Genomic DNA, 140,300 nt, shown 5'->3' with positions numbered 1-140,300 from the left:
ATTGGAACACCCGGCTCCTCTCCCAGGAGCCAGGGCAGGGTTGTCTCCTGTTGGACATTGTCGAATGCTTTCTTCTGCATAGTTCAGAAGGTCTCAGGCACTGAGGCATCCAGCCCATGCCCTGGGGAGATCACACCACAGCTTGCTGGCTTGAAAGGTTTTCTCACAACCAGTCTACACTTTTCTTTTCATTGGCCATGTCTGCACTACGGGGACTATAGCGGCTTATCTAGGTCACTGTGGCTATGCAGCATAATCCACTGCATAGACGCAGCTTACAGCAATGGAAGGGGTTCTTACATCGCCGTTGGAACACCACCTCCCCGAGCAGTGGTAGCTAGGTTAACAGAAGCATTTTCTCATCAATCTAGCTACGTCTACACTGTGGCTTAGATCCGCACAGCTACAGCGCTCCCAGCATATAATAAATAAATATATGGAAATATTCCTATCTCATAGAGCTGGAAGGGACTCTGAAAGGTCATTGAGTCCAGCCCCCTGCCTTCACTAGCAGGACCAAGTAGATTTTGCCCCAGATCCCTAAGTGGCCCCCTCAAAGATTGAACTCATGATCCTGAGTTTAGTAGGCCAATGCTCAAACCACTGAACTATCCCTCCCCCTAGATATAGTGTTCACCAGCATGGATTTTTCACACCCCTGAATGCTGGAGCTATATCGGCCTAAAGTTTAAGTGTTGACCAGGCTTTTGTTTCATCCCATTTCTCCTCGTTTTACCCCCTGGTACTACCCTAAATAATTACATTCCTTCCTTGGTGTTGACACCCTTCATGTACTCACAGATTGTGAGCATCAGATTTCAGCCACTGTGGTAGCCGATGACCAGAGCCTCCTTTTCCACTGGTGGAACAGTGGGTTATCTGGGAGCAGACTGCACTGCCCTCGTATGGATTCATTATTCACATTTACTTGGTGAATACTTGCCTTATGTGGATTGATCGCAGCATGCAATACTCAGTATTTGTGATTTCAGTGTCTTGGTTAGTTTTGATTGCTAGAGCATTCATGTGGTATTATTTCTGATCCCTAAGTAGATAAGCATAAGAGAACTTCTGATATGAATACTCACGCCTGTGACTTGGCCAGTTGCTTTCTATGAACATCCAGGCAAGTAAAACTTATTGGATCAAATGTTTTCAGGGAGCAAATACAGAGGGGGCATGCAGTGCTTAAGTTGTACTGAAAGAGGTGCTGGGACTCAAGCAATTTTTTTACATTAATAAATGATGCGGCAAGCTCAGAGGTGCTGGGGCTATGAACCGCCAAGCCTAGAGGTGCTGGGACTCAGCCCTGGAAAACCCTGGCACAAATTAAGCACTGGGGGCATGAGCTTAGCCTTAGTCAGTGAAAAACTCAAGCATATATTCCCAGAGACTATTTTAGAGCATTCCTCATCAACCCCTCGTGTTCACACTAGCAAAATTACCTCTTGCTGTTGCCAGGTGTCAGCAAAACATTCAGCTGAATGGGTGCTAGTGCCGCTTAACTGCAAATATAGACCAGAGCAAAACCATGGTTAAAATTTGCTCTATGCTCAGCTCCAGCAAGAGGAGCCTGGTTCAGCCACCTTAGGAGTAATGATGGGTTCCTGAGGGGATCACCTCCCAGCCAGAAGGGTGGGTCTGCCCAGCATGGGGCTTTCAAGGGAGATGGGAAAATAAAGGAAAAAATAGGGAATGGCCCCCTCTCCTACAAACCGACCTCACCAAAAGGAATGGAGAACCCAGCAAGCTCTGCCTGGAGCAAACAGCAGAAACAAACAGCTCTGCTGACTGACCTCCAAGGGTCCCAGGGGGTAGGACCTGGTCAGTGGGCCAAGCTTCCCACAAGGATTGCTCTGTGACTCTGCCCTTGGGACACGTGCCAAGGGAGGCTGTCCACATGGGAAGAGAAATTCTCAATGTGTTTGGCATCGGCTGTAATCACACTTATGATGGCACCACATCCCCATCCTCTGGGAGTGGGGAGGGAAGACGTGAATGAAGGGCTTTGGGGTCCTCCTGGAATTTGGGTGAGAATGAATGGTGCGGCTCATGGGAATAGGTAGGCAGGGCAGAGCGGCAATACCGCCAGAGCTTCATAGGCTCTTCCCAGCCAGAAATCCAAGAGTTTCAATCAGCGCAGCTATAAATAGGCTGTTAGAGGGAGTCAGTGTGTGTGTGTGTGCGCGCACGTGCGCGGTGCTGGTGCGGGGAGGTACTCTGCTGTGGCCACTGGCTCCTGAGAGAGAAGCTAATTAGGGTTTTGTTAGGATGATTATCAGCACAGAGTTCAATTAATTACAGATGAGCAACAGCCACCATCTGTCACTGGGGAGGCTGTGGAAAGGTGAGACCGGAAGGGCAAAGAGAGGGTGATGGGTGACAGCCAAGGCCCAGCAGGAGGAGGGGCCCAGGTCTCAGGCCAGGAGAGGTGCCCCTCTGCCTTAGAACCAAGGCCTATGACCCTCCAGCAACATGGGATGCAGCAAATCATAAAGCCAGCTCTGCCTCTGAGCCTCTTTAGATCCCTTACTCAGCCCTTTTCACTGCAGAATTGCCACGTGCCTTCAGCACAGGATGACTACCTCCCGCGCTTCGTTTTACTGTGACTGCAAGAACCACAGGGACTATGGCTTGGACAGCACTCATCTGCTCAGTCTTCTGTAGTGAGCAAGGCAGAGGTTCTTAGGGTTGAATGAGGAGTATGAGTGAATGTCCTGGTCCCCCGAGGGCAGGCTGGGGGGGGGGGGGGAGGAAGGGCTGAAGAGGTCAGGGTGGGGAGCCCTGTGCTAGAGGTCCTTGGAAAGCCCAGGAGTGAAGGAAGCTGGGGACTGAGGCCTTGAATCTCAGCTGCAGCTGGTGTAGTCCAGAATGTAGGATGCGCAAAGGTGGCTGTGCACCCCCTTCACAGTTCCTGGGTCTGCTGGGGACAGGTTTAGCCTCTGCTATTAGCTTCACCAGACCCAGCCTGCAATGGTCCCCAAGGAACTCTTTAGCAGCTCAGAGCAGCCATGCCCCATCCTTCCCCAACACACCTTCTCCTTGCTCTGGGCCTACCCCTGAATTGGGGCCCGTGGAGGGCAAGTCCGCTGATCCTGCAATCTCCTTTACTCCAGGACTATTCCCAGCAGGGAGAACACAAAGGAAAATCAGGATTCTACAACCATTTACATAAAACTGCAAGATCTGAAGTGGCCAAAGCTTCTTTCCAAGGGTGGCAGCATCAGGCTGCTTCCTGTACACTTTGGTTGCTGTCACATTTACCCTTTAACATCAGTGGGAGGGTCTGTAGGCTGGTCTGCTGGGAGGTTCCGGAGAACCTTTGCTGCCTGCTTTGTTTTCAGTTGGTGGCTCCCTGGGTTGTGAGCAGCTCCGCTGTGTTTGTGTCTCTGACCCCTTCGGGGCAATGGTGAGGGAGAGACGCTAAAGGCTGATACTAAGTCCTCTGGTGATATAATGTGTGTAAGCAGGACAGGCTGCTCACCAGTTACACAAGCCACCAGGATCAGAAATAGCAATCAATGGACAGCCAGGAGACTAGCTACTTAGGGACTCTTTCCATAGAGTCACAGAGGAAGCTGCCCAGGGACCCTCTCCAATACAGATTTGGCTAGTAGGGGGGTGCTTATCTCCCCTTTTAGACAAGCAGGGGTTATTTAACAGCATTGCACTAATTTGTCAGACCTAAGAGGATGCCCAGATCTGGGAGCAGAGCTTGGTGATTAATGCCACTCACACGCCTTAATCCAGACCAGAGAAGGAAAGACAGTTTGAAGCTTTGAGGGACTTTGGGAAATGACGAGAATCTGAATCAGTCATACAATGGCTCCAGCACAGGAGCTCTGTAGTGTTTATGTAACGATGGGGGATGCATGCACATACAGACACCATGGCTGTCAGCTGGGATCATATTTCGGGCCTTGAGCACCAGAAGTACAGGCTTTTACCGCTTGAGTTAAGGGAGAGCTCCATTAGCTGTGAGACAGTAGTAGGCTGTTCTGTCACTGGAACCAGCTACTATAGGGATACATGATCTCACACACACACCAGTGTATTAAATGCAGGCTCTATTTCAGGGCTGGCCAACCTGTGGCTCTGGAGCCACATGCGGCTCGTCAGAAGTTAATATGCGGCTCCTTGTATAGGCACCGACTCTGGGGCTGGAGCTACAGGCACCAACTTTCCAATGTGCCGGGGGTGCTCACTGCTCAACCCCTGGCTCTGCCACAGGCCCAGCCCCCACTCCACCCCTTCCCGCCCCCTCCCCTGAGCTTGCTGTGCCCTCACTCCTCCCCCCTCCCCCCCAGAGCCTCCTGCATGCCACGAAACAGCTGATTGGGAGGTTCTGGGAGGGAGGGGGAGGCGCTGATCGGTGGGGCTGCTGATGGGTGGGAGGCGCTGGGAGCAGGATGGGGGAGCTGTTGGGGGGCTGCTGATGTATTACTGTGGCTCTTTGGCAATGTATATTGGTAAATTCTGGCTCCTTCTCAGGCTCAGGTTGGCCACCCCTGCTCTATTTGGAACACAATGTGTTATGCACTGGGTGGGTGGCCACCTCAAAGTGAAAATGTATTGAGGAGAATAACAACATGGGGGCTCTACATTCAGAGCTGGGCTGGGCTGGCCTGGTAAGTGGTGAGAGGGCAGGCATGTTAACACCTTTCCCAAGCTGCCATTTGTGCTCCAGAATCTCAGCTCTCATTTGTCAATAAAGTAAATCTAAAGCTGCTGTGGTTGCATGTGAAAATGTGTGAATGGAGTGTAAAGGTTGTAGTGATTTCTGCCTGAGTCTGGAACAATGGCTCTGAGAGGTGTGAACTGGCCCATGCATCTCAATGAGGGGTTAACTCTGATGCCCAGTGAAGATTATGTAAAAGCTAGCATTGTAACTATTCCATTGTTCATTAAAATATGTGGGAAGGGAAAGGTGGGATGTGGGGGAGGAAGGTCTCTAATCTCCACAATCGTCTGGGAGTGGCATCTCATTTTGGCACCATTGTGGATGGCATTTGGGAGATACCAATACTGGCTTTCTCTCCCTGTCAAGGAGCAAAGCCCTGGGAGCCTAGCAGAGTTCAGGAAGGCATTCCAGCCCACCAACGGGGAGCCATGCTCAAGGAGCCCAGTAGAGCCAAGCGGACACCCATAGTCATATTCCAAACATCTACTCAATCTGCAGTGAGTGGTGCCTCATGTGTGTGGAGTTTATTTTGTGGGGTGGGGCTTGGAAGAGTACCATCACCTTTTTTTCACCAACTTGACCCCTGAATTAATATGTTAAAATGTGAGTTTTCCAGGAAGCTTCCCTGTCACCATGTTGCTCTCCATAGCCGTGCAAGGCATTGGGGTCTCTAAGACGTCCAGGGTGAGGATGGAGGATAGGATTCAGAGAGGGCAAGCCTCCATTTGAATGCAGAGGAAAGCAGGAGACTTCCAGAGGGAGTTATGGCAAGTTGGTTAAACGCCTTACTACTGGCGTTGGTTGCTGCTGTGGTACAGAGCTGACTTTGCAGAACTTTGAAAGTCCCCTGGTTAGCTCTGCATTCCAATGGGGGCTGCATTCCCTGAGACAAGCCTCAGTCTACCTCAGAGTCTCAGAATACCTTCCTGGTGGCTCCACTTTGGCTGTTCATTGCAATGCTATTGCTATAGGCTGCACAATGGTTCCCTCTGCTCTGTGAGTCAGTGTCATAAGTGGGCTCTCTTTATATGTCCCTGCACTTTTCCTGTAGCCTCAGTTGGCTTTTATCATAGCCAAGGGATCAGATGTGCCTCCTGAGTCCTTGTGCCCACTGCTCCCACCCAACCCTGGTGGCACTTCATCCTCTTGTCTGCATCTACTCTGACGTAGACCTTACACACCCAGAGTTACAGCTCCTCCTCCGAGTGGGAATCGTGCACAGAGGGAGCGAGCAGTGCATTCTCAGAGCCATGTCATCCTCCCCAGTGTAGCCATGTGCCCTGAGGTGATCTGCACAGTATCGCAGGGACCCCCTGCAGGACCAGCACACACACTCCAGAGTAAGAGGATCCGAGAAGGGCAAGACTGACAGCTTCTGTCTTATCATAGATAGAATCATAGAATATCAGGGGTGGAAGGGACCTCAGGAGGTCATCTAGTCCAACCCCCTGCTCAAAGCAGGACCAGTCCCTAGACAGATTTTTACCCCAGTTCCCTAAATGGCCCCCTCAAGGATTGAACTCACAACCCTGGGTTTAGCAGGCCAATGCTCAAACCACTGAGCTATGGGGGTAGGATATGGAGCCCCTATACACACGTCAGACTCTGTTAATGGAGTTGGAGCATGGATCCTCCATACACATTTCACATGTTGTTAATAAGGATAGCAGAGTAAATGGGGCCAACTTCTGATGCAGACCAAACCCTTAATCCTGACCCTACCAGAGGGAGCTAGAGTAGTTTGCGGGGAAGGGACAGCACCAGGACCAAAGGAATGGTGAAGAGTTTTCACTGGTTTTATTTTCTGTACAGCCCTTCCAGACTCACGAAGGATTAGTGCCTCCAAAAGATCAGTGAGTGCACCCTGCCAACCTGCACAGTACTGTCACTGCAGAGACCCTTGTCCCGTGGAGACCCACAATGCTCCAGCTAGCTAGTTAGGGGCCTCTCAGCACCCAGAATCAATTTCTGCTCCTATGTTGCATCCCTTTTCCCCCACCCTTTGTCTGCCTTGTCTTAATTATAAGCTCTTTGGGATAGGGGCTGTGTTTTATTATGTTTTTGTACTGCTTCTAGCACAATGGGGTCTTAATCCTCATTGGGAGGCACTATGGCACTAGATAGATAGATAGATAGATAGATAGATAGATAGATAGATAGATAGATAGATAGATAGATGTTGTCAGGTTGGATGGATTCCATGGGGTCTGAAAAGATTAGGACTAAGTCTGTCCATTCTGGCTACTGGATATGCTAAGGGTCTGGAAGAACCTGATGATTGCAAATGCCAAGAAGGGGGAGAGACTGTTTATTAATGGGACCAAACTAGGAGGAATGGAACGGAAAATCCAAAAGAAAGTCTGAGAGGCAATCAGGAAGCATTGCCAACCTGTGAGATTGATCAGGCTGTGGAATCATCTCAGAAGAGAAGGGCTGGGAAATGCAGACCTAGAGACATTTAAAACTGGACTGGCAATGCCCTGGAAAATCCACTGTAGGAAACAATCTTGCACCTAAGTGTTGATACCAATGGATTCAATTCTTTATTGATAAGACATCAGATAACTCAACTCAGTAAGTATCAGAGGGGTAGCCGTGTTAGTCTGAATCTGTAAAAAGCAACAGAGGGTCCTGTGGCACCTTTCTGTTAGTCTCAAAGGTGCCACAGGACACTCTGTTGCTTTCAACTCAGTAAGTTTATTGAGCATAGATAAATCAGCACAATACAGAAAGGGTTAAATACTTTACCCAATCAGGAGAACAGTCTTGCAGCTTACATCTTCACTGTCCCAAATGGATTACAACTACCTGTTTTTATACCCCACTTGTTTACAACAGATAGAAAATTCTACAGATTCCACTTCATTAATTAAAGCACTTACTCACCTTTTCTGATCTAGTTTCTAATTATTTTGCAGGTCACAAAGACATCTGAAAGCATCTTATACCAATTATCCCTAAAACTAGCACTGTTCATATTTGGCAAGCCTTAACAGAACATACATCTTCTTTTTGTTGGTTCCTATATGTACAAGGAACAGTGTCATACACCGTTTACCTATTAGTACATTTCTACTATAAGCTTAGCATGAATTGAAAAGCATGACAGAAGTATGTTTGTAGTTATACAACTTAGCATATGTGATATTGTCTGACATAAGGCTTTTCTCAGGCACTCCTTTTCAGGCACTTCTGGAAACTGGAGCCCCTCCCTCATGGGAAGGGCCCTGTATAAATTACAGTTCTATTTTATTTTAATTTTTTTAGAAAATTCATGCCAGTGTAAACAGCAAAGTGTTGAATTTTACAGAGTTTTCATGGAATTAATTTTACAACTAAATTTAATCAGTTTCAGGGACAAAAGCTCACAGTTTGGGGGCACTTTCACGATTTCCATGCTCTCCATGAAATTGTGGTTTACACAAGGCCCAACTGATGGGCAAATGGAGAGACTCCCTGCTATCTGAGAACGGAATAACCTCAGATATTGAAACCAGCTGGGATAACTACCCCCAAGACTACTGTTGGGTGGATCTAACATGTCATTAGTCTTTATTACCAGCAGGTGTCACTGTCCTCAATTCAGGAATAAAAATGAGCACACTGTGAGCAACTAGGAAATAGTTAACTCGAGCACCTATACCCACCCTGTCCAAGCCAGCCTCTGCACTATCACAGGTCTGCTCAGTGAGATGGCCTGATATGCTCCCTTATGTCTAGGGTGACCAGATAGCAAGTGTAAAAAATCGGGAAAGGGTGTGAGGGATAATAGGTGCCTATATAAGAAAAAGCTCCCAAAATCGGGACTGTCTATATAAAATCAGGACATCTGTTCACCCTACTTATGTCTGCACACACTCACGCTCTAACACAGGCATGACAGAGCTGCAGTCACCTATTCAATCCCGTCAGTCCTTTAAGCGAAATGGGACAAGGAAGAGGTCTTTGTATCTGCACCCAGATCAGATTGAGGATAGGGTCTGAAGGTGCACCAGGGTCCGAGTTCAGATTCCATGGCACAGAAATTTCAGCAGTTATTCTCAAGAGATTTGCCTGCATCTGAACTGGAACCAGAAAATAGGCTTCTTCTGGGTTTGATCCAACTCAGATCCCAAATGGAGGGGTGGGTTTGGATCTGAGGAAGCTCTTAAGGGGTTCAGATTTGAGGATCCAGTTCCAATCTCGACTTTAAACAGTGTTTGAATTTGGGGGAAGGGGTTCAAGTGGGAGGGATGTGCCCAAAGTTGCTTCTTAGGCATGGTCTACACTTAAAACTTAGATTGACATAGCTACGACACTCTTATGTGTGAAAAATCCAGACCCTTGAGTGCTGTAGCTATGCCAACCCATCCCCTCTGAGATCCAGATAAGTCAAAGGAACTGGTAGGGAGGTGGCAGAAAAACCCCTCCTGTCACTGTAGTCTGCGTCTATAGTTCAGAGTTACAATGGTATAGTCACGACACTGTAGCTATGCCACTATAGCGCCTGTAGTGCAGACATGGCCTAAGGTTGTATACGCTTTGGGCAGTGACTGTCTTTTTGTTCTGTGTTTGTACAGTGCCTAGTACCATGGGGTCCTGGTCCCCGATGGGCTCCTAAGCACTAGCATCATACAAATAATAATAATTATAATAAGAGAAAAAAGGGTGGAAAATGCACCCCTCCTACCCTTCCACTCCAAACCCTGTCTTTCTTCTACACGTTCCCAAGGTGTCCATCTGATTAACACTGAACTTTTGCCTTGTTGGATGATAAGATCCTTGGCTGTTGGCAGTTTCTTCCTCTATGTTTGTTCAGCACCCAGAACAATAGGAACCCAATCCTGGCCGAGGCCTTTGGATGCTACCAAAATGCAAATAAATAACAAAGAATCATAACTGCTTAGACAAAATGTAAATGCTAATTAGAGAGAAATGCTAAGGATAGCTAGAGGAATGTCAGCTAAGGAGGTTAGGTTGAAACGCGATGCGGGGGACGAGGGGGATTTCATGCACTCACATGGATCGGAGTGACCAGAAGAGAATACGTTGTTTTGTGCTTGCTCAAAACAAGCCCACAAAGATTTGGCCGAAAGCTATTATCTCTGAGAGTGCAGATGGGAGTTCAGACTGGAAAGGCCGAATCAGGTGTTTGCATCCCTGCACTGATACACATGCTTGCATACACTAGCAAACACACTGTCCTGTGCCTGACTACAGAGGGCTAGTGAAAAGCCTGAGATGTTTCTTCTAGCCGACCTATCCCCCACACCTGGTCCGTAATTCAAAAAAAGAGCCATTGAATACAGTTTATTTGTTTTGGTCAGGGAAATAAGTTCTTCCCCACTGGATCCAGATAATGGGAAATAAACTGAACTGAACCTCTCGCCTGTGGTTCCTTGCATCCTGCCTGGACAATATTCTGATTGATCTATCCACCTTCATTTTCTGTAGTGTTCATGGCCACTGCACCACTGAAAGAAAGCAGGCTTTAAGGGCTATCCTAAGAGCCTGAGTCTCAGGCCAAAACCTTGAGATTAGGCAGCTTTGATACATGCTGAGGGTTCTCCATCCCTGCTCATCACAGGTGCCTGTGTAACTACCACCAAGAACACAGACCTGCCCACTCCTATGGCTGTATCTCTACCCACTACATCTGTGCAGAACAGGTCTCTCAGGAGTGTGCATCCTGTTCCCTGCAAGACTGTCACTAGAAAGGTCACAGTTCATGTGTCCTCCTGACCTTGATGGAAATAGCCAGTGCTAATCTACAGACTAAGCAGCTCTCCTGTGTACAATTACAGGATCACAAGCCCCAGCGATGGGCAACGTGTTCTGACAGATAAAACCCTCCCAGCAGAGGCTGGCTTGACAAAGATGCTTCTTTTCAGCTTACAGAGACCTGAGAGCACAGGTGGGCTTAGGGTGACCAGATGTCCCGATTTTATAGGGACAGTCCCGATTTTGGGGTCTTTTTCTTATATAGGCTCCTATTCCCCCCCACCTCCTGTCCCGATTTTTCACATTTGCTGTCTGGTCACCCTAGGTGGGCTAAGCGTGAGGAGGAGGTACACAGTGATTAAAGGCTGGTGACAGAGTTCATGAGCATCAGAGATCCCTGGCAGCCCTGGGAGATGGGCATAGAGGGGTCCCAGAGGCAAATCTATGAGACCCAGAATCAGAGATCTTTACAGTCCAATATTCCACCTTCCCTACTCCCCTGCTGCTTTTGGGAGTCAGCTACCTTGTGAATGCACCAACCATGAAGCACAATGGCAAAGCAATAAAAATAAATACAAATGCTCATAGGAACCTGAGCCTCAACTATCTACAGTACTGCTGGAGCCCTGCAGGGCTGTCGGAACAGGGTAGCAGAGGCCTAGGAGCGGAAACAGAAACAAAAGCATACTTAAGGCAAAGGGATATAAAGGTCTAATAAAGCAACCTAGGCCTGGGATTGTGTCTGAGCACAGACCCTGGTGAGCTCACTCATGCACTATACCTTGCATGCACAAATGGTAGCATGTCCGTGCACAAACCCCACTAGTGCTCAGTCAGTCTGTGCTGGATTTGTGTTTGCAGAGGCGTTTGTCCTGCCCATCTTTCAGTGGTGCCTGCGAAGCTGCACAAGCACAAATACAGGCCACATTCTAAAGCACAGGACAAGGACTGCACTTGGAATTGACAAAGTGGCAATAAAGCCCATGGCCTATAGTTTTGGCACTGTTGTCATTTTCCCAGTCTGCCAGACAATACAGTAGTTCTTGATCCTATAGCTTAGTTGTGCTCAGTGTAATGCTTAGCGAATAACATACACGAGCCCCAGAGAATTCAGGTATCAAGCTTACGCTGCTGCACATCTGATGCTGTGCAATCCCACCACAAAAGAGCTGCTTCTGTTACAGATGTTGATGGCTGGGAGGTCTCTTTTCTCATCTCCTAGTAACAGCACCGACATAGCCAGGCACAAATGTTCTTTGCTGCATTCAAAGTCTTCACATATCCCCAGATTTGCTACTTGATCAGATAAACAGAAAGGCTAAACCCTTATCTTCTCCTTAGCAGGTGGAATTTGCAGGGTTTATATTCACCCTGTGGGATTTTTTTGTTCTTGGGTTTTATAAACGCTAAACTGCTCCATAATGGCTGCCTCATAATGGGCACTTCTGGCTGGGTTCTGATAATAGTCCTTGGGATCTGAGCTTCATTCTCAGACCAGAACCCCTCAGTGTAAAAGCACATAGTCTTGTGTTGCTGTGAGTGCAGTCACTATCCTGCTGCCAGGTGCAATCACAGGAACTCAACAAATCTCTCCTGGTGGGAGAGGAGACTTTGGCGCACTCTGTATGCAGAGCGATCCGCACATGTTGCAGCGCATTGCAAATGGACAGAAATCACCAAATTTTTTCCCCAAAGAAAACTCATTCCAGGAGGATTTTCTTGCTGAAGGAGGGAAGGAGACTTTGTTGTTGAATTTCTTTTCCTGGGGTTTTAGCTGTGATCAGAGGCTTTCGTAACTCTGAACTCACACTCTGTCAGAGGCCAAAGAGAATGGGCTTCATCTAGTACTTTAGCAAGACCTGCCTCTCTCCCTCCCTCTCCCTTTGGCAAAATATGTCACCCCATTTGACAATTCTGACACCCTGGGACTGCGCCAGCTGATAGCCAGACAGATAGTGCTGTCGAATATTTCCCATGAATGAGCTCTAATGGCTCCTGATCTTGCTGCTTCCTGGGGCCTGGCACTCCCTTCACATTGACTGGCAAATCAGATTATGTGCTGGTATTAATATAGCATGATCCAATGGCTGGAAGCTGAAGCTAGATAAATTTAGACTGGAAATAAGGCATAACAGTGTGGGTAATTAACCATTGGAACCATTTATGAAGGGTCGTGGTGGATTCTCCATCACTGACAATTTTTAAACCAAGGTTGGATGTTTTCCTTAAAGCTCTGCTTTAGGGATTATTTTGGGGACGTTCTCTGGCCTCTGTTATGCAGCAGGTCAGACTAGACTCACAACGGTCCCTTCGGGCCTGGGAATCTATGAATCTATAATCATGTTCAGACGTACACATTGGAGAGGCAGCCTCAAGGGGAGGCTATAGAGTTTGATGAGTGTCTCACACTAAATGTAAAGCAGATTCCAGCAGATTGATAGGGCAGTCTCACCAGGGGGCTCAGGGTGACGCATATGATTAGCATTGAACTTGGCCCTGATCTCACACCAGATCATCCACATTCTCCTGAGCGTCCCACTTCCTCAGGGAGTTGCCTACCTCCCACTCTCCTTCTGGGCTAGCTGGCTCTCTCCTCCTTTGGGCCTCCTGTGCATGAGTCCATCACACTGCGAAGAGAGCAGGACAGCCAAGCACTGAGCAGCCCTGGAGGAGTCACCTAGCCTGAGAAGCTTCTCATCAGGAGAGTGCCTCCTTATCCTGGCAGTAATGGGGACAAGAGAAACCAGAGGGAGACTCTGGAGTTGCAGTAATGAGAAAGGGCAGCCTTGTAGCAACCAGGCAGGTGAGGATACCAAAGGGGCTTCCCCAGCTCTAAACATAAGTTTGGAAACATCCTTTCATCATATCTTCAATTTGGAATTGGGCACTCTCCGTCTGTTGGCCTGTCTCTCCCTCTCGCTTTTGGGAGCCATAGGATGACACAAGGCCAGCCCTTCTGAGAGAGGCTGGGGAAATTCCTGCTATTTGGCCCAGTCTGTAAAGGCAGAAGGAAGTTGGGGGGGAAGGCTATTTTGTCTCATAAAACAAAGCCACCTTTACTCTTGCAAGAGTTTTCCATTCACAGCAGGAAGCCATTGATTAAAGGCATTGTAATAGGATCAGCTGAGGCCAGCACGTGTTGTTATGAAACCAGTAGGGACATGTGAGCCACATTCTTATAGGAGTATGCTGGCACTGCCATATGGGAGAGATCATTGGCCCAGCTAGTCCCACCTCCTGCCATACCAGAAGAGATGATTGGCCCAGCTAGCCTGACATCCCACCTCCAGCAGCAGACAGTACCTGCTGCTTTAGAAGAAGATGAAAACATCTTGATAAATTGGAGAATTGGTCTGAAATCAACAATATGAAATTCAGTAAAGACAAGTGCAAAGTACTGCACTTAGGAAGGAAAAAATCAAAGGTACAACTACAAAATGGGGAATAATTGACTAGGCAGTAGTACTGCTGAAAAGGACCTGGGGATTACAGTGGATCACAGATTGAATATGAGTCAATAATGTGATGCAGCTGCAAAAAAGTGTATTATCATTTTGGAGTGTATGTGTAATGCCGACAGACCCCGGTCGATAACTGGTGTAGCATCTGTTAACCACCTAGTCTGTCTATCACCCACAGGTGTTACCACAGCGTGTGTCTCAGTCTTGAACCCTCTGTCAGAATACACAGAATATCCCTGATTAATGCACTGAGGTACTCAGCACAGAACCAGTGGACATAAATGGCAACACCTCAAAATGAATAGGAGTCATATCCTATTTCTGCCCTAGCTTCTGCAACACACATTTTCTTCCTATGTGTATCACAGAAACAGAGTCTTCAAATCAACAGAGAATCATATTCTTTTGTTCTCCCTTCACCCGCCTCATATTAGTCACATGACCAAAGATTCTAATAGCCCTCTTAATGTCTGCTGTACTATCAACAGGGGACACATCAGTGACCAAAATGGTCCTATAGGGATCTAACCCTAACTGTATATGAGTTTCTATTATCTTAATAATATTAATACAGTGCACAAATTCAATAATGTTCAATAACACCACATTCTTTTATAACTAACTGCAATATTCCTCAAAAGAATTCAGAGGTGAGTTCTGAGCAATCCTCAAGTCCCTGTCTGTTCGAGCACAAATTTGTAACTTTTGTGGGGGCTAGAGTTCACTTCATTTCCCATCTCCAGTGCCTTAAAAAAACCCAACTCCCATAGAAAGTAGCTGGAGACCAGAGTTCAGTCTCTAAGGATTTTCAGCAAGGATTGCACAGGGTCAACCTCCCCATATTCAAGTCCCAAAAGGAACTAAAGAAATGAATTTAATTAAATAACTTTATAAAATCTTATGATAAAGAAACATATAATCTAATTTTTACAGCATGATATGGCTATTTTATAATCCACAGACATTACCTTCACAGTTATACATAAACATAAATAAAGAAAACAAATTAAAATCTGAACAGTTCAGTCCCCACAGAAATACAGTGAGAAGAAACTGAAAGTTCCTAAAAGCTTAGGTTTTGTTCTCCTAAGTCTCAAGTAGCGACTTCAATCACCAAATCTATACAGTCTGAAGAGTCTAAAACAGTGGTCATCAACTGGTCGTTGCGACCGACTGGTCGATCCTAGAGGATCTTCCAGTCGAGTGTGATCTCCGGCGGCAGTGCAGTGTGGCTGCCACTACGGCAGACTCCCTGCCTATCCCGGCCCCACGCCACTCCCGGAAGCGGCCACTGCAGCCCCACGGCCCCAGGGGCGGTGGCGGTGGCAGGGGACTCCCTCCGTGTGCTGCTCCTGCCTGCAAGCACCACCCTGCAGCTCCCATTGGCTGGGAGAGCTGAGGGGATGGTGCTTGCAGAGAGACAGCGTGCAGAGCCACATGCCCCATTCTCCCCCACCCCCCAGGGGCTGCAGGGACGTGTTGGCCCCTTCCAGGAGTGATGTGGGGCTTAGGTAGGCAGGGAGCCTGCCTTAGCCTCACTGCACTCACCGCCGAGCAGGAGCTACTGGAGGTAAGTGCTGCCTGGCGGGAGGCCACACCCCAACCCCATTCCTGAGCCCCATCCCGGAGCCAGTACCCCATACTCCCTCCTGCACCACGAACCACAGCCCTGAGCCCCCTTCCAAAGCCAGCACCCCGTACCCCCTTCTGCACCCCAAACCCCAGCCCTGACCCCCCTCCCAGAGCCAGCATCCTGTACCCCCTTCTGCACCCCAAACCCCAGCCCTGACCCCCCTCCCAGAGCCAGCATCCTGTACCTCCTCCTGCACCCCAACACTCTGCCCGAGCCTGGAGCCCCCTCCTGCACCCAAACTACCTCCCAGAGCCTGCACCGTACAACCCCACCCCCTGCCCCAGGCTCAGCCCTGAGCCCCCTCTCACACTGCGAACCCCTTGGCCCCAGCCCAGAGCCCGTACACCCTCCTGTACCCCAATCCCCTGCCCCAGCCCGGTGAAAGTGAGTGAGGGTGGGGGAGGAGCGAGCGACTGGGGGGGATGGAGTGAGCAGGGCAGGGCTTTGGGGAAGGGAAGGGGCCTCAGGGAGAGGGCTGGGCCTCAGGGAGAGGGCAGAGTAGATCCTGGGTTGCCCTTAAGGCTGGTCTACACTTGGGGGGGGGGGCGGGATCAATCCAAGATACGCAGCTTCAGCTACGTGAAGTCGAAGTATCGTGGATCGAATTACCTGGGGTCCACACGGCGCGGGATCAACGGCCGCGGCTCCCCCATCGACTGCGCTACCGCCGCTCGCTCTGGTGGAGTTCCGGAGTCGACGGTGAGCACGTTCGGGGATCGATATATCGCGTCTTAACGAGACGCGATATATCGATCCCAGATAAATCATTGCTACTCGCCGATACGGCGGGTAGTGAAGACGTACCCTTAGATTCAAAAAGTGATCTTGGGCATAAAAAGGCTGGAGACCACTGGTCTAAAACAACATCTTCCCTCCATTTGCTTGTAGGCATCTTCAGTTGGAATCCATGCAGACTTTTCCTCTGCTGAAATCACTGCTAGCCAGTCAGCTAACTGATTAACCACTCAGTTAAATGTATAGATTTAAAGAAACCATGTTACAAGAAAATACAAAACTGAGAAGAGCAAAATAGAAATGACTCTTTCTACCCATTACTACATTTAAAGAAAAGTTAGTGAATCAGACTAGTTGACACAATTTAACTAGAACAGTTTGGCTAACATCAAAACAACATTCAAAGCATACAACTAAAATAGAAGTTATTTTTCCCTCCCAATTTCCCTTTGCTATAATTAGCATTGCCCAGGCTTCTCTGTTAGAGGGTTAACATTAACAATATCACTAACCTGCTGCAAAATGCTTCAGAGTTAGGGACAATAGCCTGCTTTCTGCTCCTGGGTAGGGCTACAGATAGCAACTATGAAAAAACAGGACAGGAGTGGGGGGTAATAGGCGCCTATATAAGAAAAAGTCCCAAAAAACGGAACTGTCCCTTTAAAAACGGGATGTCTGGTCACCCTACTCCTGGGATCAGCTTCTCCCAACTCACCCAGGGCACATGGCCTTCTGCAAAGCAGCTGCCCTGACAGCTCGCCCTCATGGAGCCTGACCCCAGCAACATGGAACCTATTAGGGCAGACCCAAAACTACCACACCCAATTCCAGAAGCTTCTGGATGTGGAGTGCTTAATCTGCCTAGCAACAATGACCCAGAAGTGTCTTCCGCCTCAAGGCCCTGCAGAGGCTCATTTATGGTGCAGGTAGTCCGGCATGTAGCGTACGGGCGCGCGCCCTCCTGTGCCACTTCTGAGGGCTCCGATAGGACTGGCAGCTCCTTCATCTCCATCCGAGAGGTCTTCCGTGAGACTCTCTGGACTGCCGGTCTTCTACCAGGACCTCCTCTGGACCTGGAAACTGCTCTTGGTGACCAGGTCCGTGGCAGCCACCGAGGGGGTGGATCTGCTCGTGGAGCCCCTGCTTCGTGTACAGGTGGCGGAGTCCCCCTCGGTGTGCCAGAGGTTGATCCTGGTAGAAGTCACCAGAGTCGGAGACCTCCTGGACTACGATCGGGGAGACTGGCTGGATCCCTTGATGTTCACTCAGCGCATGGGGCTCTCCAGGCCTCGTACTCTCCGGCACGTATTTCAGGAAGTGAGGGCCCCTAACCACCCACTGCTCAGGGTTTCCTTGACCAGGTCCTGCAAGAGGGCATGCCCCACCCATCCTACACCACAGGCCCTCTGGACCTTTTCATCGGGCTCCTGCCCCATGGATCTACCTGGTCATTGCACCCCTTTACTGCAAGCCAGCTGCACAAATTGCAGCCAGTTCCATTCCGGACTGCACCAAGGAAACATCTGTACACGCTCATGCTCCACACTCTTCACATCCTCACCCTCGCGTCCCGCCCCAACACGGAGTGGTGGGACCTCCTGCCACCTCTGGAGGGTGAGGGGCCCTGGTGGGCCAGCCTATATTTCACCCTGGTCCTGAGGCTCGCCAGGGACATCAGCTGGCGGCTCCTTCATGGAGCCGTGAGCACGGGCATGTACTTGGCGTGGTTCACTCCCCTCCCAGACACCTGGCCCTTTTGCGGCATGAGGGAGACCCTGGCATGCGTATATCTGGAGTGCACCAGGTTGCAGCCCTATTCCAGCTCCTCCTAGATATATTATTACGTTTTTGGTTGCACTTTTCCCCTCACCTTCTCATCAATGCACTTCCTATCCATGGCCCCACAAATTCACGGGTCCTCCTTGCCAACCTCCTCCTAGCCCTGGCCAAAATGGCCATCTACAAAACCAGGGAGAGGAGGTTAGCCAACGGGGTTTCCTGCAACTGTGGGGCCTATTTCCGTTCCTCAGTCTGTTCACACATTCGGGCAGAGTTCCTCTGGGCGGCATCCACTGGCTCCCTTGACACCTTTGAGAAGCAGTGGGCGTTGCCCGGAGTTCTCTGCTCGGTGTTCCCGTCTGGTTCCCTTCCTTTAGCCCTGTGACCTCACTCCTGTTCCTGTTATATCTTTAGTTGTCCCCTGCAATTACTTGGAATCCCGGACCTGTGGATCCTACCCCTAGGCTGGGGGGAGGTCCTTTAGCAGTGGGCGGGCTTCTGTCCGCCCACTTCCTGGATCCCAATAGGAACAATGACCCAGACACAACTCACTCCTACCTCCCCCCAATTGGTCTCTTAAAGAGATATCTCCCTATTAGGCACATGGGTTACATATGACCAGGACTGTCATATGGAAGACATAGGAGGTAATTGTCCCACTCTTCTTGGCATTGGTGAGGCCTCTGTTGGAGAACTGTGTCCTATTCTGACCGCCACAATTTAGGAAAGATGTGGCCAAACTGGAGAGAGTTCACAGGAGAGCAACAAAAATGATAAAAGGCTTAAAAACCTCACCTCTGAGGAAAGGTTAAAAAACTGGGCATGCTTAATCTTGAGAAAAGACGACTGAGAAGGGACCTGATAAAAGTATTCTGATATGTTAAGGGCTGGTATAAAGAGGACCTGGTCACTTGTTATTCGTGACTATTGAAGGTAGGACAAGAAGTAATGGGCTTAATCTACAGCAATTTAGGTTAGATATTAGGAATTTTTTTCTAACAATAAGGACCATTACATTTTGAAATAGGCTTCCAAGGGAGGTTGTGGAATCTCCATCATTAGAGGTTTTTAAAAACAGGTTGGACAAACACCAATCAGTGATGGTCTAGTTTTCCTTGGTCCTAGCACAGTGCGGGGGGCTGGACTTCATGACTTCTCAAGGTCCTACATTTCTATGATTCTATGATTGACGAATGCCAGGAAGAAACAAGGACCACAAAGCTTCCCCATTCCAATGTCAGCTCTCTCCCCGGGCTTCCCAGGGCTCCTCGCCACACCTCTCCCTGCTAGCTTCTCAAACCAAGTCTCCTAATGACCTGGTGTGATTTTGCAGCAGTGCAGTAATTGTGGAAACAGGCTCCCAGCATTGTGCAAACTTCAAATGTGCAAGAGCAAAGCATCCATCCTAATTACAGTACCATCATCAGGGTTTAAGCCTGCTCTACCTATCTCTCTAATCTGCCTTCTCAGGGCTCCAGCAGAAGCATTATTTATAGCCCACTCTTACTTACTAAAAGTCCCCCAACTAATCAAGTAATAGGATTCTAGCCTCAAAATACTCCCCCTACAATACGCACACACACACAAATCACATCTCCAGTCAAAGCCCCTCTGGCAAGAGCAGCCTCCAGGGGAGGGACTAACAAGGAGCTATAAGAAGCCTACGAGCAGAGAGCAGAAGCCTCCTAGTAACTTGGCTACAGAAGAAGGGGCTGGAAGAGGAGCTGGGCTCTGTTCACTCATCTCACAGGTAAGACCTCTCTACCTCCCTTTTTCTCAGGCTGGGAGAGGGAGGGGCTGATTCTGTCCCTCCCATCCAGTACTCTGGGGGAAGGTCGCTTATCCTGTGTGGTTACGTTATGAGCTCACTGGGGCAGGGACCCTTCTGAGTCTTGTAAAGTGCTGCGGACCAGTAATGTTAATAATCAATAGCGGCTAGGTAGGTGGGTAGCATCTTCTGGCCCGCAGGGGGCTAAAAGAGGGCTGCCTGCCTGCTGAGACGCTAAAGAACTTTGCCGACTCCAAGCAGGGAACCCAGGAGCCTGCATGTGGTTGAGCTGGAAACCAGAGAACAGAAGTGTTAATGTATCAGAATAGGAGATGCCCCATCCTAACCAAGCCATAATATGTCTCCAAATCCCTAGTGCACCCTTCCTCACTGCGGCCTTAGGAGAAATAGGAGGGGACTCAGCTCCTTTCTTCTCTGGCTTCCTCCTTCCACTTTCTTCTTTAATTCCCATCACATCCCACCACCAACATCCTGCCACAGCCCGGCCTTGTCTCCATCTGGGGAATGGATGAGGCCCATAATATCCTCCTCTGCTTCCTCTTTCTCTGGACTCAGGATAATCAGCCTGCCACTGTTCCTGAGGTCTAGCTAGGGCAGGTGCCCAGGGTTTCAGAATCCCAGAGCTTTTCCACAGGGCATTAAAGGCACAGTCTACTGTTAAAATTAATTACCTGTCTCCCAGTGGGGCAGAAGGGGGCTCATCCCTCTTTCCCCCAGAGTTCTGATTTCTTTTTTCTCCTGGGTTTCATTTTAATTACACTAAAAAAAGCTCTGCCTACATTCTGTCCAACTTAGCGTTCTGCCTGGGTTCCTAGCCCACCTGGCTTAAGCAGGGCTATCCAAGTTTAAGATACTGAGCTCATCCCTGCTAAGCTCCCCGCAAATTAGCTGATTACAACTGAGATGTTTACAAGTATAATTCTGGCTGCAAAGACTGATCAAGTAAAACTCATTCAGATGATGAGAAGATCTTGAGCATGCCCCCGAGTGCAGGGCAAAGCCAGAATCCACTCCATGTTGGCACAACACTACAGTGCAGGGTTTACCTGAAATTGTCTCTGATGATATGATCACTAAGGCAGTCTATGCTCTCAGACCATTCACTGGGGCAGAGGGAAGGAACCGGAACTGGATATCTATGGTCCCGGGAATTGACATAGGTTTTGCACTCCCCTGGAATGGACCTTGGGACCCTGGCCCTGCACCACTAAAACCATGGAAGTTTTTATGGATTTCAGTAAGAGCAAAAGCAGTCCCCGTAGTAGCTATGTAAAAAGTGAAGAGAAAGATGATGGATGCATGAATGGTGAGAGACAGATCTAGAGGTAGAAGTGGTTAAATATGGAAATGTTCAAAGCAGAATGGTATTTTCATTTCCCACAGGCTGAATTATAGGAAAGCCCACTGTGTAGACTGTGAGCTTTTTGGGGGAGGGACTGTGTCTTCCTGGGTATGTGTATAGTGCTAAGGACTAATGAGCAATGATAGTGGCAATTGTGCTTTCCCATTAAACTGATGTGGGGGTAGAGACAGGAGAAATAATTTCCTATAGCAGCAGTATGAGATGGATCTTACCTGCCCTATTTTTGTGCTTTTTCAGAGTAATAATAATTAACAATACTTAGCACTTAACTAGCACTTTCCATCCACCGATCTCAAAGCACTTTACAAAGTGCGATCAGCTTATTATCCTCATTTTACAAGGGACAAGCTGCTGAGGAAACTGTGGTGCAGAATGTAAGGACAACAATTTCAGAAGTGGCCCTATTTCTGGCTGCTTCAGCTTTTGGGCACCCAGTTTAAGACATGCAGGATCTAATTTTCAGAGGCGCTGAGCCCGCACAGCTCCCATTGACTCCAATGGGAGTTACTTGTATCTTGTCAGAAGAGGATAGGACCTAAGGAAGAGACTTCTCTTATGGGGAAAGCCAGCTCTTTGTCCTTGTTCAAAGACCCCTTCGTGGGAGGTTGTATGTAATTAGTGGCTTGAATATGCATTGGTCTTGACTGCGCTAAGCTTGGTTTCCTAGCTCCCTTTATAGAGGGCTGGCAATATAGCAACCAGCAGCTTCCTCCTAATAAGTCATTACAGCAAATTTCTTGCAGATAAGGACTTGCGTAAAATGCTAGCTCCTCTAGTATCTTCATTCATTCATTTCTCTTTCCCAGCCCCGCAGACGCTCACTCAACAGTCACTCGCCATCAGGATGGTCCAAAGTGGTTCTTCTGTCACCTTCTAACATCTGTCCTGCCCTACTCATCACTCTCACCTTTTCTGACCCTCATTTTCTTTGCTGCCTTCCAATGTAACAGAGGAAGAGTTGGATGCTAGGTCTGTTCCCATCTGGGTTATGCGGTATCCTCGAACCACAGTTAAATTTGCATCAGTGGTGCATGCACCTAGCCACGTCCACCAAGTCCTTAGGGAATCAGGAGCAAACCTGGGCTGGGAAACAGAATGCCCTAACCCCCCTCATAGCCTGCTCCTCTGCTGTCCTGAGACGTATGAAAGAACCAGTGAGACCATAGCCTGAGACCCCAGGCTGAAAGAAGGCCCTGGCCTATCCTAATATCCTAGTGTCCCATCAAACGTTGGACCTGTCATTGTGAGAACTAGGGCTCCTAGATATCTCACCCTGCTGACCCTAGGCTGTGGAACCAGGGGGCCGCCCAGGCCATGGCCTGGCCACTTTTTGGCTGGGCCAAACCTGAGTGGCACTGGGACCCCACGTGCCAGGTCGCAATGCGCAATGCCACTCACTCAGATTTGGAGGAGGTGGGTGTAGGGCAGGGGTTCTCAAATTGGGGGGTCAGGGGGTCGCAAGCTGTCAGCCTCCATCCCAAACCCCGCTTTGCCTCCAGCATTTATAATGGTGTTAAATATGTTAAAAAGTGGTTTTAATTTATAAGCGGGGTCGCACTCAGAGGTTTGTTATGTGAAAGGGGTCACCAGTACAAAAAAGTTTGAGAACTATGGTGTAGAGGCTCATGGGCCAGGGGAGTCAGGCTGCTGATGGGAGGGGGGCGCCTGAGAGGGGAAGAGGAGGGTCAGGTGGGAGGAGCGCAAATCTATGCTCCCTCCAAACTTTAAAGGGCTCTCTGAAGCCTCTGCTGCTGACTGTTTTCTTTTGCTTCCTTTTGCAGAACCCCTGCTGTGCAACGACTGATTGAAAATGTCAGACAGCTCCAAGTATGTCTTCCTCTTCCTTCTCCCACTATGTATGGGATTGGGGCACTGCAGAGTGCCAACATGCAGCACCCTTCACAGGAAAGAGGGGACCCCAAACACACTGGGTTAGCTCACCCCAGCCCTAGTGGAGGCAGTCCATGCCCTACAGAGATCGGATGGAATGGGGTAAATGCCCATTGTTTTGAAGGCCTCAGCCCCCTCCAGGGACAGTCCTGCAACCAGCCCATGTCGCCCTTTGCTCTCTCTCCATGTGGGACTGGGACGTGCCATCCTCCAGGGATGGGCAGGAGTCTCATGCACGTGTGTTTAGCAGTGGGTGACAGGGACTTTGCCTGGCTTTGGTGGCCCATCCGTCTCTCTGTCATGCATATGCAATGCCATCTGCTGGCATTATGCAAGCTCTCCCACTCTGTATCCAGCCCAGAGCACAGCCTGCGTCTGAGGGAAGCTGGGTGCTTAATGTTAGACTCGATGCAAAGGGAACGTGGGATTATGGTAATTGGAATTGACATTGAAGTCACTATCAGCTCCTTAGCATCAGCCTCCAGCTGGCAAGGATGTCCAAGGCGACTTTAATCCTCCAGAGTCCGGGCCAGGAGCCAGATGGACATAGGACCAGAGGAACTTCCAACCCAGTCAAGTGTCCCAGCTCCTGCCAAAATCAATCCAGTCCAGTGGTCCATTAAGTCCAGTGTCCTGGCCCAAGTAGTGGCCAGTTCTTGATACTTTAAAGGAGGAGGAACCCCACCATCACAAAAACCCGGCCCTTGTGGGTCATATGTGCTGCAGTGTTCATGTGTAGTGGCTGGGCCCAGTGACTATACACCCTGCATCCATCTCATAGATCAAGCAGTTTAACTTTGTTGCTGAAGGTCCCAAGTCCAGTCTCTTTTGATGAGAGCGGTGTCTGTATGCGTATGCAGCCACATCTATGTACATGTGTGGATTTTCCCCATCCCTGAGCACCTGTTGACCTATGTTTACTCAGACCAGGCCTGAGTGTTTGGCAACAGTAGCTCCCCATCCTGTGGAGAAATCCACTCCCCAGTGCCAGCAGCTAGAGAGAATTGGGGGAATGCAGCAGCCCTACCTGAGACAGGAGCAGGAGCAGTGCCTGACTGGCTGACCATACTCTACAGTGAAGGGATATATACACACAGCCTCCCTAACCCCAGGAGCTGTTCACTAGCCAACACTCACACATTGCAGTTCCCTGCTTTCCTCCCCAGCTTCTAAAATATAGTCTGTGGCAACAGTATGTCCTCCACCTCTCCCCACCAGGAATATTCGCCTCATGATAGTGGGCAGAGAAATCCACAGCTCAAAGAGCTCAGGGCATATGATATCTCCCTTTTCCCCAGCCATTTGAGTCTTCACCAGGCAGAAACAGGCAGGGGCTCAGTTTGGGGTCTGACTATGCAAGGGACTGAATCCCCAAAGATCCTGAATTCACATGCCCACTTCTCCGTAGCCAAGAGTTCTGGCTACAGACTCAGCCTCGCTCCCCGACTTCCTCCTAACTACCAGGTGAACTGATTCCCCTTCTCCTCCCTTTCTCTGAACACAGCACTTTGGCAGAGGCCAGCCTGCAGGGACTTGCAATCTTTTCCCAGACCTTCCCAACCCCTTTGTGTTTGTTTCCTCTGCAGGGTTTTTAAGAAGACCAGCCCCAATGGGAAGGTAAATACACGCTGAGCTTGGGCACGCCTGGGGGGGCTGCAGAACACAGACACATGCACATTTGTATCCCAGGACACTTTACATGTTGAACTAAATTGTATCTGATTTATCCAGGCACTACTAAGAGAGACCTGCAGGAACATGTGTGTCAGAGACTCCATACCGGGGGATTCCCAACCCACCAGGGGTGCATTGTGGGGAATCCCTCCCCCTTCAATCTCTCTCTTGCTCTATTTCTGATACACCTGGCATGGTGCTATCATGGAGCTTTTCAGGAAGAATTTTTTTTTTTTAAATATAATGAAGTCCCTAAGTAATGATGGCTGTTCTGATAACTTGAATAATCAAGAGATCTCCATTCCCTGATCCCAGCCACAGCTACAAACTTGAAACTTCCACTGATCAAATGAAGAACAACAACCTGTTTCTTTGCCGTTCTTTTTTCTTTTCTCCCACCTCATGCTGCCTCCAGTTATCCATCTACTTGGGGAAGAGAGATTTCGTGGACCATGTAGATTCTGTGGAACCTGTAGGTGAGTGACGTTATCTTCCCCATCCCATTCTGCAAGCCATTATCCTCTGCATGTGACACTGCAGCTGATTGCTGTGTAGCTGGTTGTCACGTTTCAAACAGAGGTTTCATGAGGCCAGATCCTCAGCTGGTGTAAAATGGCTTAGCTCCATATGTTCCAGTGGGCAGTGATTTTCAGATTTTCAAGCAACAGGAACAAGCGAGACTGGTTTCCTGCAAATATCTGTAACATAAGGCAAAGGTGGGAAAAGCAGAAAATCTAGCTCGTAGGAGCAGGCAGACAGACATGTACTAGCTCTGCTCATGAAAATAGAAATGTGCCCATGACAGCATGAGCAGCTTGCCTGAGTATGTACCCAGGGGGTCAGGCAGGACTGTATATGGAGAAAACTGATCACTACATGGAAATGTTTCAGAGTAGCAGCCGTGTTAGTCTGTATCCGCAAAAAGAACAGGAGTACTTGTGGCACCTTAGAGAATGAATTTGTTAGTCTCTAAGGTGCCATAAGTACTCCTGTTCTTTTTACATGGAAATGGTTTCAGAAGTATTTTAGGAAGCAGTAGCAGCTCTTCAACATGCAATTTCCCTATGGGATGAGCTAATGTCTCTGTAGATGGAGAAAGGAGCTACTTTTGTTGACTAAATTTTATGGATAAAGCGCATTTTTAAAAGGACATTCCCACCATTTGCAGCCCCACCTGTTGCGAAGGCTGAGCTCACCTGCACCTCTTGTGCTTATTTGCAGATGGTATTGTCTTGATTGATCCAGAGTATCTGAAGGATAGAAAAGGTAACTCTCTGCAGCAATAAGATGCAAATGTTGAGGCTATGATATGCCTTGTGACTGTAGTTAGATTAAAGTGCCTAGTGATCATCAGTCTCCCTATTCAAAGCAACCATTCCTGAGCCAGAGACAAAAGACTGTCTTTGTTTTCTGCTCTTCTCTTCTGTCTTGGGGACTGATTCTGAAGCTACCAGAGGCTTGAAGAAGGATTTCATGGATCTTCCTATCTTTGCACTGGGCTTTAGAGACCCAGTCCTAGATAATTGGGTCAGATTTTTGCCTGCACAAAAAAACTGCTTTTAATTTTGAAGAGTCATTAACATGGTCTCTTCTCTTGTCTCAATCCCGCTCCTCCACCTGCCCTTTCCTTATTTCCATTCCTTCCTTTTGCTCATCTTCTTTTCTCTCTTTCAATTTCCATCTGTCCTGCACTGGCCCCAGTGTATGTGACCTTGACTTGTGCATTCCGCTATGGCCGAGACGACCTGGATGTCATTGGCTTGACCTTCAGGAAGGACCTCTATGTCCTGAGCACTCAGATTTATCCTCCTGTGCCAGAACAGACGCCAACTTCCCTCACTCCTTTGCAGGAAAAGCTGCTGAAGAAGCTGGGCGAGCATGCTTACCCCTTCACTTTCGAGGTAAGAACTTCTCAACACACATGGCTCTTTCCATTCACACCCTCCAGTATCTCTTGCTGTGCACAGTCTCTCTGGAGCTGTGAAGCACTGGCCACTTCTCATGCTCCCCAACAAATGATCCAGGATCAGCGGCAACTAAGTCAAGGAGTTAACTCATGGTAGTATCCTTCTCAGCTACATCAGCTCAAAGGTGTTCCCATGTTGCTGGGGGAGCAGTCTTGGGATTTTGTCCCTTGGGTAAGGGGTTGGGGCAGAACAAGCACGAGCATCAACTTGAACAGAAGCTTCCTATGAACAGACATAAAGCCCATGTCATAGACAGTGGCTTAAGAAATTATGAAGAGACTATGGGGCCCCAAATGAGGTGCTACCTTGAGGTGTGTATATGGGTGTGTTTGTGTGTGTGTGCGTGTGTGCGTGAAGTTCCTTGCTCCATTTCTGCCTTAGGGTGCTAATCCTCAGGCACACTCCTTATCTGAGCCTATAGCCATGATGGAAAAGGAAACTCACCTGCAGCTACTTCCAAAATACCTGCCAGGGACACATCTATCCCACCATAAACCCCAAGCCTCAGGGGACTCCAGCTAGGGCTTTTGCCATCCTGACAGCCCTCAGTGCCAGGAATCACTGGTCTGGAGTCAGACATTACAGTGAGTGAGGAGGAACCCGAGCTCTGATCGTGCTGTTCCGCTGGGTTGGGTTTGGTGTTCTTGGTAAAAATTTCCTCTCTCCCGCAGATGGCGACCAACTTGCCCTGTTCAGTCACTCTCCAGCCAGGACCGGATGATCTTGGAAAGGTGAGCTTGAGTTCTGCGTTTCATACCTATCATTGGTCTGAAAGAAAGACACAGAGTGGACGGATGAATTAAGAATCTGTCTCCAACAACTTCCCCCAACTTTAGGGCTCCAAAAATCACATGCTGCTTCCATTGTGGTGTCAAGCAAAATGGTACAGCCAGTTGGGGGGCAGCTCTGAGAGGGAGGTAGCACAGCCGCTTCATGCAGAGACAGGGTCTTCAGTGAGGTCGAGGATACACACTGATGTGATGAGGAAGGGAGGTGAATAAATGTAACTATCAGCACTTATTATCCCTGATGGAAGTTAAGGGGCCCTGTTCCATCCCGAGGCCTATCACAATAACCTTGTAGCCATCTGTGTTTTCCTCAGGCTTGTGGTGTGGACTTTGAGGTCAAAGGATTTTGTGCTGAAAATCTGGAGGAGAAAATTCACAAGAGGTAATTCCAGTGCATCCCTTCTTCCCCCATCACCCTAAAGCAAAAGAACCAAGTTTCTCCCCTCAGGCCAAATCCCTGCAGGAGGGCAGCCCTGGGTTTAGACTTCCAATGGAGGCCACAGGCTTTAGCCTCCATCATCCCTGCCTCATGCTTTTTGATTTAAGGGTGCCAGCCTCTGTTTCCATTTCTAATGCTTCTTAAGAGCAGACTTTGGTTTGCCCATGCACCCTGGGGCAGGGGAATAAAAGTGTTCATCTGTTTAAGCAAACAGACATTTTCCTCCGTTCTTTTAGATCTAGCTGGGGGAGAAGGGTAGGTTATGGGACAGACCAAATGTCTCTGTGCTTACAGGCCTGGCCATTTCTCATCCCTGCAGGAATTCAGTGCGACTGGTGATCCGAAAGGTCCAGTTTGCCCCAGTAAATACGGGCCCAGCACCAAAGTCAGAGACTACCAGGCAATTCATGATGTCTGACAAGCCCCTACACCTCGAGGCCTCCTTGGATAAGGAGGTCTGTATTGAGTCTCTCCCCTGTACTCTTGCAAGTAGGGTCTGTCCCACACAGACTGGGACATGCTGGTCTTTCCCTTTGCTGCTGGAGACTGATTACAGCAGAAATGCTCAGCTGTGAAACTGAGGCTCCAGAAGAGGATCTCACACCCATTCCAGCCTGCTAACCTATTGTGCCTCTCAGCCTTCCAGCATCCATCATTCATTTGCAAACAAATCTGGGGGCTTCATCCCAGCCTGTACTTTTTAAGACATGCTTTACCCAGGTGTGAATCCTCAGGAGTTTAGTCGGGCTGGAACTTTCTCTTCTATGTCTGTATTTCTAGTGCTTGGAAACAGACCCTCTCCACAGACCCAAGAAGATAAAGGATCCCCTCAGATCTGGGCTGTCCCCTTCTTGGAGAGGAGAGGTCCTGGTGCACATTGCATATGCATTCCCTTGGGTCCCTGCATCCTAACTATTACAGGCCTCTCTTTCCATGGTGCCTCAACTTCTACTTATCTATTTAGGTCCTTACTTTGGTGCCCTTCACCACAGTATCTGGTTACTTCCTTAACTCCTGTTAGCACGCAGTGTAACCAGAGCCATTCTGATTGCAGATCTATTACCACGGAGACCCAATCACTGTCAATATTAATATCAACAACACCACCAACAAGATTGTGAAGAAAATTAAAATATCAGGTGAGAGGGAGCATGGTGCACATCCCCAGCCTCAGCTTCATTCTTACCTCCTGTGCCCCACATCCTTCCTTTTGCCCTCTGCCCTACACTTTGCTCATGCCCCACACCCTGGGGCAGACCTTTAAAACACCTCTGTGAGAGTCAGGTTCTATAAATAAGTGTGCACATGGGCCCAATAGGCAGGGCCGGCTCTAGCGTTTTTGCCGCCCCCAGCAGCAAAAAGCAAAACAAAAACAAACAAAAAAAGCCGCGACGGCAGCTCTACCGCCGGTTCATTCTACGGCAGCAATTCGGCGGCATGTCCTTCGCTCTGAGAGGGAGTGATGGCCCCGCAGCTGAATTGCCGCCAAACGGCTGGACGTGGCGCCCCCCTCTTCATTGGCCGCCCCAGGCACCTGCTTGCTACGCTGGTGCCTGGAGCCGGCCCTGCCAATAGGTGAACTGTGCTGGTTGGGCACAAGGCCAAATGCCTCACCCTCTTTTCTTCCCCACTCTCCCAGGCCCAGAGAGTAAATCCCTGTGCCTGCTTCTCCTCTCACTTGCACCAGTTCTACACCTGTGTAGTTCCACTGACTTCTGTGGGGTTATACCTCCTTTAAACCAATGCATGGGAGGGAAGAACCAGGTTCTCTGTATGGTTTAGGGCTGCGGTTTAGAGACACAATAGTTTCACAGCCATCATAGAGCTCAGACTGTTAGGGGAGGGATGAGATGTAAAACAACGGAGAGGCCAGAAGCCTGCACTACGTGTGTCATGCTCCAACTTTATCAAAGCTGTAAATTCAGTGGTGGAATGACTAGGAAAATCCTTGGGAAGCCCCCTGATATTCCACTGATTTAAGGAACTACCTCCTGAGATGCTATAGAGCTGCAGTGTCACAGGGGCATGCACAAGGGGGGGGGGCAAGCAGGAGCATACCCCCCCACCTCCAATCTCAGCGTGTCTCTACAGCCCAGGGAGGGAAGAAGCAGCAGGGTGGCTGGCTGCCAGCTGAGCTCCTCCTTCCCTGATCCCTGCAGGTGCAATCTGCTGCTTCTCCTTCCCTGCTGCTGGAATCCCAGGTGTTGTCTCTGCCTCTAGCCCTGACTCACCTCAGTGGGTGCCTGCAAAGCAGGCAGCAGTGCTGGGACTCCAGCAGCGGGGAAGAAGCAGCAGTGTAAGGGGAGTGGGAGGAGGAGTTCAGCTGGCAGCCAGCCGCCCTGCTGCTTCCTCCCTCCCCAGGGGCATCAGGGACACAGAGAGTGCAGCTGCCAGGGGAGCTGCAGCCATCTTGCTGCTGGGCGTCCCCGCCAGGGTGTCCTGAGAAATCTGGAGCGGGGGTGTCACGCGAACCTTTCATTTGTGTGTGTTTAATGTGCCCCTCCGAAAGCGGTCAAATTTAAATTCCTGTGCTTGCCTCTGTATAGAGCCAAGGACAGTGTGTGCAACATTCTATGTGATACGCATGTCATTGCCAGGATAGAATTGTGTTCCCTTTCTCTCTGATCAGTCGAGCAGATCACGGATGTGGTTCTTTATTCGCTGGACAAATATATGAAGAACGTGTGCACAGAAGAGATACTGTAAGTTAGAGGAGGTAGCAACTCATATACCACTGGGCTTGGCTGGCCAATAGAGTGATGGAGAGAGAGAGAGAGTCAAGGAGTGGGAAGAGAAAGATGGGGAAAGAGAGGAGACAGGAAAGATGACATTTCAATGCGGAGCAAGAATATCCTGAGTTCTAATAGTAAATAGGAAAAAAGCAACAGAGCTTTGGAAGGGATATAAACCCCCATGCATCAGGGCATAAGCCACTGTCTAACTACTGGGGGCTAGGAGGAAACTTCCCTGGGGACAGATTGTCACACAACTGCCCACAGCAGGGTCCTTGCAACTTTCTCTGGAGCCTCTGGTGCTGGCCACTGTCAGAGACAGGATACTGCGTGGACTAGATGGGTCACAGGTCAGATCCAATCTGGCAGTTCCTGTGTAAAAGAAGAGGGATAAAGAAAAGGGGAGAAGGAATAGAAAGGAGAGTGGAAGAGAGAAAAGGAGACATAGAAGCTGGGGGATACAGACAGCAGGCGTGTGTGTGTGTGTGTGTGTGTGTGTGTGTGTGTGTGTGTGTGTGTTGGGGTGGGAAATAGAGATTCTCCTCTTCCTGGGGCATACAGACAGCAGGGTTGGGGGAAGGGATCAGGTAGTGTGCTGTGACCTTCCTCTGCCCAGACGCATCTGCTCTGGGTCCATAATCACAAGCCGTTCCCTGGTGCAGCAGCAGGCAGCTCAGGATCCTAGCTTTCCAACGGGTTACATGCAATTGTCATTGCCCTGTTCTCTGTTGGGACTTTGGTGGCTGTTCTGAGCTTTCCTCTCTGCATCCCTTTCAGTGAGACTGTGGCTGCCAATTCCACATTCTCCAAAAGCTACACAGTGACTCCCAGCCTATCATCCAACCGTGAGAAGCGTGGCCTGGCACTTGACGGCAAACTCAAACATGAGGACACCAACCTGGCCTCCACCACCGTGTAAGAGAAAGGCCTCCACCCTGCCAACCATGTTCTCCGGCTGATCTCTTTGCTTCTCTTATCAGTCTCTGCCAGACAACCACTTCCCACACACCACTCGCACTTTGTACCCATCCAGTGCTGCTTGCCAATACCTAGGTACCCAAACCTTGAGCTGCAGCCTCCACTCCTGCTAGTCCAGTCCTGGGCCCCTACACACTGCTTACGTACCTTGATCCTGTCCTGCCTCAGTCCCTGCAGCTCTGTTTCTAAGACCTTCTTGAGCAGAGACTGTTAATCATGCTGAAGATTTTGTTGAGTTTGTGATGAGGATGCCACACCCACTGATCCATCTTGCAGGTGAGAGGTAAACCCATGGGCCTGACCATGATCTTTAAAAGATCCCATCGCACTTTTTCCAAAAGCAGGTGCATCAGCTCTAGTGTCCTGATAAAATTCCAGCTTTGGTAATTACCATCTACCCCCAGAAATTCCTCCATGCTTTCAGCTACATTAGTCTTCCCTTCCTTTGTGCCATGTGGCTGTGCAGTTAAACAGCTACAGTACTTCCCTCTGCACAAGATGGAGCCCTATGGCAGTCACAGATATAAGATTTTTGTCATTGTTGTGGTGGCTTAAACCTATCTCAGTAGCTGTCATCCTGATCATCAGGCAACAAATTCAGCCCCCTCTGATCACATGGCATCTCATCCCAGGTCATCTTCTGACCTCTTTTCTGTGCTTTTTCTTGTAGACTGAGAGCTGGGATGGACAAGGAGGTATTGGGGATCCTGGTGTCCTACAAAGTGAAGGTCAACCTTGTGGTATCCAGAGGAGGGTGAGCATCTCTCCGATACATAGAGTGTAACTCTTTGGTGTAAGAGTTGTGTGTTTGAACAACACCTAGCATAACAGTGTCCTAGTCCATGACTGGAGTTCCTAGGCACTACCACAATACTACTACAGCTAATCATAATAATACTGACATGAACTGACCAGGGAAATAGCTAATAACTGGATTTCTTAGTTTGCCTTTGGGGCCCCCTCTGTACCCTACAAACACTTAAGCCAGGGGTACTCAAACTACATTGCACCACGACTCCTTACAACCCAAGGAGCGGGGGCCAAACCCTGGGCCCGCCCGAGCCCCACCGCCCCAGGTGGAGGGGGGCCGAAGCCTGAGCCCGCCCGAGCCCCACCGCCCCAGGTGGAGGGGGCCGAAGCCTGAGCCCGCCTGAGCCCCACCGCCCCAGGTGGAGGGGGCCAAAGCCTGAGCCCGCCCGAGCCCTACTGCGCCAGGTGGAGGGGGCCGAAGCCTGAGCCCACCCGAGCCCCACCGCTCCAGGTGGAGGGGGCCGAAGCCTGAGCCCGCCCGAGCCCCACCGCCCCAGGTGGAGGGGGCCGAAGCCTGAGCCCGCCCGAGCCCCACTACTCCAGGTGGAGGGGGGCCGAAGCCTGAGCCCGCCCGAGCCCCACCGCCCCAGGTGGAGGGGGCTGAAGCCTGAGCCTGCCCGAGCCCCACCGCCTCAGGTGGAGGGGGCCGAAGCCTGAGCCCGCCCGAGCCACATCGGCAGCCAACTGCTCCCTTTCCCCCCAGCACCTTCTGCCCACTGCGAAACAGCTGATCGTGGCGGGCGGGAGGCGCTGGGAGAGAGGAGGAGGAGTTAAGCAGAAGGGCCACCAGTGGACAGGAGGTGCTGGGGAGGGAAAGGGAGGAGATGGCTGCTGATGGGTGCTGAGCACCCACTAATTTTTGGAGCACCCACAGAGTCGGCGCCTATGCCCAGGTGAGGGGCCTGTAACCTGAGCCCCGCCACACAGGGCTGAAGCTGTCGGGCTCAGGCTTCTGGCTCAGGCTTCGGCCCGGGCCCCAGCAAGTCTAATGCGAGCCCTGGCAACCCCATTAAAATGGCTTCGCGACCCACTTTGGGGTCCTGACCCACAGTTTGAGAACCACTGACTTAAGTCATCCAGGCATTGGGTCATCCACATGGCATCCATTCCTTGGATTCTCAATGATTCCCACCCCTTTGCTCCCAGGTCACATCCTCATTTATAGCCCTGCACCTCACTTTATTACCAAACATTCTCTAATGCCCCACATTCTCATAAGCAAACTAGGGAAATGTGGTGGAGATAAAATTCCTATAAGGTGAGTGCATTACTGGTTAAAGACCATACTCAAAGAAAGAAGTTATCAAAGATTCATTGTCAAACTGGGAGAGCGTATGTAATGGGGTACCACAGGAGTCAGTTCTAGGTCTAGTACTATTCAGTATTTTCATTTATGATTTGGGTAATGGAGTGGAGAGTATGGGACTCTTGACACATCACCACAGGATACCTGGGTGCCATGACAGCAGGGACCTGTGAAGGGTGTCATTCACCTGCCCAAGATAACTGTGACACGAAATGAAAAGCCTCATTGTCCAGAAGGGGACATTTTCCACTCATTCATTACGTTTGTATTTGTTTTACTGTTCTTTAGCTGAATTCTGTGTTCTTTCTTTCATCCCCACAGCATCCTGGGAGATCTCACTTCAAGGTAAAGAATGAGTCAGTTGACAGGTGTCTATCAGGAATGGTGTCCCTGCTTATGGAGCTTTGTAATCGGATGGTGCACGGGGCCCAGAGACAATGAATCCTCCTTTCACTGTACAGGAATGAATATCAAGCCGCCCCCACAGCTTCACACCTCCAAACACACACACACATGCACACACACTTTCAGACACCTTGCGTGAAGATGTGATTGTCAAGCCCCACACCGCCTGTGTGACACCTTCCTGTGCCCTGCTAGTGGGTGGCTCCTAAGTGGGCTGTAGTCCACGAAAGCTTATGCTCTAATAAATTTGTTAGTCTCTAAGGTGCCACAAGTACTCCTGTTCTTCCTCTTCTCTGGGCTCTTATATTCCCTGCTCAGCCATTAGTGCAATTACCCAGCAGATGACTTGTGCTAAGAGAACTTCACTCAAAGTTGAGGACACAGTGGAGCAAGTAGAAAATCCAAGGCCTTTTCTGACCTGAAGCATGATTTGCAGCCTGACCTCTCTCCAATCCACTCTCTGAGCTGTATTTTGCAGTGCCATTCAGGGAGTTGGATGGTGTTTCTAATGCAGAACACACAACTGCTCCCCACACTGTCCTTGTCCCACAAAAGTTAAGGTTACATTTTAACACATATCAGTTTTAATTACGATTTTGATTATCTGATTGTTGCAAAGCATTGTGGGATGTTTCGATGACTGCCAGGGTGCTATAAGCAAGCCTGAGCAGAGACGGCCAGACCTGTACTCATGCCCAATGAAAAGGCCATCAGTTCCGGAGGATTTAACATATTCTGTGCTTTCCCTCACAACTGTCTCTGTGTAATTTTCCCCTTTAAGAGATGTGTGCTTTTCCTTCCAGCGATGTTGGTGTTGAGCTGCCTCTTATTCTGATGCACCCAAAGCCCACTGATGGTAAGTGATCACGCTGGAATACAGTTTTCACTAGGGAAGCAGCAGGGAGGAAACGCATTCACATTTATGAAGGTGTCAGAAACACTAGTGATATCGGTTATCCCAAAGGCCAGGTGAAGCAGTTCAGCTCAGAGAAGACCCAACCCAGATGGAAGCAAACCTCAGAGCCTTTCCAGGGTAGGATCAGTTCATTTGCCCTTTTCTCTGTGGCTCTGTTCCTTCCAACATGGCCAGGCCTGGAAACTCTAACACACCCTGAAAGAGAGAGGCTTGTATTATTCCCTCTCCAAACCGAGCTTCCACACTTTCTGAAACTGACCCATCACTGGGTCAGTTCCCATGATGTACTGCACAGTGTGCCAATGATGAAAATGGCACGGGCTGTGCTTTCCAAAATCCCTTGTTTCCAATGGATTTGGAGTCAGTCAGAGCTGTTCCCACTTACATTATTTTAGCCATGATCTGTCTATGGCGTGCTGGGGGGTCTCCCATAAGTTTGCCACCTCTCCAGATCTTGACAGGACCATCTCGTTTCCTGCAAACGTATCTTGCAGAACACGCAACTACATCATCACACCAGTATGCTGCATTGTGATGGCACAGACATCACAACTTCATAATGCCATGGGTTTGTAGTGGAGGACAAATTTTTAAGGGTGGTGATCCAATGCTCACCCAAGACTTGAGGCTAATGCTCTGCTGGAGCAAAGGTCCTATTTTGCAATTGCATGTCTGAGCCACTAAACACAACACATGTAACGGGAGAGCTGTGAACTGTGCTTAATGCTTATTTAGCAGAATTGAGTGGAGTCATTTTATAATAAACACAAAACTCCACAATGTGTGTAGTGTAGTGGAAGATTTGACTTTGTCTTGAGCTCTAGACTGAGAAATATTCACAAGGTTGTATGGTGTCTCAGCCACATGTCTATTACTGATCTTCCACAGTAACTCTGCAGATAAAACACATGACCCCTTTCAGTTATTTGCCCCAGAATATGTCTTTCCAATAGAAATATCCCAGCAGTAAGAACATGTCCTTTTGAAATGCCTGTTTCAGACTAACCTCTGTGTGTCTCTCTCAATCTTTCTCTGTCTCCCCGCGATGTGTTTATAAATGGACTATAGACAAGCCAAGGTAAGGAAAAGGTTTCTCAGCCTCTACACCAACACTTTCTGTAAGAAATCTGTGCCATAAACTCATTGGAGATAGATGCAATACTAAATAACCTGCTCCCATTTCAATATGGAGTCTCCTGTGCTGTGAGTGTCTTGGACCAAAAGATCCATCATAAATCTCAGGCTCAGGCCCCACAAACTTGTGCTCTCTACATCACAACAGACACTATGACATTACAATGTGATGTCACCGCTAAAATGAGCATTGTCATAGCGAGAGGAGAAACCAGAGCTGGGAGAGAGGCATGTTTGCAGCTTAATTTTGTTTATTTTATAGTTTCCTGGCTTTTCTTCTCCTTGCTAAAATCACACTGGCCCCTGTTGTTTCAGATCCAAACTGTGTTGCCTATTTCAATGTTACTTCATTATTTTCTGGAGGGAGTTGCTGTCACCGACTTGGCTCCATAGATACATGCAATGCTCTGTTGCTATGATAGATGTCCCACTGATGGAGATTTCTGTCCCTTGCTCCAATCAGCACAGCTCAGAACACAGACTACAGCTTTCCCAGTACTGTTGCTTCCTTAGTAATCTCAGCTGGCTCCAGCTCACTTAAGCTTAGTGGCAGCTGGAGGCTGCACTCCAGGCACTGGACTACAGGAAACTGCAACCAAAACAAAATCCAGAATATCCCTAGAGAGAGGGCACTGGCTGAATTCTTAACAGCAATAAATCCTGTAACTACCTTAATTGGTGGAAATTACTAAAGCATCCAAAAACTGTCCCAACAGGACACAAATCCACCAGGATTGTTAGCATTAAATCCTGCTATGTGCCAATGAATTATATATTGAGAGCCAGCCTCATAAGATAAAGTCCTGTGTTGCCCTGGTAATTCTGTTTAGCTCCAGAACACTCTATCCAAAGGACTCTAATGGTGAAATCCCACTTCCCCAGCTGGCAGCAATTTATACTGACCAAAACACCAGGATGGAGTTGCCACGCTTACAAGTTTGCCTACTAGGAAATCTCACAATGCCAAATCCATCCCCCACTCCAAAGTCCACCAGCTATGAATTTGATCTGTAGTTACAAGACCATGAAAGACCCATTTTTGTGTCTAGTTATATCCTGCAAGCTGCTGCTGCGGGACACTGGAGAAATGCATGAAAATCAGAACAGTACTTTGGGAACAGGCAGAGTCCAGGAGCTGCCTGTGCCTAGATAAACTACTCACATGTTCTCACAGCAAAGAATGTGCCCTTTATAGCCCCTCTGTGGGTCTAGTCAGGATATTTCAAATTTCTCTTAGGAGCACGGAACCCCCTGATCGGTCCCTTTCCTACCCACTTGCACTTCATGCAGTTTGTCGAATCACTTTGTATTCTTAACATTTTGGAACCTGTTTTGCTGAATTTTCTCCTTTTTTCCTTTGTTCCTTTTTGTGCCTCTTTCTCTGTTTCATGGTGTCATTTTGCATTTCCCTCTTGCGAGGAGGTAATTAATCCTCTTTATGTCTCTCTGTCTCCATTTTTTTGTTTGTTTTATCACTGTGTAAAACTTTGTCTTCAGAAATCTCTTTAGATGCAGGTTTCCCCCCTCCATACACACACCTAGCTGAGTGTCCTGGGCAGAATTGCATTGCTGCTGCTGGTAAAAGTCTCAGCCACTTGAGTAGTTATTTACTATTTATCAGCACATCTTGTGGATTTCCTTCAGTAAATGTTCCCCACTGCACTGTCCTTATCAGTTAGCACTCCGAGCCTCCTGGGGCCAGGGCTGAAATATGTACAGAAGGCAAAGCACTGTTCCTCAGCAGAACATGTGCATTGAGGAGTCCTGTGAGGCTGGGTGTCAACAGAAAGTGGACATTGTCTCCATAGTCCTGATGATTTGAGCAGGGACTTCAGCCTTTTGGGACTTTCACACTGTGACCCTCCCTCCTCTCCCTCCCGAGGCAGATGATGTGTGTAGTCAACCAAAGTCCCAATTTTGAGACCTTATCATGCTGTCTTCTTCTCTCCAGTGAGGAGGACATTGTGATTGAGGAATTTGCTCGCCAAAAACTCAAGGGGGAGAAAGACGACGAAGATGAGAAGGAGGAAGCTGACAAAGACGAAAGCTAATCTGCTGCCCTGCCCAGCCCAGCCAAAACATGCGGTAGTGACCACTCTAGTGCACATAGATTTTTTAGAGCAGTCCCTGATGTACCAATCTTATATGTGTGGTGTGATACAATCATCATTTGTTAGCAACTGTAACTATTTGAATGCTGTCAAGGAAATGTGTTACATTCTGTTTATGCCACTCACTGGAATGCTGCAAAGTTATGCAATTTCTTTATAAATAAAACTGTATAAACTGAAATGTGCTGGGAATCCATTTATTTTGGCTTTGTTTTTACTCTGATCACTTCCTCACAAGTCATGGAAGAGCTTACAATCATAGAATCATAGAATCATAGATTATAGGACTGGAAGGGACCTCGAGAGGTCATCGAGTCCAGTCCCCTGCCCGCATGGCAGGACCAAATACTGTCTAGACCATCCCTGATAGACATTTATCTAACCTACTCTTAAATATCTCCAGAGACGGAGACGGAGATACAAGCTAGAGGCAAAGTTGGTGCACAAGTCCCTGTGTCTCTTTCACAACAGCACCAGGTAGGTGGACACCACCCCAAGGGAAGGGTCAAGTCTAAAACAAATAGTTTTTTATAAACATGTTATTAAATGAGAATGTTCAGCATATGCTGTATATACTATTCTTGTAAGGAGTTCAGATCTGGAACAGCCTTCTAAGGGGAGCAGTGGGGCAAAAAACCTAATTTGTTTCAAGACTGATCTTGATAAGTTTATGGAGGGGATGGTGTGATGAGGTTGCCTAAAATGGCATATGCCACCCATCTGCGACTGCTATTAGCAAATATCTCCAATGGCGAGAGATAGGACCCTAGATGTAGAGTTACTACAGAGAATTCTTTCCCAGCTGTCTGGATGGTGGGTCTCACCCACATGCTCAGAGTCTGACTGTCATAACTATAGAGGGAAGGGTAACAGCCCTCCTGTGTACAATACTATAAAATCCTTCCTGGCCAGAGACTCCAAAATCCTTTTACCTGTAAAGGGTTAAGAAGCTCAGGTAACCTGGCTGACACCTGACCCAAAGGACCAATAAGGGGACAAGATACTTTCAAATCTTGGTGGGGGGAAGGCTTTTGTTTGTGCTCTTTGTTTTGATGGGAGTTCACTCTTGGGACTAAGAGGGACCAGACATCAATCCATGCTCTCCAAATCTTTCTGAACAAGTCTCTTATATTTCAAACTTGTAAGTACAGCCAGGCAAGGCGTGTTAGTTTTATCTTTGTTTTCTCAACTTGTAAATGTACCTTTTGCTAGGGTGTTTACCTCTGTTTGCTGTAACTTTGAACCTAAGGCTAGAAGGGGGTCCTCTGGGCTCTTTAAGTTTGATTACCCTGTAAAGTTATTTTCCATCCTGATTTTACAGAGATGATGTTGACCTTTTTCTTTAATTAAAAGCCTTTTTTAATAACCTGATTGATTTTTCCTTGTTTTTAGATCCAAGGGGACTGGTTCTGGATCCACCAGGAGTTGGTGGGAGAAAGGAGGGGAGATGGTTAATTTCTCCTTGTTTTAAGATCCAAGGGGTTGGATCTGTGTTCACCAGGGAGTTGGTGGAAGAGTCTCTCAAGGCTATCCAGGGAAGGGAGTTAGCCCATTGGGAGTGGTGGCAGCGGACCAGATCTAAGCTGGTAGTTAAGATTAGAAGTTTTCATGCAGGCCCCCACATCTGTACCCTAAAGTTCAGAGTCGGGAAGGAGCCTTGACACTGACTGATCACCATGTTTGAAGTCAGGAAGGGATTTTTCCCCAGGTCAGATTGGCAGAGAACCTGGGGAGGTTTTTTTGCCTTCCTCTACAGCATGGGGAATGGGTCACTTGCTGGTTTGAACTAGAGTAAACAGTGGATTCTCAGTAACTCAGCCAGAGGTTGTGGGTCTATTGCAGAAATAAGTGGGTGAGGTTCTGTGACCTGCGATGTGGAAGAGGTCAGACTAGATGATCATGAGTGTCCCTTCTGGCCTTAAGGTCTATGAGTCTATGATTTACACACAAAACCCTTTCAAATCTGCCACAGTCCAATGATGTTAGTTTGCCTGCTCTGGAATTAGGTGATGTCATTGGGATTGGCTCTCTCTCCTCTCATCCCAAATGCCCAGCCTGCATCATTTTGTTTATGCAGACCAACATACGGACAGGAGATTGTATTTACTGCACCTGCTCAAGAAGCTGAAGTCGCCGATGGCTGGTGAGGTGTAAAACTGGATCTCACAGGACCTAAAACATGATAAGAGTGAGCTTTGAGGTAATTATGTGCTGACTACACTTCACCCAGGCCATTTGGCACCAATTGCAGAAGAGGATGGAACCAGCAGGATCATATTTGTCATCCATGTTTAACTGTGATTGTGACAACAGTTGACCAAAACCCCATAACAGCATTACAGTCAATATCTAGTGCTCTGTGGCAAGCAAGATCTAAATTCTGCAACAAGGTTCCTTGGATTTTTCTGAAGGGCGCAGAGACTGGAAACTTTGTGGCAGCTAAATTTAAATGTTAAAAAAGATGTTTAAAATTAAATATGTAAAAGAATAATACAGTCAATAGTATCCACTCTTTTTTATTGTGTTATTAAACTCAATGTATTTTTACCCTTGTTGGTGTCACTAGGCATAGCTACCAGGTAACTCGGGAGGTTGGAAGGCCATAAGTGCCGATGAAACCCCCCTGCTCTGGGTCTAAGTGAGCCAAAGCAACTCCATCTTGTGAACTTTAACCAGCCTCAATGCTAACAGCCTAAAAGCAGAATAGCTTTTTTAGCATACAGCTGCAGTTTCGCTCAAACTAGCAAAAGCAGTAGTGATAAGGGAGGGGGAGGGGAAAGTCTACTACGTATAAGCCTACAAGGCCAAAGATAAACATGCGGACGGGAACTTTTCTAACACACCACCATGTAGTGCCTACTGTAACTGCTGTTGGGAAGGGAGGGGTGAAGGTAGGGTTACCATATTTCAACAAGCAAAAAAGAGGACGGGAGGAGCCCCGCCCTAGCCCCGCCCCTGCCCCTCCCACTTCCCGCCCCCCCCAGAACCCCCAACCCTCCCCCCGTTCCTTGTCCCCTGACTGCCCCCTCCTGGGACCCCTGCCCCTAACTGCCCCCCAGGACTCCACTCCCTATCTAAGCCTCCTTGCCTCTTGTCCCCTGACTGCCCCAACCCTTATCCACACCCCCACCCCCAGACAGACCCCTGGGACTCCCACGCCCCATCCAACCACTCCCCACCCCCTGACAGCCCCCCCCCCAGAACTCCCAACCCATCTAAACCCCTCTGCTCCCTGTCCCCTGACTGCTGCGATCCCTCTCCCCACTTCTACCCCCTGACAGCTCCCCCCCAAAACTCCCAGCCCCCTACCCCCCTGCTCCTTGTCCCCTGACTGCCCCCTCCTGGGACCCCTGCTCCTAACTGCCCTCCAGAACCCCACCCCCTACCTAAGACTCCCTGTTCCTTGTCCTCTAACTGCCCCCTCCTAAGACTCCCCCCAACTGCCCCCCAGGACCCTACCCCCTACCTGTACCCTGACTGCCCAAAACTTTTTCCACTCCCCCCAAAAAGCCCCCCCCCCGTTTCTTGACTGCCCCCTCCAGAACCTCCCTGGCCCCCTTACCCTGCTGCTCAGAACAGGGTGTTGGGCTCTGTGCGAGCCGAGCCGGACACATGGCTGAGCTCCCCAGCGCAACAAAACCCGGTCCCTGGCCCTGCACAATGCTGCCGGACCGGGCTGCAGGAGGAGGAGCTGCCGGCCGGCTCAGAATGCAGGGTGGGAGGAGGAAGCTGCTCCGGAGTCCAGCCCGGGACTTTCCTGCAGCCCTCCCAGCTCTGCTCTGCCGGGGGAGGGGGGAAATCCCGGACATTTTGAGTTATTTACAAATTCCCCCCGGACGCTATTTTTAGCACGAAAAGGAGGACATGTCCGGGTAAATCCGGACGAATGGTAACCCTACCCATGCACCTATAATGGACCCCCACCAGATGGGTAAGGGTAGGGTTACCATACGTCCGGTTTTTCCCGGACATGTCCGACTTTTCGGCAATCAAACCCCCATCCGGGGGGAATTGCCAAAAAGCCGAACATGTCCGGGAAAAATACCGTCCGGGCACTTCCCCTCCCGCGGCTGCTCTGCGAGTCCTCCCCTCTCAGACTTCGGCTCTGTTTAAGAGTCGAGCTGCCCGAGCCAGCGCTACCAGCTTCGGGCAGCCCCCCTTGCCTCTGGACCCCAGCTGCCAGCCGGGCACTTCTCCTCCCCAGCTCCAGCTGCCTCTGTTCCTCCTGTCTCAGACTTCGGCTCTGTTTAAGAGCCAAGCTGCCCGAGCCAGCGCTACCGGCTTCGGGCAGCCCCCCTTGCCTCCGGACCCCAGCTGCCAGCCGGGAACTTCTCCTCCCCGGCTCCAGCTGCCTCTGTTCCTCCTGTCTCAGACTTCGGCTCTGTTTAAGAGCCAAGCTGCCCGAGCCAGCGCTACTGGCTTCGGGCAGCCCCCCTTGCCTCCGGACCCCAGCCGCCAGCCGGGCACTTCTCCTCCCCGGCTCCAGCTGCCTCTGTTCCTCCCGTCTCAGACTTCGGCTCTGTTTAAGAGCCAAGCTGCCCAAGCCAGCGCTACTGGCTTCGGGCAGCCCCCCTTGCCTCCGGACCCCAGCCGCCAGCCAGGCACTTCTCCTCCCCGGCTCCAGCTGCTTTGCTCCGGCGGCTGGGGTCCGGAGGCAAGGGGGGCTGCCTGAAGCCGGTAGCGCTGGCTCAGGCAGCTTGGCTCTTAAACAGAGCCGAAGTCTGAGAGGAGAGGAACAGAGGCAGCTGGAGCCGGGGAGGAGAAGTGCCCGGCCGGCGGCGCAGGGTCCGGAGGCAAGGGGGCTGCCCGAAGCCGGTAGCGCTCGGGCAGCTCGGCTCTTAAACAGAGCCGAAGAGTCAAGGGAGGAGGAGAGCCTCCGGCCGCGGCGGCTCTGCTCCTCCCCTGACTCTTCGGCTCTGTTTAAGAGCCGAGCGCTACGGGCTTCGGGCAGCCCCCATGCCTCCGGACTCTGCGCTGCCGGAGCCCGGGAGGGGAAGTGCCCGGCCGGGGGCGCAGGGTCCAGAGGCAAGGGGGCTGCCCGAAGCCCAAGCGCTACCGGCTTCACGGTTTGCCGGGCAACCTCCAGACCCTGCACCCCTGGCTGGGCGCTTCCCCTCCCGGGCTCCAGCTGCGCTGGGGAAGTGCCGGCCAGGGGCGCAGGGTCTGGGGGCTGCCCGGCAAACCGTGAAGCCGGTAGCGCTCGGGCAGCCCTTTTCGCGTGGCTGGGAGTGGGAGGGAGGAGGGGGCAGAGTTAGGACGGGGTTGGGGCGGAGAAGGGGCGGGGCTGGGGTGGGAAAGGGGCGGGGCCAGAGCCCCGTGGAGGGTCCTCTTTTTTTATTTGTTACATATGGTAACCCTATGCATGGGGGACCCCCCCCCCCTTGCCCATCCAGGGCCGGGTGGGGGTAGCTAACAGTCTGGGGGAAGGGTGTTTGATTAACGCATCTCAGGCATTTACTGTGTTGGGGTGTGAAACTCCCACCCTTGACATCAGCACCAGCATGCCAAGTGACGTCACATAGGCACACGGTGCCGTCAGACGACAGGAACTGGCAAGCTGGTACGTGAAGACGTCGCTCACGCGCTTGCCTGGATGAGCCCACGGCGCAGGGGGATGACGTTCTCTGTCTCTGCGTCTGCGGAAGTGACGCTCGAAGCGGTGGCGGTGGGTGGATCCCGGAGCGGTGGGAGTTGGGCAGCGTCTCCTTTCCCCAGTCCCGGCTCGGCCTCCCCGCTCCGCCATGTCCGCGCCCGGCAGCGGCGGCGAGTTCGGGAACCCGCTGCGCAAGTTCAAGCTGGTGTTCCTGGGCGAGCAGAGCGGTGAGCGGGGCGGGGCCAGGGCTGGGGTGGGGGCGCCGGGGGCTGGGTGGAGCGAGAGGGGTCCGTGCCTGGGCGGGGGTAAACCCGGGGCGGGGGAGGACTTGGGGGCAGGGTGGGGTCCCTGCCTGCGGCATGGGGGCGGTGTCTCTCTGTTACTGGGGGGGGCACCCGGAGCTGGGGGCGGTGGTCCAGGCCTGAGGCGGGGCAGAGCCGGGAGTGGGGGTGCGGTGTGGCCAAGTGGAAGAAACAGACTCAGTGGCTGCATCAGTGGCCTGGGGTGTGGCCCGTGGGTTTCCGCAGGAGCTGCAATCATCCCGTCCGTGATTTCTAGCCTCTCGGGGCGGGAGGGGCGCTGCTGTCGTCGACCTGGTGCTCTTCGCAAAAGGCCAGACTCAGATCTTAGCCTAGCTCACCGTTCCTGGTAATGGCTGGCTGTGTCCCTGCCACTGCTGCCCTGAGCTGCTGTGTGGGGTGTCTAGCCAGGCTGTCAGCTCTCCAGTCCTTAGCCATGGATAAGACCTTATCTGCATCGCTGAAAGCCGCTGTTCTGACAATGATATGCTCCTGTCAGCACACTTCTAACATGCTTGGTGACCAGGCACAAGTGCCCCAGTCAGATCACCAATGTGGATGGAGGTGTTTGGAGTTATAGTATGAATGTTGCAAATAGTTCTTCTCTTACTCTTCTGCAGTGCACTGGTTGTGATATCCCCACATACACAGTTTCTGTCAGCTGTGTCAAGAACTGGGAGTGGACACCCAGAGAGTAGTGCAACTGAAATGGCTTTAAAAATGGCCTAGTGTGGATGGGGGACAAAACTGCATTGGTTCAAAATATGATTCAGTGTGGACAGTGTAGGCACACTGAACTTTTTATATTAATGGTGATTCAGTCCCACCAGTTCAGTTGTTCACTGAAAACAGCCCACTGTGTTTGCTTGTTGGCATTATCCAGCTTTGCAAAATTCTGCTCACTCACTTTTGAGCAGGTGAGTTTAAAAAAAGCTCACTTTTTTTATCACAGGGTAAGCAAGCAGACTTTTATGTCTTGGCTGGCTAATGTTCATAACATGTGTGAGGTTGCAGTAACATATGCACATATAAAGCACTGAGATTACTATTGAGGTTCTTAGTGGGAAATTAGTCAGTTTCTCCACAACCTGAAAGCTACTGGGTTTAGAGTAATTCCACGTTTCTGGGAGCTGCATGTGGAGGGTGTTCTTGAGGGAATCTCCTTCCTTAGAGGGTTTTAAGGTCAGGCTTGACAAAGCCCTGGCTGGGATGATTTAGTTGGGAATTGGTCCTGCTTTGAGCAGGGAGTTGGACTAGATGACCTCCCGAGGTCCCTTCCAACCCTGATATACTATGATAAAGAGATTTCAGGAATCCCACTCTCTGCACTTGTGGGAGAATTGCATTATCTTGATGCATTTCCACTAGACCGGTTGGGGGAGCACCATGCCCAGGTGCAAACAGTCAGAAAAGGCTTTTTCTGTTGCTCTGCTGAAAGCTCACATTTTTGAAGAAGGATGGTCAGTGGTTAGGGCACTAGCCTGATGCTCAGGAGACCACGATTCACAAGCTTCCTGCGTGACCTTTGGGAAGACATTTAGTGTCTCTGCCTCGTCCTCATGTGAAATGAGAATAATAGTGCTTCCCTACTTCACAGAAGGGTTGCAACTCAAGGATAAATATTTAAAGATTGTGGCCCCGCCGCCCTAATTTCCCACCATAGTGAAAACTGAAATTGATAAAAATAGAAAAAATTAAACATGGATATTGTCAGTCAATATTATTTAAAAAAAATTAAATTCTGTCAAGCGTAATTATGATCCAAGTGCTATAATGTTGTTGTTTCAGATCTGTGTGGACAGAAATTACCATTTCCTAAGTGTTAATAAACTGTAACTAACCATGGTTTGGTAGCTATCTACACCAAAATATGGTTAAAGCACTTATGGTGACTTCTGTCCAGCATTGTAGAACACAATTGCAAAATATGATTATACCCTAATGTGTTTAAGCAGCTGTTTATTAGCATAGACTAGGGCTGAAAGTGCAGTGTTAAGAAGCTCTATGAGGGAGCATGGTCCAGCTTGGGAAGGCAGTAGAGGAAGGGTCACTGCCGTGTGGGGCGTTGGGGTGGTAAAGAACATGAGAAAATCGAATGATTGCATAAGGCAAATTCCCCAGTGGTGGTCTGCGGAGTGCTTGGTTGTCCATGGAGAGCTGATTAGTGCTGGCTCCTCCCCCATTCAGCTACTAAACAGTGCTTAAGGAAAGCTAAAAATATATTGTTTTCCTAATGTTACTATCTATGTTGGCAATGGCTGTAGTTTCCACAGATAAGTTAAGCAGTTGTGAATGGATAGGAAGGGATCCATATTAAAATGTGGACCCTGTTATGAAACCACTTGATAGCCCCTGTCAAAAAATTATGCCCTCTTCCCATGAAGGGAAAGAGAGGGTGCTCAGAAGCATTGGTGCAACTAAGAAAAGTAGATACAAGTGAAGAAACAGAGAGTCTGATTTCATACCTGGTATAAGCAGGTGCAATTCCCATAGACATCTCTAGGTCAAACTCCATAGTGATGTCAATGGGATATAAGTTGCATATTGGTATTAAATAGCCAAAAAATAGCATAAGTGGTATAGTAGTGTAACTTATATAGCCACTCTCATCCCCTCCCATGCAGTTCCACTTAACCTCTCTCTCACTTCTGGCTCTTCCCCTCACAACAGAGGCATACTTTATCTATCCTCCCATCTTAAAAAAAAAAAAATCTTTATCCCAATTGCCTTTGCAGCTACCTCCCCTTCTTCCTTCTGTCTCTAAGCTCTTTGTAAACAGAGCAGTCAATCGCTGTCTAGAGTTGCTTTCCAGTCTGGCTTTCTTCCGCTTGCACTCTGCTGAAACCACTCTTGTGAAAGTCTTTAATGATTTATTCCTAGCCAAAGTTCTGAACCAGTACTCCAGCCTCATCCTCCTTGATCTATCAGCCACCTTTGACATCACAGACCATACTGTTCCTGAAATGTTGTCCTCTCTTAACTTCAGTGACTGTCTTCTCCTGGTTCTCTTCCTACCTCTCATTGCTCCCTCAGCATGTTCTTCAAAGGATTCTCCTCATCCCCCTTTCAGCTAGTTGTGGGGGTTCCACTGGACTCTGTTCTTGGTCCTCTTTTCCATCTCTGGATTGTCTCATCTGCAAACACAAATTCAGCTGCCATCTCTATGCTTACGACTTGGAAATCATCTTCTTCTCCAGACCTGTCTCCAAACTAAAATTTCAGCCTCTCTCTGACTTCTCATTGTAGCTGTCTAGTCAAAAGCTCAAGCTTAACATAGCTAAAACAGAACTCTTGATCTTCCCTCCCCAGTACCTCATTTTTCAATCTCTGTGGACAACACCACTGTTCTGTGTACCTCACAGGCCCATAACCTGTGCATCATCACACTTTGCAGTAATATTTTGAATGGATATGAGTGAGGCAAGTTTGTGTGGTGAAGATCTAACAAGGAACTGCAGAAAGTCATGGAAGAACCAAAAATAATAAATGCTCTGAAATCTCAGTGGCTTCAGTGGGCAGAATGGCAGGATAACAGAAGACAAACAAGCTAAGCTCCACCACACAAACTTGCCTCACTCATATCCATTCAAAATATTACTGCAAAGTTCACTTTACTAGCCCATTGTTTTGACCATATCATCCCTCTCTTTGCATTTCTTTACTGGCTCCCACTTTTCTATTGCATCACACATGAGCTATTTGTCTTCATTTTCAAGGCCCTTCACGGCCTGTCCCTACCCTCCCTATCATCTCTCATTCACTATTGAGATGTCAGCTCCTGTCTCTAATCGGCCCATGATACCAACCTCCATTACCCACTTGTTAAATTTTCAAACAAGCAGCTTCATGCTTTCTCATGTGCTACCCCTCAATACTTGTGAGGAGCTCCCATAAGTATCGACAAAGCTACCTCGTTAACTTTCAAATCCCTCCTTAAAAAATTCCTTGTGTGTGATGCCTACAAAAAATGGTTAGTCTGCTAGTGTGCTGAGGCCACTGCCTATCATGCTGTCCAATACTGTCACACTGTTTCTTTGTAATCCACCCCACCTCTGTCTGTATCCATTTGCCTCTTAGTTAGATTGTGTACAGTTTGGGGCAGGGACTAGCTCATTGTTCTGTTTGCGCAGAGCCTAATACAGGAGTAGGCAACCTAGGACATGCGAGCTGACTTTCAGTGGCACTCACTGCCTGGGTCCTGGCCACTGGTCTGGGGGGACTCTGCATTTTAATTTAATTTTAAATGAAGCTTCTTAAACATTTTACTTTACATACAACAATAGTTTAGTTATATATTATAGACTTATAGAAAGAGACCTTCTAAAAACATTAAAATGTATTACTAGCACGCAAAACCTTAAATTAGAGTGAATAAATGAAGACTTGGCACACCACCTCTGAAAGGTTGCCGACCCCTGGCCTAATACAGTGGTGTCCTGGTCTGTGACTGGGGCTTTTAGGTGTTACAATACAAATAACTTACACACATTTGGCACTGTTTTGGGTGAGCAAAATGAATAATTTTTAGATCCCATCAACACTTCAGCTAGAACTAAGTTGAGGACCAGGTTACAGTATACTTAGTAATTAACTAGTACAACCTTGAAAATATCATGTGACTTGGTTAGGTCAATTCTACACTATATTTTTAACCATGTTGTGACTGGGTTCTTTGTCTAGATATTTTGTAGTATAGACAGTTCCTTACAGGCCAAAGAAGGTTGTAGCAAGAAGAGCAACGAACATTGAGTTTGGAAGCTTTATCATTTGAATTAACAGTGCTTTGTGGGAAACAGCCTTACTCCTTTTCTACCACTTGAAAGTAATTATTTTTTTCTCTCCTCCTGCAGTTGGGAAGACATCTCTGATCACCAGGTTTATGTATGACAGTTTTGACAATACTTATCAGGTGAGTGGGAGCCCAGTAAATGCTTTTTTATCAAAATATATCAAATTCCTTCATTGTTTACATTGGTCACATCTCCTCCCTAAAGAAGTTATGCAATCCCACAATAAGAGATAAGGTTTGCATGTATACTACAATGGATTCCAAAGCTACTTAAACTTAATTCAATGAGGTCTTGCAAAGATACTGCAGAAAATTGCGGTATCTATCACACTTTGTAAGACACTCTCTCATGGACAGATTGAGACGATAAATGCACATGAACAACCTTAATTGGAAGATTTTTGATACTAATAAATATAATACTTTACAAACCAGTATAAGTGGATAAATTTCAGGTTACTAAGACTTTTTTTTTTTTTCTTCTTTTCAGGCAACCATTGGAATTGATTTCCTGTCAAAGACAATGTATCTAGAAGACCGCACGGTGAGTGAGGACTCTGTAATTAACCTGGCAAATGCAGTCACAAGAGCAGCAGTTGCCCAAGTACACAATGTTTCTACCTGGTTCTTCATGCAATGGCCATTCCTCCAAACCCCACAGCAGCCTTCACAGGGACAGTGTTTAACAGGAGTTGCCAGACCTAGTTAGGCTAGTAATCTGTCTTGCATGGAATCCTGTTTCCTGTTGTACTGGCTCAAACCATTGGTCCTGTTTCTGGTACTTGTGATAATACTTGGTGCTTCAGAGGAAAGTCAAAAAAGCACTATGCAAAATTGGGTCAAGTTCACAAATCCATATGCTTGGAGAAAAGGGCTGTCTTTGTGTTGTACTTGTTGCTGCTATATCACAGGCATAACATGCTCATTCTCATAAGTGGCTGCAATGCTGCCTTTGGGACTGTCAGTATAAATGGATCTAAGTAGACCAGGGTGATTCTGCTCTGTGAAGTCACTGAAGATTTCTGAGGCAAACAAGGTCACTTTTCACAGGACAGGTGGCTAGATAAGTCAGTAACATAATTCTAACCTACAACATTCAGATAACAAACATCTCTCTGAATAAAATCAGAGATGGAAGGAAAATGTTCAGTGAACCAATACAGTTAAGTGTGTAGGCTACATGATGTCCCCTGTGCATAGAGAGGCCCCCTAGATTTCTCTCCCATTCCTTTTGGTATATTTACCTGTTGAATCTCAAATGAGTACTCATCACTGGCTGAGCAGGTGAAACTGACCTTCCTTTGGAGACAGTCGCTGGTCCTGAGTGATGTGATGCTAACCCTTCTGGTTAGGTGACACTGGGCATGCTGCCTCTGCACCTGATCTTCAAACCAGAGCAACATCCCTCTCTCTGGTCCACTGTGGCAGAGAATGAATTTCCTAACTGCCTTCCTCTCGCATTATTTCCACTGTTAGCTTTCTGGGTCATGTAGGGGGACCACCAGAGGCCATAAAGCCTGTTAAGAGGGCAAAGATGGCAAAATGGGAGATGAAACAGGGGCAAAAATACCTGCTCTCAGGTTGTCTGCATGTCTCTTCTCACAGGGCCTTGTAAAATCTAGCACCAGCCAAGTCTGAGACAAGGCTCTGGCTGCCGTGCTGGGATAGAACCATGACAGGGCCTTGCTTGCACACTGGGCTAATTAACATTTTGGTGCGTACTTGGTTTGGTGTGTTGGATGTATCCTCCCTTCAGAGCTATCCTTGTTCCAGATGCTCAAACTCTAAATCCATCCTGCATTGCCTGTACCAGTGAACAGAAGAAACAACTGTCTGTAGCCCCTAGTGCATGTAATTTTCATTCTCAAAATCAGCCCTAAGTAAATTGCCAAGAAAAACACTCACGGGCTTTGACTGTGGGAAATAGAACACAAACATGCTGCTTACAACTCTTTGCTTGTCGGGTGGATGAGACACACCAAATTAAATGGAGTGTAAAATCTCATTTACCTTAATGAGTACCCATAACTGTCAGACAGAGCTCCATGTCACGCTACAACCTCAGCCTGGGAGGACGGATGGAACTTCGTCCTTCACCTCTCAGTATTGCTCACTAACAGGCTGAATTCTCAAGTACAAGTTCAAAGCTTTGGGGCTTCATTCTTCTTCATACTATGAATCTTTAACTTGTGTGATCCTGGAATGGAAGAGAGGAATAGGCTGCTGAGGTGTAGAGAGATTTGGCCTGGAACTGAAGCTCCACTTGCCCTCAGCCATCACAGTGTCTGGGTGCAGTTCCCAAGTCAGCATGATTGGTAGGTTTTTCTAGATTATTTTTTTTTTAGGGCTTGTGAGAACTGGTCCCACATGGCACAACCTTCATCAAGAGGTAAGGAAGAGCCCAGTTCTATGGCAGCAATGTCAACTGTTAGTAAATTATCTTGGGATGGTGTGAAATCTGAGTGAGCACAGAGGGCTTGCAGGTGGTCCTGCTTTTTAGGCTCTCATGTAATGGCTTCCAGTGTCATCTGTTGTATGTATTCCCTTTTTCCACTGTGGGATCCTCTGTTCTGAGCATGAGTGACGACGGTAAGCGAGTTTGGAGGGTGTTTGATAACACTATATCAGGAGAGCAGACACCCCAGTTGAATGTGGCTGGGGCCTCACGCATTATCCTACCTTTGTTTAATCTCATTATAAGGTCTAAAGCACAAAGTCCCTCTTGGCTCCATAATGAGCTAATCTACGACAGGCTCCAGGATGATTTAGTCCTTATTTATTAGGTGTGACTGCATACAGCCATATGTAGGCAGCAAGCATTGTTGATAGCCCTGTCCTGTCTGACTGCCAAAATGTAATGATACAGGTACACATTAATGATTCATCTCTGGTGGATGCTGTTAGAAGTGATTTTATGAGGGATGTTTTGGTTTTCCACCGAAATAGGGTGTCTCTCACAGGTCAGCAGGTAGAGGTGGAAGCTGAGTGATGGTTCTGCCATGTTAGTTGCGGCCATTGCATGGAAGGGATGGAGAGGTACCTTCATCACTCTTCATTCTTCTGCACTGCATTTTTGTTCCATTTTTAACTTTTCTTTGAATGTTTGTTTGCATTATTTTTTGCCTTGCAAAATAGTTTTTCTTTTTATTTCACTTGGGTTTTGGTTTTATTTTGTTTCCATTTTTCCTGCTCTTCCCCTTCCTCTCCCCCCCACATTTTTCCATTTCCCAGATCAGGCTGCAGCTGTGGGACACAGCCGGCCAGGAGAGGTTCCGCAGCCTCATTCCCAGCTACATCCGTGACTCTGCTGCAGCTGTCGTTGTCTTTGACATTACAAGTAGGTATTGAGCCTGAGCTCCTGCAGGGGCCTTGCTGTTAACAGGTTCCCTCTAAGTGGAGGAGACAGCTCTGTTTTTGGAAGGGGCTCATTTCCATACGAGGTGGGGCTAAGCTCGCAGCTAGAGCCCTGCAGGTGTTTTGTGGGTGGATCTGCTGCCTCTGGGGGAGGTAGCCGAAGTCTCTTCTTTCCCACTTCCAAAAGTAATTCCATCAAGGCTGCTTAGGGAATTGGGAAATCATTGATTTCTATTTACTCATATCTCAAACCTTAAAGATGACCTACAAAGGGTGTGTATGTGTGTGAATTGGATTTATGCCTTTTTATATCCCTCTGTGTTATTAAAAAAAGGCCTTAAGGGTTTTTCAGAAGCTTTTATCTACTTGTTTTACTAGAACTGTAGGATTTCTCTGGACAAGTAGAGCACTAGAAGGAATTTGACAAAGATACCAAAGAAGGGAAACCTGAGTGGGGGGAGTAACTTTTTTTTTATTTTCAAACTGTCTGAAACTGTATAACACCAACTTAAAAAACTGCACAGTGCACGGCTGGGTTGTCCGAAGAGCCTTCTAACAAAAAGGGAAAGGCAAGACTTAATATTCCTGGCATTTCTAAAGAATAAACAACTTTTGAAGGAAAAACACCCATCATTCAAACTTTCTCTAAATTAAAATGGTCTTGTCTATATGGGAGGTGTAAGCTAAAGGGTGAATTTAAATTGATAGTTGTACTGGTATAACCCCTGGGGTAGACACTTATTCCGATATTAAGAGTTCCGTTTCTTGGTTTAGTTTATCACTTGGGAAATCAAAAAGTGATTTATATCTGAAGAAGTGTCCACATGGAGGGTTATACCAGTATATCCATATGGTATAGACGAGACCTAAGTAAAATAAAAAACACTGCCCTAGTAGTTTTTTCTTTCTAGATTCACTTTAATCTAGAGTTTAGGATACAGTAATTCTAACTTCTAAGGTTTTATGGGTGGGGACTTCCTTTACTTTTGTCATGCACTGTGCTGAGTACATAAATATTTAACAAGTAAGATCACTTTTCTGTTTGAATTTCGCCCCAATGATTTGTAGTGGGGACAAGCAATTGAGGTCTCTGTAATTTCCAAGATTACTCCACTTTGGGAATGATTGTCTGAGACTTCAGGGAAAGACCTCTGGGGTGGCAGAACATACAAATGTAATGTGTCATAGGGCACCATGCAGGAATTTGAGGGGAAAACGAGGACAAGTCTGCCTTCTGGACATAGACAGGGACATACTCGGATATACATTGGGAACAGCTCTAGCTGAGGTTGGAGTTTGAGAGACAGGATGCGCACTTTGCCAGTCTGTGATGACATCTGTCCCGGGCTGGATATTGTGAGGGGGCATAACATGCTATTCAGCCTGTTCTGCAGCAGGCTATGGGAAGCTTCTAGTTCTGTTTGGACTCGGAGTGAAAGATTGTGCTTATGCAGCCCTGGCCACAAATGAAATGGTGAGAATTGGGGATAGGAAGGATGTTACAATTGTTTCCCTTATTCTCCCCACACACACTAAAAAAAAAAAAAAAAAAAAAAGACGTGCATATATGCAGTCTGTCCCTACAGCAACTTCAGCTTCTCCAAACAACTTAAGCTCCAATAAGTCAAAACCAGGGGTTTTCAAACTGGGGATCAGGCCCCCTCAGGGGGTCGCGAGGTTATTTCGGGGGCGGAGGGGTCAACCTCCACCCCAAACCCAACTTTGATCCAGCATTTATAATAGTGTTAAATTAAAAACACTTTTTTATACATTTATAAGGGGGGTCGCACTCAGAGGCTTGCTATGTAAAAGGGGTCACCAGTACAATAGTTTGAGAGCCACTGGTCAAAACAGTCTAGCAGGTCAGCAAAGCTGTGGCACTCCATACGACATACTTGGATGCCTGCTGAGACAAGCTGGCAGAGCAGGAGCTCAGCTGGCCTTAGGGGAGTGGTGAGGAATAAATCCAGAATGAGTGCGTGAACCTCTCAGTAACACCTTCTAGATACGGAGGAACATGAGTGGCAGCCGTGTAAGTGAGGCAGCTTAAACTCCATCTTTTTTTAACCCTGCCTGGGTGAATGGGAGGTGGGCAGCAGTGATGTAGGGACCACCATGGAGGTGTATCATGAAGCTAAGGAATGGGCCTAGGGTACAAATTTCAAACCTGAATCTTGAGGGCTGGTATACAGTGTAGCCTAGGGGCTGGGATTCACTGTTTTGGATTTCCTCTGGCACTGGGGGACGCTAGCACAAAGCAATGCCCTTTATAGGAGAGGGAAGGGCACCAACTTAAAGTTAGTGTTTAAGTTGAACACTTAAAGTTAGACCCCAACGCACCTGAAGCCACAGGGCAATGGAGTGGATTCTAGTGCTGGTACCATAGGGGTTTGGAGAGGTGGTCTGCCAAAGCTTCTCCAAGAACAAGTCTCTTCCTAAACAGAATTTGGCAGTCTGCCCTTCTCTTTCCTTAGTAAAAACTTCCACCTTCATCTTATAGCTAGCGTTGGGCACCTGCAAGCTCACTCAACTAACATGTTCTTTCAGGCATAAAAGGGCCACTGTTCCAAACTGCTGAGCAATTAGCATTTGTGAGCACATCTAGCCTGCTCAGATACTCCTACTAGGTCCTTTCTGGGGCTTCTTCTAGCTCACACTAAACATGTTTGATCACTGAAAATGTCAGTAGCAGGCTTTTCTTGCCCTGTCAGACTGTTCAGCAGAGCAGTGCTGCTAACGGGATGACAGTTGGCAGCATTTTGGGGAGAGGGAATGAGAAATCTGAGGTGAAACTACTTGATATATTTTATTAAGCATTTGTTCACTCACCGTTGTGGTATCTCAGGGCCTTTTTTGAGCCCTGATGCTTCTTGTAGGTAGGACACACCTTCAACCAGGCATAATCACCGTTACTTCTTTCTGACCTCCCAAGAACCTGTGGATATGAGGGTGGAGTGGGGGAGGGAGAAATAACATTTTTAAATTGTGGTGTCTCTTGTAGCCCTTTTTGTGCTTTGGATATTCTGACTGAGCTAATATGGCTGCCGTGCTAGAGACCAAACTGTCCTCTTCTTACCAAGTAACTGGTGCATGTTTCTGCTTTTCATGCTTTCCTGCAAGGGAGCATCGAATGCCATTTGTGGGCTGGGGCTTGCTGCGTGTGCTTTTTTTTTTCTTCCTGAAACGTCTTGACCTAAGCTTACACGAAAATCCCCATTACCCTTTTTTTGGATGCTTGATGCTGAGGAGAATGTAGATGCTATTTCACTACGTGGTCTCCTGAAGAAGTTGTCCCTTGTCTTTGCATTGAGTATAAATCTGAGAATTACACAAGGGGCTCAGATCTGAGATTCTAGCTCCCTAGACTTGGCCCTGGTCTACAGTGTGGGGGAGGATCGATTTAAGTTACGCAACTTCAGCTACGTGAATAACGTAGCTGAAGTCGACTTACTTAGATCGACTTACCGTGGTGTCTTCACCGCGGTGAGTCGACTGCTGCCGCTCCCCCATCGACTCTGCTTGCACCTTTCATGGTACTAGAGTAGTGTCTAGACTAGATGCGATAAATGGATCCCCGCTGGATCGATTGATATCTGGTGGGTAGTGAAGACATACCCTAGGTGTGTTAGGGAGGCAGCATACTCCTCCCTTGGAAGGAATGGTCAACATGGTAGGTTACTTATTGGCCACCTTTCACAATGTTAAATAGTGTTGATGGGTACCAGTGGGTGTCCTTTTTGGTTGGAATGGCAGTAGCCTCAAGGTAGAGCTCATGGGTATGGGGAGTGGAAGGGTGTGAACTTCATGGGACTCCCAGGCACACAGAAGGGGTAATTAAAGTAGGCCTTCTTACAGCCTAAAATAGACAGAACAGCTGGGTTCACTGCTCTTTGCGTGTTCAGGGGGCTGGTCAGCAAGGCAAATATCCAGTTCCCAGACTGAGACCTGTAAACAGTTAGTTCTGGCAAATAGCCTTTTCTCTAAAGGACAGTTTCCTCCTTTCTTCTTTCTCTCTCTCTCTGCTCTTTCTGCTCTCCCTGGCCTGGTACCAGCAGGTTCGGCTACAGCTTTGGGACACAGCAGGCCAGGAGCGGTTCCGCAGCCTCATTCCCAGCTACATCCGCGACTCCACCATTGCTGTGGTAGTCTATGACATTACAAGTGAGTGGTGCTTTGATGTCTCATTGTGTTTGAAATGCTACACTTGAACGAGGGGCTAGTAAGTGTACAGTCATGAGTTATTACGGAAAGATAACATTAGAAACATAACTGTCTCTTCCCTTCTGGGTGGACAAGAAGCAATCTAAGGATGTCATCTATGCAGTGCTGGGGGAATTGGCAAAGCATAGGGGTGAAGACACAGGTAGTTTTAGAAGTGTTTCATTATCCCCTTGTTTGAAAGAGCTTCTAATTAATGTGTTCAATCCTCCCCTCTTCACACAGATCTGAACTCATTCCAGCAAACCTCCAAGTGGATTGATGATGTGCGAACAGAGAGAGGAAGTGATGTCATCATCATGTTGGTGGGGAATAAAACTGACCTGGCAGACAAGAGGTAATGGAGGGGAATTGGTGACCTTGCCAGTTTGACAGCAAGTGGCTGGTATACTTTTTAAGGGGACCACTAACTGTTCTTAAGCCCAGACTACAATGGCCCTTTGGGGCTTAAGTAGTCTGTGATGAGTGAGATTCCCACTCTCCTTGCTGTTGGTTCCATAACATATGTAATAGAATGCCCAAGGTGCTTTGTCTTGTTATAAACTGTACAAATCATGTTTAGAACAAAGTCAACTGAAAAAGCTTCTCAGGCTACCAAAACAAGCACCTGCTCCACATTGTTTCGTACAAAACACGCCCCTAATAGGGAGATAAGACTGAAAAAGTAACTTCACAAAAGTCAGGAAATTCTGGTTCCCACAGCAACATTAAATGGGTCTTTGTGCATGGCAAATGTAAGAGACCCTGTCAAGTCTAATTTGGCATCAGATGTAGGTGTATGGAAAACAGATTTTACAAAATCTGATCAACAGAGAGGCTTCCTCCAAAACAGAATTCCCTGCAGTAGCACAGCACTGCAGTGTTTGGAACCGGCAAATGAAACAAACTCACAATTAACCAAAATGAATCCGGCCACTCAACTGTCCAAAACGAGAGATGTAAAAAGTAAGCTTGACTCTTCAAACTCAGTCAGGTTTACTAATATAAAATGCTACTAGTATGTTAAAGAAAACAGTTCAGTTTTTGAAAAATATTTTAAATGTGACAGTGCCACTTCAGCATGTGCAGTAGGGTAGTTAGTATCCTAAGGGACCAGAGGCTTGCATTCCTGAATCTCTTAACTTCAGATTCTCATCCTTAATGTTGAATTCAAGCTTATTCCATTGATTGAAATTTACTTTGTATAAAGGACAAAGTGCACTGAGATTCAAATGTCACATAAGTACCATTATGATGGACACAATAGAAATACTGTAGATACAAATAGCTGCTGTGCCTTTATTTCATGGTGTATAACCTCTTAAGCATGTTTGTTCATGTATATCACATGCTAGGCACCTCCTCACATTGTTAGTGAGGGAAAAATTAGACTGCGCAGTATTTTTTTAACTATTAATTTCAAAACTGTTATCTTCAACTGTGTCAAAAGCACTAACTTTACTGAGTTCTGAGTTCCATGGGAAATTTTGCTTCAAGTTAACCTATTTGAGTTTAGTGTACAGTAAAAATCTAAGTTGCTGAACTGGGGAAAACACTTGGAACTTTCACAGCCAAATGCAGTCTTATCAAACTAAAACAATTTACCCGAGGCTGCCCACAGATACGTCTGTCTGCTGGGTGAGTTTCAAGCCGTAAGAGGAATTTAAACAGAAATGCTTTGTCAAACATAATTCTTTCACTGGTGCAGTAGCCATGCTAGAAAAATTGTAAACATTCAGCCAAACACCCTCAGTTGGCTATTTAATTTCCTCTGCTTTGACGTGAGGCTCAACAAGATGTCTGACTATACAACTCTGTTAAAGGGGTATTTTTAATACTTTAGAATTTTTAAATCTGATTTTTATTTTACCATTTCCATGAAGTATAAAAATCATTTTAGAGTTTACTGCCTGCATTCTCTGCTTCCCCTGTTGTGTTGGAGTTGTATAGTGCTCATGTGACATGATACTTAACCTTGCAAGTGCATATTGCTTCCATGAGAGTCTCATTTTCTCTTTGGCCCTTGTCTACCCTTACCGCTTCCCCTTCACTGGGGAGAACATGCCTTGCTGCTGTGTTGAGCTTTCCAGCCCTACTGGGAAGAACATATGCAGTTCTGTTAAACCATCTTGCAGTGAGTTACTAACAGAGGCTAGGCTCCTACACACTATGCCACCTTAGTAGTGGGCTACCGACAAATGCTCCGTGTCAACTGAACTAAACCATTGTCATGTTTTCTTCATTCCCCTGTAGCTCTACTATAGTTCACTTCTGTTTTCAAAGCTCCTTTCTACTAAGGTTACTTTACAGAGTCCCAGCTTCAGTGGACGCCACCATAAACGATGCCTTACCATACTTACCAGGAATATGGAAAACTCTTCCCACCCAGGAACAACTTAAACTAGGTTGTAATTAACACACATCAAATGGTCTGGACTGAGAAATCTGGCTGACAAGGATTCTAAGCTGCCTCACTTTGGATCAGCCAGGGAAAGTGACTACTAGATAAAACATGAGAACCATGCTCTATCCACAATAACAGTATGGCCTGAGCAATTAGTACTTTATGTCCTTCCTGGGTGCCCAGAATAATATTAGTCATCTGGCTCTCAGATTTTGGGCTTTCTAATTTTTAGCAAGCTTGTGGAATCTGCCACTCTTGTCTTTTTCCAGCACTGGAAAATACAGTAGGAACCTCATCAGTCACAGGATGACTGATGGGACAGAAGTGTAGGGCATCCTGTGTATGCCAGCTCATCATTTGTACCAGCCCTAACAAAAAAGCCAGAGACTTTGCCATGCTTGCAGTATACCTGTAGTTGGAGTGCATGTGGCATTAGAAATTCCCTCCCAGTGGGGTAATCTAGGTGGTACCAGATGCTTTGTCTAGACTAGGAATTAAAGGTGATGATGTTAAATTGAGCTAGTTAATGTGATCTAACACCTAAAACTCTGATCAAAGCAAGAACCTGCCTTGTCATGCCTAGAGTTTTAGGTAAAATACTGCATCTCTAATCCTAAACTAAACAAAGCCCTAGTGTCAATCTGAGCCTGGCCATGACTTCTGTGTCTTGATAAAGCCCTCAGGAAACTGTTAGCCCTTTGAGAAGAACCAGGTACTGTCCTCTAAGCTGAAGTATCAAACATGTTTGAAGAGTTGAGCCATTTATTTAATTTGTCATTTTATTTTGTGTAGCCTGTATGTTTTCTTTCCAAGCTAATGTTATTTCAGTTGCCGACCAGTTCCTTTGTGGTTTATTTTAATTTCTACTACCATTTCTGTCTAGTTTTCCTTTGTTTTGGTTTCTTTTCTGTGATTTGTTCTCATTGCTGTAGACAGGTTTCTATAGAGGAGGGCGAGAGAAAGGCCCAAGAACTGAATGTGATGTATATTGAAACCAGTGCTAAAGCAGGATATAATATGAAACAGGTATGTACAGGTCATTGGTCAGGGATGCTCTTGCAGGTGCTTAGCTTCCAAGCAGCAGCTCGGTACTTGCTGTTGAATTTCACCTCCTGCTGGAGCCTTTGAGACCTTCCTATCACCTTACGGAGTTTCCTTCTGTTGACTTGGGGGACTTGCTTTTTGCATGGCTGCACACTGATTCTGTTGCATTAGGTACAGCTGAAGAGGGCCCTTCCTTCCCCCACAAGGAGGCTATGAATGAGACTTAAGTGTGTTGTTACATGAAACTCACCCGGTGCAGACTCATCCTTATTGGTTATTATAATCTATATATTCCCTCAGCTGCTCATTTGGATTGGTCCCATCTTAGCTGGAGCATAAGGAGGAGGTAAAGGGAGGGAGGGGCGTAAAGGCTCAGAAGCCCTACGGTCTCCCTTCCTGGACAATACTCTACTATTAAAATCCTTCACTGAAGAGTGTTTCAGTCACAGAAGTCTCTAACTCATGCCTTCTCTCTCCTGTCTATTCTTCCGTCTCTTGCTCTTTCTTTCCTGTTTGCATCTGTCTGTCCAGGCAAATCACTACGGAGGAAGGTGAGCAGAGAGCCAAAGAGCTGAATGTGATGTTTATTGAGACAAGTGCGAAGACTGGATACAATGTGAAACAGGTAGAGCAGCACTGTGCCCTCAGGATGCAAATTCTGCACTCTCCACTTCACTGTGATCAGGGAGATGAGCTGCTTTATGGGTTTTGTGCTGCATCAGGTCTTCACTTCCCACTTTACCCTCTGCCTCTATATTCCCAGCCTCTGAAATTCTTCCCTTTAGGCAGTCAATGTGTCCTTTAAATAAAGGAGGCTCCCTTTCCTGCCAAGCCAAGGGGGCTCATTCAGGTAGAATGCTAAGGGATCCTGTCAGCAGCTGACGTATCCTGTTCCCAGACCTGTGACACCAACAATACTTGTTGCTAAAGCATGTCAGAGCTTTGGAAACAAAGCACCTGTGTTCCCTTCATTTCACAGCTAAACTAGTGTCTTGTGGAATTTCCTTTCCCAGGTGGTGGTGGTGGTGGTTTCTGCTGGGACAGAATTAAACCTTGTTCCATATTTACTTTTAAGTACACCCAACATCATTGCTGTCAGGAAATTCTTCATCTCTGATTTGCACTAGTCACAACATGCTGCAGGGCAACAGGTTTGGCAGAGAACCTCACACTTGGGTTTGGGGACTTCTCAAACAGTAACTTCATTTTACTCTTTAACTAGATCACTCTGCACTAGTGTAAAATTCTGGGCTTACTCTACTTGATAGCATTGCTTTATTTGCCTAGCAGAAATTTGTAATGCATGAATTTCTGTGATTCTCTAGTGTTGCAAGGTAAGTCCAGCTTTGTGTGTTGTGGCCACAATTACCATCCTGCACCTGAGGCACTATTCGTGATTGTCTAAGGTGGGGAAGGAAGAACATGAATAGATAGCCTTTAAGGACAGGCTCTTTTCTATGTGCAGCACTCAAGTCAGCCCCTCCACTCCTGGCTCACTGCCTCAGAGCTTGGATTTCTTTTAACTTTTAAACACCATGTCCCTAGAATCCTGAGCTCATTCTGGAACAAACTAGATCAGTTTAGTGGTGGATAGCACTATCCAGTAACAAAATCAATAACAGCTATGCACAGAAGCAATGGGGTTGGAATGGTAAATTGCTGCCTCTGACTTGCTTCTCTGTTGAGTGAGCGCAGGATTGAATTATTAGCCAGCCTGCTCTTAACGTCCTGGCATTTTGTGATGTGTGTGGAGCAATGGTCTGGTACATTTTAAAGAAATAAAAAAAGCTGAAGCAAAATCCTGCACCAGAGGTGTGCTTTGTAGATATTCAGTAACTTACTAAGCTTGATAAAATATTTGGACTGGGGTTGAATAAAGTCCTTAGAGATATTCTTGTGAGGACTGTGTTAAATACTGCAGTGCTGGCTAAAATGTGTATATAACTCTTGGCAAAACCGTGGCTTTCCAACAGCAGCGCTAGAGAGAAAATTGAGGTTTCTTTTACTTTCTTTGACAAGTTCTGCATTCACCTGTTACTTTGGTTGCTGCCTTTCAGCTTTTCCGCCGTGTGGCTGCTGCCTTACCTGGGATGGACAGCACACCTGAGAAGAGCAAAGAAGACAGTATCCTTGTCTGCTATGCAGTAACTTTCTTATTTCAAGAGTTAGCAAGTTTTCCTTGTTGCCAGGTCTGGCTTGCTGCCCTTGACAGATTGAGGGCAGTCATGGACCTCGATTCAGTTACGTCGCTGCAAAGCATAAGTAACCTTTATATTGCAGTGCTCACTTGCATGTGTAAACTGAGGATCTGCAGCCAAATGTCTTGGCCGCTTCTACCACTGGGGCCAGTATTGAGCTTTTGCTGTTTAGGCTTGGTGTGAAATGGGTTTTGATTTGTAATGATTCAGTATGATCTAATCTTTTCTGATTCTGTATTCTGCAAGCAAGATGGCCTGGGGCGATACAGAGATCCTTCTGACTGGCCTGTCCCCTTCCGAGTGCTGGGTGAAACCAGTCCCCCCACTCTTGTGCATCATGTCTGCTTTTCAGTGTACAGTACATGTTCTGCTAATGCATCTTCCCTTCTCCGGAAGGGTGACTGAGAGGCTATTCAGAATTACAGGAGAGAGAACTGCCAAGTGGGGCTTAGCTAGAACCCATCAAACTCAGCTCCTAAATGACTGTCTTAGACTGAAAGGCAGGAACATAGCCTCTGCCAAAGGAACAGTCCATAGAAATTCATTACTTGCCCATGTATCCAGCTAATGCCCTAACAGCAACTGGTGACTCCATATGTGCACACACCTGGTATTATAGCATGGGGTGGAGACGGTCAGTTGTTCTTGAGAAGCATGCTTCGTGGGGCTAGGGGTTTGCCATGGGCTATTTATGGAGAAAGACCAGTTCAGATTTATAGTAAAAATGCCCCAAATCCCAGGTCACACTAGTTTAAAGCTACAGGTAGTTGTTAACATGCTGTAGTCAAAATGCTGGCTTCTATCAAGGAGAGTAGGTGCTGTCCTGGGCAGTGCATGCTGATTCAGCTGTTATCGCAGCAGCCTTCGTTGTCAGATGTCAAATCTATAGCTGTCACTTCAGTACTTCTTCCTAGCTTCAACCTTCACAAAGGCAGCAGCTCTCTACCAATGCCTTCAAACAGCTGTTGGTTCTGGAGATGTCTGCTTCAAAAAACAAACCTCATAGTTCCTGGCTTTGATGCCTATGTACCAAGCCACCTAGGTGGCTGCACTTGTTACCCAGTTCTTAACTGTGGAAACCCCCAATTTTACTCCTGGGTTAGGTAAGGTCTGTGCTTTGTCCTATGTGCTCTACTGGGCTTGAGTTGTATTGTGATGCTTTGCCCATGACCCTGGCCAGGTGGCTTCCTTAACTTGTCTTTTACAGTGATTGACATCAAGCTAGAGAAACCTCCTGAGCAGCCAGTAACGGAGAGCGGCTGTTCCTGCTAAAGTGCCCGTTGTATAGCAACACTTTCCCTGATTGGCCAGTCTCACCGAAGAGCATCACTTCTCATTGGCTAGGCAAACCTACTTTCTGTGAACTGAAGAAACAGCTAATCAATCTACTAAGTCAGCGAGCTCCCTGTTAGCTGGTGGGGAACAGCCCTGGCTGCCCCTCCTATTGCATGGTATGAGCCCTGAGTGCAGAATGAATGTCATGTCGTCCTCTTTTAGTAGTGCACTTTGGCACCACGGTGCCCTTTACTCCATCCCACACCTTGGGCCTATCTGCACAGGTGTATTTTTCTGTGAATGCAACAAAAAAGCTGCCACGTTAGGGAAAACAAAAATAAAGCTGGGGGTTGGTTCTCCACCTCCCTAATTGCCTTGCATCTTAATCAGTTTTCCTTCCACTCCAGTAATTTTTTCTCTCCCATGCACCACTTCCTTTTTTTATTTTTTTCCCCTTCAGAGGCTTCTCCTTTAAAACTAGTCACAATTTGTTTTGGCCTTGCCTGTTTTGAAAGTTGGGGGTGATCTGTTCTCCATGTCCTGCTTCCTGCAGAGGTTGCACAGTACAGGCTTCCCAGTCCCTCCCTCCTGTGGTTGGTCTTAGCCAATTCCTGGGTCTTCTCTTTTGAGGTTTGGGAGAAGGAACTTCCCTGCCCTCCTCACTTCCTGCATCAGTGTGAGTGAGAGCTGAGCACTGGCCATTCTACTCCCAGTCTGCTCTAGCACAAGCCACTGATCTTGTTTGCTCCCTTTGTCCTGTGGTGGGTAGAATTCCCCAGGATCACTGGCTTCAATTGGATTCTTTACCCTGGGGAATGCTGTCAGCTGCAGGGGAGGAGGTTAGACAGACTTGCTGCAGCATTCAGTCTCTGTGGGAGAGCCTGCCTGACTTCATCTGTGGATGACCTGGGCTCTATCTGCAGGCTGCATATGGAATCTAGAGTTTATCCCTAGGATGGCAGTATTAGGACTGGGCATCCCAGGTCCCATTCTGGTTATCTTCACCTGCAGACATACTCCTTTTTCTTGTGGAACATGCACAACCTACTGTCTGCTAGCCAGACATAGGATACAAGCTACACAGTTACTAGTTATGCAGAAATGGGGCTTGCACAGCAGAAGTGACTCAATCCAGTGCCAGCAGCTCCAACCAATGTGGTGGAAGGGCAGCTGAGCATCTTGTATTCCACTAGATTGAATCTGGGTAACAGCAGTTTTATTCTTTTAACTATCTAGTGCAGGGGTCGGCAACCTTTCAGAAGTGGTGTGCTGAGTCTTCATTTATTCACTCTAATTTAAGGTTTTGTGTGCTAGTAATACATTTTAACGTTTTTAGATCTTTCTATAAGTCTATAATATATAACTAAACTGTTGTATGTAAAGTAAATAAGGTTTTTAAAATATTTAAGAAGCTTCATTTAAAATTAAATTAAAATGCAGAGCCCCCTGGTCCGGTGGCCAGGACCCGGGAAATGTGAGTGCCACTGAAAAACAGCTGACATGCCACCTTCGGCACACATGCCATAGGTTGCCTACCCCTGATCTAGTGTGTTGCCTATGAAATAGAACATGGCTACCCTCAACCTTGCAGCTGCCTTTGCTGGAGAACCTCCCCAACCCTGTATGTGGAGAAGATGCTAGGTCATAATGTTCCCAACATTGGGACAAGCAGTAGGGTGGGTTTGTTCCCACCTTCAAAGGAGGGGAAGATGGGATTAAATAAAGGAAAATGTTGCTTTTTGTGGCTGCTTCTGTTCCATTAGCTTGGGTTGAGGGAACATCTCCTAGTGACTCTTATGATCATTTTAAAGGGGATTTTTTTTTAAGTGATTTTTGCCTCTGTGCTCACCCACAACCCTGCTGTGATCAGGGTTGTCCATTGGCTGAGAGGAATGTACAGGGAAGAGATGGAGAAGTCCTGTTGGATCATCCATTTGATCACCATTTGACTGTGTAGTGGTGTCAGGGTACATCCTAAAGGAAGGGTAGAGACAGTGCAGTAGAACAGGGGCTTGGATGGGGTGCAGCAGCATAAATTGTATTTCCCCTGGTATAATGCCTTGTTGGTCACCACTTCAGCTATGTACTCTTTCTGTGAACCCTGTGGCCCTATCCAGGGAGAGGAATGAACTATCACTCTTACCTGGATGAACTAACTTGAACCCTGATAGCTGGGATTTCCCTTTTGGGAGCACCCAATTCATGATGCCAGGGCTGGCTCTTCTAGTTGTGTTTACTTAATGGCCATGGGAGTACCCTGCTACTGGTTGTTAAGATAGATACATTTGGTATGTGGTCAGCATTGTCCCTTCCTCTCCATGTGAGTTGACCTGCAGGGAGAAGCTGGGATGTCTTGTTCTTTGTTTCTCCTTCCTATTCTGGAGTGTTCCCTTTTTCCTACCTGAAGCCCTCAATGGCCTAGTCTGAGTCCTTTAGAACCCATCCCCAGGGTGAAGCCCTGTCCCATACTATGTATATACTCCCTATTGTGTGGGAATTGCTGATGTTCTGTCAGTGTGTCTGTGTCTGCAGTAGAACAGGTTCCGCTCTCCCCTTCTTACAGGCAGACATACCCTGCCACTGTGTTGTATTGTTCTCTCAAGTCACTGGACTTTCTTTTTTGGGGGGGAAGGGGGTAGGAGGGGGAGAATAAGTAATCGGGAGGGAAAACCTAGTGAAATAAAATAGTTCACTTTCCACTGCCTTCCCTATGAATGTGCATAATAGTGAGTGTGTGTCTCTGGCCCTGCTGTCTTCTAGCTGTTAGCCAAGTAAGTGTGACTATTAATATGAATAGCGACTGTCTGACCACAGCCGTGTATCACACTAAATAAAGTTATTTCACCAACACCTTTTCTATGTTTGTTTTGGGGAGAGGACTGCTGCTGCCACTATTTACTTTACTCAGAGCCCCTGCCCATCAAAGGCCAACACCAATTTATCTGTGGAAGAAACAGGTAACAGGCTGTCCCATCTAAATGCATTCTTCAGCTATAGATGCTCTGTGAAGCTTAAGGGTTGTCTGGGAAATGTCTTCTGGATTCTTTATGCATCTTAAAAAGAACCTACCACTTTGGCCTTTGGGGTTTTTTAGTCACTTTTTCTTCCTGGAAGTTGTACAGTCAGTAATGTACTTAAGTCCTATAAGTCTGCTCATTCCGATGAGATGCATGCAAAAAGTAAATGACCCAGTTTCATCCACTTTGATGAGAACTATGAAAGAATCCCTAGAAGTTAACACAGTTTTAAAGCACTTTACAAACCAATTGTGAACAGAAAGTATTGTACTTTCCAGATGGGGAAGCCAAGGCTCTGAGAGAAAACTACAGTGCCCTCAGATGATGGTGAGTTGGTTATAGGTTTGGGAGTAGGATCCTGGAGTCCTGACCCCTAACCCCAATACCCATTGTCTCCTGCTGTAACCAGTATGTTCCACTTTTTTGGGAAGATAATTTGTATGTGCCAGTTGCCAAAGGACGGAGGAAGGAGGGGCAGAAATGTTTGCTCATTTCCAAGTGACCCCTGATAATCAGAGTAGGAGGGTGCTGCCAACAAGTAATAAGTAACAGGTGCTGCTGCTGGCACTAAGAAGCCTGCTCATCTAATCTAGCTAAGGCCTATCACCTGTCTTCCATCATGCTGTGAAGTCAGATAAGTCAATGAAGAGTGAAAACACAAACAAGAGGAACTTTTAAAAGCTCTTATGAGGGCCCATGTAAACTGCTAGCTACCTATGGGGTCTATTGTGTACTTGCAATGAGTGAAACTCACATAAAGAAGGGATTTGTGCAGTAGGAAGTTGGGATTGCTGCAAGGTTGTATACTGTTTAATACATGATACTTTCACTGATATTTCCACTCCTGGCTGAGGGATGTTGCTCCCCTTGGGAAGGTACAGTTGAACAAATTTAACATATTCGGAGATGCTTCTTTACTCTGTTTTTCCAAGACTTGAAGCTGAGTGAGTGATGGGGAGCACTGGAGAATGAATTTCAGTATTACCCCACCAGTGAGGAAAGCATCCCTCTGAACAGCAAAAAACAGGCTTTGCATGGCAGACATCCTTTTCAGCCATAGGTCGGGTCCTACCAGTGAATTGCCAGCTCTAGAGTTGCCTGTCATTACATTATAGTCACGAACATGAGAAACTGGGCTTTTCTGTTGGGCATGGAATAGTCTGCATTATGTACAACCAGGATACATCGCTAAGTTTGTAAATCCACTTCCTGGATAAGGATGTTGATGGCACTTCAGGGGCCTGTGTGAGATGAATAGGTGGGCTTAGCATTATAGACAGATAGGAAGGTAGCACCACCTATTAAGGTTGCCTGACACTTCCCATTGTAAGACCCTGTTTTCAGTTGCGTATAACTTTGCCAAACTATAACCATTGGGGCTGAAATTTTCTACGTTGAGTGTCAGGCAGAATTATTTTTCAATTATTTTGGAAATTTCAGCCAAAATAGTTCAGCTGTTTCCAAGAATTAGGGTAAGGGAAAAATGTTTTGCCCTGTTAAAAACATTTTGGTGATTCCTGCTTTACAAAGCTCTAGTGCTCCTATGCTGTGTAGTAGGGACTGCAAATTTGTCAAAGCGTGGCCTGTGTGTCACTAATGTGCCTTTTGCTGTCACCATGAAAATCCACCCAAATTTGATCAAATTATAAGCCTTTGAAAAATTGCAGTTTGCACATGCTTGGTACAGACTTAGATTTTTAGCAGGTAAGACTCCAATTGCAATAGGCATACTCCAACCTGAGGTTTAGTGAGATTTTCCCTATAATTGCCGTTCTCAATTGATGCAGACCTGGCTGGGTCCAGGCACACCTACTGAGAGCAGGGAGCCTCTCTCTCTCATTGACCCACCCCCTCTGCTGGGCTCAGGTGGCAGAGAGGAGGAAATTAACTGATTCAAATATAGAGGGGACAAGAGCCAGAGCTGGGGGAGAGTGGGATGAGGAGTTTGGAGCACTTGCTGGGCAAGAACACTGGGACTGGAATGAGACAGAGACAGAGATGGGCCAGGGATGGAAACGAGATAGGACTGGGCAGAAGAGTCTGTGCCCATTAGAAGAACGCTCCCTTCCAAAGCCTGAAATAGAACCCAACATTCCCAGGTCAACCATCCCTCTGTTATCAGCAAATATCTGTGAAACCCAATGACAGTGTCCCATTCCTTTCTAGCGCTAGTCACAATAGAGGATGACAGCCTATTACTGCTATCAGTTCTTTGGTTAGCTCAAATGTCACACATCTGTGTGGTGGACCTAAAGATTCCAAATGATGCTGATGACCCATGTGGTGTTAATATGATTTTTTTTCTTTTTCGGTTTGCTTTTTTAAGTCTAAGAAGTTACCCACAAAAGTATTAAAAGAACATTAGTAAGCTTGCAAAGTCCAGCACTCAAAAGTTAGGAAATGCTTGTGTAACCTTAATTCAGCCCCCTTCTATCTGTGCATCATGATACAATCTAATTACATGATCACATATTATGCTTTCCACCGGAGCCCTGCCTTATTCAGTGCACAGGCTGTTCCTGCTGTGGGGTAAATTAGGATTGTGTAATGAAAGAGACTTGTCTGTAGGACTCATTTATTTGTTGCAGAAGTTGGAAAGTATGTACTTACTGTGGTTGGCAAGAGACAGCAGGCTTAACCCAGCCGTCAGCTGAGTGAGCGTGGCCATGGAACCCAGGCCACAACTAAATACTGGGCACAACAACTGAAATAACAGGGATGGAAGTGAAGTTCAAAGGGCAAAAATCAGAACCGCAAGGGGACACCAAGCAGAGAACCTCCAACAGCGTCCACTGCTCCTCAAAGGTGCCTAAAAAGTCCGTGGAACTCTGCTTGGAGATATGACTTAACAAGGGCTTGGAAACAGGCCTCACAGAGCACCCTGCTCCATCCAGCTTCCTCCTTCTGGAGTGATGGCTGGCCGTCTTGGCCAGCACCAGGATGAAATTGAGGAGGACATCACGCAGCTTTATTGCCGTGGATGAGGTGTGCAGCTTTGAGGAGGCACATGGAGAAGTGCAACCGAAACGTTTTACATAGGTTCTGGAGGAGCCGGAAGAGGGGTTGCAATCTGACACACGCTAGGTAGATGTGTGTCCAGGGTGTCCTCACTACAGAAAGGACAGGTGTCATGAGATTGTGAGCTCTGTCAGGTAAATGCCCATGCTGATAGATCCTTGGAGGAGCTGTCAACTGCTATCCCCGGCAGTCCATGAACACAGAGTGAGGAACAGGCTGGCCAACCAGGGTTCCTCGCCCTCCTCAGGTGGCAGTAGGCCCATCACTTAGGGTTGGTGTGGGACATGAGGGCAAGGAAGTGGATGGTGTGAAGCATGAGCACATACAGACATTTTCTGGGCACAGTGTGGAAATGGACCATCTGGCCCTTGTTCAGCCAATTTAGGGGATCGGGGTGTACAGAGGCTTGTGGGACAGGGGTCCACTGAGTTCCGGAGGGCCAGGGGGAGCAGAGAGGACCTGCTTGAGAAAAGTGAGAGAAACAGGAGGCAAGGATGGCTTCACCTGGAGCACCCGAGGGGGGAAATGCAGGTGGGCGGCCCATGCGCTGGCTGAGCACCATAGGGTCCACCTAGTCCCTCCATTTGTTGGCCAGGAGGGCTCCAATTCTGGTGGCACCAGCCAGGACCAAACCTCCGGTGCACCAAGGGAGACTCCACCACCTGCACGAAGAAATGGGGGTTGTGTAGCAGGGGTTCCATGAGGACATCTTCCCACTTGGCCGCTAGGGACCTGGTTGCTGAAACTAGCTTCTAGGTCCTGATAAAAGACAGGCAGCTCAGAGAGGTCTCGCTGGAGACAAAAGAGCTGCTGGTTGTATTGGAGGTGAAGGAGGAAGGCATATATCAGCACACACTATGCCAGCCTACCTGCACTACCACAATCTCTGCAGGGTCTGAAGGTGGAAGGCGTGGACCTGGCTACAGTTGCATACCAGGGCCTGTCTGCCCTCCCCCAGAGGGAGGCTTAGGACACCTGCAGAGAGCCAGTGCAACCCTGGCTAGAAAAACTCCAGAATCTTCTGCTGGAGGCTGGCCAGAGTCCCTGGGGGTTTGCTCATGGTGTTGAGCTGGTGCCAGAGCATGGACTGGACTAGCTGGTTGATCACCCACATCACCTCCAGCACCCGAAGGGAAAGGCACTGGAGCAGCCCTGTCCACCTCCACAACCCGTCACACATCCTGGCCTCTAGGTCAATCCAATTCTCCAGCAGGGAGGGACCAATGGCAGTAAAGTGATACCAAGACAGAGCAGTGGACCCTACAGCTGGCACACTATGGGTGGGAGGGAGCCTTCCTGCTACCTGTCCGACTATCAGACCAGTGCTCGACTCAGTTGACCCAGGCAGAGGAGGCTGCCAAATAAATGGCTTGGCATGCCTCCACCCGTACTAGGTCTCCTGGGTCTTTAACCACAAGAAATACGTTGTTGGCATATGCCAACAGGCCCACCTGCAAATCCAGCTCCTGAAACACCAACCCAGTCATCCTCTTGCAGGGCAGACGGAGGAATGGTTCAATAGCACTGGTATAGAGCTGGCCGGACAGTGGGCAATGGAGGCAATCAGGGCCAAGAGGCTGTGGGAGGCAAGAAACAAACAATGAAGGAAAGAGCCTGGGCACGGAACAAACAGCAAAGGTTGGGGCTTGGGCAACCTAGGGAAGGCAGGCAGGCAGGCAAACAGATGGGGCAAGGCAGTGGAGGCAAGTAACAAACAAGGGGGAAGCCCGTAACAAATGGAAAGGGGAATGAACTGCAATGAGAGGGGGACCACACAAGACGGGGGGCTGCAGTGAACTGCAAGGGGAAGGGAACAGGTCAAATGGTGGCGGGGGGGAGCAATAAACTGCAAGTGAGATTGGGGCCTTGTGAGATGGGGGGGGGGTTTGCAAACCATGAGAGGGAGGGCTGCTGGGCAGATAGGAGGAGGAGGCCCACCAGCTCAATGCAAACTGAGGGGAAAGGAGGTGAGGGGAAGTCCAAGGGGGCATGTGTACTCACCATGCGCTTGCAAAATTAGGGTCTCTGCTACAGCAACCGCACCCACAGAGTCACAGGTGTGCAGGGAATGAGGCAAGGGAAGAATAGTGTCATGGTTAAATCAGTTGAATGCTGCCCCTGGGAAATGGATTCTATCCCTGCCACCGCTGCAGAGTTCTTATGTGATGCTGATGCTGGCAAGTCACTTAAACCAAACTTTTCACAAGTTGTCACTAATTGTGTGTTCTTAATTTTCTAGTGCCTGACTTGATACTTGATTTGCAAAAGGGTTGAGCACTCACAATTCCAACTGAAGTCAATGGGCGCTGTGCTTTGAACATATGAAGTGCTATATAGTGCTAAGTACAGTACTTTGAAAAATCAGCTCCTAGGAATCTCAAATTGGGCACCCAAAATAAGTGAGCACCTTTGATCTTAATCTCTTTGTGCCTCACTTCCCCATTTGTAAAAGTGGGATAATACACACTTGTGAGGTTTGTAAAAATGGATATATTAATAGTTGTGAAGCACTTAGATACTATTGAGGGAAGTGCATAAAAAAAGCCCCAGAGGAAATTTTAAAAATCTGTCTTGTGAGCAGATTTGAATAGTTTGCAGTAAATAAGGCCTGGAGTCACGTATTGAACAATATGGAGAAAACAAAATATCGAATCAATAAGTGAGCTCTGTGCAATAGCACTGAAATAGGCAGGTTCTTGTAGAAAAAATAGTGATTATGTAACATAATGCATACGTGCAAGGGGGCTGAATTAAGGCTGCACAGAGGGAGGGGTGGTGGGTTGCACAAGCAATCTTAATTCTGGTCTTTTCTGACTACAGAGTACTTGACTTTACAATCTTAAGAATTTTTTTTAGTGTTTTGGGTGTATTATTTGTTTTGTTTTTGTAATTACAAACCATTAGTTCTTATGAACTGGCCTCCTCCTTGCTCATGCACAGAGGAGAGAACAAGAACTGAAACATTATTCTTTGGCCTTGGCTACACTTAGTTACAGCGCAATAAAGCCACCCACAGCGCTGTAGCTCACTCCCCGTCCACACTGGCAAGGCACGTACAGCACTGTATCTCCGTGGCTACAGCACTGCTTGTACTCCACCTCCCCAAGAGGAATAAAGAGTACTGCGCTGCCGTTGCTGCGCTGCGGCACCAGTGTGGCCACCCAATGCGCTCTGATTGGCCTCCAGAAGTATTCGGCAGTATCCCACAAAGCCTGTTCTAGCCACTCTGCTCATCAGTTCGAACTCTATTGCCCTGGCCTCAGGTGACCAACCATCAAACCCGCCCTTTATATTCCCCGGGAATTTTAAAAATCCCCTTCCTGTTTGCTCAGCCAGGTGTGGAGTGCTATCAGTGAATCTTTCCAGATGACCATGCCTCCATGCGCCAAACGAGCCCCAGCATGGAGCAAGGGCAAGTTGCTGGACCTCATCAGTGTTTGGGGGGAGGAAGCTGTCCAGTCCCAGGTGCGCTCCAGCCGTAGGAATTACGATACCTTTGGGCAGATATCAAGGGCCATGATGGAAAGGGGCCATGACCAGGATTGCAGTGCAGGATTAAAGTGAAGGAGCTGCGGAATGCCTACCACAAAGCCCGCAAGGCAAACCGCCACTCCAGTGCTGCCCCCATGAGCTGCAGTTTCTACAAAGAGCTGGACGCGATACTTGGGGGTGACCTCACCTCCACTCCAAGCACCACCATGGACACTTCAGATCGGGGGGAGGGGGAGGAGGAGGAAAGCGGGACTGAGGGTGCTGGGGCGGGGGGAGACACCCCAGAATCCCTGGAGGCATGCAGCCAGGAGCTCTTCTCAAGCCAGGAGGAAGGTAGCCAGTCGCAGCAGCCGGTACTTGGTGGAGGACAAACAGAAGAGGGATAGCTCAGTGGTTTGAGCATGGGCCTGCTAAACCCAGGGTTGTGAATTTAATCCTTGAGGGGGCCACTTAGGGATCTGGGGCAAAATCAGTACTTGGTCCTGCTAGTGAAGGCAGGTCCCTTCCAGTTCTAGGAGATAGGATATCTCCATTAATTTAATTTAATTAAAAAAAAAAAAAGCAGGTTCCCAGTAAGTGGCTTTTGGGGGGTGTGGGGGGAGGTTTTTTTCGGGAAGGAATTTTTTCGGTGCAGGCTCTTTGGGAGAGGAGGGTTAGGGCTGCATGCATGCATAGATGCGGAATAGCGCATTGATGTGATCTATCACATCGCAGTAATCAGCCTCGGTAATCTCTTTGAAAGTCTCATCCAGAACGTGGGCAATGCGCCTGTGCAGGTTTATTGGGAGAGCCACCGTGGTCCTTGTCCCAGTCAGGCTAATGTGTCCACGCTACTGTGCCGCGAGGAGCGGGGGGACCATTACTGCACACAGGCAAGCTGCATATGGGCCAGAGCGGAAGCCGGATTGCAGTAGAAGACCCTCCCTTGCTTCCCAGGTCACCCTCAGCAGCGAGATATCTTCCAGGATAAACTCCTGTGGAAAATGTTGGGACAGTGTTCAGTGTAGGTGCCCCCTGCAGCTGTTGGCTCTCCCCAAGGCACAGAAACCCAGAGGACAGTGCAGCCCTGAAACAATCAGTCCCCCTTACTCACCATTTTGGGGCTCCCGTGGGTTATGTGCGCTCTCTTTGGGTCAGGAAAATTATGCTATTGTGTAGACTGTGTGTGCCCTCCTTAAGTGCGGGGGAATCATTACTCTGTCTGGTATAAATAATGCTGCCTCTGTTAAGTGTTGCATTTTGCCTTTACAGACACAACCTTGAGATCTCAGCCGTCCGTGTTATCACCGGCTGAGAGACTGCAAAAACTCCGGAAGAGATCGCGAAAAAGCAAAGAAGACATGCTGCACGAAGTGATGCATCAATCTCTTCTCTTACAGAGAATCAAAAAGCACAGGAGTGGAGGGAGAGCAAAAGCAGGATCCGCAAGGAAAACGCAGTGCACCGGAAGCAAAGCACGGATCAGCTGATAAGCATCATGGAGCGCCAAGCGGTCTCTATCCAGGTGGTCATAGCCATGCAGGCAGAGCACTACCGCCCTGCCCGCCCCTGCAGCTCTTGTCCCAAAACTCTTTCCCTTGTGCCCCCATGTCACCTCCAACCCACTTTCCCCAACATCCGGGTTCTTACCGCCACCAGCTGCCTCCAACAACTGTATCTTCACCAACCAGCCCTGAGAACTACGACCCTTACCCTCTGCACTCAACCCCCATCACCATGCAGTATAGCCATCCTGAAGTGCAGCACTCATTGCACAGCACTCCAGACAGGACATATGAAAATCTATGATTGTACCGTTCCCCACCCAACCCCTTTGCCCTTTCTGATTCCCAAACAGTTGTGTTTCTTTCAATAAATGAACTTTCTTTTCAATAAATGGATTTTTTGGCTTTGAAAACATTCCTTATTATTGCATAAAGTAAAAGATACCTTAGCCCAGGAAAGAAACAGGCACTGCAAATCAGCTTAGCAAACACAGATTCCTACTGACATTGTAACCACTGCACTTCACTCCCGTGCAGGGCACCAGATATCACTGCTGGTTTTCAGCCTCAAATTGCTCCCTCAAGGCATCCCTAATCCTTGCAGCCCCGTGCTGAGCCCCTCTAATAGCCCTGCTCCCTGGCTGTGCAAATTCAGCCTCCAGGTGTTGAACATCGGAGGTCCATGCCTGACTGAATCTTTCACCCTTCCCTTCACAAATAATATGGAGGGTACTGCACGCGGATATAACCACGGGGATGCTGTTTTCGGCCAAGTCCAACTTCCCATACAGAGATCGCCAGTGGCCCTTTAAACAGCCAAAAGCACAATCCACAGTCATTCGTCACCGGCTCAGCCTATAGTTGAACCATTCCTTGCTGCTGTCAAGGCTCCTTGTGTAGGGTTTCATGAGCCACGGCATTAACGGGTAAGCGGGGTCTCCAAGGATCACAATGGGCATTTTGACTTCCCCTACCGTGATCTTCCGCTCTGGGAAAAAGTCCCGGCCTGCAGCTTCCTGAACAGGCCAGTGTTCCGAAAGATGCGTGCATCATGCACTTTCCGGGCCAGCCTGCATTAATGTCAATGAAACGCCCACGGTGATCCACAAGTGCCTGGAGAACCATAGAGAAATACCTCTTCTGATTAATGTACTCGGATGCTAGGTGGGCTGGTGCCAGAATAGGAATATGCGTCCCATCTATCGCTCCTCCACAGTTAGGGAAACTCATTTGTGCAAAGCCATCCACAATGTCCTGCACATTACCCGGAGTCACGGTTCTTCTGAGCAGGATGCGATTAATGGCCCTGCAAACTTGCATCAACACAATTCCAACGGTCGACTTTCCCACTCCAAACTGGTTCGCGACTGATCGGTAGCTGTCTGGAGTTGCTAGCTTCCAGATTGCAATAGCCACCCGCTTCTCCACTGGCAGGGCAGCTCTCAATCTCGTGTTCTTGCGCCGCAGGGTGGGGGAGAGCTCCTCACACAGTCCCATGAAAGTGGCTTTTCTTATCCAAAAGTTCTGCAGCCACTGCTCGTCATCCCAGACTTGCATGACGATGTGATCCCACCACTCAGTGCTTGTTTCCCGAGCCCAAAAGCGGCGTTCCGCGGTGCTGAGCATGTCCATGAATGCAAAAAGCAATTTTGTGTCGTACGTGTTACGCGACTCGCTATCATCGTCGGACTCCTCACTGTCACTTCGGATCTTAAGGAATAGCTCGACAGCCAAATGTGATGTGCTGGCGAGACTCGTCAGCATACTCCTCAGCAGTTCGGGCTCCATTTCCCGCAGACCAAAACAGAACACAGATCGCGCTGCACAGAAACCGTTGAAGATGGCGCCAAATGTGGATGGAAACACAGGGATTGCTGGGATGTGAAGCGATGCATCACGGGGCGTTGGGACAGGACCCAGAATGCCCCGCACCCCCTGCACCCTTCCCACAACCAGGGCCGGCTCCAGGGTTTTGGCCGCCCCAAGTAGCCAAACAAACAAAAAGCCGTGATCGCGATCTGCAGCGGCAATTTGGCGGAAGGTCCTTCGCTCCGAGCAGGAGTGAGGGACCATCCGCCGAATTGCCGCCGAACAGCTGGACGTGCCACCCCTCTCTGAAGTGGCCGCCCCAAGCACCTGCTTGGTAAGCTGGTGCCTGGAGCCGGCCCTGCCCACAACCCATGGCGCCAGAATGGGAAGAGATAGCTGTGGGATAGCTGCCCATAATGCACCGCTCCCAATGCCGCTGCAAGTGCCGCAAATGTGGCCACGACAGTGCACTGGCAGCTGTCAGTGTGGACAGACTGCAGCGCTTTCCCTACTCAGCTGTACGAAGACAGGTTTAACTCACAGCGCTGTACAGCTGCAAGTGTATTTCTCAAAGCATAAGTAATTCTCCTCTATAAAGGGGAAGAAGAAAAAGTGTGCTTAACCTGAGAAGTGAAAAGGGTGGGTGAGAAAGCAGCCTGTGACTGAGTCAGAAATGGACAATAAACCCACATGGGCTCATGGGGTAAAATAGCAAGTACCCGCATAGAGCCCTGTACTAGACCTTGTCTACACTAGAATTTACTTTGGTATAATTTACATCGCTCATCAGGGATGTGAATAATCCACACACCCCTGACCTGCCTAAGTGCCAGTGCTGATCAGCAGAAGAGCTTCTAGCGCAGATGTAACCTGAGATAACAAAGAACATCTTGTTCTGACTTATTTGCTCTGCAACCCCTTTGATTCCAGTGAGGTTAGATGGGAGTGTAACTCAGGGCAAGATTTAGCCTGTTGTCTGTGTCTTAACTTTGGTGACATCAGTACAGCTTCTCATGTCAAAAAGGGTTTTAAACTTAAACTGGGCACCTTCTCTCTTCCCCAGTGATGGGAAACTCCAGGGCACTGAGTGGAATGAGTCTCACTGGCATGGGGCAGTAGGGGCTGGACTGGTTGTGTGCCAATGCCTAGATGCTGGCCTTAGCCCCAGAGGTGGCTGCATTTCAATCCTGCATGTAGTGATGCCTTTCTAGTACTATTATTCTTCAGTTTTTTCAGCTCTGCCAAGGGCACCCCTCCCTAGCGCTGAGAGCCCACTCCCTACATGAAGAGTTACAACACAGACAGCTAAAGCTATTTCCTCGCCTTGCTCCAATCAGGCCACCTACTCCCCCATCACTAGAGTGTCTGCAGCTAATGGACATTAGAGATCACAGCCTTGTGGGCCAGCTCCACGCCCTGGTCGTAGTTAGGGTTGCCAGGTGTTTGTTTTTCGACTGGAACACCTGGTCGAAAAGGGACCCTGGCGGCTCTGGTCAGCAACATTAAAAATCTAGTTGGCCGTGTAGCAGGCAGGCTCCCTGCCTGGCTCTCGAGAAATGGCAACACGTCCCGTGGGCTCCACATGCTGCCTCCCCGCGACCGTTGGCTCCACAGCTTCCATTGGCCGGGAACCGCAGGGGCAGCACGGGGAGCCTCCTGGCCGCCTCTCCGACTAGGAGCCAGAGGGACATGCTGCTACTTCCCCGGAGCCGTCTGAGGTCAGCGCTTCTGGAACCTGCACCCCAAGCCCCCAGCCGAGCCCCCTCCTGTACTCTGAACACCCCAGCCCAGAGCCCCCTCCTGCACCTCACACCCCTCATCCCCAGCCCTGCCCCGAGCCCGCACCCCCAGCTGGAGCACCAACCCCCTGCCCCAGCCCGCTGAAAACGAGCCAGTGAGTGAGGTGAAGAGTGAGTGACGGACACAGGTGGGGACGGAGTGAGTGGGGGCCGGGGCCTCGGAGAAGGGGCGGGGCAGGGGGCGGACGGACATGCCACGGGGCGACACAGGCCTGCTCCTCGCAGGGCCCCCCGCCCCGGCTGTTCCCTCTAGAGCCAATCCCCACCAGACACTCCATCCCAACAGCCAATCCGAGCCCTCCCCAGCTCCTAACCACGTGGGGCGCGGCCTGTTTCATACTGTATCTAATTCCGAACCCGCCATTGATTTTTAAAATTTCACCCGTCACGAGGCGGCAGGTGTGTTCCGTGCGGGGACAGTCCAACCAGGAAAAGAAGCCGCAGACGTCGCGGCCAATCAGCGAGTAGGGCGGGGCAGGCGGGGCGCACCTGGCCGGAATCGTTGGCTGATTGGCGGCTGGTTCGACGAAGTGAAGCCAATGAGGAGCGGGGACAAGCTGGGCGAACCTGGTAGGGGCGGGAGCTACTACGCCAACTGCGTATGGGGTGGCGAGCGGGTGGGGCCTTCGCCGGCACCTGTGTTCACCCGTCCGGCGCCTTCTGCTGCTGACCTCGCCGGCTCCCCAACGCCTATGGAGCCTGTGCAGGTGCCCGATGCCGACGCCTTCCGGGCCTTCCGGGCTCAGTGCGAGGCGGAGCAAGGCTGGCAGAGCAGATACAGCCGGGAGGGCGTCGGGGTGTGGGTGCAGCCGCCCCTGCCCGGCGGCCCCGCCGTGCACACGGTCAAGGTGAGCCGGGGGTGGCAGGGCAGGGCACGGAGTGGGGGGCTGGGAGAGGGCACTTGCGGGAGCGGGGCTCGCTGTGGAAGTTGTTGGATGGCCTCACGCCCAGATCTGGCACCGCAGGCTCCGCTCACCCTGAGTTTGACTATTTGTAGCCCTGGCTCCCTGTCACAAACTGAGGTCCAATGTAGTCTGGGCCTGGACCCTAAGCGGGGGGAGTCGGGGATCGTGTCACGTGGAAACAGAAACTGGGCACCAGAGGAGTTGCTGGGCTCCTGCCCCAGAAGGTGCTTGCCAGTGCCTGTGCCAGGATTAGAATAACTGATTAACTCTAAAATATGTAGTGGAGCCTATCTGTACTAATTGTCACCATCTTGTATGGGCTTTGGTGTCCCTTTTCCCTGGTATGCAATTCACACAGCCCTCGCCTTTGCCATGTGACACATCTGTGACCCAGAGGTACTTGTCACTCCAGTATCTGGGTGCCAGGAATCTGATGTGAACTTCCCAAGAAAGTGGCCAGTGAGATGCATTCATTATTCTTCCTATCCAGTTGTCTGCCCTGGTGATAGCCTTCCCCACAGGAGTCTTCTTTTCCCATGTGGTATAGAACAACATAGTGAGTGGTTGTGGAGTTGCACCAGCCTTGAGACTGCAGTCTGAGTTATGCTTTCTCTGTAAATCATTGACTCATATTGACAAACACCACTGTAAGTGGCTGAAGTTTGGTACAGGGTGATGGGATTGGAACTAGAGGTGCAGCTTCTCTGAACCAGTAACAGGAAAGCTATTCTTTCTGGGATCTCCCAGACCTGCTATTTGCCCCTGAATTCTGGTCAACCACAAGCCGTTGAGGGGGCCTACTGTGCATCTCCACGCTGGAGTCATCTGTGTAAGATTGGACACCTCCACTGTCTGCCTGGTTGCTTCTATCTGGAGACTGGAACGTAGTGTCCAGCTCTGACTTACTCTGCTCACCTTCCTCCCTTCTCCATTCTTCTGCACCAACATGTGCGGTGGTACCTTAGTTATGGAAGCCTGTGCCATGTGCTTCTTGTTCGTGATTCTGGTTGTTGTGTGGACTGGGATTTGTCTAGTTATAGGATAGGGCTTTTAACACTGATCTGTTTGCGTTTGTCTCTGCTGAATGTTTCAAGGGCAATAAGTATTGTTACTTTGGAATGGATTCTCTGCCCTTATCCCCGTTTTTGATCTTAGGTGAGTTGCTTCCCTCACTGTTCATCATTTCCCCTCACAGTGGGTTGATGTTTGCAAAGTGTTTTGAGTGGAGGGTTCCAGTGATTTGTAAAGGGGTAGTGTTACCCTGTCTGACACCCTTCCCCACAAATGGGAGCCCAGCTGAGAATGAGGAGCTCTTCCCTATACATGGATCAAGTCAGCTACTCCAATCGGTAGTATGGGGGCGGGTGCAGCCAGCCAGCCAGTGTCCTGACTGTGGTCCTGCTCCTGCCTGCAGTGCTGCATTGACATCCAAGATGTGCCAGCGGAGACGATGTATGATGTGCTGCATGACATTGAGTATCGCAGGAAGTGGGACACGAACGTCATTGACACACATGACATTGCCCGGCTTGCCACCAATGCTGATGTGGGCTACTACTCCTGTGAGTGATGGCTTGGGGGCTGCTCTGATTGGTTGAGTGCGGCAGGAAGTGTGATCAACCCCAGAGAATTGAAATCCTGAGTTAAACAAGTCAAGGAAACGGGATGGGCCCTTCAGTAGGAAAGAGCAAAGACTAAACCCATTCTGTATGCCCTGAATAGATACCATCTGGTCAGCAGTAGGGCAAGCTTCTCACACACCAACATGCCTCAACCCACTGGACTTTCTAACAGGAGAGGGGAGTTCAGTCCCCTGGGTTCATTTCATCCTTGGCATCTCTGTTGAGGCTGCTAACAGAAGGATCAGCTGGGCTCTGAGGGGAGGCTTTGGTGGCAGGATACAGAGAGATCACTAACCTCACCGAGGGGCAAGTGCAGGCAAGGTAGAAACCCCCTAGTGTGACTGCACTTCCTGCAACTCTTATCACTGGTGAGTTGAAGTGACTTTGCTTCCTTCTTGGCTAGGGAAATGTCCAAACCCCTTAAAGAACAGAGATGTGGTGACACTGCGATCCTGGCAGGTTGTGGATAAATCTTACATGATCATCAACTTCTCTGTCAAACACCCGGTGAGTCAGGGGGTGGGAAGAGTTTAATTACATAGTCCCATGCTCCCAGGGGAATCTCAATAGTGCTTGCTCAGATGCCTCCTTGATGAATGACTCCACCCCACAGCTACAGTCATGAGCTGGGTGAAGTTTGGATATCTCCATTAATTTATCTCCTAGAACTGGAAGGGACCTTGAAAGGTCATCGAGTCCAGCCCCCTGCCTTCACTAGCAGGACCAAGTACTGATTTTGCCCCAGATCCCTAAGTGGCCCCCTCAAGGATTGAACTCTAAACCCTGGGTTTAGCAGGCCAATGCTCAAACCACTGAGCTGTCCCTCCCAATCCATTAAGGATGCTCTGAGCAGAATGTGACTCTGGCTCTTATTAACCTGAGCTACACTTGTTTATCTACCACCCCTTACTATGCCTTAGAGTGTATGTAGTCCCTGTGTCCCTTTGGATGTGCAGGGACCTTTTATTATTGTGGGATATGTATTGCACAGCAAACGCTTTACAGACCAGGCACGGTGTCTGAGCCTCTAGATTAGTCCCATTGCCCTGTGTGTATAACACCAGGTCTGAGAGAGAGTCCAGGGAAGGTGACAGAGTTTGAGTGTCTGATTTCACCATACAGCAATATCCTCCCCGAAAGGACCTGGTAAGGGCTGTTTCTATCTTGGCGGGATACTTGGTGCAGTCAACTGGACCAAACAGCTGCACCTTGACTTACCTGGCTCAGGTGGACCCCAAAGGTAAGTCTGGCTCTGTATCCCTTGTGGGTGTGCAAGGGGATGAGGCAACTTCAGGTCTAGGTGAACAGAAATTCTACTCCCTTATACAGGGCATAAATTGTATTGCTTTCTTTCCACACATTTCCCTCCTAAGCATCCATCTAGGATCACTTGGCAACATGCCATGGAAATGATCTTGCAGCTTTGCAATTGTACTTTGGTGAGGGGCTGGAGCATTGCGTGCAGTTGCACCCTAGCATAAATACAGCATTTTTCTGCCATGGCTCACTAATTATTCTGTTTTTCCACCTTTCTTTCTTGTGCATTAGGGAAACTGCCAAAGTGGGTTGTGAATAAAGCTTCCCAGTACCTGGCACCAAGGGTGAGTGAAGGAGCTCCTGAGTAGTGGGTAATAAGGATCAACCATTGTTCATGGTTAGAGGAAAGGGCTGGCAGTTAGTGGAGATCTAACTTGTCCTTCGACTTTCCAGCCCCTCCAACTTCCTGGTACAGGCCTGAGCAGTAGAGAGAATGGGGCATCCTAGGTATCCTTGGATTTGGTACTAAAATGTGCTGTCCTGGTTAGTCCAACTTCTGACAATGACCAACCTCTGATGCATCAGAGAGGTGAAAAACCTGTGCACAATGCTTTGTCTTGGGGTCCCCAGCTTGTGACCACCGGATTCTGCATTCTGAAGTTCAGCATCCTCTGAGCTCTTGGCGTAGTGGGGAAGGCACAGGTCAGGATTGCAGGGCATAACTGTGGGGAACCTGTTTGGCATGAGGTGTAGTTGTGACGCAAGATTGCAGCATGGGTCAGCATCCTGGGTTATGTCCCCAGCTCTGTCACTGGACTTGGCCAAGGTGTCACATTGACTTTTTGGCTCAGCCTCCATTTCTCCATCTGTAAAATGGGGCTAATAATTGTCTGCCTCCTAGAGGAGAGGCAGCTGAAGCACAATGAGATCCTTAGCTGTATTGAAGATACTGATTGCTTATCCAAACAAATGGAAAATGCTCCTGTATGGAACTGTACAGTATTAGTCTCTCCATCCATGCACTCAGGTCTCCCCCTTTTACCTGACTCAGGTAACTGCACAGCACCTACCCTTTCCCAAGCATTAAGTAAATACAAAAATGCAGGGGGTCTGGTAGTGGTCAGATTCTAGGCTGCTTCCATTTTCTTGGTCCCCTTTTCTGCTTTCTTCAGATGCTGAAGAAGATGCATAAGGCCTGCTTGAAATACCCCTCCTGGAAACAGCAGCACAATGTCAGTGTGAAGCCCTGGCTGTATCCTGAGCAGAACGAGCTCCCCACCATGATGCTGTCAGACCTGGCACTCCAGCATGCTGCCTCTCTGGAGAACATTGATGAGAGCAGCCTGTCGGAGGTGAAGGACGAGAGGGGAGACCACAGTGGCTCTGAGAACTGATGCTGCTTGGCTCTCTTCCAGGAGCAACACTGCATTAGACTCTGTTTGGACTCTTCCTGACTGTTTTACATTAAAGGGGGGAAATGTATCTTTATGCCCAGGGTTTGTAGTTCTTCCTGTCATGAGCCAAGAAACCATGTTTAGGTCTCAAGCATAGAGGGGTGTCCGTTCCCATCAAGATGGGAACAGAGGACAGTGGCTGCGTGGGGAGCTTGGAGCACCTGGGGCCCATTGTGCTGAGACAGCTATCGCAGTGAGCAGGGTAAATCTTGGGAAATTATCAGTGACCTCCGATAGGCTGGTATGAATTTCTTCTCCTTCTGCTCGATGATCCTTTCTGTACTATGACAGGTTTCAGAGTAGCAGCCGTGTTAGTCTGTATCTGCAAAAAGAACAGGAGTACTTGTGGCACCTTAGAGACTAACAAATTTATTTGAGCATAAGCTTTTGTGGGCTACAGCCCACTTCTTCAGATGCTTAGAATGAAACATTAAGTTTTTTTATTTTATTTTTATTTAATATATACATACACAACACGAAAAGGTGGAAGTAGCCATACCAACTCTAAGAGGCTAATTAATAAAGATGACCTATTAATTAATTAGCCTCTTAAAGTTGGTATGGCTACTTCCACCTTTTCATGGTGTGTGTGTGTGTGTGTGTGTGTGTGTAGATATAGCTAGCTTACTATATGTTCCATTCTATGCATCCGAAGAAGTGGGCTGTAGCCCACGAAAGCTTATGCTCAAATAAATTTGTTAGTCTCTAAGGTGCCACAAGTACTCCTGTCCTTTCTGTACTGTGACCAAGATCTGTTGCTTCATATGAAGGTAAAGATATCCATAATGCATCTGGCCAACTGTGCTGTTGCTCCCAGAAGTGCTAATGCTGCCCCAGTCTGAGAGGTTTTGTCTGTGTATTCTGAGAGCCATTAAGAACTGGTTAGCATTAGACCAAGTACCCTCCTACAGAAACGGGCAACAGGAGTGAGTTTGGGATGGATGGACATCCCTACCTCCTGGGGCACTTCTGGGGAGAGAGGATAAACATGTTTCCCTGTTCAGAGTTCATGTGATGCTCCGTCAGAGCTGAGGAATTCAACGCCAGTGCAAGAGGGAGAAGTGTGCCCCAGAAAGGCCTTGAAGACTGACCCAAGTTTATTGCTGCTGTAACTCGGGATGTCACCCTGTTGCCCCAGGGCTGAACTTGACCCTAGCAAAGCAGGCTTGTATTGAATGGGGTGCTGTAATAGGTAGCTGCAGCAGTGAAGCTGGAAAGGGACTGAGGCAAATAATTCTCAGGGGAGCAGATTGGCTTTGTTGTCAAGGTGACAGGAAATGGACTTGGAGTGGTAAGAACTGGGCTGCCAAATGAGTAAAAAAAATTAATCACAATTAATCATGAGATTAAAAAAAAGTCATGATTAATTGCAGTTTTAATAGCATTGTTAAACAATAATAGAATACCTTTTATTTAAATATTTTTGCCAATAGTTTTGGTTTGGTGGGTATGGAAGAGCACTGTCTTTTTCAGAATAGCACTTTTCAGCCAGCAGCAGCTGTTGTCAGCAGCACTCACTTCTGAGCTGCCAGCAGCAGCAGACAGGTTCCCCCGTTCCCTGGCCTCAGCTCAGTGGTGACCAGCTACATGGGCGAGGGGAGGGGAATACCCCAGCATCAGCCTCCACACCCCCACTCTGCACAGGAGGCTGGCTCCCAGTCAGGAGCAGGTTGGCCAGGGGCAAAGAGGTGGGATCCACAGTGGAGGAGGGCGGCAGGAGATGGGGCACCCTGCCCCAGAGGCATGCAGCAGCACCCCCTGAGCATGGTGACTTGAGCAGTGACCCCCTTTGCCCAGCAGGTGCCTCCTTACCTGGCCACCACTGAGTCCCATCTGCAGAGATGTGTGATTAACGCTCATTAAAAAAGTGTTAATTTTTGAGTTAATCGCATGCATTAACTGAGATTGACAGTTCTAGTAAGAATATAAGAATGGTCATACTGGTCAGACCAGAATCCATCTAGCCCAGTATCCTGTCTTTTGATAGTGGCAGGTTCCAGATGCTTCAGAGGGAGTGAACGGAACAAGGCAGTTTGAGTGATCCATCCCCTGTTGTCTAGTCCCATCTTCTAGCAGTCAGAGGTTTAGGGACATCTAGAGCATGGTAAGGTTGACTGAGTCCTGGAGCTGAGAGGTGTAAAATGGATGGAGCTAGTGCTGCACTTGAGGGTCCTGCTCTTAACAAATAGGATGAGCAGCTTGAATGTTCAGTGAGAATTTTTAGCGTTTGTCTCTGTGGGTTTGTGTTTGTAGTCATCTGTGTGCAGGTAAGTTAGGGACAGCCCAGGGACCTATGGCCATAGGTCCCTCAGTGATACTGATTGGAGTCTCCTGTTAAGACCCTATGCAAATACACTTGTCTGTGCTGACAGCAGTGCTCAACCCTGCCAGGCCTATTTGCTCACTGCACTCTCCATTCCGCAATACATGGTAGGTGTTGGCTCTGAGAGGCTGGGTGTGGGACTGCTCATTGAACTTTCCCCCAGGATTTTGCCGTCTCAAGCAGGTGACACTGATGAAGCTAGAGAGAAACTAATCTTGACAGTTGTTGGATTTGTGGGGTGTGAGATTGGCTTGTAATGATAACACTGTGTTCCTTCTCCAGGCCAGTGGAACTGTGTCCATGGGTGTGCTATAAAGGCAGGTCAGTATGAGGAAAGGGCCTGGGCCCTGTGCAATACTTTCACCCGTCTCTGCTGTGGAAATGCCTTGGGTTCCTTGTCCCCTGGGCATTATTCCTATTGGCAGCAGCTGGCCTGTAGCAGTGAGGCTGCCAGCTCATGTTAGGTTTTATAGAAGATTGTTACTGAGAACAAGTCATTGTGTTAGTTCTGTCCTTAGTTTTCAACTCTTTATTCCCTGGGTTGAGTCCAAAGCACTGGGGGTGGGGAGAAGACTGGCTAACCCGGGCCTGTAGGTGCAACAGCTGGGCCTAGAGCTGCTTTTTTCCTGCAGTTTGACCCTTTTTGAAGAGACAGTCCCAGTGTTGCTAACAGCAGTGTTTACTAGAACTTCCAGCAGAAGTGAGACAACACCAGCTGCCACAGGTGGGACTAAGTGGCACATCCGATTCCTTGTCAGAGAAAGTCAAACTGACTCAGTGTTTGGCTTGGCTTGTACTGGGGTTCCCACCTCTGGAACTGAACCAGTAATCACAATGGTGGGCAATTGTTAGAAAGTGTCCCTACATGTGCCAAGGGTCCCTTCCAGTGCCTGCAGTTGCAGAAGTTAAGGACAGAGTCTTGCGCATAACTTTAGCCTCCAATGCTGATGTCAATTGAGCTATGCTCACTGTACTTCCTCCATGTGTGGGATGGGCGGGTACAATTCATCAGACCACATTCATTTCCTGGGAGGGAATTAAAATGTAGTACAGGAGCCAGACTTCAAAAGTAACTTTATTTTTATTAAGACTTTTAGGTGCCTACAAAGCAATAGAACGAATCCCAGCTCAGGAAGGCAGACCTAGCCCCAGATCCTGTTTGGCAAGAGCAAAGAAGCTTTGAGGATAATGACACCACCCCACTACTGTGCTTCCTACCAAGAAGTCAGCTGCTAAGAGGAACTGCAATAAGCTTCCCCACATAGGGCATGATGGGTTCTCTTTTGCTTCATAAACAGCCAACATCGAGTTAATTCAGTAGCAGGTTGTGTGACTTGCTTACATGGATGGAACGTGAGGGATGGATGAGTGCAGGTATCTCGCCCTTTACAGCTGGCTGGGAATCTTAATGGGAGAGAATAGTAAAGGGACAAATGGTGTGATAGTGCAAAATGATGGATGTGTCCTCAGTAGATAATGTCCACCACATCATCAGCAGGAAATGCTTAACAATGAAAGCAGCAGTGCTACACAAGGAGCCTAGCAGAACAGTTGTGTGTGTGTTTGGTGCTAGACTACAGCAAGCATGATCTGGAAACCAGTCCCAAGAATTACTCCACTGTTGGGGGTGTTAAATCATGATGGGATACAAACATATGCCCTAATCTTAAAATCCAGGAAGATGGCTGGACAGACACACAATACTAAAGTTCACTGAAGTTACCTCCTCTCTCTTCCATGGATCCCAACCAACCCATTGCCCTAGAAAGGAGCAGCTGGGGAGGGAGGAAGGATTTCTAGCCATGTCCATAAAAGGGGCTGAACAGTTTGTTCACCTTCTAGAATTTGGGAAGATGGCAGTGTCAGGCTACAGCAAGTGGCCACTGGACTAGAACAACAAGGCAGAGTCAATCTCCTATGTAGTAACTGCTGTGCTGCCCCCCTCCCCCCATTCTCTTACCACAGAGCACTTTATTCCTCTTACCTCCCAAGTGCTTCTGTGCTGTGAACAAGGTATAGGGCCTACTTTTAAAGGAAACTCCAGTGGATGGTGAATTGTGCAGAGGCACCTACCTAGGCAATGGCAGACAGCAGCTTGGCTGTACCTAATGCCAGGTTCTGCCAGCTACTTTCTCCCTCCAACACAGCAAGCAGTAGCTGCTTCACTAGTGTTGTACAATTTTGCAGTGCCTGATGGATAGGGCAAAAGACATTTGAGACCATGTTGGGAAAAAAAAGCCTGCTCTGTGCTTGGCTTAGAATCAGCACCACAGCCTCATCATCTTGTGCTCTAATGCAGACATGGTGCATGTATACAGACCCACCCTCTTTGGCCTCACACCTCATTGAGATGGGCAAGAGCAGCACCCTATAAGGATCTCCTTTAAAAGAAGCAATCACCTACTGGAAAAGACACTCACTCCATGGATACAGGTCTGGCTACAGAAGCCACCCTTCATTCCCCAGCATCCTCCATACCCCACTTCTCCATCAACTTCTGCAGTGCAGTGCCTAAGCCAGAAACTGGAGATTAGAGCCCAGCTCCCTGTCCTGCCACATCCTTGACTCCATGGTGTAAACAGGAATAGGTTGGGTCCATCAGTACAGAGAGCAGAGCTGGGATCTTGTGGGAGCTGAGACCCACAGAGCCAGCAGGATAGTCACACCTTTGCCCGAAGCTGAAACTTGAAGGAAAATCTAGGTTAGTGTCAAATCTCCCCAATGCTGCGGAGAGCAGAGTCTTCCTGCTGTGACCCAATGAACTGCAGGGCAGAGCAGCCATTACTAGAGAGGACCTCATCAGGGACAGTGAACAGTTCTCTCCTTCTGCCTCTGGTAATCTGGAATGGAAAAGCAGGCATTAGTGTGGCTGATGGAGTAGGAGACACAGAGAAGGGGCTCAGGTGGTGCTATTTGAATGCAGGCATTGCTCTATATGGAACCATGTCCTGTCAGTAGTAGTGAGGAAATTGCTACTACACTAAGGGTGACAAGTCTAAGGTCCAGGATCAGCCTGAATACAAGACTCACAGGACTGCTCTCTAGCAATTGATTTTAATGGCATGTTTGTTGGCAGCTTAGCCACTTCATTCCTAAATTCCTTCAGCACTCTTGAAAGTAGAGCAAAATCTAGGGATTTGGTGCCCTTTGATTTGTCAGCTTGTTCTAGCACTTCCCTTTGACACTCCAGTCAAGACACCTGATCTTAACTAAGGTGAGGCACTATCTCAACACCCATCATGAAGACAGATGTAAAGAAATCACTTAGCTTCACTGCAGTATCCTCTTCTTTTAGCTACCCCTTTTGATTTCCTGATAGGACTTGTGGGGTTTAACACTCACGCATCCTACATCTCAGATTTAAAGGATATCTTTCTGGTTGTGGCCCTGGCTATTTGCTCTGTTTAATTTCCATCCAATTCGACTGCCATAGTTTGCTTCTCTCTGATGGCCTCATTAGGGTTGGATTTCCATTTTCTGCAGGATACTTGTTTGGCTCCAATAACCTCGAACATGTCATTTGACCACCTGTGTGTTTTCTTACATCTTTGTACCTTGGTTGCTTAGCATGCAGAGTCCTAAGGCTTTAAAATTTGCTCATGTTGATCAGTCTCCTTTTTAAAAAAATCTCCATTCTAAAGAGCCACCACTATGTGGCACCTTTCCTCCCCTGAGAAAGTTTAACAATTGCAGCCACTGTTAGTTATTCAAATTATATCTACTGAACCAATTCCTGAGTTAAGACTAATTGCTGCTTGTGTGCTCTAGATCTAGCTGTTCCAAGAACCTGTTTAAGCTGGTTAGTTGTTTGTTTAAACCTTGTCTTGCTAGGACGTGACCATTTTATATGCAGTTACTTGATGTCACCCATTTACTGTTGTATTTGACTAGTGTAAAATCTTGAGAGATCAAAGCAGCAATTGTTTCTGATCAGCAGCCTGCTACTCTAATCCTATGTTTGACTCTAGCTTTTTAGTATTTGTTTAGCTGGGGTCAGCACAGTCTTGCTAGGATGCCTAGCATCCGGCTTCACCATTAGGATTTCAGAAGCAGCTGAGTCATGGGAGAGGGAACTAACATGCACTTACTGTAGGGGAAGTAACGCACTCGCATGATGATCTCACGGGCAGTCTTGAGGATCTCGACAGCCTGGAAGCAGCAGCAAGGGAGTCACTAAGTTAACAGATTGGGCTGGCAGAAATTAGTTCTAAAGAGCCTGCCCCCATGCCACCCCTCAAACCCAGCTAGAGGTTCCAACCCCCAGCACACAACTTGCACTGATTACTACTGTTGCTGCTCTAAGTGCAATGCTTTAGCATCCATTCAACTTCTGTGGGTCAGGCCTGAATCATAACATATTAAGGAAGGGATGGTGGGCTTCTCCCCTACCCATCCTATAGCAGGCTTGTGATGACCAATTCTGTGCTTTTTCCCTTTTAGGGTTGCTCACTTCTTTAAATCAAGAGCGAGCTCTTACCGAAGAATCTCACAGTAGACAAGGATCATTCTCCTAGTTTATAGGTGGGGAGATGGGAGCTGCCCACGGGCACACTGAGTCAGGAATAGAACTAGGAATAGAGGTCTAGGAGCATGCCTCCTAGACTTGCTCTAGCTAATAGACAAAGCTGTAAAGTAAATGCCACACTGCAGGTTAGTGCAGGCTGGGGTGATGCTGTGAGGGGGCAGGATCAGCTCTCCTCACTTCCCTTAAACCCTTTTCTATGTATCTCAAATCGATACAAGCAGTATATGACCCCCTAGCAGCAGCAGGGGGAGCTCTTACCTTGCTGTGCTCAATGTCCTGGAAATCTACATCATTAACTGCCAGGACCTGGTCTCCCTCCTGTAGCCCTGCTCTGTGTGCATCTGAGTCAGGGATCACCTGGAAATGGAAGAGAAAAGATGGTCAAGTCAGTCAAACCAACATATCAGACTATGCAGAGCCACTAGTCCACAGTTCCCTCCCCAAACAGGTCAAGGCAGACCCCCAGAGCTCTGTAGTACCACTCAGCCTCTATATTTCCCCTTTGTGGTGTCCACCTCTGCTCCCCTCAAAACAGTAGGGCATGGGGTTTGGGTCAGAACTGAGGTTCATTAGAGCTACAGGGATAAGGGGTTGGAATCAGATGTGCTATGATCCAGGTTGTCCCCACTTGCTGATCCTTTGGCAGTTGGTAGTTCACAGCAACGGGTGCTAGAGCTCCAGGTAGTGTCTAAATCAGCCCCAAATAAGTAAACTCTGCTGGTTTAGCTTGTCCAAAAAGCGCTAGACAAAGTGGCAGAGAGAATGGCAAAGGGACTGATGTACCTTGGAGATGAAGATCCCCAGCTGGGAGGCCTTTCCTCCTCGAATGTTGAAGCCCAGCTGTGAGAAGAAAATAGGATTAGTAGTTGAGTGGAATGTGAACAACTGCCAGCTACTGGGACTTCTGCTCCAGTGGCAGCAGGGGAAGGCATTCAGAACCTGCAGCTGTTACCCATGGGTTCAGACAACACCCTGAAGCATTCAGTGTCTCTACTGGCACCTCTATGGCAACCCTTGCATCCCCCTGTGAAGCATCATCCCCATTTTACAGCTGGGGAGTGGAGGTAGAGGTCAGTGACCCAGTTGGGAATTTAACCCCAAGCTTTTCTCAGTCCCAATCCTGTGCTTCAACCACAAGACATCCACTGCCTGGGGGGGGATAAGTGTCAGCCATCACCCAAGAACAGGCCAGCAGAACTCTCATGCCCTGCCCCCCAATTTCTAGGGGCAATTTCAGTTTATTATCTAGGAAACATTTTAACAAGTGATAAAAGTAGGAGAGGGAGTCACCCTGGTAACAGGAGCCCCATTCCCAGGGGCAGCAGGTTTGTATAATTTTTGGTGATGCCCAAAATGGGTCCAAGTCTGCCCCTGCAACTGCCTAAGGTTCTGGGAGGGAGTTTGGATGCAGGCTCTGGGCTGGGGCAGGAGGTTGGGAGGGGTGCGATGTGGCTCCTGGGCAGGGGTCTCCTCATGCTGCTGCCTGCAGGCACCACCCCCACAGCTCCCATTGGCCACAGTTCCAATGGCAGAGTTGGGGCGGGGGCAGCGCACAGAGACACACCCGCACTCCCAGGGGCCGCAGGGATGTGCCAGCCACTTCCAGGAGTGGTGTGCTGCATGGAGTGAGGGCGGGAAGGAAGACGCTTTAGCCTCGCTGTGCTGCTGGTGGTGGCGGCAGCCCCTGAGGCCCTTTTAAAATCGCTCAGGGACTGGGAGATGCTCTGGGGGAGGCATGCAGGGATGGTGGGAGAGACCAGCCCCTGAACATTGGTGGAGCCGAGCCCGTCCGCTGAATATTTCTGGAGCACAGGCCCATACAACTCGCTGCCACTGCCTCCAAAATGTCTCCCTTAGCATGTGCAGAAGGATGATATCCTTCTCAGAGTGTGGTGTGGGGTTACCTCCTCCCACCAACATCTCTCTACATGGACTGGTCTCCAAGCAGGACTTTTCACCTCTCAGTGGAATGAGATTGTTGTACAAGGGGCTGGAGAGGTGAGCCTGAACTGATCCTTCACTGCCAACAGCTTCTCTAGGAAGCGGTAGATGAAGACAGTATTTGTGTATGACCCATATCTCCCATCCCCTGAGGCCATGGGGCATATTGTGCCTTAGAGCCCTGGAGTGAAGCAAACCTGCCACAGCAGAACAAGAACATACTAAAGCAGCAGACTGCACACATTGATGCCAGGCCTCAACCAGCAGTCAACCCTACCTGGGCCTGTAGAAAAGGCTAGTGCCATGCCCTCAGAGTTCTCACCTGAGCCCCAGGAGGCTTCTTCAGCACAATAGTGCGAGGCAGGTACTGGGTCAACTCATTATTGTAGTCAGGGTGGCCAATTCTCTGCAAAATGCAACAACTGCTGTAAGAGACCTGAAAGCAGGGAACATAATCCCCCTAAAGGAGTTTTATACACCCCAGACAGGAATTTCATGCTATCACTGCTCAAGATGCACTTTTGATACCTATGGTATGCTGCCAAGTAAAAGTGGTGAGGCTGGTGGCCAGCAGGGATTCCTCAAGTCATTGATATCAAGTACTTATGTACAGCTAAAGGAGATCCATCAAAGCCAGCTAACACTCAGCAAGGCTACATTACAGTGTGATCTCATCCCTATTACCATCACCCTTCCCTTCCTCCCCAAAACATACACAGCCATTTGCTTGTTACCCCCACTTGTGTTATTATGTACACTTTTCCAGGAAAGGTCTGTTTTGGCCTATGTTTTTGTACAGCACCCAACACAATGGAGACCTGACCCTGATAGAGCTTGTGCGCGCTACCACACTACAACTAGTGTGACAGCCTTATTCCATCCAGGACAAGCAAGGATCTCTGCTGTCGGATGCAGGCTGTGAGGGGAGGGCAGTGCTAGCCAGAACTCAGCATCACATGTTAAACCACTATAATTCAATATTAAAGGATGTGTTGAATCAGGGGGTTAGACCAGGGGTGGGCAAACTGTGGGCCATTTTAAGCCGGCCCCCTCTGGCTGGGACGCTGGGTCAGGACCTGACCATGCGGCTTGGCCCTACTCCGGTCGGGGCGCAGGGTTGGGACTGCACCACGTGACTCAGCCCCACTCTGGCGCTCCAGATGGGGCGCAGGGTTGGGGCTGCACCACGCAGTTCCTGGAAGCCACGGCTTGGTCCTGCTCTGGCTCCTACATGCAGGGGCAGTGCCTGCAGATGGGACAGTGTGCAGAGCCACCTGGCCACGCTTCTGCGCAGGAGCCGGAGAAGGAACATGCCACTGCTTCCAGGAGCCGCTTGAGGTAAGCGCCACTTGGAGCCTGCACCCCTGATCCCCTCCTGCTCTCCAAACCCCTCGATCCCAGCCCGGAGCACCCTTCTGCACCCTAAACTCCTCATCCCCATCCCAGAGCCCACACCCCCAATCAGAGCTCTCACTTCCCCCCCACACCCCAATTTTGTGAGCATGGCCCACCATACAATTTCAGGGCTTTGACTGGGCCTAAGCAGACCACATATCTTCTCAGCCAGTTCCTTATAAAAGGCATCATCCCTACCCCAAAAATTAGGCTTTCTGGTCCACCCAGGAAACCTAAAGACCCCGCTGTCTAGCTCAGAGGGCCAGCGCCAAATAAAGTTGTAACCTCAGCATCTCCTTTAATAGGAACAACAAAACTTCACGGGATATGGCACAATTGCTGTAGATCAATGCAGTCTAGATGGGGGACCTGGGAGGACTGTAGGTCACGTGGTTTCTTTTTCCTCTAGAACAGGGGTCCCCAACGCAGTGCCCGAGGGCGCCGGGGCATCTAAGTGCACCCGCGTACTGGCCAGTGGACGAGCATCCGCCGAAATGCTGCCGTCAAGCAGCGTCATCCAGAGGCGCCGCCGAAATGTCGCCAATTTTCAGTGGCAACACCTCTGGATGACGCTGCTTGTCGGCGGCATTTCGGCAGATGCTCCTCCGTGGCTCATCGTCTGGCCAGACGAAAAAGGTTGGGGACCATTGCTCTAGAACACCTTTCAAACGTGTGATGCTGTGCCAAGAAATGGCTATGGGTGGAACAGGTTCCTTGCATTAGTCAAGGAGACTGGGTGTGGTGGCCCCAAGCAAGGCAGAGGACTGCCATTTTTACTCAAGGGATGCTCCTGTGATAGCCAGAGCTGGTCAGAAATCTGAGCAAATCAATGCCAAAAAGCCCCAGCAGCTGCTGCAAATAGGAACTCCATGATAATAAAGGGGGACTGCAACCACTGTATTAAAACAGAAGGGAAGAGGACACCAGGAACACACAGAGGGGCAAGTTTCAAAAGATTATTTGGAGAGTTAAAATGTATCCTTTTAAAACAGATTTCTTCTGTCACTAATTAAGCCTGAGATAACTAGCAAAAATAAACTTTATGATCTTGTTTACTTTTTGTGCTTCTTGTTATTTGGATGGAAAGATCAGATTAAGCAGTTTGAGGTTTTAGTGAATTTCACCTTTGAGTTCTGTACTAGGCTCAATACTGTGAACACTGCAAAACAAGATTTAAAACAAAACATGGCTTTCACTAAATATTTTATTTCATGGAAGTTTCTAGCAACATTAAGTAGTGGCTTGTAAGTTCTAGTTCAGCTTTCTGATTTATAGCAGGCTTAGCTCTTATTTAGGCCCCTGTCCTGCAATGAGTATGGGTGGATCTCTGTACTAATATGAACCCCCATTGTTTTTAATTGACTTCCATGCAGAAGTCCATCTGCGGTTGTAGGATGAGGACCTTGAATTACGTGCTCCTGGGGCAGAGCACTGGTGGTCTTAGCCATCTGTAAGGCAGAGCAAGCTGTTGGTGTAAAATGAATTAATATGTAACAAAAATAGTTGATGCTTATGTTAAAAAGGTTACAGACAATTATAATAGCTATTTTCCATCCAATTTGCCTCTCAATCTACCCAACCTGACAAAGGGTTAGTAAATGTTTAGCTCATTTTAAGAGAATCACTGGCACCACCTACAGCTGCAAAGGTTTATAAGAAATTTCTGAAGACTCCCCCAGGTTAAGCTAAGGCAGCTCACCCAGAACCGAGCTCTCAGAGGAACCATCATTCCAGCTGTAAGGAGTTTCCCCAGGGCCTAGCACCCCATTTTTCAGAGCGCCGGAAGCCAAGCACTGACCTCGTGGGGAGGGATCCAGGCCGGCGGGTTCTCATAGGCCGGCAGAAAGACGACAGGGTAATCGTCATAGGGGATCCTGCTGTCCATCGCGGGAGCGGCTCTGCGGGGAGAAAGTGCGGCGTCCCGTGAGCGCCTGGACCACTGAACCCCGAGGCCACCCCCACCCCACGGCGCTTGCAGCTGCGGCGGGGCGAGAGCAGGCTACTGGCTGCCCCGCAGTCTCAGCTGATGGGGCCCGTCCCGCCGCACCGATGGCGGTGAAGCCCCCTCCTACAGCGCCCAGGCCCGTAGCTCCGCCAGAGGGAGCCCACGCCGATAACCCCTCACTGTCCGGCTTCCCCGCACCGCGCCCACAGCACGATCATGTGACCGAAACCGACCTAGATCATGTGACAGAGCGCGAGTCGATGACGCCATCCCTAGGTGCTGCCCCTGGTTACATGTAGGGAGCGTGTCTCTTCCCGTACGTGGTGACGTATCACGTCGTGGCCCTGCCATTGGCAGGCGGGGCAGGTTTGAATGTTGGCGGTTAAAGCTCCGGGACAAGGAGAAGGACAAGTAAGTGGTGGCCGAAGGTTCAGGCAGGTGACGGTTCTTTCCCGCGGCCCTGGGCTGCTGGCGCCTGTGCGTTGTCACGGGGCCTCCGCGAGGGCAGGTATCTCTTCCCCGGGCGCTCTGCGGCCCGGCCCGTTCTCCGGTGGCGGGATCCGAGCTCCCCCGGTTGTTGGCTCAGGGCCTGGGCTGCCCCCATGGCGTCCTAGTGACCCTCCGAGCGCGGGGCGGGCGGAGCTGGGCAGAGCCTCCCGGTCCAGAGCTCGGCCGTGTCCCCCGCCGGCTTCCCCACAGGGCCCCGCCTCAGCCCCTTTGGGTTAGAGAAACGGGGGTGCAGCTAGGAGCAGCGTCCGCCTCCCCGGCTTGGCTGAGCCCCGCCCCCCATGGTAGGAGCGGGTCCGTCTCTCCGCTGCGAGGCCCCTGCCAGCACCACGGCCCGCTCGCCATCTCCTCCCGCCCTTGTTCCCCGCGACACAGCTGGAGGCAGTGGAGCCCTATGCCCGCCTCCCTGCCTGGCGCTGGTGCTGCCTGAGCCAGGCCAAGCCTGGGCTCTGCTGGCTTCTCTCCAGGAGCGTTCTATGAATGTTATTACGCTTTCTTCGTGGTCGGTTTGTCACGATTCCTCCCGTGGGAAGCTCTGGGGCAGGCAGAGCCATGTCTGCTGATGGTATGGCATGATGATGCTCTCTTCCAGAAGGGGCTTGGTTACTATGGTGACTGGACACAGAAACTGAGGCTCAAGGAAGTGAAGGTTGTACAGCACGTCATCTTTTTGGGAATAGGGAGGCGAAAAGCTGGTCATCTCTCTCCAGAGCCTCAGGTGACAAAAATGCTTCTTTCCTCCTGTTAAAACAGATATTTTTTATCATCTGTACTATTTTTTTTCTGAGAAACAACCTCCTTTCCAACTAAATATGGAACACCTTGTAGCAGATATTGCTTGGAATACAGACACCTTGTAGCAGATATTGATGAGAGATTGCAGCAAAACCTACAGCAATCCTTGACCAGAAGTGTAGCCACCACCTGCAGCTGAGGAGAGAGAATGGGGTCTTTACTACTCCACATGTTCCCTAGCCTTAGTGTTTTTGGTCTTCCTTGCTAATGTATAGCTCTGTCTGTTGCTGTTCATCCTTTTCCCATGCATTGTCAGAGTGAAATTATCTGATTCTGATTAGTTTCAAGGCTAGCCCTGAAACTCTAAGCAGTCATAAAACCAATCAGGTTGTCATTAGTTACTCTGGTCCTTGGAAAAGCTTTGAGCAGCAGAGGCCTTGGAGGTATGTTTTTGTGTTTGGGTAGATGATGCTGCTTCAGATCACCTATAGCAGGTTTTCTTTACAATTCTGAGGGCTTGCCTACTACAGGTTATAGCAGCATTATGCTGACCTAAGCACCGGTGTGGACAGCACAATGTTGGTGGGAGAGCTTCTCACGCCAACATAGCTACTACCTTTCATGGAGAGGGTTTTATTATGCTGATGGGAGAACTCCCTCCTGTCAGCATAGAGTGTTGTCACCAGATGTACTACGCCACTGTAGTGCTTCTAGTGTAAATGAGCCCTAAGTGTCCTAAACTAAGTTAAATGTTAAATTTATGCAGAAACGGCTAGCTTAGGGTTTCTCACTTCTATGGGTAAATTTTCTTTGTGCAGTGAATGTGATATAATGGAATCATAGACTCTTTCCAACTTGCCAGTCAGACTGTGTGGAAGATGAATGTGTCTTAATGCCCAGAGCGGCTGTCAAGCCTAAGAAAGGAAATCCATCTGATGATACTTACAGTGAGACACACTTAATTTTATGTCTTTGGTTTTTTTAGGGAAGCTATTGTAATCTGAAATGGTGAAAGAGGATGAGAAAGTCATTCCTGTGCGTGTGGTACTCCGCTGCCGCCCCTTGGTCCCCAAAGAGATCAGTGAGGGATGCCAGATGTGTCTATCCTTTGTGCCTGAAGAGCAACAGGTAAGTAAATGATGTCTTGACTATGAAGGATCAAAATCTTTCACTTACACTAGAATCATTCCATTGAGTCAGTGGTGTTTCTGTAGTCTTGTACCATTGTAAATTAGCTGAATTTAATATAAAGTAAATGAACCCATAAACTGCAATGGATGTGTCACTACTTGCTTTCTCATCTTTCCCATAGGTGATTGTAGGCAATGACAAATCCTTCACATATGATTTTGTGTTTGACCCATCTGCTGAGCAGGAGGAAGTCTTCAATACATCTGTTGCCCCTCTGATACGGGGCATCTTCAAAGGTGAGAGCCTGTTGGGTTGTTCATAGTAACTAAGTGAAATCTCTTTTTAAAGATGCTGTCAACTCTATCAGTTGGGTTCAGGGTGGCATCACAAAGTCAAGTAAAACAGCAAAAGCAGCCAGGAAAGATCACTTGGTTATCCACTTTGATTCCCCCCACCCACCATACCTTTCCAAGTAAACAAAATGTTTCTCTGATTAGGAATCAATTCCAGGCTGCAATGGTGAGTGCTAAATCCTGCCTATTTACTGCTAGCGTGATATTCCACTTGGTCACCAAGATGACTTGTGCAGTCTCACTGAGCTTCAAGGAAAGCAAAAATGGACTGACTTAAAACACCATAGAACATAATGTTCTATGTTAAGATCCATTTGACTGCTTGATCTGCAGTCTGACACTTGATTGTTATATACTTCAACTTTGAGATTGGTTACCGAAGATGATGATGGGGAGGGGAAGGTTGACAGAGCAATTAAAAATTGTTTCTGGCATATTTAGTCAGCCATAAAATTAGGTTTAATTAATAAATCTCACCACATATTTCATAGTCCAGATAAGGCATCTGGTTCTTTTCAGCTTTTTGTTCTTGATTTAGCAGACTATGAATTGTGCATTTATGCTGTGTAAACTGAGAGGGTGAGTGGCAATGCTTCTCTGAATTGGAGATTCTAGCTTCTGAGGACACTTCACACGGAAGCATACTAGGATACTCCAATCTGATAAGGTCTCTTCTTAGATAATCCCATCCTCCTCCTGATTCCAGGCATTCTCTACTTCTTCAGGGTATAATGCTACTGTCTTGGCGTATGGACAGACAGGCTCTGGAAAAACATATTCTATGGGAGGGACTTACACTGCTGATCAAGAGCATGAACCTACTGTTGGGGTCATTCCTCGTGTTATCAAACTGCTCTTTCAGGAAAAAGAACGGAGGCTGGAATGGGAATTCACCCTGAAAGTCTCTTATTTGGAGGTAAAAGCTATTTACAGTTTCAAAATATCTGGAATTAAAAGCAGACTTTATTACAAAGTGAGGCTTAAATAGGTCAAATTCTTCAGGCAACCAGGCTTATTAAAATCCAAGCCTTAGGTCACACATTATGTTGGAGGCTTGGCTGGGACTGGAACCAGATTCCAGTAGGCTCCTAGTCTTTTTTTCTAATCATAAAGCCTCCTTCCTGTGGTTGTTTAAATAGTCTGGTGGTGTGGTTTTTTTTTTTTTTTTTTTTCTTTCTTTCTTTTGTAACACTCCAGTGAGTAGGGTTGTAGCAGCTGAACCAGGAGAGCTAGTATAAAGGGGAATCTAAAGGACTTTAGAAAGGGACCTATAATTTTCCATGAATGAAAGCCTATGTAGCAGATGGGACTGCATCCTTTTGTCCTCAGTGTGCATATCTGGCTGCTAAGTCTAACCTTATATGCTTGCTACCTGGGACAAGCTCCTAGAATGTTCTGTTGCAATCTATAATGGGGATAGGACTGCTGCACTTCTTCCTAGAGCAGTGGTTCTCAAACTTATTTGATCAATTGAGTGCCCCCCGCCCCCTTCTTTGTGTCTGTAGTCGTTTACACAACGAGTACATATACCATCACACCACTCTGAAGGCAGAGTGGAGAGCAGCAGCGGCTGCTGGCTGGGCACCCAGTTCTGAAGGTAGTGCATGCTAGCAGCACCCAGAAATAAGGGTGGCAATGTGAAAAGTGAGATGTGTCAATATCACTTTTCACAGTAGATTTAGCGCCTCATAGCCCTGCAGTGGCAGAAGCAAGGGTGGCAGACAGCCAGAGCCCGCCACTCTTGGTGAGGGATTGAGGGGGAGACTAGGGAAGGAGAGCCTGCGCCTGGGTGGCGCAGCTCTGGCTGTCCCCTTTATCCCTGCCTCCCAGGTGTGCACAGCCCTTTGGCATGAGCCTCAGCCACCCAGGGCTGACAGCCAGAGCTCTTCCCCACCCCTAAAAAAGCACACCGCTCTCTCCTCTCTTGACACATTCCCACACCTCCCTTGGGAGTCCCACCCCATGGTTTGAGAACCGCTGTCCTAGAGAGATTTGCCTCAGATGAGCAAGGAGCATCTCCAGCATCACACTCTTCTCTTTTGGGAATTGGGGTGCTCAGGCTTGTGGAACTTTTGTCATTGAGAAGGACATGAGGATGGAGAGAGGGGCACATGTAGAAATAGAATTTAATGATAACAAAACTCCAACTCACAGGACTGGGGTCAAGTTAAGTCTGCACGTCTTAGTGAGTAAGAGGTGTGCAATGTCTTGCAAAGTTAGCCTGGTTCAGCCTAACCCTGTATTGTCTCTCATGCTCCATGCCCACGTCTCCCTGGACCACTTATTCTGAGTTTCTGTTCAAATACCTTCAGATCTACAATGAGGATATTCTAGACCTGCTGTCCCCATCTAGAGAACGATCTCAAATCAGCATACGGGAGGACCCCAAAGAAGGCATAAAGGTGCGCTGTTCCCACAGAGGTGGGCACGTTGGGGGCTGGGGAAGAGGTCGGAGTCCAGTGTTTCAATCAAACCCAGACACGCTTTTACAGTTCATAATCTTGCTGTCTCGGACTCTCTCTTGTGCTTCACTCTAGTTGCTGATACAAAAGCATGCTGACTTCCAGCTCTTTTCTAAATTAAATGTCTGGTGATTCTCAAACCTACTCTGTGGTAACTTCATTAGGATCTAGATTTCAGATCACAGCTAATTAAAGCTCTCAGTGAACTGATAACATTAACTCAAACCCTGATTTTATTTAAAGTAACTAACACATTACTGCAGTTCCCGTAGCCAAACTTCCTTGCTGCATGCCTTCTCCCAAACTTTAAAAAGAGGAAAGCTACAGCAAAATGGCTATGGCAGGTACTGGCCGTAGATGTGAAACTAACCTCTGTCTCGAAGTCCCCCAGAGTAGGCCTGAAGTCCATAGATGGGTTTGGGGTACGGTGTAGGGAAAGCTTGTGCTGCTGTTTCATTTTGCATCTGGTCTATGGATAAATTTAGCTTTTGTCTCCAGGGCTTGTCAGTCATACTTCATTAATATGAAACTCCATTTCCAAATGGTGGGTGGGTTGCTGAGTTCCACGCGTCCAAAAACCTTGGCCATATGTAGTATGTGTTCTAGATGGATGCCTGGAATGGAACAATGGTTGTCATATGCATCTTTGCATGCTGGCACCCTCAGAGGATTTGCTTCTGTATTTTAGATGAGGCATGACTCGTGTTAGTGGCAGCATTCTGGACTCAGAGGTGGAAATTAGATGTGCTTACTTATAAACTGTTAATGCAGCTCTTAGTTGGCACAAGTTTGGACCTCTTGGTGAGCATTAATCTTTTTGGTAAAGTCTGTTAGACTACAGCAGAGTGCAAATGTGTTTTTCTCCTTACTCTTTTGGTTTGCTAGTTATGGTCACAGTGGCATAGAAGCAGGGACTTGGTTGGAGACATAAAGTACACATCTGTGATGTAGTAAATAAAGGCTGAATATTGGGAGGCAGGGGAAGAAAATGAAATCAAATTCTTTATTCTTGGCATAGATTGTAGGATTAACGGAACGGGATGTGGCATGTGCCCAAGATACCATCCTCTGTCTGGAGCAGGGAAACAATTCCAGAACCGTGGCCTCTACAGCTATGAACTCTCAGTCCTCGCGGTCCCATGCAATCTTCACCATTTCAATCGAACAGAGAAAGAAAAGTGACAAGTAAGAAAGCGATAACTCCTTAGGTAACAGTTCTGATTCAACCCGGTCTCTTGTCAATCTGAGATTTCATACTTGCCTATCAAAAAGTAATCTTTTTAACCATTACTGGTTGACTTGCTCTAGAAAAAGCTGCATCGACGATATAGAGTCACTGGACTCTCCTAATTTCAAAAGCTAGTGGCAGTACTTTGATGTGAAATGCACTCTTAAACCCATTCGATCAGCTCTGATGTGAAATCCCCTCCATCCTGCTTGTTGCTCGCATTCTAACTACACGTTAGCTCAGGAATGTAACTTTTCTGTCTTCTGTAGGAACAGCAGCTTTCGCTGCAAGCTACACCTTGTAGATCTTGCTGGCTCCGAAAGGCAAAAGAAAACCAAGGCTGAGGGAGACCGACTAAAGGAAGGTAAGGAAGCACAGTAACTTCAGACAGCTTCAGTAATGCAAGCTTGTGCTCTTCACATCTGACATTCCTGGAAAGGACAAAATATAGCACACCACTCTGAAATCTTGACCTTAAAGGTGACACACAAAGGGGAAAAATACTTGTTTTTGCTGGGTTTTGAGGTATAAGGAGAGCTTGAAAGGTCTCTAGTAAAACGTTCTGTTTGGCTTTTATGTCAGGAATATATCCGGCTTTGTCTTCTGGACTTTGAGGGCTGAAGGACTAGCTGGATCATGGCTTCCTAAGTGACTGAAACATATGCCATTGAGGGCGAAGCTTTTTGGTCTGATTATCAAACACCGTGTTGTTCGGTTTGTAGCTCAAGTGCATGAAAAGCTTTTGAAGAAAAGCTCTCTGAAAGATTCATATACCTTCAGTTTATGGCTGATCTTCCATTGCAAATCTCCAAGGAATCCAGCAAAAACAAAGACCAAAAAAAAATAAAATTCTTCTCTTTTTATCCAGTAGAGCAGTGGTTCTCAAACTTATTTGTGTCTTTGTGCACATGCTCCCTCCCCTGCAACTACATATACTACCCCTCAGCTCTGAAGGCAGAGCGGAGAGCATGCAGCAGCACAGAAATAAGGGTGGCAATGTAAAAAGTGATATTTGTCAATATAACTTTTCACAGCAGACATAGCACCCCATGGCCACCCTTGCTTCTGCCACCTGACGGCTGATAGCCAGAGCCCTGCTGCCTCCCAGTGACAGACTGGGTGTGGTGGCGGGAAGGAGAACCCAAGTGCCAAGGCTCCGGCTGTCCTCTTTATCCCCGCCTACCAGGCGTGCAGGCCCTTCTGCCTGAGTCCCGGTCACCTGGGGCTGACAGCCAGAGCTCTTTTTTTTTAAATCCACACATTCCCGAGCCTCCCTTGGGAGGCCTGCCCCATAGTTTGAGAGCTGCTGCATTAGAGGACTCATCCAGTTCTTCTTCTGTAGTCACCTTTTAAAATCAGAACAAGATTCCTAGGGTTGGTGCAGAAGAAGGGGAAACTTGGAGGAACTCATGCTAGCCACTGAAGAGGAGTAGGGCTCTAAGTAGATTTGAAACTGCTATTCGCCTTTGATCATAAGGACGTTCAATGAGATCCAAAGGCAGCCAATTCAAAACTGATACATAGCTTTTCACACACGGCAGAAGATGTTACTGCTACAAGATATTGCTGAGGCCATTAACTTAGCAGGATTCCAAAAAGCATTAGACATCTAACTTGGATAACAGAATATCTTGTCAGGTTTCAGAGGGGTAGCTGTGTTAGTCTGTATCAGCAAAAACAATGAGGAGTCCTGGTGGCACCTTAGAGACTAACAAATGTATTTGGGCATAAAGCTTTATGCCCAAATACATTTGTTAGTCTCTAAGGTGCCACAAGAATATCTTAGCTTTTACTATTATAACTCATCAGAGGGGTAGCCGTGTTAGTCTGGATCTGTAAAAAGCGACAGAGTCCTGTGGCACCTTATAGACTAACACGTATTGGAGCATAAGCTTTCGTGGGTGAATACGCACTTCATCAGACACATAGTAAAAGCTAAAAATAAACAAGAGCTATGGAAGAAATATAAATCCTCAACTTTGGGGCATAAAACAACCTCTAGTGAGAATTAGGATCAAACTTTCTCTGGAGCAAGTTATTCCATAACTACCCACTGTAGGGTTTCTTCTTCTGAGGCTGCTGGTGGTGTTCACAGTCAGAGATGGGTACTGGACTAGATGAGGCATGTTGTCAGTTACTACATTACATTCCTGTGTTCAACTAGCAAAGTATGGGGAAGGAAAATGTGCCTTGTCTTCCAATCTTGCCATCACACTGTAGCTGATGTCAGCATTGACGTTTCTGGGTGGAATGGATCTAAGATATAAGGGTAGAGGTCCAACATGCTAAAACATCACTGCCTGCTATGCTTTTTATGAACCTTTGTACCAAAATAAGCCATCTGCTGCACTCTGATAATGGAGTAGGAGGTGAGAAGGGCAGATACTGTTCATCCTTGGCTCTGGTTTTTCAAAAAAAAATCTAAATCTAGTAGGATGAGACTGATGTTCATTAAGTCAGAAATATAGGGCTGGAAGAGACTTCAGTGAGTCAAGTCCAGCCCCCTGTACTGAGGCAGGACCAACTAAACCGAGACAGGTATTTGTCCAAACTGTTCTTAACCTTCAGTGAGGGGGATTCCACAACTTCCTTTGGAAGCCTATTCTGGAATTTAATTAGCCTTATAGCTAGTTTCCTAACATCTGACCTAAATCTCTCTTGCTGCAGTTTAAGCCCATTATTTTTTGTCCTACCTTAGTGGACATGGAGAACAATTGATCACCATCCACTTTATAACTGTCTTTAATGTATCTGAAGACTACCATCAGGTCCCTCTTAAGTTTTTTCTTTTTCAAGACTAAACGTAACCAGTTTAACCTTTCTCACAGTCAGATTTCCTAAACCATATATCATTCTTCTCCCCCACCCTCCCAGAGGACTCTTTCCAGTTTGTCCACATCTTTCATAAAGTTTTGCACCCAGAATTGAACACAGCACTTCAGCTGAAGCCTCACCAGTGCCAAGGAGAGCAGGACAACAACTGCCCGTGTCTTAATATGACACACCTATTAATACACTTCAGAATTATATTGATCTTTTTTGCAACTGCATCACGTTGCTAGTTCATATTCAATTTGTGATCCCCTAAAACCTTAAGATGCTTCTGCTGTGCTACTGCCTAGCCAGTTATTCCCCCTTTTTGTAGCTGTGGATTTTTTCCTCCCTTCCTAAGTGTGCAGTACTTTGCACTTGTCTTTATTGAATTTCATCTTGTTGATTTCAGACCAATTCTCCAATTGGTCATGGCCATTTCAAATTTTAATTCTGTCTTCCAAAGTGCTTGCATCCCTACCAACCTGTCATCTGCAAATTTAATAAGCATGATCTCCCCTCTAGTACTCAAGTCGTTAATGAGAATACTGAAAGTACCAGATCCAGGACTGACCCCTGCAGGACCTCACTAGATATACCCTCCCACTGTGATAGCAAATCATTGATAACTACTCTTGGAGTATGGTCTTCCAACCAGCTCTGCACCCATCTTATAGTAATTTCATCTAGACCACATTTCCCCAGTTTGCTCATGAGAGTGTCTTGTGGGACAGTCAAAAAGCCTTATTAAAATAAACATAACATCTACTGCTTCCATTCCGCACAATCCCCTAGGCCATTTACTCTGCCAAAGAAGGAAATTAGGTTGATTTGGCCTGATTTGTTCTTGAGAAATCCATGCTGGCTATTCCTTGTAACCCTGTTACCATGTAGATACTTCCAAATTTATTGTTTAATAATATGTTCCAGTATCTTCCCAGGTATCCAATTTAGGCTGACTGGTCTATAATTCCCTAGGTCATCTTTGTTCCCCACTTTAAAGATATGTACTGTGTTTGCCCATCTTCAGTCCTCTGGGACCTCACCCATCCTCCAAGAATTCCCAAAGATAATTGCTAATGGTTTAGAGATTGTCAGCTAGTACCTTAAGTACCCTAGGATGAATTTCATTAGGCTTTGCTGACTTGAATACATCTAACTTATCTTAATATTCTTTAACCCCATTCTTTCCCTATTTGGGCATATTCAGTTGGAGCAAAGAGCAGGTCTTTAAAGAAGAGTTCCCCAGCCATTCTGACTAGGACAACACCAAAGGTTATTAACCTGCTGTGCTTCATATGGCTCCACATAGCACATCTGTTCTGTAGCCATGATCATATCCTTCATTAAACCTCTTATGCAAACCCGTGGGAAGAAGGCATAGGGCGGGATTTCCTTCTGGGAACTGGAGCTTTCTATGAGGACTAAACCTCTCCATTTTCTACGTTTTGTGGCCTTTGTTGGCAAGTATAGGACATAAACAGTAATAAAGCAAACCTCTCCATTTGGTTTAGCTCCTACTCACTTTGGATATTGTTTGTTTGTGTGCAGGAATCAACATTAACAGAGGCCTCCTATGCCTGGGGAATGTAATCAGTGCTCTTGGTGATGAAAATAAGAAGGGTGGTTTTGTCCCTTACAGAGACTCCAAGTTAACACGGCTGCTGCAAGGTAAGAGTATAGTTCTGTTCTATAGTTAAAAATAAATATGTAACAAAATAATACGTCAAGGGCTGTGTAACCTTCAGGCCAAGTGTTACATTCATATCTGGTCAGTAGGAATGTATTATTTGTGCTTTATTCCACAAACCTATGATCCTTAACCCCTCTGTGTTTTTGTTGTCTTATCTTCGACTGCAATTGCTTTGGGGTAGGGGCACAAACAACTCTAACTCTATCCTGCAATGACACCATAAGGAGAAAACCATGAGAAACTCTAAACTGCCTTTTTAAAATGCTTTAATCTGGAGGCACAATCACTAGTATCAACAAATCATAACTGAATGGTTACTGCACCATGTCACTACAGGGCAGAGCTAAGATGCTGTGTCCCTTAACAGTACATTTACACCTTAATATGTGTGGTGGTTTGTTTGTTTGTTTGTTTATTTATTTATTTCTTAAGTTTAACCTTAACTCTGAATTTTCTGAGTTTATAATGCTTGTTTTTGTGATAAACACATTACAAGAATGTTGTTATTTACCCTAAATTCCTGATTTGGAATCTTAATGATACTTCAGTCTGGGAATAAAAAGGAAATAGCTTAATTTACTAAATTAGTTTTTAGTCTTCCTTTTCACAGTACAGTAACTTGCTACTTAAAACCATTTTTCATGGTATTTTATATCTTTCAAATACTGTAAGGTGCCATAATCTTCTTAGTAAGAAACCCAGTTGAGTGAGCTGAACTTGAGCAGGGCCACTTGTGCCCTTCTCAGGAGACTTATGGCACAAAGCTGGATAATACATATTCTGGGTGCAAAAGTAATAAGCCATGCTGGGCAGCTCATTGCCAGGGGGAGTATATTTGTTCAGATCATCAAATGCTTCCTTAAATTGAAGAAGAATAAAGTCTGATCTGATGTTTTGGCTGTCCAGAGTATCCATGAAATTCCATCTTTCGGGGAGTTGATGCCAGCAGAAGTAAGAGTACTTGAAACATTGATATTGGGAACTGTGTAGCTGCTTCACATGAGAATCCCGTCAGGGGCATGTGATGTCAAACACCGGCATTTGGAGTAGAAACAGGAGGCAAAATAGCATATGTGGAAAATGTTCTTTAACTTCTGGGGGGGAGGGGAGGAGGAGGTGGAGGTGACATATTTCTGTGGGGCTCTTACTAGTTGTAGCCTGGAAAGTTGCTTTTCTTATCAGTGTTTCTTGTAATGGGAAAAATCAGCTATTGGGTATTACATGAATAGCACATTGGTCAAAACCTCTTGTCTGTGTTGGCTGTTGTGTTTTATGGGCCTGGTGCACTCTTACAGCTCTGGGTTTTCCATCACTAACCCGCTTTGTCATTTTCACTGTCTCAATAATGCTCTGTCCCATTCTGTTTCTATTCAGATTCCTTGGGTGGTAACAGCCACACTCTCATGATTGCGTGTGTGAGCCCAGCAGATTCCAACCTAGAAGAAACCTTAAACACTTTGCGCTATGCTGACAGGGCGAGAAAAATAAAAAACAAACCGATAGTCAACATTGATCCTCAGGCAGCTGAGCTAAATCATCTAAAGCAGCAGGTACTGGACACTTCCCTCCTTCGGCTGGAGGCTGGAAAACGTGTGTTGTGCATAGCAAAAGTGAGAAAATCCTCACTGCACCAAATTCACAAAAGAGAAATACACTGAACTCACTTAGCTATGGGTCACCTTAAAGAAAATCCTTAAATGTTTCTTTGTCTGTATGGAGTGGCCTCTTCTCTAATGCCACATGCTGCTTGAGATTCTCCACTATAAGTGTGCTGCAACTGGAACATTTCTCTTCTCCACTGTTAGGTTGGGCCTTCAAGGTCATGCTTCGGTCATGGCCAAGTGGTGGTGTCAACTACAATTTACATTTCACATGAATTTGTGAAACTGGACACACCATAAGAAATGTCACTCCCACCAAAGTGCAGCCATCTCTGGAGTGAAGTATGGCACCTAGCCAACACTACACAGCTATACTGCCCAAGTTTAGGATAGGAAACATAGAAAGGTTCATATGCAATCAATTGTATGCAAATCTAGTTAATCAAATTTTAGTTTGCCTAAAACATAAGGATAATGCTTCCCCCTATTGTCCCTACAAGAGTACCAGGAGCTCCTCAGTGAAGATGTGCTCATGATACACAAGATAGAGTTTATGGAAAGGCAACATTGTGCCATCAAATAACATTGGAGCATTGGTTCAGCACTGATGAAGAGGGAAAAGCTCCCTCTTCTTTATTAATGTTAATTCCTGCAGCTCCAGCTCTTTCTTAGAGATCAGTGTACTCTGGGCTGATTCAAAGTTGGTTAACTTTTTCTGTTTCCCTCTAGGTACAACAGCTGCAGGTCTTGTTGTTGCAGGCCCATGGAGGGACACTCCCGGTGTCTATCAAGTAAGGACCATAGACTAATGCTTAATGTAACTAGAGGCCTTGATTCCCCACATCTCCACCTCCCTGGCTGAGACTAGATCTCTTGCACTGAGGCTCTAGACTGCACTTGGTGCTAAGATAGGAACTAATTTGCCACTCAAGTATCTGTCATGGCCTCTTTCTCACTCCTTTGACATGCTCACTAAATCTCATTGCACCAATGTTTCACTTCCACGTGCAGCAATACTCTGTAAGAATGCAACAGTCTAGCTGTAGTAGAGGAGGCAGGGGGAGGAACTTGATCAATAATGGTAACATTTTAGTAGTGTAAATATCTGCCTTTCAAGAGGCTGCTAACAAACACTATGAGCAACTGACTTTATTTCCCCTCTAGCTTAAAAAGCAAACACTAGCAAATCCAGGGAGGAAATGATGCGTGTATGGGTCTGTTTTAGAGAGTGCATCGACTCCTAAGGGAATGCCATTTCTCGATTTAACACCAGCCACAGTGATGCTACCTAAATAGTATCCACTTGTCTATGTGATATAGTAACTATTTAACTTTTATAGTGCTTGGAGGTCTTAAATTCAGGATTTGGGTTTTTCCAGTTATTTCCTTCTCTTAAACTGATCCAGCCCCTGTTTGTCATTGTTCTGTTGGGAAATGTGCAGAGAACTTAAATCTCACTCCAAAACTTTACTAAAGTTGCAGTTGAGCTGTAGTTGGCCTTGTTTGACTGGCAGCTGCTGGGGTTACCCATAAAACTTCCCTGAGCAGGCATCTGACCCTGCTTTTTAAATTGAAGGGTAGCATTTTACTGACCATGTATTTCTCAGACATATTGAATAAAATCCCTTGTACTTCCTCCTTCCTACAGGACACTTCTGCCATATAGTTTCTCAATCCATCACCCAAACTCTAAATTAAAAGCAAGCAAAGATTACTTTTCCATCTTCCTAGACTGTAAGCTTCTCAGTACAGGAGTTTTATCTCCAACTTTCTGTCACAGTTCAGGGTGACTCCACCTGCATCGCAGCAAGGACGCCTACCCTCAGGCTTCCAGCTCCCCAGCTGTTGCCTCTCTCAGGCAGAGATGTGTGTCTCTCGCCCTTCTGACCAGGGTATTTCCAGGTTGTACAGTTTCCTGCCTTCATTGTGTATTTCCCAGCAAAGACAGTCTGCTTAAACAGACTTACTTGCTTTCTCTTGAGTCTGATACCAGAATGATTGCCACAGATATGTGACTACACAATTCTTTTTAAGCAAGCCTACTTTATTCTTAAGATTAAAAAGCATTAGGGAGAGAACCTATTTAAAAACAAAAGAACCTACAACATATGCTAATAGGGAGTTTGGTAAGCTTAAGGTTATGCCTACATTACAAACTTACGTTGACTCAAGTCATGTTGGCACACAGCTGCTGCAGTTACTACATTGCTTGTGTGCATGCATACTTGGCTCCTTGTGTCAATGGTGTGCATAAGCACACATGGTAAGTGTACTGATGCAGAGTGCAGTGCTCCATGGGTAGGTATCCTGTTGTACAACTTGCCACCATTCAGCGAACTGTCTTTTGGGCAGTTGCATGATGGGTCCGAAACAAGTCACACAGGGGTGACTGGGAGCATGGCATCAACGTACCAGTTTGCAATTGTCTGCATCCCATACTTTTTGTGACTTTTGTCAAAAACCTGTGACCCTCCTTGCTGTCCGCCATCTCTGACAGAAGCATGGAGCCTGCACAGCTCAGCACTATTGTCACGAGTGTTGCGAGAACAGGGTATGTGATCCTGGAGTATTTGCAGAGCCATAAGAAAAACTGAATGAGGGGGAATGTGACATTTTCCTTGCAGGATAGATTTGCTGTGGAACATAGTGAGAACCAATTCAAGGTTCTCCCCTTGCTCATGAAGTCATACACCGGCCATCTCAACAGCACCAAGGAATGAATAATCTACCAGCTCAGCAGGTGCAGAATAGCAATTGAATGGGCTTTTGGTCGTTTGAAGGGTCATTGGCATTGTTTACTCATAAGATTGGACCTCAGTGAGGAAAAAATCCCAATAATTAGAGCTGCCTGCTGTGTCCTGCATAATATGTGAAGCAAAGTTGAAAAAGTTTCTGCTATGGTGGAGCGAAGAGGTGGAACAGCTGTCTGCTGAATTTAAGCAACCAGATATATGGGCTATTAGAAGAGCTCAGTGCGACACTGTGACTCAGAGGTTTTGAAGACTGTTTTTAACGGAGAGCCAGAGTAGGGTATGGTGGTGTGGGCTGTCCCTGTTCTTTTGTGCTCTGGTAAGAATCATGTGTTGGTTGCTGTACATATAGGAATATAACCTTGTCAATGCACCTATTAATTTTGTTTGTGAATGATCCTATGAGTTGTGTAACAAAAACAAATACGTTTTTAATGTAATAAATTAAGAGAACAGAACTTCTGAAGGGGAAAGGCCATTCGGGTCCATTTTGGCTACATACGTACAACGACCCGTGAAAGTCACAGTTGGTGAATGTGAAGCTGTGATTGTCATTAATGTTCCCTGGGGTGGAACGGAAGGAGTAGTGCAGCAACCCCTGATGCCAGGTGGAATGTTGAGGGGGTGAATATTGAGTTCTCAATGGGCTGCAGAGGGAGACGAGCACAGGATTGTTGAACATGCATGTTCACCAGTGTGCAGCACCTGTGTTCTGCTGCCTGAGAAGCCCTAGTATGTCCTGATGCATCTCCCTCTCCTTTTCCTGCTGGGACTCCTGGGCCTTTCTCCTCTCTGCTCTTTCCTTCTCCAGAATGTCCACAACGTTCATCCTCCAGGCTCTGTGCTCACAGTCTGATGCAGCACTAGTGTGCAGGATCTCATTGAACATGTCCGCCCGAGTCCAGTTCTTTTTCCTCCTTATCTGGCTCAGGTGTGGAGCAGGAGACTTTGAAGGCCACAATGGCAGCAGCTGAAGATACAAACCATTATCAGCATGTTCGCTACAGAAAGCAAAACTTAAAATGTTGATCTCACTCTCCTTGCTCCCCTAAAGTTATAAGCACTACATTCTCACTTTTGCTTGGGATTGCTTGTGAATGGTGCCAGTTGCATCACCAGCCATGGTCGGTATGGCCTGCTGGAGGATGTAGAAATGAGGAGGGAATTGTTCTGTTGCATGATTCTAGTAGCATAGGGCAATGGCACTGAATACTGGCACCATTTTCCACAGATGGTGACTTTAGCTAGCATCTCACTGCTGAGGGTAACAAAAGCAGAGAACACAGCTGCTGCTCGTGTCCTGAAGCTGCCCAGACCCACATGGTGCTAGCCGGTGTACTGCAATAGTGTCTGCTGAAGTTATCGCTGAGTGGCATGGGAAAGTGTCCTATTGCGGAGGAAGAAATAAGGCAGCTCTCCCTAGAAATCTTTGGCAGAGTACTCCCATGAAAGTTTCATCATGAGCTCTCAGGAGGATTCAAGGGCCATCCCTATGTACGTACATAAACTGCTCTGAATGCCCCCACATAATCCTGGAGGGGAATGAAAAGCAGATAGCAACTCTACCTCTTCTTTTTTTTTTTTTTGGTTGTACCACTACCTATTCTACTATGAATAAATTAAGACTGTGTCCTGCTACTTTGAGGGTGCCAGCCTTGTAATTGAAAATAATGGTTCCTTCCCCTATATCAGGCTTGTCTATGTTGGACTGTGGTGGAATCAAAACAAAAAGCCCAGGTCCTGGCTTGCTGCGCAGCTGGGTTCCTTGGTCACCTGTCCCCCATACTCCTCTTCATCCATCATGTCCTCACTGTTCATGGCAGGGACCTGTGACTTGGGCCCCTCAGAGATATCCCCGGTGCTGTGGGGATTGGTGGTGGTGTCTCCATCAATATGGCATGCAGCTTTTCAGAAAAGCAGCAGGTCTGTGGCTTGGCACCAGATTGATCATTGGCCTCCCTGGCCTTCTGGTATGCCTGCCACTGCTTCTTGACTTCTCACACATCACTGCTGCTGGTTCCTGTCATACTTCTTCTCCTGCATCCCCTGAGTAATCTGCTCATAGATGTCAAAATTTTTACGACTGGTCCATAACTGTGCCTGCACAGCCTCTTCTTCCCGCAGGCCTAGGATATCCAATATTTCCTGTCTACTCCAGGCATGCGTGCATCTGGAGCAGGTAGCCGACATGGTCAGCTGGAGAGTTGCTCTCAACAATGGAGAGCTACTAGGTGTGATTGCCAAGCCCAGCAGTCAGGAAAAGGAATTTCAAAAAATTGCAGGGCTTTAAAGGGGATTGGGGACTTCCGGATCTCTGACTCCTGGGCAGTGGAGTTCACAATGGTGACTAACAAAGTCAGTGTGGAGCATTGTGGGACAGCTGCTAGAGGACATTTAGTGTCGACATAAATAATGCAGTGTCTGCACTTGCATTGTGTTGATCTAAGCACATTGATTATCGCTCTATGCTTGTCAGGGAGCAGGTGTGACTACGTTGGCCTATCAGGTTTCTTACAGTGGTGGGAGACCGATTTTAAGTGTAGGCACATGCACCACTAGGTTGACATAAACTGCTTTGTGTCAACCTAACTGTGTTGTGTAGACTAGGCCTTACGTGTATTTTTGGCAAGAATAGTCTTTCAACAGCCCCCTGGGGCTTCCTTATAGTTGCCAATTCATAACTGCTTTAACTGAGAACAAGTACCCTCATGACATGTTTAGGCCACCCTTTATAATAATCCAGGAGTTTTTGAGCTGGAGTTTCCAGAAGCAGGTAATTAGAATACAATGGGTCTCTCTCTCTCTCTCCCTCCCTCTCCAAAGCGTGTCTTCAAAGGTTGGATCTAGAGGGGTAGAACTTGCATTCCCTCCACCTCAAGGTACTTCCTAAGGAAATCTATTTCAAACATATTTTTCCAAAAAGACCTTTGAACTTACTGCAATCTTTGAAAGGTCTGAGGAATATTTGTCTTCCTGCTAAAGAAATTCCATAAAATCTCACAATAATACATAAACACTTTCATTTCCTATACAATGTATCCTACAGGTATTAACCCCAATTCAATAAGGTTTAACTTAATTCAATAAACTTCATTCAGGATATTGTCAGTCTGTGACAGTAAACACCTCATTGGCATTAAAATAATAAATACTTGTCTTAATTAGTATGAAGCCATCAGAGAATCTGCAGTCCCTCATGGAGAAGAACCAGTCCCTGATAGAGGAAAATGAAAAGTTGAGCCAAGGTCTGAGTGAGGCAGCTGGTCAGACAGCTCAGATGTTGGAGAGAATCATCCTGGTAAGGCTAAAATTCTATGTGAAGAGCTTTTAGCTACACGTTACTGTTTCCTAACTGTTGGAAGCTGACCACTAACAGTGTTCTAATGCTATTCAGGAGCATCTGACTCTGGAGGACTAAAGCTGAATTTGAAGGGAACAAAACAGTAGCAATATGATGTTAGGCTACAGAATGCATCTGGTTCTGAAGCCTGCAGGTTTTGACTCAAATGTACTAGAATTGGAATAATCTGCTTTGAAAATGCATCACTCACAGGAATATAACACTGAATACCAACTTTTCCATCTCCCAACTTCTCCCATCAGTCACTGTGGCTCTGTATGTCTTGACCATTTGGAGGCCATTTGCCCGCAGCGGTTGTACTGCCAAACTTTGCGATTCAAGGGTTAAATAAGTCAAAATGTGTCTTGTATGCCAACTTCTCCCAAAACCTTCTAAGGGTACGTCTACACTTACCTCCGGGTCCGGCAGCAGGCAATCGATGTTCTGGGATCGATTTATCGCGTCTGGTCTAGACGCGATAAATCGATCCCGGAAGTGCTCGCCGTCGACGCCGGTACTCCAGCTCGGCGAGAGGAGTACGCGGCATCGACGGGGGAGCCTCCGCACCGCATCTGGACCCGCGGTAAGTTCGGACTAAGGTACTTCGAATTCAGCTACTTTGCGTACCTTAGTCCGAAGTGGGGGGTTAGTATGGACCAGGCCTAAGACCCGCTCTTTTGGGGGCTTTGGAGAAAAGTCCAAACTTACTTTGATTTAAAGGGAACTAACCTTCCCCGATTGTGCAGAAACCCGTATCGAATCACAGTGCAAGTCACCTTAACAGCAGAATGACAAAGCAGCTATTGCTACAAAGAAGATAGCTGTTTCTTGTTTCTCCTTCTATAATTCAGTATCTAATTGACTTTTCTTTTCTTAGACAGAACAAGAAAATGATAAGATGAATGCCAAACTCGAGGAACTCCGTCAGCATGCTGCGTAAGTCCCATCCAGTTTCATGTGCTGCAGAAGTGCCCTGCAACACTGCTCATTTCATTTATTGGCTCTGCATTTGTTATTCCAAAGTCCATCTGTATGCAGGGAGGGTGAACAGTATGTTGCCAATATCCTATCTACTGAGGGTCAGACTTGCAATTGCCAAGCAAAACCAGTGGACTCAGTTGCATGTCTGAATTTTTCAGGTGCAAACTTGATCTGCAGAAGCTGGTAGAGACTCTGGAGGATCAGGAGCTCAAAGAGAACATAGAAGTGATTCGTAATCTGCAGCAAGTGATAGTCCAGTTGCAGGTAAGAACTGACTTAGAAAATGGGAAGATCCCTGAGCTAAATGAGCTTCCTACTGAGAGGAACCCGGTGGTATGGTGCCAGTCTACTAGGTAGTTGTTTCTTTATAGCCCTGCTAAATAAGCCCTCTGCACAGGTGTGTGGCTGTTAAATGGCTTTTGGCAAGTTACTTCAATATAGACTTACTGTTGAAACTTCAAAGCCACAAAATGACCATTTTATGCTCAGATAGCTGCTCATTCCAGATTAAATGAGTATCCTCAGAAGAATGCTGTGAAGTGAGACTATTGCACAAATTTACAGTCCAAAGACTGGGTAACGCAGGGCGCAAAAACCACTCTTGTAAGTTCAGGGCTTTAGCGTCTCTATTTCTATTAAATGGTCGTATTGGAGGGAGCTGGAATTGTTTGAAAATTTCCATGTCCTTGTCTAATATATGACTCTTCTATATTCCCCTTCCTAGATGTCCCTCAAAGCTCCAACCACCCCATAAGGAACTGGCTGCTAATTCTGTGTAGTTCAGGAAATGTCTGATAGGGACTAACTTTGCCTAGTCAATTGAGACTCAGTTCAGAAGAGGCATTCACTGCTGCTGTTAAAATGGGATGCCGGTGGCCTCCTCTTCCCAGAGAGGGGAGTTTTTTCAGATCAGAGGACAGAGTCTAGAGAACCCTTTCCTGCTCTAAATGGACAGCAAGGAGCCCTTGTTAACTGCACTTCTTCTCAATGCTGTACATTAAAGTGCTCTGTTTGCCCTACACAGGATGAAAGTGCTGCCTGTGTGGCAGCATCCATGGAAGCTGTTGCTGAGATGGCAAACTCTGAGCAAGAATCTGACTCTGTAAGTAGTGGAGGGGTCTGATATACTGCAGATTTTGACTATGTAAATATTCTCATTCATTCAGTAATTGTATCTTTCCCGTTCCCTTATCCCATGTGTTTGGCACTTAGTTACTTCTTACCATCCATCCTTCCTCCTTTACTGTACCCTTTCCTATTTTTTTATTTTCCCCTTCTTAAAATTATGAAGTTATGTAAAAAAAATTTCGAAACATTTGATATTAATACTGCTGCTTACTTCAGTAGTATTCAACTGTTCTGCTATGTTCAAACTGCCAGTGCAAGCACTGAAGAGCTCCTTGGAATTGGCTTCTTTTGGCTAATAATTGTGACTATATTCCAGCAAGCAGAAACCAGCCAGGACAGCAAGAGATCCCCAGATGCTTTCACCACTCAGCATGCCCTCCGCCAGGCAGAGATGTCCAAAGCACTGATAGAATTAAATAAAGCCCTGGCTCTAAAAGAGGCCTTGGCCAAGAAAATGACCCAGAATGACAGCCAGCTGGAGCCCATTCAGTCCCAATACCAGGTAAATGCTCCTTTCCAGGAAGGCCCATGGAAATATCTGTCCAGTGTTGTCCTCTTCTTCACCCCATATGTGTGGGTTTTGTAACGCTAGTGGGGGGGGAGGGATTCATCAGGACATGAGCATTCCCTTGGTGGCTCTCATAGTAAAAACTCCATATTGCCTAGAGGTGTGGTATGAGAGGGCCGAGTCCTGTGAAAGAGGCATCTCTGGAATGGTAGTCGTCTAGCTGTAGGTGCCCACAGGTGGCAGAACTATGGTGCCTAAATGTCTGCACGTGGTTCTACTAAGCAGACAGTCCTTGCTTCTTCTGAGCAGGACATTGGCCACTGACTGTTCCATGTAATCCCAGTCTTCCAACTCACTCCTCAGAATTGCACTTCTGTGTGGGACTGCTTAGCCTCCATGGAACTCAGCCACTGCTGCCATTGAACTGGCTTCCTCTCTCCTATAAGTGCTAGAATCCATCATTTTTGAACCCACTTGACTTATTGATCAAAACATGACTGCCAGACTAAAAGGCTAACTGCAGGTGTATATTGATCTGGCTCCTACAGCTGCTGCATGGGGAGGTCTTCTGATCCCTCTGACAACAGAGCAGTTGTCCAACCTATTGAAAGGAAACATGGCTCCCCAAGGCCTTATCTAGCGTTGTCCCTAGCCGCTGGGATTTCAAGACTTGTAACCTAAGCTCTCTGTTCCTATCCCCTTTCTAGACTAATATCAAGGGCCTGGAGTCGGAGGTGAGCAGCCTGCAAAAAGAGAAGGAAGAGCTGATCCTTGCACTTCACACTGCAAAGAAGGATGTTAACCAAGCAAAGTAAGGCTGGCTAGAAAGGCCAAGTAGATTGGTTCCGATAGATGCTCATTTCTCTAATCCGTGGCACTTGGCCTGGCAAGTAAAGCCCTGCTGGCAATTGCTGCACATACTGACTACTGGAATAAATCATCAAATCCTAAATTCCAAACTGTTGCAATGAATGGGATTGTCTGCTCCATGACTAATGTCCCAGGTGATAAATCTGCTAGCTCAGCACACTTCAGGTGTTGGGTGTAGTTTTTATCACCACACTGCACAATGAACCAACTTAGGGAATTGCATTCACACCCGTGCCAGATAATGAGGGCTCTGGGGAATCTCTTGTCCAACCTTAACTACTTCATTGAGACAATGAGTATGTTTTGAGGCTGTGGAAGAGTTCATGTTTGGCACTAGGAAGGGGCCTACTGTATCAGGTTTTTACCCTACAGACTGGCATAAAGTGTGAGGGGGGGAAATATCCTCAACTCTGAATGAGTAAATTTTCAGTTTCTCTTGTAGAGAATCTATTCTGACTTAGTGCATCCTGCTAGGAGTTGAGATGAGGAAGGGGAGGCCCTTGAGACTGAACGCCCAGAACAGGGAGCCAAAGAATCATTCTTAGCCCTGCTACAGACTTTGATCTTAGGTAGTTCTCTCCCTTTTCAGTGACTCAGTTTCCAATCAATAAAACAAGAATAATGAATACTTGATTTGATTTGTTGGGAAGGACTTGTCAGACTTGTCTATCTTTAAAGCGTTTTGCCGTCTGCTGATTAGAGTATACTCCTGTTTTTCCAAATGGCTTGGAACAACAAGCTGAAACTTTTGAATAACCAGGCATTCAGATAAACAGAAGTACTATTTTGATCTGGGTTCTAGCTTTGGGCTGGGAAGCAAAGGTCTGGATACAGTGGGAGTTGCAGGCTGAAGTCACTCTGGGGAGCTGCTTTACCCAATTGGCTACTGTTGCCATTCTTGGCTATGAGCCAATGAGCTCTGTGTGTCAGCCCCTCTCCTGCACAAGTTGCCTGCCCTGGGCTATGGTCGGACACAGCTCCTCAGTGATGATTCCAGTGTCAGTGAAATTCCTGCATTAATGGTCACTCGGAGGGGTCGTGTCCTGGGCTGCGGGACTCCATGATGGGAGAGGAGGGCTGACAAGAGATGCTGCTATGGCTATAACTAGTTACAGGCTTCACTTTTGAACTGGGTACAATGCTGCAGCCATGGAACCAGATTGAATGGATCTATTGTTGCACTGGTATAGCATGAATTATACTCATTGCTGAATATTACTTGGTGGTAAGAGGTTAATTGAGAAGTTATTAGTGGGCTACCTGGGGGATGCGCTGTGGATTCAGATAACCGAAAATTCTAGTTAACTGGGAGTGTACTGCATTATAGTTCCAGGCTCTACTGGTATGTCTACACTGCCCAAAAAAAAAAAAAAAAAAAAAAAAAAACCTGTAGCAGAGAGACTCAGAGCCTGGATCCAATGAATCGGGCTTGCATTATGAAGCTAAAATTAGCAGTGAAGACATATTGGGCTTGGACTGGAGCCCAGGCTCTGAAAACTGGTGAAGAAGGAGGGTCTCCCACTCCAGGCCTAGGCTCCAGTACAAGCATAAATGTCTTCATCGTTGTTTTTAGCTCCATAGTGTGAACCCTGCAAGCTTGAGTCATTTAACCCGGGCTCTGGGACTAGCTGCTGTCCGTCTCTCTTTGGGAGTTTTAAGTTATGTTTGCACTGCAGTCGGCTCTCATTCACCTGAAGGGAACTGATCTCATAGCTGAGATGTTCTTAGCTTGCCCAGGATCAACCATTCTACTTACACCCTGGGAAATAGATTTTTAGTGTGCATCTCCCTTCCAACCTTCCCTTTGGATTGAGTGAGTTGCTGAGAAGCACAACTGGAGTTTCTAAACTCTGCTTTATATAGTGGTGAATGAGGGACAGCAATTCTGGGTCTGTTTTCACAGTAAGGAGAAGGGGAGTCTATTACTGGAGAACAGCACTACTAGGCATATATTTATAGGGTGAATCTTTGCAGGCTGAGTGAACGACGCAGGAAAAGACTCCAGGAGTTGGAAGGGCAAATGAATGAGCTAAAGAAAAAATTGAATGAACAGTCAAAACTCTTGAAGCTGAAAGAATCTACAGAGCGCACAGTCTCCAAACTGAACCAGGAGATTCGGGTAACTAACACTGCCATATGCAGCCTCTGAGCTCCATCTAATGGAGCAACTTCCAGCCAGAAGACGGTGAAAGCTTCCATTTTATTGGGCTGGCATCACCTTGTATTGCAAGACTCATGTAATTGTAGTTCTGTGACTAGTGCTGCTAATGATGGAGTGGATAGGAGGCTCTTATGGTATATGCATAGGCCTGGGAGTCAAATCTGGCTATACTACTCATTCAGTCCAAGCCTTGGGCAAGTCACTTGACTTTGTTGTAACTTCGTTTCCATGTCTGTAAAATTGAGATGGTTCCCTACACCTTTAAGTGGGGGTTAACAGGATGAAATCATTAGTCTCAAGCACTGACCTCCTCAAAAGGCTGGTGCTGCGGGTGGGCAAAGTTTTCGTAATATGTCCTCTTGTCAAGAATACTTGAAAAAACTATGCGAAGTGTAAGTATTGGAGTAACTTTTTCCTGCAGGAAATGAAAAATCAGCGGGTACAGCTGATGCGCCAAATGAAAGAGGATGCTGAGAAATTTAGACAGTGGAAGCAGCAGAAGGACAAGGAAGTGATCCAACTGAAAGAACGGGTAAGTGAGCCATTAATCACCTGGACAGTCACTGCTGGCCATGAGTTAACTTGCCTAAGGGGTTGGCTCGACTTACAAATAAACATCTGAAAACATAACATCTCTACAGTGCCTTGAAAATAACAAACCAATAGGTCAAAAAGCCTCTTGTTCCATATATACCTGAGTGGCAGGCTGCCACCTTTCACCAGTTGTGTGCCAAGGGAAGATTGACGATTTGCTTATGTCTGAGGTTCCTTGATCTGCCAGCAGAGTGATCACAACTCTGATCTAAATCAGAAGTAAAAACAAAACACTGCGTTAGTACCTAGGGGTATCTTTACCACAAAATAGAAGTAGTTGGCATCTGCCCTTTCAAGGGCGTATTGAGAATATACCACATGAGCAAATAGTTAAAGCTGTTACTATTACAGTAGTTAATGTAATCAAATCAGGTTGTGGCATTCAGGTCTAATGGGGCTTCTGTGCCTCTTGAGTCTTCATGTGTCCTTGTCTCAAGGTGTTGTGAGCAGAACAGTTCTAGCCCCAAAGGATGTAGGAGACCATATTCTAGAGCAGGGGTAGGCAACCTATGGCACGGGCGCCAAAGGCGGCACGCGAGCTGATTTTCAGTGGCACTCACACTGCCCGGGTCCTGGCCACTGGTCCAGGGGGCTCTGCATTTCAATTTAATTTTAAATGAAGCTTCTTAAACATTTAAAAAAACTTGTTTACTTTACATACAACAATAGTTTAGTTATATATTAGACTTATAGAAAGAGACTTTCTGAAAACATTAAAATGTATTACTGGCACGCGAAACCTTAAATTAGCGTGAATAAATGAAGACTCGGCACATCACTTCTGAAAGGTTGCCAACCCCTGTTCTAGAGCAACAAGGGCCACTTGAATTTTGTCAGCTCAAGCTTACAGTGATCAGTGTTGGTCATAGAGCACATAGGATGTCTGTTTCATGCTCCCCCTGGACTAAACAAGTGCACTGTAAAACATGTCTTTATATGACCTGCAACTTTTTGACCTGCCTAGTTTTTCTCTTCAGGATCGCAAGAGGCAGTATGAGCTGCTTAAGCTAGAACGAGACTTCAAGAATCAGGCCAATATCCTCAGGCGCAAAACAGAAGAGGTAAGGAGCGAACATCTGCTCGGGACTCCTGATCAATCCCCCAAGGTCTGGAAGACATGACTGGAGTTTTGGCAGGGGACAGATCGAACTCTTGATATTCAGGGGAACAGTTTGGGGGTTTGGAGATGAATTGAGGATGTCAGTTCAGAGGGGGTGCATTGTGACTTTTTTCTCTCCCCCTTGAAAAATTTTGGGACTCTGCCTCTTAATTCTCACTGTCTCCTTCCCAAACCCAGTAACTCTTGATTGCACTGCCTGCCCTAGATTCTACCACCTGTTCCAACAATGATGGATAAGCACACTAGCTGGGTCTGCTAAAATGATCACCAATGAGATCACTAATGTTTAAAGTGTTGACATTAAGCTTCAGACTTCTCATTGGCATGAGTGGGTGCAGTTGACAGTGTGCAGAGCTTGTCTCAGGCTGTTTGCAGACAGGAGAAGACAGCACTACATCAGTTTACTCTGGGTCCACTTCTTGAAGGTTTTCTTCAACCATAAGGTCTAGAAGCAGAAATGCTTTGACACAAAAATGCTTTTAAAATGAGAGCTTCAGTTCTGGTACACAACTGCAGTGGGTGTATTCTGGAGACAACTTGGCTGCAGAATCACAGGAAATAATGTACCCAGCATATAGACTCAACAGTAAAAGTGCATTCTAGAGGTGAACCAAGAGGCTTGTAATATGGCTAAGACCCTAGTTAAGCTCCTCCAGAGGCTATTGACATCAATAATTCCAAAAGCAGATCAGGCAGCTGTTTCCTTCATGCTTAATACTGCCCTGTGTGCAGTGACATCCCATCTGTATCTGCTCTTCAAGTGCTCAGTGAAGGAAGAATGGATTCTTACAAATCTAGATATACTACTCCACAGCTAAAGCTAAAAGCAGCAGTGTTTTTGGTTAGCATGTCATTGTGCAGATGCTTTCTGACTGGCTTTCAGCAGCATGGAGTCCAGCATCCAGAGCTGTGAATCACATTAAGCTAAGCAGCCCAATAGTTTCCACTGTGCTAGGGATTCAGGGAGGGGAAATGATTGTATGTGTGGTGGGGTTTTTGCAGGCAGCAGCTGCTAACAAGCGCCTGAAAGATGCTCTACAGAAACAGCGTGAAGTAGTGGATAAACGGAAAGAGAGCCAAAACCGAGGAATGGAAGGAGCTGCTGCTCGAGTAAAAGTGGGTATCAGTATAGTGGTGCACTGCCTGATGCACCCCTTTGAATAATGAGCTAGCACAAAGGTTGCCTGACTAGCTCACTGATGGAGGCTGGGTTAGATGGGTAGAAAACAGAGAAGGGCCAAGGAATTTCCTGTCCTGTATAGGAGTAAATAAGGGCAACATGGTTTATTTGCTCCTAGATATGGAGGACAATTCAGAGGAGGAAGTGAGTGACTGAAGTCCCACAGTTGCGATGTCCAGTAGAGTTTATTACAGGGATGGGCAAACTTTTTTTGGCCTGAGGACCACATCTGGGTATAGAAAATGTATGGTGGGTCATGAATGCTAACGAAATTGGGGTTGGGGTGCGGGAGGGGGTGAGGGCTCTGGCTGGGAGTATGGGCTCCAGGGTGGGACCAGAAATAAGGAGTTACGGGTGTGGGAGGGGGCTCTAGGCTGGGGCGGAGGGGGTGCAGGGTGGGGTGAGGGCTCTGGCTGGGGGTGAAGGCTCTGGGGTGGGGCTAGTGATGAGGGGCTTGGGGTATAGGCAGGTGCTCCAGGCTGGGACCAAGGGGTTCGGCGAGAGGGGGATCAGGGCTGGGGTTGGGGCATGGGGTAGTGGTGCTTACCTCAAGCAGCTCTCGGCAGCAGCAGCATGTCCCCTCTCCAGCTCCTACACGGAGGTGTGACCAGGCAGCTCTGCTGTACACTGCCCTGTCTACAGGTGCCACCCCTGCCGCTCCCAATGGCCATGGTTCCTGGCCAATGGGAGCTGCGGTGGCAGTGCTTGGGGTGGGGGCAGCATGTGGAGTGGAGCCCCCTGGCTGCCCCTATGCATAGGAGATAGAGGGGGCACATACCGCTGCTTCCGGGAGCCGCACGGAGTGGCCCCTGACCCCGCTCCCCAGTGGGAGTTCAAGGGCCAGATTAAAACATCTGATGGGCCAGATGCGGGCCATAGTTTGCCCACTCCTGGTTTATTATCTCTGTCCTGTCTTTCTCCAGAGCTGGCTTGCAAATGAAGTGGAGGTTCTGGTTAGTACTGAAGAGGCCCGGCGCCACCTCTCTGACCTTCTGGAGGATAGAAAGATCTTGGCCCAGGAACTCCTGCAGCTTAGAGAAAATAGGGAAGCTGGGGAGACTCCACCTCTAAAACTTCGGGTGAGTGACACACAGGGAGTCATAGCTGAGAGCTACACTCACTCTCTGTCCCCTAACTGCTACACTTGTTCTCTCCTATTTGGGTCTGTGAAGTCCTATGATGAGTAGATTAATGTTTCCACAGCCCCTCTGGCTGATGAAAGGAATAGCAATGAAGAGGTGATTGGAGCACAAGAGGTAGCGGGGATCTGGTTCTTCATGGTTCTATTCCCTAAAACAATTAGTCTGGCATCAGTGTCATGAGAGTGGGCCCCAGACCCATCAAAGGTTTCGTGTACAACCCCTTGTTCAATTGGGAAGGAGGATGGTGTTTTAGCTGAGAAGAACTACTTGTAAACATTTTTCCTGGTAATGCAACCCCTATCTTAAGTGTTTAGAGTGTCTAAACTAAAGCTCAGACTCAAGCACGGGGTGGGGAAACTTTTTGGCCTGAGGACCACATCTGGGTATAGAAATTGTATGGTGGGCCATGAATGATCACAAAATTGGGAGTTGGAGTGTGGGAGGGGGTAAGGGCTCCAGCTGGGGGGGTGGGCTCTGGGGTGGGGCCAGAAATGAGGAGTTCAAGGTGTGGGAGGGGCTCCGGGCTGGCCAAGGAGAGGGGGAGGGTTCCAGGGAGAGGGGGTGCAACCTGTGGGATGGGGCTGGGGAGAGAGGCTTGGGGTGCAGGAGGGTGCTCTGTGCTGAGACCAAAGGGTTCGGAGGACAGGAGGGGGATCAAGGCTGGGGCACAGTGGTGGGGGGGAAGAGGCTCCGGGGCACAGGCTCAGGGGCGCAGGCTCCGGGTGGCACTTGCTTCAAGCAGCTCCTGGAAGCAGCAGCGTGCCCCCCTCCCACTCCTACGCGGGCACTTGCCCCTGCAGCTCCATTGGCCGCGGTTCCCGGCCAATGGGAATTGCAGGGGGGTGGCGCTTGGAGCCCCCTGGCTGCCCCTACGCAGGAGTTCAAGGGCTGGATTAAAAGGTCCGATGGTCCGGACGTGGGCCGTAGTTTGCCCTCCCCTGCTCAAGCACTAGGTTGTTCTCACTCCCCTTCTGCCTCCCCAACCTCAAATTATTTCATAATTATGTCTTGCTGCAATTCTCTTCAGAGACGTACATACTCGGTTGCAGACGTGCAGGCTTCAGAAATAGACCATTCCATCACAAAGCAGATAGAAAGCCTGGAAACAGAGATGGAGCTCAGGTAAGGGAATGTCATGAAGCTTCTAACAGGCAGAACTAGCTCTCATTTTTATAGCACCATCATCCCAAGGTACCCTACACTTTCACCATTGCAGCCATTCTGTGAGACCTGGGAGAAGTAAAGAATAGCAAATAGAACTGACCTGCTCTGTGTAGTTTGACAGAATATAGCTATCAAGTGAGAATTTCCAAGATACTGGGGCTATGAACACTATTTATGCAAGAGAGGTGTATGTCCATTTTGCTTATCTGAAAGATGTTAGCACAGCACCTACTTGCATGATGCTGAAGCAGTGGCTTGGTACAGATTCAGGAGAATGAATTTTCAGCTGAGTCATCAATGCAGCTTTGCAGCAGACCCTACCACCGTATAAACAATCAACTAACTGAAGCTGCTTTCCATAGTTTTTGTAATGTTTTGGGACTATGACATTACTGTTATCCACGAACTACTCCAAATTCTTTTCCTTGAGCTCAAATGCATGTTTGTTTCCAAAGGAGTGCCCAGATAGCAGATCTGCAGCAGAAGCTATTGGATGCCGACAATGGAGACCGGGTGAAGCAACGCTGGGAAACTATTGCAACTATTCTAGAGGCAAAGTGTGCCCTGAAATACCTAATTGGAGAGGTACATTCTTTCTGCATTGTGGCACACCCATCTTCTTAGGATTGCTGCACTGTATTTATTAGCTATAACCATATCTGCCTCAAAGAGCTCATAATCTCAGGTTAGACAAGAATAGAAGGAAGTAACAAATGTGGTGATACATGACAGGGGAAGGGGTTGTGACAAGGGTCATTGGGTGAATAGTGCGTTCATTTTGAAGGTTACATAGATGGTTGTTTTAACAATAGTTGGTTTCCTTGAAGTGGGTTGTATGGGCAGCCTAAAGAGAGGGAAGAGGCATGCTGGATCGGGTCAGAATGAGATTCCTGGCCTGGGGAGTAGCATGGAGGCAAGTCTGGGGGAAAAGACACATAAGATGCATCCTTGACAAATGGCTTGGGAGGTGAGACGCCATCCTTAAAAAGGAAGAACTTGAATCTGACACAGGAGGTATGGTGGAGCCCATGATGGTGTTCAGGAAAGAGCTGACCATGGTCATAGCTACAAGTGAGCCGTGTAACTTTCTGCTGCAGAGTTTTGGAAGGTTAAGAGTGAGGGATGAAGTGTGTAAAGAAAGCCAGAAAGGAGCAAGTTGGATTAGTAAAGGTATGATACGATCAAAGGCTGATTGGGACTTTCAGAAACTGGAAAGATGGGTTGTGGAGAAACAGGAATTTATTAGCAATGTCTACGGTTGGGAGGTGGGAAGATAACTCATTCAGTCTCTGACAAGATGGCTTTAAATTGGCATCGAGACACCCAGCAGGAAAGGTAGGTTTTAAAAAAAAAAAAAACACACAAAAATTGTACAGAAGTAAATCTTGAAGGCACTGGCCTGGAGACACTAATTAGATCTTTGTGAGCAGATGAGTTTGCCTAGAGGCAGTGAGGGCAGAGGACAAATCTCTGGGGGTACTCTGAGTGTGAGGGAGGAGGGGAAAACAGAAAAAGAGTCCCTGAAGGAGTAGTCAGCAATGAAAAGCACAGTCTATAAAGGTCAGGCAAGGAGTTATTGTCTTTCTATGTGGTGGGTAACTTTGAGGGATAACAGAAGAGGCCACTCATAAAGGAAGCATAAATGGAGTGGAGGAGGAGGAAACCAGTCTTGTAGAGAATCAAGGAGAGAGTTAAAAACTCAGGGTAGGAGAAGTAGATGTCAAGTCCAAGAAGACTGGAGACAAATGAGGTAAGTGGGATCAAGAGAGATCTGAAGACTGGGGAGACCATGGCATGCCGAAATGCAGAAACAAAGGTAATAGACAATGATGGAGTCATTCTAGTAACTGTTGTCAGTGCTGCCTATTCTGTCTGTTTCCATAGTAAAGTGTGTGTGTGTGCGGGGGGTACTTGATAATGGCTTTCAAGTGTGTATAGTTTTAAATTTGACTCCAGCACCCTTGTTGCTGATGTCCAGTCCCAATCATATGCTGTGGACAGTGGCACCCATTTTCCTCAATAGTCTCCTTACTGATGTCTTTCAGCTGGTTTCCTCCAAAGTGGAGGAAAGCAAACTTCACAGCAGCCTGGAACAGAGCAAAGCTAATTGTGCAGATATGCAGAAAATGTTGCTTGAAGAGCGAAACCAGGTGGCAGATATAGAGGCTGAGCTCCAAAGTCAGTTGGTGATGCAGGAGCAGCAACATCAGGAAAAGGTAAAACCCAGGGGTGAAGGAGTACCATGATTAACACTGCATGGCTTCCGTGGGGTTAAACAAATGCCTTGGAGCTGCTCCTAAAGGTCTGCCCATGAAGAAGAGTTAAGGGCATGATCCTAGATCCACGTGCCTCTTTCCTTAAGAGAAAAAGGGTTAAATTAAAATCAATTTGCAACCTGTCTTTAAAAAAAACAAAAATCCCAAAACAAACCCAAACCTATTTTCATGAGGTTTTATTGGCCTCTGGCAGACCTGATATAATTACCCCCTAGGAAGACTCCCTCATCTGTCTTCTGATTTCCATTTCTAAAGTTTTAGTGGTGCTAAATGGTCTTGCTGAAGTAAAAACAGAACCATTTTATTCAGTTCCATTCAAAGGCACAAACTTGCTGCATCTGAACACAAGGTGTTGTTTTCAAGACTACTCTCATGCTATGGATGGCAAAGAACTAGCTTATTTGTCTCTACAACCTGTTTGCCTACTAGAGATTGCCCATCACACCATCTCTTCACCTGCCCCAAAACCTCCAGGTCTACTGAGAATGTCAAGACTGCCAGACATGCCTTAGGGGTTTATCCCTTAAAAGCATTTTTTGTCACTGTCTGCATCCTTTTCATCTATGCTGTGTTAATTTCCCTGTAGGTTCTGTACCTGCTTAGCCAACTGCAGCAGAAAGAAGCAGCAGAGAAGAAGCTGGAGGACTCTCTAACCGAGCACGAGCAACAGCTACTTGAGCGGCTCAAGTTCCAGGTAGATGGGCTGGAGGTGGACTCGGCTGTGGCAGGTTCCCTCTTCATGGAGGGGTCCCCTGGTGCAGGAGCATTTTATATGTGGGTGTAACCCCATTGCCCCTGCTGTAGCAATGCCAGCTCCTTGCCATTGGAAGCAGGGCTTCAGAGTGGCTGAGTAACAATGGAAATTATTCATGCTGCTCTCCCTCTGTAGATTAGACTTCTTGGAGAAGTTGCTAGTAGATGGCTGGAATATTGGGCCTCTAGTCTGTGTTCATAAATGCTCCTTCCAAAGAAGCAAACTAAGTGACAACAGACCTTGCCTCAGACCAGTTCAGCTTCCACAAGCCCAACATCTGCTGCTTTTCTGCATGCTCAGCCAACCAAATGAATACTGTTAGCTCCATGCTGAGTGCAGCATCAGTCTCCCTTCAGTGATGAAGGGTCTTTCGGGGGGATCCCACAGTGGGAATGTTGAAAGCACCAGCTCCAGGGTGGGCCCTACAGTAGCAAACAGCAGTGGAATACACTATCCTCTCCCTCAAAGCTACTAGAGTTTAGTATAGCAAATTGCTAGGGAAGAAGAGAGTTGGCCGAGCTACTGAAGCAGAGCTTTCCTAGCCTAGCTCCAAGATTGTCCCTGAAGGGTAGGGAATCTGTTAAAAGTTGGGAGACTGTAACATGAGAAGAGAACTGTTGGCCTGTTTGGTAGGATAGAGGAAGATAATTGACAGTGAGGCTTGTATTCCTCCTGACCTCAAAACTGAAGGTCCAGTCTCCTGTTGGAGAATTGTGGCGCAGAGCACGCCTAGGCATTGAGCAAGACCACCTCCTGACTTGAACAATCTGCTAGCAGTTTAGAAGCAGTTTCTACCTCTCAGACCCTAAATAACCCTACATATTTCATCCTTTTTCTTGTGAACAGGATGAAGAGCTTGAGAAAATGAGGGAACTTTGTGAGAAGAACCAAGAGCTTCTCCAGGAGAATGAGTCCCTCAAACAGGTAGGGAAGGGTGTGTGCATAGCCACCTGGCAGCTTATTGGTGGCACGGTTTGTTAGGTTTGGCTACTTATGATGCAATGAAATTAATCTTTTCTAACAGAAATTAATACTCCACCAAATTGCCAGCGGACAGAAGCTCCGACACATTCAGCAAATGCCGACTCAGTCCCCAGATTCTCCATTTGATTATATTCCACCCAAGGTAAACAACTGCCATGTGCTAATTGCCACACTTCTCTGTGGCTGATTGGGCTCTGTATGGATAAAGATACTGGCTAACAAATCTTTCAAACTTCCCTCTTATACCTGAGTTGCTTTATTAGTCTTCTTTGTTCTGAAGACTGGGGTAGATGCATCATCTGCCCTAGGCAGGCCCCAAGGATTCCTCCCATCCTCCTCTTTAGCAAAGAACTAGAATCCTTTTGTAACCGGTTGGCACTGTTGCTCCTCTTCTGTCTAAAGGAAGCTGTCACACCTTGTATGTTGATACAGTTTGCCTTGTCCCCACCCTCACAAGCAGGCTGTTTCCTCTGCAGCACTGCCAGCATTTGCTGAGCCAGGGAGCAAGAAACCAGAAATCAAGTATAACCTATGGCCTGCCAATATGCTAACCACTAGCTATTGGAAGGAATAATGTGGTGATTTAGGATCACTTGTTATAGCTGTGTAGCAAGGGGGAGTGCACCAAAGTTCTGCAAACTGTTTAAAGATAACAAGCTAAACCAGCTGCTGCTTTGAACTGTTAAGAATCCCTGCCAACCTGATGACTTGGCACCTCCTTGGTCCTGCAGTTCTCTTGGCTGTTCAAATAAGCTGGGTGTGATATGCTGCTGGGACTCTGGAGTAGTCCAAATTCTGACACATTTGAGGTCTCAAACCATCTAATTTCCATCTGTAGCCAAAGATTCGCCGTCAGACAACTGCAAAACCCCGTGCACAGACACCAGAAATGGATGTGCAAGAGCTGTTCTCTGAATCCGAGGAGTCTGGAGGGGAGATGGAAGATGCAGAGTGGGTGCCGATAAAAGCAGCCAAAGGATCCAAGAAAAGCCTATCCGGGGTATGATCCAGTTACCTTTCTCTGCCTCCGGCTTGGGTTACTAGCTCTGACTGAGGGGACCACTTACCTGTGTCATGATGCTGCCTGGCACATGCAGAATGAAACACAGCTGAACTGTGGGGTTTGCACTGGCATCCTGAAGCAAAAGCCACTTACTCCAGCAGCACCAGAGGGCATTTAGTTGTGGCCAGTAGTACTTTGGATGGATGGTTTGTCTGCCATCCACCTGAACACTTTAGATAGCAGCAAAAGTAGCAAGTGCTCCAGGGCAGCTATACTTCCTGCGCATCAAAGGAGTTTGTAACTCTCTGAACTGCTATGCTCGTGCATGTGGCCGTTCCAGAGAGAAACGGGCTAGGATTGCAAAGTCCCCCTGCAGACAGTCCCAGCTATCGTGTGGTGCAGAAGAAGCTGCATAGTCAGCTTCTATGTGTACAGGGCTGCTGACCCCATGGGGAGAAGATGGGTATGGAACACTAAGCACTACACGTAGAATGGGAAAGGGGGACAGACTAGAAGATAAGTGAGGTAGCGTGGGAGATGATAGAGGCAAAAATATTGATGACACTGGTACCATGCAGCTTTCTCCACAAGCAGTGATGGGTACCAAATGAAGCACATGCATACAACTAAAGAATGGCATTTGGGAGGTAGAGAGATGTGTTAAACTTGGTGGGAACTTCCCTTTCCTTCCTGGTTCCCGTAGTGATACCTTGTTCAGGCTCTTGCTCTCCACTAAGATTTTTGAGGGAGAGGCAGTGTGGACGGAGCTTGCATGTGCTGAACACTTTTGTCAGTAAGAACCAATGGGCCATTCTAAGCTTGAATTTCCCCTTATGAAGGCTGACTGCCTTCTCCTTCAAATCTTTTTTGACAGATACACTCTGACACATCTGCAAGCTACATGCAGGCTCCTCAACTGATCGGAAGGGTGGGGGCCATCCACATTGAAACTGCTGCTTGGCATCAAAGGGAGTTTGTAATTCTGAACTGCTGTGCTCAGACCTCATTTAAAAACTGGGCAGTTTCAGAACAGCCATTGCAGGGGTGAGAGTGGCTGATTGTACTTCACACTTAGAACTTAAAACTGTGCCACAAAACCAATGTAGCCCTTTTACTTCTGAACTGGGATGTGCATTAGCTTTATCTGGGAGGAAACTCTCTAGTTTCATGCACTTAGACCTGTGTGTGAGACTGGCTGTTGCTGGCATGTGTAATGGGTACATGGAGAGGTCTCAAGCTTGAATTTGACCTGGTGAGGTGATGAAAGTTATTGTGATGGTGCTGAAACACCAATATTCAGAATGAACATCTACTCCAGGAGATGGCTCAGTGGGTCACATGTATCTCTTTTTCTGGGGATAGAGTGGCAGTGAGGTGAGGTGAGGGTCATGGTAATTTATGCAATTTGGTGTCCAGTACTAGCACTGGTAAAGACCCTCTGACTGCCAGGGAGTATCTAGGCTCAGCCCAGCAGCAGTGGAACTGTTATTACCTTGAGTTCTCTTCTCTTAAAAGTGTTCCTGCCGGGGCCGATGTGGAAACAGGCAGTGTGGCTGTAGGAAGCAGAAGCTAGGCTGTACCGCAGGCTGTAACTGTGATGCAACAAAATGTAGAAACCGTGATTCTGGCCTGCTGGTGAGTACTACTGCATTTGGCGCTTGGACCTTGGTGCTGGATGCACCCAACATCTACCCGATAACTTCCATATAATCTAATTGAGAAAGACGAACATGGGCATCCACAAGCTAGTGGTGCCTATGCACCTTGGCAACATAAGGTCTATCCCTATGTTGGAAATAATTGTAAATGTCACTGCGTATAATCCACCTGGTGCATCTTGCCATGTAACCATGTTAGTAGGTCCACCTGCTTTGCCAGCCTGCAGCATTAAAGTATATGAATGTGGGAGTCTTCCTACTGGTCTCCAGACTTTGGGGTTAACTTGCTGCAATCTTGCAGATGCTTCTTAGAGGATAGGTAATGGTAGTCCCTTCTGCCTGGTAGCGGACATGAACTTGTGCCTCTGGTCCAAACTGTACAAAAAACTTACACCACTCCATTTATTCATGGCTTTTTAAAAACATCCAAAGAGGAACTTAGCTGGTTTTAGCTACCTCACAAACCATCCTGATCATTTGATTCCAAATAGTAGCCCTATCTGCCTTTTGCATTTGAGTTTGACTAGCAGTCTGATACTGGGAGGCCTCTGCTCCAAACCTCCCACCCTGGTAACCTAGAAAGCAAAATTAGCTGATTTTTTTTGATCCCTTATCACCTTGAAGAACCAGTTGCCTTCTAACATGTGCCTTCTAGTGCCCATGCCACTTTCTCTAGAGTTGCTGTTCACAGCAAGGGGAAGTAAAATACTAGGATCCATAAATCTATTTCTGAATAAGATTTATTGATGGGGCAGCATTGGCCTAGACTAATGTGCATGTCTGTCCCTCAGGATGGTCCTATGAGTGAGAACCAAACAAGAGATTCTGAAGGATCCTTCAAACTGGAAGATCCCACTGAAGTGACTGCTGGGGAGACCTTCTTTGAACCAATATGTATCACTCCAACCAAGAAGGTACAAATCAGAAATGGGGGAGCCTGGGTGGAATTGATTTCCAGCCACTGGCTGCCGTATCTTGTTCATGGCTAGCAGTGGACACTAAATCAGGAGAAAATTCACTGAGACAATTTCACTGCCTCTGCCTCTTGTTTATCCCTAACCTTCTGAGCAGCCTGGGGGAATTAGACCTTTTTGCTCTCAAATAAGCCATTGACATTTTGGCCCTTTACCTGGCTCAACCTCACCCTAATTGATTCCCAGTGTCCTTATGCCAACTAAGTACACTAGATTCTGCTCCCTCTCACCCAACGTCTTTCTGCCCCATTTTATAAATCTCTTTAGAGTTTTGACATGTAAAGTAAAGAAAGTAGAGTAGCTTTTGTGGATTACCATTAGTGACTGGGGAAAGGCAGCTTGCAATTGTGGATGTCTTCCAAGTCTCACGGAGGGTTGGCTGGTTTCTTTGAGTGCTGTTGCAACTCAAGCTAATAGCTTCATTTTCTTACCAGGTCCTGAAAGAGATCGCTGAGCAAGATGTGTTTGTCAAGAAGGCCAACACAGCTGCACTCTTAATCAATGGAGATGTAGAGTCCCAGGAGAACCAATTGCCACTAGTGAAGAAAAAAAAGCGAATGTTGAGTAGTAACACCAGCTTCTTCTCTGGCTGTACCCCCATCAAAGAAGAGGACAACTGAGGGCAAAGGAGACTACCCATGACTTTTAATGTTACCATGTTGCACTTCCTTTCCCACCTCAGACACTAACTCTTACATGATTAACAGGATCTATTGCTACAAAAGAGAGCTTCAGAAGAAACAAGTCTCAGCTGCTGGCCGTGATATGGGTGTCATGGGACAGCAGCTCTCCGTTGGTTGTTTCTCTAGATCTGCCTGAGCAGATGTTTGCTGTACCAGAACAATGGAAGGAAGAGCTACTTTCTCTTTGGAATATTTAGTGAGCAGAGTAGACTCCTCTAACCCATGCATTCCAGTTGCATCCTGAACTGTGAACAATTTTACCTGCATTGTTCTTAGTCATTTTGAATTGGACCGGTTACTGGCCCCTTTCTTCAAATGCAGAAAAAGGAATTCCTGCCCAAGTTGCCATGTGAGCCCTCTTGGTGCTTTTATCTCAGTGAGGCACTGTTTGTAGTCTTAAAACTAGCTAGCACAACAAACTTGTCAGTGGGTGTGCTCCCTCTAGGCCACCGGTGCCTCATTAATGGAATGACTCTCACTAGCCCTTGTGTTTGTGAATATTAGTAATTTTAACCTTTTTTTTTTAATTTTTGTAGCTTTAATAAAGAAGTATGAAAATGCATAAGCTCTCGGTGCATTATGTCCTGAGCGATTCTAACAGCACTTATTCCACAGAGCCTGAGTAACTTCCTAACCCAGGTTGATCTGACTAGACAATGGAGTTTGATCATGTCAGTGGGATAACTGCAACTATCAAAGTTCTTCTCTGACTACATGCTCAATTGTACTGCAATGGATGTAGTTAGTAAAACTTCCAGCAACTCCTCCAACCAAGTACAGGGTTCAATAGCTAATAGTTATGTGTTCAATAGCTATACTTTACTTTGAAAGAACAGGGAACACACATGGGATTGTCTAACTCTCTTCCTCTTGACCTACAAGGAAAAAGTACTGCCAGCTGTACTTGTTCCTGTTTACTACAGCACATGGTGTTCTTACATTGTCCATCCCAGGAACTAAACTACAGGGCCCTCTGAGGCTGAAGCAGTGCAGCATGCTCTAGCTAATCTAATTAATGCACAGATGGCTCCTTTCCTAGAGGATGACTAGTGACTCAAATAAGCACAGTTCTTCTTTGAGTGATTGCTCCTGTGTATTCCACAGTAGGTGTGCGTACTTGCCACGTGCACCGGTGCCAGAAGTTTTTCCCTTAGCAGCATCCATAGTGGGGGGAGCACCGCTGCGACCCCTAGAGTGGTGCTGACATATCACACCATAAAGGGGGCTGTGTGCTCCCCCCACCCTCAGTTCTTTCTTGCCGCCAGTGAAGGTAGTTGGAACTTGGTGCTCCAGCCTTGGCTGCAGCGTTTATAGCCTTAGTGGTATCCAGTTTCACTGAACTTTCTTGCTGAACTTTCAGTAGTGCCTGGCTCGGGGCATGCCCTGTGGCCCAGGCTTTGAGTCGTGCGACTCTTGTTGCAACTGTATGCCCAGAAGTGATCCACACACTCAGTGTCTTCGCTGTCTGGGCAAGGCTCACATTAGTGAGAAGTGTAAAATTTGCCGCTCCTTCAAGCTGCAAACTAAGAAGGAGCGTGAGATCCAACTCTGATCTCTCCTAATGGAGTCGGCATTGGCCCCAGCACCGGCATGTCGAGCCGACCCTGCGCCGGGCACCGTGTCTTCAGCACGTAGCGAAGTGCCTCCGGTGCGCCGTCCTCATTCTGCGCCCAGTACCGCGTCGTCTGTGCGCAACGAGGCACCATTGAGCTGGCACCACTTCCCTTCTAAGAAGCAAGGGAAGACTTGACGGCACCGGGAGAAAGAATGGGGTGAGGCCAGACCCGCGTTGGCCAGCCCATGATCCCCATCGGGACCGAGACCTCTGACTCAGGTGGAGCAGAGTAGTCCAGTACCATCCACATGTGCCTCGCCAGAGGTGAGAATGCTTTTCACGCCGGAGGCAGCTCAGGCCGCATGCCACATCACAACGCTTCCGGTACCGGGAGCACCACGTCAGTCGGGCTCCCGAGCCCATGGGAAGCCACTGCTGAGTGCCCATCAACCTTCTCCGGACGTCTTGGCACCATCCCGAGTTGAAGGGCCGAGCTGCAGACCATGGCGCGCCTCCACGCCGCAAGCAGGGTCGTCTGCGAGCTAGCTTACCTCCTCCACTCCGGGAGACCATAGGGGAGGCACTAAAAGACATCATCGCTCCTCTTCGAGCCTTGCCTGCAGGGACAGGTCTCATCAGGGGCACCACAGACGTTCATACTCCGGCACCCCCCGTGGAAGGCACCATGCTCGGAGTTCATCACGGGAGTCCTAGGCACTGAGGCGCTGTAGTCTTGGGCGCCGGAGAGAATACAGGTATAGCACCCCTGACTCCTACCTGTCTTCCTCCTCCAGGGGCCGTAGACGTCATGTTTGGGACCGCTCCAGCTGTTCGTATGGCACCGTTCGTTTGTCCCAAACCTCCGCTTCGGCACGCAGCCATCCCTCTTCGACTCGCTCGGTGCCACAGGACCAGACAGCCCTCCCAGGCCCCCTCATTTCCCAGGGCCAGGCCGTTCCCTGGCAGGGACAGTGGTGCCAGTGGGCACCGTGGCACCAGCACGGCCGGGACCCCACTCCATGGCAGGAGTGTCCCAGGCCCAGCCAACGTCACCACCTTGGCACTGGGATGAGGCAGTGGACACTGACCCTCCGGCACCGACTCGGGCCCGGGGTCAGGATGTTGAGCTACCGGTACTGCCAGGTACCGATGACACCAGGCCACCAACCTCCTCGGCACCGGATGATTCCGTGGCCGCCCTTCCTCCTCTCTCTCAGGCGGATTTCAAGGCCCACCAGGAGCTGCTCAGGAGGGTGGCATCGAACCTCCAGCTCTAGGCCAAGGAAATGGAGGAACCCTCGGCCACATTGTTTAATGTCCTTATCTCCTCAAGGCCGGGACGTGTGGCCCTCCCGCTTCATCAAAGGGTGGCCAATATTACTACTGGCCTTTGGCAAACCCCGGCCCTATCTCTAAAAAGGCCGAGTGAAAGTACTTTATGCCTACAAAGGGGGCACAAGTACCTCTACTCCCACCCAACTCCGAACTCTCTAGTAGTGGAGTCCGTGAACCACTGGGAGAGCCATGGCCAACCCACTCCCACCCCCAAGGACAAAGACACTCGCAGGCTAGACTCTTTTGGAAGAAAGGTTTATTCGTCTGAGTTTTCAGCTCAGAGTGACTAACCACCAGCCACTCTTGAGCAGATACGATTTTAATCTTTGGGGGTCCCTGCCCAAATTCAAGCCCTCTCTCTACGAGAAGGACAGGAAGGAGGTCCGGGTCCTGCTTGATGAAGGTGCAGCGGCAGCTAAAGCGGCGCTTCAGGCCGTCTGCGATGCGGCGGACAAGGCCGCCCCTTCCATGGCTGCGGCTGTCTCCATGTGAAGGGCGTTCTGGCTTTCGCTCTCTAGACTATCGGCTGAGTTCCAGTCACTCATGCAGGACCTGCCGTTCAAGGGTCGGGCCCTGTTTGCAGATCAAACAGACACGCGTCTGCGTAGGATGAGACTCCTGTACCACCCTGAAGACGCTGGGCTCGCATCTCCCGCCGGCCAAGGACCAACCCACTCCTCACACCTCCGCTCTACAGCCTTGGGGCAGATGTAAGTCCCCGCCTAAGAAACAGCGGGAGCAGAGGTGCAGGTCACAACACCAGTCCCCTTCGCCCCTCATCCCAGGCCCACTAAGGCCAGGAGGCCAGGGAAGCGGTGTTTTTGACTAACACTCCCCTCCCTCCCCCCCCCCCCCCCCCCCCCCCCCCCCGTTCATAAAGTTCAGGTTTGCAAATTGTTTACCTGCCTTCTATCTGCAATGGGTCCATATCGCTACGGACTACTGGGTCCTCAACACTATATCCCTGGGAACTAGGTGGCAGTTTGTGCATGCACCTTGGTGGTGCAACATGCTAGGTTCCGAATGAGGACCCTCCAAATCTGGTTGGCCTCCCAGTTCTCCTAGGCCAGGGACAGTCTGGACGAGGTCGTCACAGTGCCACCAACAGTGGTGGCAGACCTCCAATGGTAGTCCCTTCTGAGCAACATGCTCCGGGGTATCCCCTGCTGAGAGCCCTCTCCCACACTAGATCTAGTGTTGGATGCTGCGGACCTGGCCTGGGGAGCCCACGTGGGGGACTTCAGGACCCAGGGGTTGGGGTCATCCGAGGAACTGACCCTCCACATAAATGTCAGGGAACTCAGGGTGGTGCGCCTGGCGTGTATGGCTTTCCACCAACACTTACAAGGGAAGGTGGTCAGAGTCCTCACGGACAATACCACTGCAATGTATTACATCAAGAGGCAAGGGGCCATACGCTCCACGGCCTTATGCCAGGAAGCCCAGCTCCTGTGGGAGTTCTGTATAGCCCACACCATCCTCCTCCAAGCGTTCCACCTGCCAGGTGAGAGCAACACGCTCGGGGATCGCCTGAGCAGGGTATTCTCACAACCACATGAGTGGTCCCTACACAGGGAGGTAGAGGAGTGGCTCTTCCTACAGTGGGGTACTCCCCAGGTGGACCTGTTCGCCACCACTCAGAATTGCCTGTGTCCCAGGTTCTGCTCCAGGGTGGGAGAGGGCGAAGGGGCCATGGGGGATGCGTTCCTCGTCAGGGCCCCTGCTGTATGCCTTCCTGCCTTTCCCCCTCATAGGCAGGGTCCTGCAGAAGGTGAAAGCAGATGGGGCAAGGATTATCCTGATAACCCCGGATTGGGCCTGTCAACACTGCTACGGGCTCCTACTGCAACTTTTGGCGGCCCCCCTCGCAGGCTGCTGCTCGGCCCAACCTAGCCCCGCTCCACCTGACAGCATGGCTGCTCCGTGGCTAGATGCACCGAGGCTGTTAGACAGGTCCTGCTTGAGAGCAGGAAGCCATCCATCCGGCGGTCCTAGCTGGCTAAGTGGTAGTGGTTCTCCGTATGGGCAAGGGAAAGAGGTTCCTTCCCCACGTCTGCTCTGCTCCAGCTGGTCCTGGACTACCTCCTGTCCCTTAGGACCCAAGGGCTGGCCCCCTCTTTGAGCAGGGTGCATCTAGTGGCCATCTCAGCCTTCCACTCTCCGGTGGAGAGACAGTCTTCTCCCACTCCATGACTTCCAGGTTTTGAAAGGGGTTGGATAGAGCGGTCCCTTATGCTAGACCCCCGGTTCCACCTTGGGACTTGAACCTGGTACTGTCATGCCTCATGGGGGAGCCCTTGGCCACGTGCTCCTGGTCCCACCTATCTAAGAAAGTGGCATTTTTGGTGGCTATCACCTCAGCCCGCAGGGTTTCGAAGCATAGGGCACTGACCTCTGAACCATCATACACTGTCTTCCATAAGGGGAAGGTCCAGCTTTGCCCACACCCGGCCTTCCTGTCGAAGGTGGACCAGGACATCTTCCTGCCCGTCCTGTGTCCTAAGCCCCATTTGTCCAATGAGGAAAGACGCCTACACATGCTAGATGTGCATAGGGTGCTGGCCTTTTACTTAGACCGAACAAGGCCGTTCTGGAAATCCCCTCAGCTTTTCATTACTATAGCCAAGCGCATGAGAGGGCAACTGGTTTCCACCCAGCGGATCTCCTGCTGGATCACCTTGTGCATATGCACATGTTATGACCTGGCTGGGGTTCCCCCACTTCCTATTGTGAAGGCACATTCGACAAGAGCCCAGGCCTTGTCAGCGGCCTATGTGGCTCATGTCCCTATTCAGGACATCTGCAGGGCTGCTACGTGGTCCTCTGTCCACACTTTTTCATCGCACTATGCGATCGTCTCCCAAGCTTGGGCCGATGCTGGGTTTAGTAGGGTGGTGCTCCGTGCGGGTAACCCTTAACACTTATCATTTTGAACTCCTACCCACCTCCATCAGGTATAGCTTGGAGTCACCTACTGTGGAATACACAGGAGCACTCACTCGAAGAAGAAAGGACAGTTACCTGTTCCGTAACTGGATTCTTCGAGATGTGTTGCTCCTGTGTATTCCACATCCCACCCTCCTTCCCCTGTTGGAGTTGTCTAGCAAGAAGAAACTGAGGGTGGAGGGAGCATGCAGCCCCCTTTATGGCACGATACGGCGGTGCCATTCTAGGGGTCGCAGCAGTGCTCCCCCCACTACGGATGCTGCTAAGGGAAAAAACTTCTGGCACCGGTGCAAGTGGCAAGCATGCACACCTGCTGTGGAATACACAGGAGCAACACATCTCAAAGAACGCATTACAGAACAAGTAACTGTCCTTTATCCGGGGGGGGAGACTATACCTCAAAGGCATAAAGTTGTAAAAGAGGGGATGGCTGTTAACTTCATGAGCCAAAACCCTTCTTCTGCAGGAAGTTCTGCTGTAGTAATTTCACTTCTCATGTTTGTTCAGAGGAGTGAAGTTCTGGAACAGCTTTCCAAGGGCAGGAATGAGGGCAAAAAAACAAACTGGCTTCAAGCCTGAGCTTGAGAAGTTGTTTTTGGGTGGTGTGTTTTTTTTTAATGGAGGGGATGGTATATTAGGACTGCCTATGTGGCATGTGACTATCAGTGACAGCTAATAGCAAAAAATCCCCAACTCCTGGAGAACACTAGCTGGGGAGGGCTCTGAGTTACTAACAGAATTATTTCCCCAGGTATCTGCACAAACTGCAAGTCACATCTTTGTACATTTTGAAATGCTCAGGTTCTTCCTTACGTGGGGAAAACCTTGACATTTCATCACTATTCTTTTTCCACTTTGGAACTCCACCTTAGGTTGATATGTGAATTTTCAGCTGACTGTACAGTTATTAAAACTGCACTCCAGAAGCTACTTTCTGGGGGTGATTAGCTTACAGCACTGACTTGTAGAATGCTAGGTAGTTACTGCTGCAACAGGGTCAGGAACTGATAGAACATTAAATAAAGCAATTTGAATGATCTTCAAGCATTTCCTCGTGCTGCATGCTGCAGGTATGCTACTGGCTACTACTGCTGAAAGTGGTCAAAGTGGCTTCTTGTATGAGCACTGTTAATAGCTATCTTGTGCATCTACTTATTAATTGCTCCTGTGCTGAGACTCTCCACTTCATATGGTGTGCCTTGCTCCAAACTAGACAGTGTATTAGGAAAAACATCCCTCTTAT

General features: G+C 47.9%; 5 protein-coding genes and 1 long non-coding RNA gene across 15 annotated transcripts; 5 read left to right on the top strand and 1 right to left on the bottom strand.

Moving 5' to 3' along the window:
* The first annotated feature begins 19,646 nt into the window (after window positions 1–19,646).
* Window positions 19,647–38,452, top strand: ARR3 (arrestin 3). Its single transcript, XM_065556814.1, has 16 exons — window positions 19,647–19,739; window positions 22,923–22,968; window positions 24,618–24,648; window positions 25,121–25,181; window positions 25,927–25,971; window positions 26,407–26,606; window positions 27,344–27,403; window positions 27,775–27,842; window positions 28,219–28,354; window positions 28,954–29,038; window positions 30,529–30,601; window positions 31,409–31,546; window positions 32,280–32,363; window positions 34,047–34,070; window positions 34,934–34,990; window positions 38,048–38,452. The coding sequence occupies exons 2-16, from the start codon at window positions 22,952–22,954 to the stop codon at window positions 38,229–38,231; spliced, it is 1,263 nt and encodes a 420-aa protein (XP_065412886.1). The 5' UTR covers window positions 19,647–19,739; window positions 22,923–22,951; the 3' UTR covers window positions 38,232–38,452.
* A 5,426-nt stretch (window positions 38,453–43,878) lies between these two features.
* Window positions 43,879–66,294, top strand: RAB41 (RAB41, member RAS oncogene family). 6 transcript variants are annotated; one of them, XR_010590262.1, is made up of 9 exons: window positions 43,879–44,111; window positions 49,034–49,092; window positions 49,463–49,516; window positions 56,382–56,487; window positions 56,770–56,881; window positions 59,860–59,953; window positions 60,503–60,596; window positions 62,029–62,095; window positions 63,377–66,294. XR_010590262.1 is itself a non-coding variant. In XM_005284505.4 (8 exons), exons 1-8 carry the CDS (start codon window positions 44,033–44,035, stop codon window positions 63,439–63,441), a joined length of 636 nt encoding a protein of 211 aa, XP_005284562.1. In that variant the 5' UTR covers window positions 43,879–44,032; the 3' UTR covers window positions 63,442–66,294. The 6 variants fall into 6 exon arrangements, 4 of the variants coding, with proteins under 4 accessions (XP_005284562.1, XP_005284563.1, XP_005284564.1 ...); XR_010590261.1 differs by lacking the exon at window positions 56,382–56,487 and adding an exon at window positions 52,204–52,309; XM_005284505.4 differs by lacking the exon at window positions 59,860–59,953.
* A 356-nt stretch (window positions 66,295–66,650) lies between these two features.
* LOC135973431 (uncharacterized) lies at window positions 66,651–74,868 on the top strand. The gene is made up of 2 exons (XR_010590263.1): window positions 66,651–66,788; window positions 74,223–74,868. It is a non-coding gene; the product is annotated as an uncharacterized LOC135973431 (long non-coding RNA).
* Window positions 74,869–78,425: 3,557 nt separating this feature from the next.
* Window positions 78,426–83,335, top strand: LOC101947348 (START domain-containing protein 10-like). Its single transcript, XM_005284496.3, has 6 exons — window positions 78,426–78,911; window positions 80,383–80,530; window positions 80,994–81,097; window positions 81,713–81,830; window positions 82,139–82,191; window positions 83,020–83,335. The coding sequence occupies exons 1-6, from the start codon at window positions 78,603–78,605 to the stop codon at window positions 83,239–83,241; spliced, it is 954 nt and encodes a 317-aa protein (XP_005284553.3). The 5' UTR covers window positions 78,426–78,602; the 3' UTR covers window positions 83,242–83,335.
* Window positions 83,336–86,681: 3,346 nt separating this feature from the next.
* On the bottom strand, window positions 86,682–95,418 carry PDZD11 (PDZ domain containing 11). Of its 2 annotated transcripts, none has more exons than XM_065556546.1 (6): window positions 95,284–95,418; window positions 92,413–92,496; window positions 90,933–90,989; window positions 90,408–90,506; window positions 89,713–89,773; window positions 86,682–88,464 (listed from the first exon to the last, which is right to left on the bottom strand). In XM_065556546.1, exons 1-6 carry the CDS (start codon window positions 95,368–95,370, stop codon window positions 88,424–88,426), a joined length of 429 nt encoding a protein of 142 aa, XP_065412618.1. In that variant the 5' UTR covers window positions 95,371–95,418; the 3' UTR covers window positions 86,682–88,423. The 2 variants fall into 2 exon arrangements, with proteins under 2 accessions (XP_065412618.1, XP_065412619.1); XM_065556547.1 differs by having other exon boundaries at window positions 95,185–95,314.
* Window positions 95,419–95,669: 251 nt separating this feature from the next.
* On the top strand, window positions 95,670–133,783 carry KIF4A (kinesin family member 4A). 4 transcript variants are annotated; one of them, XM_005284499.5, is made up of 32 exons: window positions 95,670–95,841; window positions 96,530–96,655; window positions 97,658–97,800; window positions 97,985–98,099; window positions 98,882–99,072; window positions 100,469–100,558; window positions 101,637–101,803; window positions 102,116–102,210; window positions 106,209–106,328; window positions 107,725–107,900; window positions 108,681–108,742; window positions 113,867–113,999; window positions 114,919–114,977; window positions 115,181–115,286; window positions 116,047–116,124; window positions 116,467–116,652; window positions 117,366–117,469; window positions 119,503–119,647; window positions 120,111–120,221; window positions 121,261–121,344; window positions 122,406–122,519; window positions 123,507–123,662; window positions 124,753–124,847; window positions 125,345–125,474; window positions 126,935–127,105; window positions 127,752–127,859; window positions 128,766–128,843; window positions 128,944–129,045; window positions 129,742–129,903; window positions 131,422–131,541; window positions 132,356–132,478; window positions 132,973–133,783. In XM_005284499.5, exons 3-32 carry the CDS (start codon window positions 97,678–97,680, stop codon window positions 133,156–133,158), a joined length of 3,690 nt encoding a protein of 1,229 aa, XP_005284556.2. In that variant the 5' UTR covers window positions 95,670–95,841; window positions 96,530–96,655; window positions 97,658–97,677; the 3' UTR covers window positions 133,159–133,783. The 4 variants fall into 4 exon arrangements, with proteins under 4 accessions (XP_005284556.2, XP_023959506.2, XP_023959505.2 ...); XM_024103737.3 differs by having other exon boundaries at window positions 95,814–95,938; XM_024103738.3 differs by lacking the exon at window positions 96,530–96,655.
* Window positions 133,784–140,300: the final 6,517 nt, after the last annotated feature.

This window comes from Chrysemys picta, chromosome 9, assembly GCF_011386835.1.
Source record: "Chrysemys picta bellii isolate R12L10 chromosome 9, ASM1138683v2, whole genome shotgun sequence".
In the NCBI taxonomy this organism is placed as follows: Eukaryota; Metazoa; Chordata; order Testudines; family Emydidae; genus Chrysemys; species Chrysemys picta.
This window is presented reverse-complemented; position numbering and strand designations above follow the sequence as displayed.

Excerpts from the sequence above, each read along its gene's own strand:
- ARR3 (XM_065556814.1), top strand. Across the intron at positions 26,607-27,343 it reads CTTACCCCTTCACTTTCGAG|ATGGCGACCAACTTGCCCTG; the intron begins GTAAGAACTTCT and ends TCTCTCCCGCAG. Across the intron at positions 34,071-34,933 it reads CTGGGAGATCTCACTTCAAG|CGATGTTGGTGTTGAGCTGC; the intron begins GTAAAGAATGAG and ends TTTTCCTTCCAG.
- RAB41 (XM_005284505.4), top strand. The coding sequence starts at position 44,033 with ATGTCCGCGCCCGGCAGCGGCGGCGAGTTCGGGAACCCGCTGCGCAAG. Across the intron at positions 49,517-56,381 it reads TGTATCTAGAAGACCGCACG|GTTCGGCTACAGCTTTGGGA; the intron begins GTGAGTGAGGAC and ends TGGTACCAGCAG. Across the intron at positions 56,882-60,502 it reads ACTGACCTGGCAGACAAGAG|GCAAATCACTACGGAGGAAG; the intron begins GTAATGGAGGGG and ends CTGTCTGTCCAG.
- LOC101947348 (XM_005284496.3), top strand. The coding sequence starts at position 78,603 with ATGAGGAGCGGGGACAAGCTGGGCGAACCTGGTAGGGGCGGGAGCTAC. Across the intron at positions 81,831-82,138 it reads GGCTCAGGTGGACCCCAAAG|GGAAACTGCCAAAGTGGGTT; the intron begins GTAAGTCTGGCT and ends CTTGTGCATTAG. Across the intron at positions 82,192-83,019 it reads CCCAGTACCTGGCACCAAGG|ATGCTGAAGAAGATGCATAA; the intron begins GTGAGTGAAGGA and ends TGCTTTCTTCAG.
- PDZD11 (XM_065556546.1), bottom strand. The coding sequence starts at position 95,370 with ATGGACAGCAGGATCCCCTATGACGATTACCCTGTCGTCTTTCTGCCG. Across the intron at positions 89,774-90,407 it reads AGGACATTGAGCACAGCAAG|GCTGTCGAGATCCTCAAGAC; the intron begins GTAAGAGCTCCC and ends TGCTGCTTCCAG. Across the intron at positions 88,465-89,712 it reads AGTGCGTTACTTCCCCTACA|ATTACCAGAGGCAGAAGGAG; the intron begins GTAAGTGCATGT and ends TTTCCATTCCAG.
- KIF4A (XM_024103738.3), top strand. The coding sequence starts at position 97,678 with ATGGTGAAAGAGGATGAGAAAGTCATTCCTGTGCGTGTGGTACTCCGC. Across the intron at positions 102,211-106,208 it reads GGGAGACCGACTAAAGGAAG|GAATCAACATTAACAGAGGC; the intron begins GTAAGGAAGCAC and ends GTTTGTGTGCAG. Across the intron at positions 107,901-108,680 it reads TAAATCATCTAAAGCAGCAG|GTACAACAGCTGCAGGTCTT; the intron begins GTACTGGACACT and ends GTTTCCCTCTAG.